We start from the raw sequence: 144,179 nt of genomic DNA on the forward strand, positions 1-144,179 counted from the left end.
TAGGCCACAGCTGAACTATGAGGCCCTTCATGGCCTGTTCGGCCACCTTGTGGAGCTCGACCAGCTGCTTCAGCTGGTCGCTAAGGGGCACCGGATGTCCAGCCTCAGCATACTGAGACCAGAAGACCTTCTCCGTCGAGCTCCCCTCCTCGGCCCTGTAGAAAACGGCAGCATCGGACACGCTGCAGGGCAGATCTTCGAACACTCCTGGAGAGCTCCGAATTCGGGTAAGTGATATGTAATTCACACTCACATGCTTACTTTGCATGAAAAACGCCTTACCTGCCGCTATTTTATTCAACGCCTCGACTTCCTGGAGGGCCTTATTGGCTTCGGCCTTAGCGGCTTTGGCACTCTCAAGAGCCGTTGCAAGCTCGGACTCTCGAGTCTTCGAGTCACCCTCCAAACTCTCATGTTTTTCCACGAGAGCCTGGAGCTCTTGCTGTACCTCCGCCACCCATGCCTCCTGCTTCTCTCGCTCGGTGCGTTCCGCGGCCGCATTACGTTCGGCCGTGGACACCGCCTCCTTCATGGTCGCCACCTCGTCAGTGGCCCCTGCAATACCCACGTTATCCTTGTCATTCTTCTTGCAACCAAAATCCTTTTCTGTAAGGTACAATTTTAATAAGGTGTTACTCACCTTCCTTGTCCTCGAGCTGCTTCTTGGCACGGCCGAGCTCGTGTCGGACCGCTCGAGGCTTTGCTTCAAAGTATTGACCTCCGCAGTCAGTGCGGCAGAGGTCAGCAGCACAGCCTGCAATCCCATATTGACATATTTTTTATGACTCCTACGTATATCTTTTTAGATCCTCAGTCCGGCTTTTCTTTCCGAACACCGAACCGAGCATCAGGGGCTACTGTCTATGCCGTACTATTTTACATATATCAAAATTCTTACCTCAAAGCCTGTTAGAAAGCTGCTGCAGGCTTCGGTCAGCCCACTCTTGGCAAGCTGAACCTTCTGAACCACCGCACTCATAACAGTGCGGTGTTCCTCTTTGATGGAGGCGCCATTGAGCGCCTCCAGCAAGCTATCCGGCGCCTCCAGTTGGACGGAGGCTGCCAGCGTCACGGTCTTGCCCTTCTGGCGAAGGGGCCGCCCGCCGGACTCCAGAGCCACTATGTGTTCCGGGGCCGAGTCCGGTGCAAAGTCCGGGAGGTTGTCCTGCGACACCTCCGGGGCCTCCTCTTCCTGGAGGGCCTTATAGGCTTCCGCATCACAGGGGGTGGAGGCGGTCGGAAGAGAATCCATATCCGACGCACCTAAGAACCCGCTCGACGAAGCGGGAAGATCATCCTTGGGCGGACTGCAGGGTTGTATGCGGCATTAGAAAGACATTGTGTGGCAAAAAAGAAAAACCATGAAGTTATTCGGTAGTCCGGATACTTACGATCTCGCCAGGGGCTTTGCCCTTGGAGGCCAGTCCTCGTCGTCATCACTGGCGTTGGCAGAGCAGTCCGGGGAAAGAGTTTTTCCCTTCTTGGACCCTTCGGCCTCCCTCGTTGGGGAGGCCTTCCTTTTCTTCCCTCCCCCGCTGGGGGAGAGGCTTTCTTTTTCTCCTCCTCGCCTTTGTGGGAGGAGTCTGCCTCGGAGTCATCATCCGATAGCACCTGAAAACGGGAACTCTTCTGAGTGCCCGTGGCCTTCTTCTTGGCCTTCTTCTCCGGCACCACGTGGGGTGCCGGAGCCAGCAGCCCCATTAAGCGGGCGTCCGCTGGGTCCTCTGGTAATGGGGTCGGACAGATAGTCTGTTCGGCCTTCTCTAGCCAGCCCTGTCAAAGGAAAGGGAGTTTAGATCCCGCATAGAGTCAAACTATGGAAAACAAACGCCCCGTAAAAGGCAAAGTCGCTTACCTCGTCAGCTGGACGCTGCGAGATGAATCCGCGATCTTCGGTAGCGGATGCGGGGGCCTCGACACCGTTAAATAGCACCTTCCAGACATCTTCGTATGTAGTATCAAAGAGCCTGCTCAAAGTCTGGTGCTGCGCCGGATCAAACTCCCACATATTGAAGCCCCGTCGTTGGCACGGGAGAATCCGGCGGATGAGCATGACCTGGACTATGTTAACAAGCTTGAGCTTCTTGTCCACTAGCTTTTGGATGCAGGCTTGGAGTCTGGTCAGCTCCTCTGAATCACCCCATGTCCGGCTGCTCTCTTTCCAGGAGGTGAGTCGTGTGGGGATGCCAGATCTGAATTCGGGGGCCGTTGCCCATTCAGGGTCACGCGGCTCAGTGATGTAGAACCACCCCGATTGCCACCCCTTAATGGTTTCCACGAAAGTGCCTTTAAGCCAAGTAACGTGGGACATCCTGCCCACCATGGCGCCTCCGCACTCCGCTTGACTGCCCTTCACAACGTTCGGCTTGATAATGAAGGTCTTGAGCCACAAGCCGAAGTGGGGCTGGATGCAGAGGAAGGCCTCACGCACGACGATGAACGCCGAGATGTTGAGGATGAAATTCGGGGCCAGATAATGGAAATCCAGGCTGTAGTAGTACATGGGCCCCCGGACAAAGGGATGGAGTGGGAAGCCCAGTCCGCTGAGGAAATGAGGAAGAAATACTACCCTCTCATGGGGCTTGGGGGTGGGGATGAGCTCTCCCTTGTTGGGGAGCCGGTGCGCGATGTTGCTGGACAGATATCCGGCGCTGCGCAGCTTCTGATTGTGCCCCTCTGTGATGGAGGAGGCCATCCACTTGCCTCCCACTCTGGACATAGTTGGAGGAGGTTGAGGTGAGATGTGTGGGCTAGGGCGCTGGAGCTCGAGTTCGTGGAGATGGATAAGCCAAGGAGGAAGAAGGCGCAGGTATAAGGGTTGGATCTTTATCCCCTTATATGGGCGGACAAAAACATGTGTCCCCACCGGCCTGATAAAACTCGCTTATCTCCCAAGCGCCACAATCAATGGCGCGGTTGGGTTACCCACGTCCGTATTGATGGGAATCCCAGAATAAGGGGAACACGATCTCTGCTTCGACAAGACGTGCCAAGGAAACCGCTTCGCTAAATGCGCTGAGGTGGTACAATAAAAACAATTCTAGTAAAGGCTTGGTAGTGGTGTGATGTCATGCCACCAAATACGTCAGCAGATTGAACTTGTGTAATATTATCCTCTCTACGGTGATACGTGGAATTTATTTTGCAGAGCCGGACACTGTCCTGGTGTTCACAATCTTCCATAAATTATTCGGAGGAGGAACCCGCCTTGCAATGCCGAAGACAATATGCACGCCGAACTCGTCGTCATTGAAGCCTGGTTCAGGGGCTACTGAGGGAGTCCTGGACTAGGGGGTGTCCGGATAGCCGAACTATCATTATTGGCCGGACTCCAAGACTATGAAGATACAAGATTGAAGACTTTGTCCCGTGTCCGGATGGGACTTTCCTTGGCGTGGAAGGCAAGCTTGGCGATACGGATATGTAGATCTCCTACCATTGTAACCGACTCTGTGTAACGCTAGCCTTCTCCGGTGTCTATATAAACCGGATGGCTTTAGTCCATAGGACAAACCACAATCATACCATATATAGGCTAGCTTCTAGGGTTTAGCCTCCTTGATCTCGTGGTAGATCCACTCTTGTAACACACATCATCAATATTAATCAAGCAGGACGTAGGGTTTTACCTCCATCAAGAGGGCCCGAACCTGGGTAAAACATCGTGTCCCTTGTCTCCTGTTACCATCGGCCTAGATGCACAGTTCGGGACCCCCTACCCGAGATCCGCCGGTTTTGACACCGACACCCTTCATGGCCTATTCGGCCACCTTGTGGAGCCCGACCATCTGCTTCAACTGGTCGCTCAGGGGCACCGGATGTTCGGCCTCAGCATACTGAGACCAGAACACCTTTCCATTGAGGTCCCCTCCTCGGCTCGGTAGAATGCGACAGCATGAGACACAGTACGGGGCACATCGGCGAACGCTCCTGGAGAGCTCCGGATTCGGGTAAGTAACAAATAATTTATTTTTATATTCTTGCTTTGCATAAAGAATGCCTTACCCGCCGCTATCTTCTTCATCGCCTCGATCTCCTGGAGGGCCTTCTGGGCTTCGGCCTTAGTGGTCTTGGCACTCTCAAGAGCCAAGGCGAGCTCGGACTCTCGAGTCTTCGAGTCACGCTCCAAACTCTCGAGTTTTTCCACGAGAGCCTGGAGCTCTTGCCGCACCTCCGCCACCCGCGCCTCCTGCTTCTCTCGCTCGGTGCGCTCCAAGGCCGCACTGTTTTCGGCCTTGAAGACCGCCTCCTTCAGGGTCGCCACCTCGGCCATGGCCCCTGCAACATTTATGTTGGTCCTGTCATTATTTGCAACCAAGTATTTCTATATACACTTATACGCGGTACTACATACCCTCCTTGTCCTCGAGCTGCTTTTTGGCACGGCCGAGCTCGCTCTCGGACCGCTCGAGGCTCTCCTTCAATGCATTGACCTCCGTAGTCAATGCGGCAGAGGTCAGCAGTGCAGCCTGCATTCCCATATTGACATATTTTTGTTAGACTCCTGCGTATATCTTTTTAGATCCTCAGCTCGGCTTTTCTTTCCGAACACCGAACTGAGCATCAGGGGCTACTGTCTATGCGGTAATATTTTTATATGTTTTCGAACACATACCTCAAAGCCTGTTAGAAGGCTCGTACAAGCTTCGGTCAGCCCGCTCTTGGCGAACTGAACCTTCTGAATCACCGCACTCATAATAGTGCGGTGCTCCTCGTCGATGGAGACGCCGTTAAGCACCTCCAGCAAATTGTCCGGCGCCTCCGGATGGACGGAGACCGCCGGCGTAGTAGGCTTGCCCTTCTTGCGAAGGCGCCGCCTGTCGGACTCTGGAAGCGTTGATGGTTCCGGAGCAGTGTCCGGCCCAGAGCCGGACTTAGATCCCTCGGGGGCTTTACCCCCTTTGGGCATGGAGTCCGGGAGGTCGCCTTGAGGCGCTTCCAGGACCACCTTCTCCTGGTTCAGTCCCTTTCGGGACTCCACCTCGGCGTCGTCTGCAGGGAGAGGGGAGGATGCCATCGGAAGTGAAGCACTATTCACATCCGACGAATTTAGGGAGCCGCTCGACGAATCGCTGAGCTGAGTTCTGGGCGGACTGCAAGATTAAATTCGGCGTCAGAAGTTACCGAATAATAGAGGAACGCCATAAGTCATTTGGGTAACCAGACACTTACAATTTTGCCAGGGGCTTGACCCTGGATGGCCATTCTTCCCCGCCGTCTTCGGCATCGGAGGCGTAGTCCGGCAGAAGGGTCTTCCCCTTCTTGGACCCTCCGGCCTCCCTAGTTGGGGCGGCCTTTCTTTTCTTTCCTCCCCTCGTTGGAGGGGGAGAGGCTTCTTCTTCTTCCTCCTCCTCGTCTCCAGAGGTGGAGGGTGCTTCGGGGTTGTCGGGCGATGAATCCGCCACCACCAGGCGCCGGGAGCTCTGTCGAGTCTCCGTGGCCTTCTTCTTGGCCTTCTTCTCCGACACCACGTGAGGTGCCGGAACCAGCAGCCCCGTCAATCGGGCATCCGCTGGGTCTTCTGGTAGGGGAGCCGGACAGATAACCTGCCCGGACTTCTTCAACCAGTCCTGTGAAAGGTAGGGGAGTTTAGATCCCGCATAGAGTCAGACTATGAAAGACAAGAGTCCCGTAAAGGGTAGAATAGCTTACCTCGTTGGCCTGGCGCCGCGAGTTGAATCCGCGATGTTCGGTAGCACATGCGGGGGCCTCGGCGCCCTTGAACAGCACCTTCCAGGCATCTTCGTACGTGGTGTCGAAGAGCCCGCTCAAGGTTTGGTGCTGTGTCGGATCAAACTCCCACAATTTGAAGGCCCATTGTTGGCATGGGAGGACCCGGCGGATAAGCATGACCTGGACTACGTTGACGAGCTTGAGATTCTTGTTCACCAGCTTTTTGACGCAGGTTTGGAGTCTGGTCAGCTCTTCCGAATCTCCCCACGTTAGGCCCATCTCTTTCCAGGAGGTGAGCCTTGTGGGAAAGCCAGATTAGAATTCGGGGGCCGCCTCCCATTTGGGGTCGCGCGGCTCGGTGATGTAGAACCACCCCGATTGCCACCCTTTTATTGTCTCCACAAAGGAACCCTTGAGCCATAGGCGTTGGCCATCCGGCCAACCATGGCGCCTCCGCACTCTGCTTGGTGGCCGCCCACTACTTTCGGCTTGACATTAAAAGTCTTCAGCCATAAGCCGAAGTGGGGCTGGATGTAGAGGAAGGCCTCGCACACGACGATGAACGCCGAGATGTTGAGGATGAAGTTCGGGGCCAGATTGTGGAAATCTAGGCCGTAGTAGAACATGAGCCCCCGGACGAACTGGTGGAGAGGAAAGCCCAGTCCGCGGAGGAAATGGGGGGAGAAATACAACCCTCTCATGGGGCCTAGGGGTGGGGATGAGTTGCCCCTCATCTGGAAGCCGGTGCGCGATGTCGTCAGACAAGTATCCGGCCTTCCTCAGCTTTTTGATTTGCCCCTCCGTAACGGAGGAGGCCATCCATCTACCTCCCACTCCGGACATGATTGGAGAAGGTTGAGGTGGGAAGTGCGGACTTGAGCGCTGGAGCTCGAGTGCGCGGGGATGGATAAGCAAAGGAGGAAGAAGGCGTAAATGGAAAGGGTAGATCCTTATCCCCTTATATGGGCGGCCAAAACTACAAGCCCCCACCAACCTAATAAAACTCGCTTATCTCCCAAGCGCCACGGTTGATGGCGCGGTTGGGTTACCCACGCCCGTATTGATGAGAATCCCGGAATAATGGGACACAATCGCTGCTTTGAAAAGACGTGCCAAGGAAACCGCCTCGCTAAACGTGCTGAGGTGGAACAGTAAAACGATTCGAATAAAAGCCTGGCCGTGGCATGATGTCATGTTGCGGAATACGTCAGCAGATTGGATTGGTGCAAATATTATTCTCTCTACGGTGGTATGTGGAACTTATTTTTGTAGAGCCGGACACTATCCTTGTGTTCAACATCTTCTATGAAGTATTCGGAGGAGGAACCCGCCCTGCAATGCCGAAGACAATTTGCACGCCGGACTCGTCGTCATTGAAGCCTGGTTCAGGGGCTACTGAGGGAGTCCTGGATTAGGGGGTGTCCGGATGGCCGGACTATGACCTTTGGCCGGACTCCCGGACTATGAAGATACAAGATTGAAGACTCCGTCCCGTGTCCGGATGGGACTTTCCTTGGCGTGGAAGGCAAGCTTGGCGATACGATATGAAGATCTCCTCCCATTGTAACCGACTCTGTGTAACCCTAGCCCTCTCCAGTGTCTATATAAACCGGAGAGTTTTAGTCCGTAGGACGAAAAACAATCATACCATAGGCTAGCTTCTAGGGTTTAGCCTCTCTGATCTCGTGGTAGATCCACTCTTGTACTACCCATATCATCAATGTTAATCAAGCAGGAGTAGGGTTTTACCTCCATCGACAGGGCCCGAACCCGGGTAAAAACATTGTGTCCCTTGTCTCCTGTTACCATCCGCCTAGACGCACAGTTCGGGACCCCCTACCCGAGATCCGCCGGTTTTGACACCGACAGGCTTCCTCAAAAGTGCCCTAGGTCTTCGTGAGCAAGCAAGTTGGATGCACACCCACTAGTTTCTTTTGTTGAGCTTTCATATATTTATAGCTCTAGTGCATCCGTTGCATGGCAATCCCTACTCACTCACATTGATATCTATTAATGGGCATCTCCATAGTCCGTTGATACGCCTCGTTGATGTGAGACTATCTTCTCCTTTTTATCTTCTCCACAACCACCATTCTATTCCACATATAGTGCTATGTCCATGGCTCATGCTCATGTATTGCGTGAAAGTTGAAAGAGTTTGAGATTATTAAAGTATGAAACAATTGCTTGGCTCGTCATCGGGGTTGTGCATGTTTAAATACTTTGTGTGATGAAGATAGAGCATAGCCAGACTATATAATTTTGTAGGGATAACTTTCTTTAGCCATGTTATTTTGGAAAGACATGATTACCTTGTTTAGTATGCTTGAAGTATTACTATTTCTTATGTCTTTATGAACTTTTATTTTGTATTATTTGGATCTGAACATTCATGCCACAATGAAAGAAAATTACATTATGAATTATGCTAGGTAGCATTCCACATCAAAAATTCTCTTTTTATCATTTACCTACTCGAGGACGAGCAGGAATTATGCTTGGGGATGCTTGATACGTCTCCAATGTATCTATAATTTTTGATTGTTCCATGCTATTATATTACCCTTTTTGGATGTTTATGGGCTTTATTCTACACATTTATATCATTTTTGGGACTAACCTACTAACCGTAGGCCCAGCCCATATTGCTGTTTTTTTGCCTATTTTAGTATTTCAAAGAAAAGGAATATCAAACAGAGTCCAAACGGAATGAAACCTTCGGGAGCGTTATTTTTGGAACAAATCTGATCCGGAGAGCCTAGAGTGCAAGTCAAGAAAGCTCCGAGGGCCCCACGAGATAGGAGGGCGCCCCCCCTAGGGGTGCGCCCCCTGTCTAGTGGGCCCCTCGGGCATCCACTGACGTACTTCTTCCTCCTATACATGTCCACGAACCTTCTGTATCCGCGAGATCCCATCTTGGAGCCTTCACCGGCACTCTGCCGGAGGGGGAATCGATCACGGAGGGCTTCTACATCAACACCATAGCCTCTTCAATGAGTTGTGACTAGTTTACCACAGACCTATGGGACCATAGTTATTAGCTAGATGGCTTCTTCTCTCTTTTTGGATCTCAATACAATGTTCTCCCCCTCTCTTGTGGAGATCTATTCGATGTAATCTCTTTTTGCGGTGTGTTTGCCGAGATCCGATGAATTGTGGGTTTATGATCAAGTTTATCTATGAATAATATTGGAATCTTCTCTGAATTCTTTTATGTATGATTGAGTTATCTTTACAAGTCTTTTTGAATTATCAGTTTGGTTTGGCCTACTAGATTGATCTTTCTTGCCATGGGAGAAATGTTTAGCTTTGGGATCAATCTTGCGGTGATCTTACCCAGTGACAGAAAGGGTTACAAGACACATATTGTATTGTTGCCATCGAGGATAACAAGATGGGGTTTATATCATATTGCATGAGTTTAACCCTCTACATCATGTCATCTTGCTTAATGCGTTGCTCTGTTCTTATGAACTTAATACACTAGATGCATGCTGGATAGCGGTCGATGTGTGGAGTAATAGTAGTAGATCCAGGCAGGAGTCGGTCTACTTGTTATGGATGTGATGCCTATATACATGATCATGCCTAGAAAACGTCATAATTATTCGCTTTTCTATCAATTGCTCAACAGTAATTTGTTCACCCACCGTAATACTTATGCTCTCGAGAGAAGCCTCTAGTGAAACCTATGGCCCCCGGGTCTATCTCTTATCATATTTGCTTTCAATCTACTTTTATTTGCACCTTTACTTTTCTGCATCTATATCACAAAATACCAAAAATTTATTTATCTTATCATACTATCTCTATCAGATCTCACTTTCGTAAGTGACCGTGAAGGGATTGACAACCCCTTTGTTGCGTTGGTTGCGAGTTCTCAGTTTGTTTGTGTAGGTGCGTGGGACTTTTGAGGAGCCTCCTACTGGATTGATACCTTGGTTCTCGAAACTGAGGGAAATACTTACGCTACACTTTGCTGCATCACCCTCTCCTCTTCGGGGAAAACCAACGCTAGCTCAAGACGTAGCACAAGGCGGCGCGGGGTGGAAATCGAGTCGGACAAGGCGGCGCCGGCGACTCGTGCGGGGTTCGGTCTCCCGCTGGAGGTTGGGGACGACCGGGGTGGGCCGGGCCGCGGCCTGGCTCGGGCGCTAGCTAGCCACTACTGGGCTGGGCTGGCTGGCCTGGCCTGGCGCGGTCAGTGGGCCTTGCTCCTCTTTTTTTATAAACTTTTTTTTACACACAAGAGAAAATAAAAACAAACCACTAAAAAACAAAAAACAAAAATATAGGCATATTATATATCAAAATAATCAGAAAAAGATTTTCTACGAGATGAACATTTTTCTAACATCAAATAAAATCCACAAAAATTCAAATAATTCAAACAATGCTCCTTCTACAATAAAATCCAATAAAAATCATTTAAAAAACCAAAATGATTTCAAATTAATTTCTCTCCAATTTTCTATTGTAGGGAATCATTTTACCCTATTTTCCATATATTTTATTTTTGGAGAAAAATAATTTGAATAAAACCCAAATAAGTCCAAATTGAAAATAATTTTCAACGGGACTTTAAATTGGATTTCTTTTAAACTCCCAACTCATATTTCATATGTTTTGAAGAAGTCATTTTATCTTCTCTCATGAAAATCATTGAGTTGCATGAAGTTCATGAATTGGAAATATTTCCGAATGAAATTCAAATCTTTTCAAAACCCTTTTTCATTTATTTAAATGGAAGAAGTCATATTATCTTCACTCCAGGGTTTGTATCTGAAAAGGATTTGAATTCATGGAGATCCTAAATGCAGAAATGAAAGTTCGGGAAAGTCCTTTTATTCCCTCTCATTTAACCTTCAAAAGTTTTAAATTTCACTCAATCAATCACACAACAATCAAACAAACAATCAATCTATCTATTTATTTGTAACATTCCAAAATTTAGAATTTTGGGATGTTACACCCGGGTCTATTTTCCATCATATATTTTCATATCTATAAAACCAAAAAACCAAAAATACCTTGCTGCCACTTATTTAATTTTACTTTAGTTTGCTCTTTTATTTATCTTTTATACGCCCCTAGGGAATCTAATGCACGGTTGGAAAATCGCCGCAGACCTGTTCTTCCCACTTTCTCCCCCACTCCCCCACTCGCTTATTAAATCGAGGGGGATGCTCGAGTTCGAATTCAGCGCCCACTCGCCTTATTTCCTCTTCCTGTCTCCCAGTCCTACTCACGACAGTTATACTTGAACCGACTTGAACAACATTGAGTTGTTAGTGAGCTTGCACTACCACAAAATACACTTCCATGATGATACATGTTTGTCACAGTAGGTCGCGTTTTTTGTCATGCATGCACATCCATGACGATTTTATGATAGAATCAAGATACTCATACCTGTGCTATCGTAGAAGTGTTCCATGACATTATCAAAATTATCATCACGGAAGTGTCCATTTCCATGACGATAAATAGCGGGTCACAGAAGTGCTTTCATCAAGGGTGACCGACACGTGGCATCCACCGTAACGGAACGCCATTAAGCTATCGGTTCGAGTTTTGGATCCGATAACCCATTAACAGCCCCGACCAATGGGAAATTTCCACGTGTAAAAATTCTTATTGGTCGGAGGAAACACGTGTCAGCTCGTCAATGGGTCAGATAGGCGCCTATGATATGTCGACATGTGCCACGGCCCACCACTGACCCATTTAGCTTACAAAGCCGGGCCATTTGACTCGGTCAAAAGTTAACGGGCTGGACCATGAAAAGCCTGTTAACTGTCTCTTTGCAAATAGCCCATTTTATGACCCATTAACTCACGGCCCGTTAGGCCCTGAAGGAAATTGGCCCAACAACGTCATGTGGGCCATCGAATATAGCACCAGCCCATTTCACTTTCGGCCCATGTATGGCCCACGACGTCATTCGTCCCATATGAGGCCTTCATATCTTTCAGCCCTTTACAGGCCCATGGTGACTCTAGCCCATAATGAATAGTAATTTTCTTTGTACCCGTCAATGACCCATGATTTACATGGGTTGTTTCCAGCCCATGTGATGTAGGGTGGAACCCTATGTGGACGATCTTTCACGTTTGGAGTGGATCCTACGGGGAATCATCAAGAACGCGCGGAAGAACACGAGGAAAACACGGGGAGGAACGAGGGAAACACTCAACCAACAAGAGATCAATCACACAAGTGCTAGATCACCGAACACAAAGAGATACATATGATCCACAATCAACAAAGGTAAGGATACAAAGGTAACCGATCTTCTCCGTGAGGAGGTCTTGAATCCACAAGGGGATCTTCCCATGAAGGGGTCTTGAATCCGGTAGGATCTTCTCCGAGGAGGCCGCGGTCTCTCACGAGGAGGAGATCCGATGGATGAGCGAAGCTCTATCTCTAACTTGAGCTAAATCAACGCTAAACCTAACTAGGAGGAGGTGGAGGAGTATATATAGTCTAGGGCCACGAAGGGGTAAGTGAAGGGGTACATGGGCTGCGGCCCAACACATGGCAGCGCATAGGCGCTGGTCGTCCGACGGGTACCGGACGTCCGGTGGCTCGCGAGGGTCCGGTCGTCCGGTACTTGTCGGATGTCCCACGATTTGGCTCGGGTGTGGATTTGTCGGATTTCCGGACGTTGTCGGTCGTCCGGTGGCTGATGGTCGTCGGACATCCGGCCTTGGTCGGTCGTCCGGAGCCTGGGAGTCGTCGGACGTCCGGTCCTGGTCGGACGTCCGGCCGCTGTAGCTTCAGACAGCTTCTTCTCTTGGTCCTTGTACTTTGTGTCCTCGTCGTCTTGTCCATGGTCTTCCTCCTTGTTCCTGGTCATGCATAGCACATATATTTGAGGTAGTAACCATGTCTCACATGTGGGAAGTGAAGGTTCGGAGAGGAGCGAGTTCACCTTGTGTCCAATGGCGTTTGTTCGAGGTCTCGTCATATGTCCACTTGGGGCTTGGGGAGTAGTGGGAGTGTACATGGGGATGAACGTGGGATGCTACGCATCATCTCCCCCCCCTTGGGAAAGATCCGACCTCGGATCGTGATCCTCATCACCATGGAAACGGTTGTCGTAGACGGACTTGTAGTTGGACGAAGTTGAAGACACGGCGCCATCCGAGTAGTCCAAGGTGTCGCCGGAGTGATAGACATGCAAAAAGAGCAAACACAAGCAACACTCGGAAATACAATGGTTAGCGCACATAAAGTGTCCATCATGTAAGAATGAGTCCGTGCAGCAAAATTGGTCATGACAAAACGCATGAAGCTTATCAAGATGATCTAGAATGAGCTGCAAAGCATTCATGGGATGAAATGCACTCATTGTGCACACAAATGTGTTGTAAATATGATCAATGCAACCACGGTGCAAAATGATGTCATAGTGAGACGGTTTATCAATAGCATGAAACTGGCAATGGAGGCTCAATATGTGTAAGCTATCATGTAATTGATGGTCGACAATATGATCATGATGTATGAATATGCCATCAAGGAAGATCATAACAAATTTGCTAAGGAAGTGCACAAGCTCATATATCATGGATGACATTGGAATATAAGATGCAACAAGGCAATCATAATGTGAGTCAATCCATGCATGTGGTGCAAACTTGTGGTGATTATGATATGTCCATCGAGCATGACATGTATGAGCACAATCAACAAATATGGAGGTGTTGGTGTACCAAAGCTCGATGTCGAGGCATGAGTGGAGTTTCGAAGGTGCATCCAATAAGTGCGAGCGCTCCACAATGTGAAGGTCCATGTAGCCAATCTCCAATGTCAATCCTCTGTTCACGAGATGTATCATGTAGACAACAAGAAGGAAACAACAATGAAAGAGTGACCCATCCAATATGCAAACTTGAGGATGGCTCAAAGGGAAGGAGGTCACCTTTAGGAGTGTCTCAAGGATGATGTAGTTGCGCATCGAGTATACCTTCTCATAACCAAAATGTCTCGTGATCGTACCGCCTTGTGAATCCTTCAAAACGAAAGAACATGACAAACACTCAGAAAAACAAATGAGCTTAGCGAAAGTGCAAAACCTATCATTCGTGTGGTAAGATACCAAACAAGTGTATGCCTCATGCTCATCATAAGAAAGGACAAGGGAGCATTTCATAGTATGAAGGCATAAGATGCAAGAACAACCAAATACAATAGGCTCAAGTAAACAAGCATGCATCACAAGTAAGTTGTCAAAGTCTCTAGAATCAATAAGTATAGTATGGTTGCACTCAATACAAGTGGATATGAAAGAGGCAACTAATGGATACAAGAGACAATGATCATGACAAATCAAGTGAGAGGCATGAACATATATGTCATCAACCCAAGAAAGTGAGTAAGAGTGGAACATGGGTAATGCAACATAGCAAGGAATCATAGCGATCAAGTCAAGCATTCTAGTAGTGCGAAGATGCAACATACTAGAAGGAATCATGACAAGCATGTCATGTGTGCAAATAGTGGGCATGAATAATTCACATGTCATAGCAAAAGCATGAAAGCAAGATATGAGGAAAGTAGGTTCATGGTGTTGGCAGGAAGTCCTATGTAAATAAAAATGTAACATCACGACTCTCCCAACACAAGAATCAACAATAGTATGAGGCACATGATAAACATGGCAATAGCAAGAAGGATCTCCACCAAGCATGCAAATACACATAGAAGTATCATAATGGTGAATCATGGGTAGATGCAAGCAAGGGTCAAAATTGCATGGCAAATGCATAGAAGCAAGTATAACATGCAAAGTGAACACGGGAAAATGAGCATAAGGTTACAAGTGGTAAATAGCCCATAGCCATGTGAGAGCCATGTAGAAGAGATGCACATAGTCCTTGCGCAAAGGGAACGGTGGTAAGGATAGTCCACGGGATCCCAAGTCGTCGTTGCTCTCAAGAGCTCGTTTCGTCAACTCATGGGATTGTGAGGTTGACGAGTGTTCATAAGTACCTACACAAAACAAAGACAATGAGAAAATTGTGTGTGCATGGTATATGTACACATCATCCATCATGATGCGCACGGGCATGTGTCGGTTAGCACAAAATATCCAATGCTCAAATAAATGAGATGCGTGATATAGAAACATGTCATCCATCATGATAGGTTTGTTATTATGTATGGCATAATGGAGACTAAAAGGATGTGATGCATCATGAGAAATATCTAGAGCATTGTTATTCATGGAAAGCATATGGTGCAAGCAATTATGAGAAACATGCAAAGGATGGAATGCATCAAAATCTCCTAATATGTTTGAGGAAACTATGGGGGTCTCCTCATGAGCATTAGTAGAAACATCACGTGGAGAATGTTGACAACATCCAAAACAATGCATATTCGGACCAATGTGATCATGGCATGGAATAGTAGATGAATTGCGCAAATCATGTAAGGGAAGCATGGCAATATCATCACATGAAAAACAAAAGCCAATGACCATCATCTCGTCATCTATGCCATTAGTGCAAATGGGATTGATTTTAATGGGGCGCGCATAGTTACTATGTTGAGATTGTAATGATGCAATATGGGAGATCTCACTCATAGCATATGACAAGTTCAATGGATTGTCAAACATGATGTGACCAAAAGAATTTTCACATGATATCCTATGGAGCATAGCATCACAACTAGGCAACTCAACATGCTCATCATCATATTCATCATAAATAGGTAAGTCAAGGCATGAAAAAGTCTCACTAGCATGAAGCTTGGTAATAGGTGGGTCAACATCATGGGAGCAATCGATGTCAAGATAGTCCACTAGTGGGACAAGAGAAGTACCATCACCTATGTTACCTTTGGAGCGTCGCTCATGTGTTGTAGGTGAGGTGTTGAAGATCCACTCGTTGTCATCTTCACCTTGATGGAACCATGTGGGGGGTGCATCATCGTCCACCATGGCCATCGTCGTCTCCAATGGAGGAATAGACTCATTAAGGATAGGCATGTCATCATGTAGGAGACCTGGCACCAAAGAAGAAAACACACTAGGAGTAGAGGGTAAGTCGTTGAAATCATAGTGGCATCACATGCCGTGTCAACTACCTCACTCTCTAAGTGTTGTGGCTCACTCACTCCCTCAAGGATGCTCTCACTCACATGGTTGGTGGAGTCTCTCAAATGGCGCTCAACCTCACATAGGATGTGTGGCATGCTCTCATATGTGGGGCTAGTGGTGGTCACACTCATCCTCTCATAGGAAATGCTCTCAATGTCACGTATGGTGGAGTCACTCATGTCACTCATGTGGTGGTGGCTCTCGTCACATGGGACTTGGGGCATCTCAACATATGTGGGTGTCGGAGAGATGTTGGTGCAAATGTCTCCATGCGCGGTCGCGTAGCTTGACTCGGAGTATGAGTCCAAAGTGGGCATCGTCTTCATGTTGTTGAAGAGGTTCGCGCTTGTCGCCGTGGTCGAAGGGGATGGCCCTTGCTCGACCATCTTGTCGCCGTCTTGTTGTTGGAGGCCCATTTGATGTGGCACCTCGTAGCTCGTCTCCATGACCGAAGGGAATTTCCCATGCTCAGCCATCTTCCTTGGGGGGCTTCCGAAGATGGAAGTGTCACCCTCTCTTGTAGGTAGTCGCCTTGGACTTGATGAAGTCGATGTAGGCATACTCGTGGGAAGTAGGCGAAGATGCCGTACGTCCAAAGGCGAAGATGCCTTGATAGCACTTGGCGAAGATGCCAAAGTGGTTGTTGTAGCCGTAGCACCGTCTTGGTGGTGGTCGTCTCGCGGTCTTCTTTTGTGCTTATGAAGCTTCGACTTGGTGTGAATATGGCTTGTTGAGACTTGTGCATTTGCGCTTGTGGGGCATCTTCATGATGATGATGTCATTGTCATGCTTGAGCTCGATGGCGTTCGTCGTCGTCGTGCACATGATGCTTGGAGGTGACTTGCCCTTCATGACGATGTTGATCACGAACGTGATGCTGGTTGCCATGTAGATGTGGACGAGGACGATTTGCACTTGCATCTTTTTCACGCTCCGAAGACTTGTGGCTTGAATGTCACTGCCTTGAAGATGATGAAGGGGAAGTACACTTGATCAAGGTTCTAATCTCCTCCATCCTTGCATCTTGCTCCTCTTTATGTGAGGCAAGCTTCTTCTCGATGTGCTCTCGCAATCTTGATTGTGCGCCTTGTATTTGTTGTTGTAGATCGAAGAGTGACGCTTTGGTGATGTAGTTGTTCACGCCGTCGTTGTTGTCGAGGACCGGAGAGGAAATGCCTTGCCTATCCATCACAAGAATCGAGCAAATATGAGTGGGAGAAAGAGAAGAACTTATACCAATGTACCTTGACCGATGTTGACAATGAATCAAGTTCACTCAAATGCGGACAATGAAATAGCACTATTGGTACCAATCCTTGTCGGTTCTCACACCTACACAATTAAAGCTTTTGGTGGAGCTCGGTGAGGATAGTGGCACAAAAATTTAATGCAAAATGTTAGCAAGAGTCAATAATGTTGAAAGAGATTCACAAATTCGCAAGCGAAACAAGTAGACCAATAGCAATATTGGCACACGGAAACACACACACGGATAGATAAATGGGGTTGTGCAACCAAGGAATGAGCACAAAATGTGGAATCCACAGAAAACGCTCGTGTTGCACAACTCAAGAGAGACGCTAGCACGATTTCTCAATAGGCGGATACGACACTTGTGCACAACCTATAAGATGCAAAATTGATAAACTTCTATCCCAAGTATGCTATGTATGTATGGTTCCCGATGTTTCTCTCAAGATGATCCAATATGATCGGATATGACAATCTTATATGCAATGTGGTATGATGCTATGGCACTTGCTTACAAGCTTCTTTGCTCTCTTTATTTTGCTTAAAAGCTTTATTTCTTTTTTTATGGCCACTTTTGCACAATGCACAAACCAAGATAGCAATTGTGTATATGCGGGAACAAACTTGTGACACACGATATGATACCAATATATGCACCACAATGGTATGGTATGTATGCTATGGGAAGTATGATCACTAATGTGCACAAGTAACGTTGCCGACAATACTCACATGGCTAGTCTCGATAGGCAAGTAACGCAAAATGGGCTAGGGGTTATCAATGCAATGGCAAGGGGAATATACAATGGTGTCGTCGAGGTTACCGTCCTTTGCAATGATGAGTGGCGGTGTTCTTGATGTAGATACCAAGATGATGGAGACTCGTCCCTAAGTAGCCGAAACATCTTAGGAAACGGAAAAACCGCGAACTCAAAATCTCAAATGACAAATGTCAAATGGTGATAGCGGAGAGCGGTGGTGGTTTGCACTTGGCAATGTGGAAGTGGAATGATGGCTATACACGTCTCCAAGTTGAAGTTGCCATCCCTAAGTAGCCGAAACACCTTAGGAGACACAAGCCAAAACTCAAAAAAGCTCAAACAAAATTGGGTTAAGTTGGGGGTGGCGGAATGTATGGGGGGCACGTCTATGCGGAAGTGGTGGTGGTGGTTGATGAAGAAGCAACCGTCCCTAAGTAGCCGAAACACCTTAGGAGACTCGAATCACTACTCAAGCAACCACATATACAATGGGTAACAAAAATGGTTAGGTTGCAGAAGTCGGTGGTGGCTATGCGGATTATATGGTGGAAGGCCTAGGAAAATATGCTAAAGTTCCAAAAATTTGATGGAGTCAAATGATGTTGGTGGTATTTTTGTGGGAAGGGGGATGTCAAGAGCTTCAAAACGAGCTAAAGAACGTCAAAATCGAAGTTCGGATGAATTAGTTATGGACAAAACAAAAATCACACGAAGTCTGAAACTACAGGTTACGGACGTCCGGAAAGGTCGGATGTCCGGGGCGTCGGACGTCCGGAAAAGTCGGAAATCCATAAATTCGGTTCGGATTAGGGGTTCTGGTCGTCCAGAAAAGGTCGAATGTCCGGTGCTTCGTGGGGGTCAAGACGTCCGTAAATCGTCGGTCGTCCGGTGGGTCGGGGTCAACGCGAAATTTCAGATCCGGGATGTGATTTTGGGCGGAAATTGGTGATTTCGGGGTCAAAATTGACGAGATTTCATGGATTAAAGATTGGAAAACTTGGGGAGATGCTAGATCCAGTTGAAACCAAGCAAATCCATGGATCAAAATCAACAAAACATCATCAAAACCAACAAATCACAAAAAAAATTTGGGGCTATTTTTGGTGGGAATTTTCGATTTAGGCAAGAACACACAAAATCAAGCTAGAAAAAGAGGGGTAGGGGCTCCAAAAATGTGATCAACCTTGCTCTGATCCAAGATTATGTAGGACGGAACCCTATGTGGATGATCTTTCACGTTTGGAGTGGATCCTACGGGGAATCACGAAGAACGCACGGAAGAACACGAGGAAAACACGGGGAGGAATGAGAGAAACACTCAACCGACAAGAGATCAATCACACAAGTGCTAGATCACCGAACACAAAGAGATACATATGATCCACAATCAACAAAGGTAAGGATACAAAGGTAACCGATCTTCTCTGTGAGGAGGTCTTGAATCCACAAGGGGATCTTCCCACGAAGGGGTCTTGAATCCGGTAGGATCTTCTCCGAGGAAGCCGCGGTCTCTCACGAGGAGGAGATCCGATGGATGAGCGAAGCTCTATCTCTAACTTGAGCTAAATCAACGCTAAACCTAACTAGGAGGAGGTGGAGGAGTATATATAGTCTAGGGCCACGAAGGGGTAAGTGAAGGGGTACATGGGCTGCGGCCCAACACATGGCAGCGCACAGGCGCCGGTCGTCCGACGGGTACCGGACGTCCGGTGGCTCGCGAGGATCCGGTCGTCCGGTACTTGTCGGACGTCCGGCAATTTGGCTTGGGTGTGGATTTGTCGGATTTCCGGACGTTTTCGGTCGTCCGGTGGCTGATGGTCGTCGGACGTCCGGCCTTGGTCGGTCGTCCGGAGCCTGGGAGTCGTCGGACGTCCGGTCTTGGTCGGACATCCGGCCGCTGTAGCTTCTGGAAGCTTCTTCTCTTGGTCCTTGTACTTGGTGTCCTCGCCGTCTTGTCCATGGTATTCCTCCTTGTTTCTGGTCATGCATAGCACATATATTTGGGGTAGTAACCATGTCTCACATGTGGGAAGTGAAGGTCTGGAGAGGAGCGAGTTCACCTTGTGTCCAATGGCGTTTGTTCGAGGTCTCATCATATGTCCACTTGGGGCTTGGGGAGTAGTGGGAGTGTACATGGGGATGAACGTGGGATGCTCCGCATCATCTCCCCCCCCCCCTTGGGAAAGATCCAACCTCGGATCATGATCCTCATCACCATGGAAACGGTTGTCATAGATGGACTTGTAGTTGGATGAAGTTGAAGACATGGCGCCATCCGAGTAGTCCAAGGTGTCGCCGGAGTGATAGACATGCAAAAAGAGCAAACACAAGCAACACTCGAAAATACAATGGTTAGCGCACACAAAGTGTCCATCATGTAAGAATGAGTACATGCGGCAAGATTGGCCGTGACAAAACGCATGAAGCTTATCAAGATGATCTAGAATGAGCTGCAAAGCATTCATGGGATGAAGTGCACTCATTGTGCACACAAATGTGTTGTAAATATGATCAATGCAACCATGGTGCAAAATGATGTCATAGTGAGACGGTTTATCAATAGCATGAACATGGCAATGGATTCTCAATATGTGTAAGCTATCATGCAATTGATGGTCGACAATATGATCATGATGTATGAATATGCCATCAAGGAAGATCATAACAAATTTGCTAAGGAAGTGCACAAGCTCATATATCATGGATGACATTGGAATATAAGATGCAACAAGGCAATCATAATGTGAGTCAATCCATGCATGTGGTGCAAACTTGTGGTGATTATGATATGTCCATCGAGCATGACATGTATGAGCACAATCAACAAATATGGAGGTGTTGGTGTACCAAAGCTCGATGTCGAGGCATGAGTGGAGTTTCGAAGGTGCATCCAATAAGTGCGAGGGCTCCTCAATGTGAAGGTCCATGTAGCCAATCTCCAATGTCAATCCTCCATTCACGAGATGTATCATGTAGACAACAAGAAGGAAACAACAATGAAAGAGTGACCCATCCAATATGCAAACTTGAGGATGGCTCAAAGGGAAGGAGGTCACCTTTAGGAGTGTCTCAAGGATGATGTAGTTGTGCATCGAGTATACCTTCTCATAACCAAAATGTCTCGTGATCGTACCGCCTTATGAATCCTTCAAAACGAAAGAACATGACAAACACTCAGAAAAACAAATGAGGTTAGCGAAAGTGCAAAACCTATCATTCCCGTGGTAAGATACCAAACAAGTGTATGCCTCATGCTCATCATAAGAAAGGACAAGGGAGCATTTCATAGTATGAAGGCATAAGATGCAAGAACAACCAAATACAATAGGCTCAAGTAAACAAGCATGCATCACAAGTAAGTTGTCAAAGTTTCTAGAGTCAATAAGTATAGTATGGTTGCACTCAATACAAGTGGATATGAAAGAGGCAACTAATGGAGATAAGAGACAATGATCATGACAAATCAAGTGAGAGGCATGAACATATATGTCATCAACCCAAGAAAGCGAGTAAGAGTGGAACATCGGCGATGCAACATAGCAAGCAATCATAGCGATAAAGTCAAGCATGCTAGTAGTGAGAAGATGCAACATGCTAGAAGGAATCATGGCAAGCATGTCATGTGTGCAAATAGTGGGCATGAATAATTCACATGTCATAGCAAAAGCTGAAAGCAAGATATGAGGAAAGTAGGTTCATGGTGTTGGCAAGAAGTCCTATGTAAATAGCAATGTAACATCATGACTCTCCCAACACAAGAATCAACAATAGTATGAGGCACATGATAAACATGGCAATAGCAAGAAGGATCTCCACCAAGCATGCAAATACACATAGAAGTATCATAATGGTGAATCATGGGTAGATGCAAGCAAGGGTCACAATTGCATGGCAAATGCATAGAAGCAAGTATAACATGCAAAGTGAACACGGGAAAATGAGCATAAGGTGACAAGTGATAAATAGCCCATAGCTGTGTGAGAGCCAAGTATAAGAGATGCGCGTAGTCCTTGCGCGAAGGGAACAGTGGTAAGGATAGTCCACGGGATCCCAAGTCGTCGTTGCTCTCAAGAGCTCATTTCATCAACTCATGGGATTGTGAGGTTGACGAGTGTTCATAAGTACCTACACAAAACAAAGACAAAGAGAAAATTGTTTGTGCATGGTATATGTACGGATCATCCATCATGATGCGCACGGGCATGTGTCGGTTAGCACAAAATATCCAATGCTCAAATAAATGAGATGCGTGATATAGAAACATGTCATCCATCATGATAGGTTTGTTATTATGTATGGCATAATGGAGACTGAAAGGATGTGATGCATCATGAGAAATATCTAGAGCATTGTTATTCATGGAAAGCATATGGTGCAAGCAATTATGAGAAACATGCAAAGGATGGAATGCATCAAAATCTCCTAATATGTTTGAGGAAACTATGGGGGTCTCCTCATGAGCATTAGTTGAAACATCACGTGGAGAATGTTGACAACATCCAAAACAATGCATATTCGGACCAATGTGATCATGGCATGGAATAGTAGATGAATTGCGCAAATCATGTAAAGGAAGCATGGCAATATCATCACATGAAAAACAAAAGCCAATGACCATCATCTCGTTATCTATGCCATTAGTGCAAATGGGATTGATTTTAATGGGGCATGCATAGTTACTATGTTGAGATTGTAATGATGCAATATGGGAGATCTCACTCATAGCATATGACAAGTTCAATGGATTGTCAAATATGATGTGACCAAAAGAATTTTCACATGATATCCTATGGAGCATAGCATCACAACTAGGCAACTCAACATGCTCATCATCATATTCATAATAAATAGGTAAGTCAAGGCATGAAGAAGTCTCACTAGCATGAAGCTTGGTAATAGGTGGGTCAACATCATGGGAGCAATCGATGTCAATATAGTCCACTAGTGGGACAAGAGAAGTACCATCACCTATGTTACCTTTGGAGCGTCGCTCATGTGTTGTAGGTGAGGTGTTGAAGATCCACCCATTGTCATCTTCACCTTGATGGAACCATGTGGGGGGTGCATCATCGTCCACCATGGCCATCGTCGTCTCCAATGGAGGAATAGACTCATTAAGGATAGGCATGTCATCATGTAGGAGACCTGGCACCAAAGAAGAAAACACACTAGGAGTAGAGGGTAAGTCGTTGAAATCATAGTGGCATCACATGCCGTGTCAACTACCTCACTCTCTAAGTGTTGTGGCTCACTCACTCCCTCAAGGATGCTCTCACTCACATGGTTGGTGGAGTCTCTCAAATGGCGCTCAACCTCACATAGGATGTGTGGCATGCTCTCATATGTGGGGCTAGTGGTGGTCACACTCATCCTCTCATAGGAAATGCTCTCAATGTCACGTATGGTGGAGTCACTCATGTCACTCATGTGGTGGTGGCTCTCGTCACATGGGACTTGGGGCATCTCAACATATGTGGGTGTCGGAGAGATGTTGGTGCAAATGTCTCCATGCGCGGTCGCGTAGCTTGACTCGGAGTATGAGTCCAAAGTGGGCATCGTCTTCATGTTGTTGAAGAGGTTCGCGCTTGTCGCCGTGGTCGAAGGGGATGGCCCTTGCTCGACCATCTTGTCGCCGTCTTGTTGTTGGAGGCCCATTTGATGTGGCACCTCGTAGCTCGTCTCCATGACCGAAGGGAATTTCCCATGCTCAGCCATCTTCCTTGGGGGGCTTCCGAAGATGGAAGTGTCACCCTCTCTTGTAGGTAGTCGCCTTGGACTTGATGAAGTCGATGTAGGCATACTCGTGGGAAGTAGGCGAAGATGCCGTACGTCCAAAGGCGAAGATGCCTTGATAGCACTTGGCGAAGATGCCAAAGTGGTTGTTGTAGCCGTAGCACCGTCTTGGTGGTGGTCGTCTCGCGGTCTTCTTTTGTGCTTATGAAGCTTCGACTTGGTGTGAATATGGCTTGTTGAGACTTGTGCATTTGCGCTTGTGGGGCATCTTCATGATGATGATGTCGTTGTCATGCTTGAGCTCGATGGCGTTCGTCGTCGTCGTGCACATGATGCTTGGAGGTGACTTGCCCTTCATGACGATGTTGATCACGAACGTGATGGTGGTCGCCATGTAGATGTGGACGAGGACGATTTGCACTTGCATCTTTTTCATGCTCCGAAGACTTATGGCTTGAATGTCGCCGCCTTGAAGATGATGAAGGGGAAGTAGACTTGATCAAGGCTCTAATCTCCTCCATCCTTGCATCTTGCTCCTCTTTATGTGCGTCAAGCTTCTTCTCGATGTGCTCTCGCAATCTTGATTGTGCGCCTTGTATTTGTTGTTGTAGATCGAAGAGTGACACTTTGGTGATGTAGTTGTTCACGCCATCGTTGTTGTCAAGGACCGGAGAGGAAATGCCTGGCCTATCCATCACAAGACTCGAGCAAATATGAGTGGGAGAAAGAGAAGAACTTATACCAATGTACCTTGACCGATGTTGACAATGAATCAAGTTCACTCAAATGTGAACAATGAAATAGCACTATTGGTACCAATCCTTGTCGGTTCTCACACCTACACAAGTAAAGCTTTTGCTGGAGCTCAGTGAGGATAGTGGCACAAAAATTTAATGCAAAATGTTAGCAAGAGTCAATAATGTTGAAAGAGATTCACAAATTCGCAAGCGAAACAAGTAGACCAATAGCAATATGTGGCACACGGAAACACACACACGGATAGATAAATGGGGTCGTGCAACCAAGAATGATCACAAAATGTGGAATCCACGGAAAACGCTCGTGTTGCACACCTCAGGAGAGACGCTTGCACGATTGCTCAATAGGAGGATACGACACTTGTGCACAACCTATAAGATGCAAAATGGATAAACTTCTATCCCAAGTATGCTATGTATGTATGGTTCCCGATGTTTCTCTCAAGATGATCCAATATGATCAGATATGACAATCTTATATGCAATGTGGTATGATGCTATGGCACTTGCTTACAAGCTTCTTTGCTCTCTTTATTTTGCTTAAAAGCTTTATTTCTTTTTTTATGGCCACTTTTGCACAATGCACAAACCAAGATAGCAATTGTGTATATGCGGGAACAAACTTGTGACACACGATATGATACCAATATATGCACCACAATGGTATGGTATGTATGCTATGGGAAGTATGATCACTAATGTGCACAAGTAACATTGCCGGCAATACTCACATGGCTAGTCTCGATAGGCAAGTAACACAAAATGGGCTAGGGGTTATCAATGCAATGGCAAGGGGAATATACAATGGTGTCATCGAGGTTACCGTCCTTTGCAATGATGAGTGGCGGTGTTCTTGATGTAGATACCAAGATGATGGAGACTCGTCCCTATGTAGCCAAAACATTTTAGGAAACGGAAAAACCGTGAAATCAAAATCTCAAATGACAAATGTCAAATGGTGGTAGCGGAGAGCGGTGGTGGTTTGCACTTGGCAATGTGGAAGTGGAATGATGGCTATACACGTCTATGAGTTGAAGATGCCGTCCCTAAGTAGCCCAAACACCTTAGGAGACACAAGCCACAACTGAAAAAAGCTCAAACAAAATTGGGTTAAGTTGGGGGTGGCGAAATGTATGGGGGGCACGTCTATGCGGAAGTGGCGGTGGTGGTTGATGAAGAAGCAACCGTCCCTAAGTAGCCGAAACACCTTAGGAGACTCGAATCACTACTCAAGCAATCACATATACAATGGGGAACAAAATTTGTTAGGTTGCGGAAGTTGGTGGTGGCTACGTGGATTATATGGTGGAAGGCCTAGGCAAAGATGCCAAAGTTCCAAAAATTTGATGAAGTCAAATGATGTTGGTCGTATTTTTGTGGGAAGGGTGATGTCAAGAGCTTCAAAACGAGCTAAAGAACGTCAAAATCGGAGTTTGGATGAATTAGTTATGGACAAAACAAAAATCACACGAAGTCTGAAACTACAGGTTACGGACGTCCGGAAAGGTCGGATGTCCGGGGCGTCGGACGTCCGGAAAAGTCAGAAATCCATAAATTTGGTTCGGGTTAGGGTTCCGGTCGTCCGGAAAAGGTCGGACGTCCGGTGCTTCGTGGGGGTCTGGACGTCCGTAAATCGTCGGTCGTCCGGTGGGTCGGGGTCAACGCGAAATTTCAGATCCGGGACGCGATTTTGGGCGGAAATTGGTGATTTCGGGGTCAAAATTGACGAGATTTCGTGGATGAAAGATTGGGAAACTTGGGGAGATGCTAGATCCACTTGAAATCAAGCAAATCGATGGATCAAAATCAACAAAACATCATCAAAACCAACAAATCACAAAAAAAATTTGGGGCTATTTTTGTTGGGGATTTTCGAATTTCGGCAAGAACACACAAAATCTAGCTAGAAAAAGAGGGGTAGGGGCTCCAAAAACGTGATCAACCTTGCTCTGATCCAAGATGATGTAGGGTGGAACCCTATGTGGACGATCTTTCACGTTTGGAGTGGATCCTACGGGGAATCACGAAGAACGCGCGGAAGAACACGAGGAAAACACGGGGAGGAACGAGAGAAACACTCAACCGACAAGAGATCAATCACACAAGTGCTAGATCACCGAACACAAAGAGATACATATGATCCACAATCAACAAAGGTAAGGATACAAGGGTAACCGATCTTCTCCGTGAGGAGGTCTTGAATCCACAAGGGGATCTTCCCATGAAGGGGTCTTGAATCCGATAGGATCTTCTCCGAGGAGGCCGCGGTCTCTCACGAGGAGGAGATCCGATGGATGAGCGAAGCTCTATCTCTAACTTGAGCTAAATCAACGCTAAACCTAACTAGGAGGAGGTGGAGGAGTATGTATAGTCTAGGGCCACGAAGGGGTAAGTGAAGGGGTACATGGGCTGTGGCCCAACACATGGCAGCGCACAGGCGCCGGTCGTCCGACGGGTACCGGACGTCTGGTGGCTCGCGAGGGTCCGGTCGTCCGGTACTTGTCAGACGTCCGGCGATTTGGCTCGGGTGTGGATTTGTCGGATTTCCAGACATTGTCGGTCGTCCGGTGGCTGATGGTCGTCGGACGTCCGACCTTGGTCGGTCGTCCGGAGCCTGGGAGTCATCGGACGTCCGGTCCTGGTCGGACGTCCGGCCGCTGTAGCTTCGGGCAGCTTCTTCTCTTGGTCCTTGTACTTGGTGTCCTCGCCGTCTTGTCCATGGTGTTCCTCCTTGTTCCTGGTCATGCCTAGCACATATATTTGAGGTAGTAACCATGTCTCACATGTGGGAAGTGAAGGTTCGGAGAGGAGCGAGTTCACCTTGTGTCCAATGGCGTTTGTTCGAGGTCTCGTCATATGTCCACTTGGGACTTGGGGAGTAGTGGGAGTGTACATGGGGATGAACGTGGGATGCTCCACATCACCATGTTAGCTTTCGGCCTATTGACGGCCCATACGTTCTTGGGCTCCTTTTCGGCCCTTGATTACTTCCGGCCCATTACTGGCCTGTTTCGGCCCATGGAAAGAGTCGGCCCATTACTGGCCTATTACCCTAATGGGCCGAATTCGGCCCATGGCAAGAGTCGGCCCATTTCTGGCATGTTCCCCTAATGGGCCAAATTCGGCCCATGGCAAGAGTCGGCCCGTTACTAGCCTGTTACCCTAATGGGCCAAATTCGGCCCATGGCAATAGTCAGCCCGTTTCTGGCCTGTTAACCCGTTGCGCCGTTTCCAGGCCGTCCTATATTCTGGCCCATTAACGACCTGTTATGCCTGTGACAGAATTAAGCCTTTGCGGTCCTACAGCCTGTTAACGACCCGTTACCATGCTGGGCCGATACCAATTACGCCCGTTTACGGCCCATGTAGACCCATTTATCCAACGCCCCAAGGCCGACCGATTCTACGGCCCTGTTGGAGGCCCATTTATAGACATCCACTCGGCATCAAAGATCGCCACCAGTGCAAATATAGGGAACACCCTACACTATACAAAAATGGCTTGCTGTTTTCTTCAGCCGGTGGCTGCACGTTAAGAATAAATTTTGTATCGCACCAAAAAAATTTACAACTATATAACAAAAGGAAGGTTGGCATCAAACTTAACAGCCTAGCAGATAAATGCACCACTAGAAGTTCAGAAGCTCAGTTCATTTGACTTGACTGTTATGTTTTCATGCTGTATTGTCCGATGGAGCACCATAACCCTCATCTTCATTTCCCCTAGGCTCCTGAACAACATAGCAAATGTTTGATAGTCTGGTTTCAAAACCATGCATATCTTGAAGACATCAAACAATGTCTCTCCTTGTTTCACAAAGGATCTCTGTTAGGGAATGGACTTGTGTCTGGAGAGCAGATACAACATTGTTTTGAGCTTGCATATCTTGATCATGAGGCAGTTTGGACGATATTGCCTTAACAACCAACCCAGTATTACGCAGGAACATGATTTTGGCACTGTTAGTGGACAGGAACTGACCCACTGCAGCAAGAGCTGACATTGCGGTTATAGTTGCCTCGCCACTTTCAGAAGGTGGCGGTTCCACCATTTTTTCCATAGCTCGCTGAAAATTGAGGTTTTACATTAGTAGTACCAGAACAAAAGATATTAAGGAGGCATCAAAACTAAACAAAATAGCTTTGGTCTATATATAGAACTTATTCTGGTGAACCCATGTAAAATATTAGTTGTATTTTATTGCAAAGTACATAATAAAATCAGGTTCCAAACATATGACCATGTACCATTGCTAATGTATTGTCTATTTCTTCACATTGTATTGAGGGCTAAGAATAAAGAGATGAAGTTTATAATATGGTAAGCATAGTATGACATCATTCATATCACAAAACAACTGAGAACAGACAAACAGACAATTGTAACATTGTGTGGCCAAGTCCAGCACGAAACTAGATTACGGGTCAAGATCAAAGAAACATCACTCCTCTCTTTTAAACCTTGTAAGGTGCAATGATACTCTAAGACAATTGTGTATAACATTGAAAAGAGTAATAGACATTGGCTGCAAACCATGCAGTTCAAGGCAGAAGTCAGAGTAAGTAGTAGTTAAAAGGCATGAGGATTAAGGACTTACAACAGCGGCTTTGACTGGTGTAGTCATGCCCTTCTTCTAGCTGGTGTGACAGTCCTTGAAGATTTCCACGGCATTTGGTTCAGGTACTTTTTGGTCCTTGCGGGCTTTCCTCTGCATTTCGAACAAGTCAATATAGATCTTATAATATGGTACAGCGAAAAGAGTGAAACAACAACTAATTACAAGGGCCTCGCAGTGTGCAATATAGCTACGAGATCCTGTCATCTGTTGGAATTTCACTTTCGTACGGTTGGCCTTGTTCTTTGAACAGTTCACCTACAAAAAGATATATTTGTGTGGCAAATGCGTAAATAGGAATTCAACATGTGATCTGATCACATATATATATATATAATGTACCTGATACTTCGGATCGGACCAGTGTTTAACAAGGCCCCTCTAGGCTTCATCTGATATATTTTCCACTAGAGCTGTTTGGGAAAGTTCACTGTTAGCCTTGCCTTCAAAGTGAGTTTTCCTCAAGTTATACCGATACTGTCGCAGAGCAGACTTGAAAATATGGGTGCAAGCTTGTCTGGTTGCATCATCTTGCCTATCAAACTTGAACCTCATCTGTTGAAAATTATGGGAGTCTCATTATCAGCAACCTAGAAAGTATGGGACAGAGCAAGACGATATTTCCAGTTTCCATACATAACCATACTTATAGATAAATGGTCGAGGAAGGTGTTGAACTGGGTTTCGTATTTGTCATTCCTGTACTGAATCCATGTTGGGAGGATACGTACATGACACCTAATGGCAACCGCTGCCTCTGATACTAACTTGGCTGACTCTGTAGCATCACGTGGCCTTTTTAAACCTGCCTCAAAACAGATCTCCATTCTTCCTCCTCTAGATTTAGTTAACCTATCAAGCAATATCCCTGATGTTTTTTTCCTCTTGTGCCTAGGTGCTAGTCCAACAAAGAAGATAGGAAGTGTTAGTGTACATCAAACTGTGAGACTACATATAAAGAAGCATGCAACTGTAACTTGACTCCAGCAACTACCTTCTTGCTGTTGAAGCTCAAAAGGTTCATCTGATATTGCCAACTTGTCTTGTGTCAAGAGTGCTTGGGAAGTAGTGTCAGGTGGCAAGAGAGATTGGGAACATGCTGCTATCTTAGTTGACGCACAAGTAAGTCTTGCAGCTGGTAGTACTGTGGTAGGTGTTGCAAGAACTAGGGTTGTCTCTGCTTGTTTGGTGGCAGCTATTTGTTTCTGTTTGGCTTTTTTTGCAGCTCGTGTAGCATGGGATGGCGTGTTTGTAGAATTTTCCACTGGACTTTGACCTTCTATTGCACCATCAGTACCAGCAGAATCTGCAGGATTCATCCGCTTCTCATTCCCTGCCATTCTGTGTTTCTTCCTCTTTCTCTATGCCATGTTAAGTCAAGTCAACAAGAAAAACGAATAACAATTTAGTTCTTCAGAACAAATTGGTGCGTGATGCAGATGAACTGAACTTTGATGTTATACAACCACATGATAGGAGGATGTAATATGTATGAAAAACAGGATGGAAGAGATAACCAGAACTATGATGTGTAAACTAAGAAGACATTTCACCAAATTAAAAGCAATGCAATGGAAGGTAGACACCATACGAAAGATGCTACAAATATCGCTCTGCCAAGTTAACAGTGTCTCATCATAAATGGCGTTTAAACAAATGTGAAGCAGTACAAGAAATAAATCATATGCAAGATGCAAACAACATCACACTACCATGTTAGAGGTCTCTTGTCATTAGTGCCATCGCATATTCAGAACATTGCATATTCACAGCTTATGATGTGTAAACTAAGGATAAGGCATTTCAACAAATTAGAAGCAATGAAAGCTAGACACCATATGAAAGATGCAACGAAAATCACTCTACCAAGTTAAAACTGTCTCGTCATAAGTGCCATTTCAACAAATTAGTAGTACAAGCTAGAAAAGAATGTGAGATGTAACCTATATCACACTCCGAAGTCAAATGTGTCTTATGATAAGTGATTGTTGCAGGTTACACAACAGTAGTAATTTGATGTAAGAACATGGTGTGATAGACATATATTATATGTTCTAGAAACAGGAACATGTGTCTTATTCAAGTATAATGTGTAAAGTAAGCAGATGGAATTCAACAAAATTAGAAGCAATACAAGCTAGACATCACACATAACATGCAACCACATATAATAGTGCCAAGTTAGAGGGAGCACCGGTGATGCTGCACTAGGGGAGACGTGCTCATCATAAACACAACTTTGTTGAGTGTCTATGAATGTGTTATCTTGGAAATCATCTTGGGGGTGTGGAGGAGTAGAAACTGTAGAGGCCCTCCGTTCGGAAGGAGCACCTTTATCCGCTGCCTTGCTAACTTCCTTCCGCTTTACTGATTTTGAATTGTAAAGTAAAACCGACAAGAAAAAGCAATAAAATTCTCTCTTCAGAACTCATTCATGCATGATACTGACAATCACTACTTTGATGTAAGGCAAACACATGATACCAGGATGGAATATGTACGAAAAACAGGACGGCATGGCATGTTCACAACTGTTTGTGTAAACTAACCAGAAACCATTCCAGCAAATAAGAAGCAATGCAAGCTAGACACCACATGAAAGATGCAACCAATATGACTCTGCCAAGTTAAAAGCGCCCCATCATAAATGGAATTTCAACAAATTAGAAGCAGCACATGCTATAAATCATATGAAAGATGCAACTAATATCGCACTACATATACTAAAGGTGTCTTGTCATATTGATTGATGCGGGATACAAAAAAAACAATAGTTTTATGTAAGGACATGCTTAATAGATAGATGTACTATGTACTAAATACAGGAAGACATGTCACATTAACAGGTATAATGTATAAGCTAAGCAGACTAGCACATGCAGTTTAACCATATTGGAAGAATTACAATCTAGACACCATAGGCAACATGCAACCACATATCACGCTGCCAAGTTAGAGCAAGCACCTGCGATGCTAGTGTAGGGGAAATGTTGTAATCAACTACAGAGCTACGTTCACTATCTTCATCTAGCATTTCTGTTTCTTGAGAATCATGTCGGGAGGCTGACGCTGCATTCTTTAAATAAGGAGTAGTCCCCTTGCCTGCCTGCCTCGTCATAAGTGATTGATGAGGGATACACAAGAACATTAGTTTGATGTAAGAACATGGTTAATACACAGATGTACTAGTATGTACCAAAAACAGAAAGGCATGTCATATTCAAAGGTATAATGTGTAAGCTAAGAAGATGCAATTTAACCAAATTGGAAGCAATACAAGCTAGACATCCGGCTGGAGTGGTGAGCATGATCATCTAGGACCCGAGAGCCTGGTGGGAAGCGGGCTGCTTCGCCACCATCGCAGCTTTTTAGTTGGCTTCCAGGTGATGCCTATCTTTGCTGGGCTTGTCACTGGCTCGGCCAGTGCCCTGACTAGCTATTTGTCTTCTGGTGCTCACGGGATGATGGTTCATGTAAAAAAATATCTTTCCTTATCAGACCGACTTCAGCCTTTCGAATATAAGCTAGACACCATATGGAACATGCAACCACATATGACACCACGAAGTTAAAGCAAGCACCTGGGATGGTGGTTCATTGCGAGCGAGGGCATCAACTCCAGAGCTATGTTTACCATCTCCATCTGCTGACACTGCACCCTTTATAGCGTTGTAACATGTCGTGCATACCCGCAAAGAAAGCTGGCACGACTTCTCTCTTTTCTTTGCTGCTTCTCTTTCGGTAGACTTTGAAATACCCTTGCATAAAAACACAATAGTGAGAGTATGGGTGAAGTGTGTGTAGAACTAGTGCACTGTAAAAGTAGCAGATAGCAGGTGGCTGAAAAATAAATGATAGGAGACATATGATAGCTCTACAACATTGCATGGCAAACAAAATTAGATTCTACTCAGTATGATTTTATAATATATGAGCACAGGAAATGCAGGTACTCCTCTAGCACACCACCACATGTAGTCATATCTAAGATAACCGTCAACTAAAAATAAATAGGTCAGTCGATTTTTTTAATGAACCGTCCGATCTATAAGGAACGGGCAGATGGCCTTCGTCTACCTCCCGCCAGTCACTGTTGACGATCTTTCTCGAACCGCCAGCGACCACCGGCCTGGACCCCTGCCTCCGCCGCCCCGCCCTCCCCTCGACCTCACACCACCGCCGTGCTTGGCAGCGCCCCCAGGCCATCCCTTTAATCCCGGCCGACCTCCAGATTGGGCGCCAGTAGCTCTAGGCCGCACACGTACCTAAGATAAACACCAAGGCGTTGCTTGCCCCGCGTAATAGGTGTACTAGCTCCTGTTATGCCGGGGAATGCTTCCGTTAATTTGGAATCAACTGGCTAGAAATTGAAATTCAGGGGGGCAACGAACCTCTAGCTAAGGTGAAATCGTATATGAGGAGAAACCTTGTGCATCATGAGTTACTAGGAACATCTACTATCAAGAAGAAGTGGTCAACTAGTGTCTTCTGTGGGATGAATACCGTGCAAGCAGAGACGTAAGATTTGCACGAATAAGGGAAGAGGAGTACCTTTTTCAGTTGCCGGTGTGGTCACCTCCACATGTCGTGCCGATCTTCTTCTTTTTACCGGGGAAATGAATGTTCTGGAGGGTGCAGGCTTGGACGAACCCATGGCCAAATTGTTGACTGTGTTGTCGTGGCCGTACGTCGGCGTAGGGGAAGCAGATCTGAGGCGGCGAAGCACGGCGTAGCAGGAACAGCTCCGGTGCGGTGGAGGGTGGCGAAGGTGGAGCGGCAGCAGCGAGGCGCAGGATGACATGGTTGAACTGGCTCGGGTACGGACGGCTCGGCCTCGGATTCAACTACTAGCCGTCGAGGGCGTTGCGGATGAGGTTGCGGTGGACGACGATGTTGGGGTATCGGCTCCGGCGTGATGGAGAAGGGCATCAGTTGATGGGTGGGATGGGGTGGCCGATGGAGGACGCCGGGGTTTCGCGACTGGTGGAGAGGTAGTTTTGGCGCCCACGGAGTATGAACGGGGAATCAGACGGGTGGGGGGAACCATGTTTCGGTCTGGGACACGCTTGTTTTTGGCTTTTTTAACAGAAGATGGGACGCGCTTGTTTGAAATTTGGGGAAAGTACAAACTTTCCCCCTCTTAAATTTCGGACCTACTGCGGGTTGGGGGTAGGATGGTAATCCTGGGTGTCCCAAATAGTGGGCGGGAGCGATTTCGGCCACGCGCATGTGTGCTTAGGCGGCCATTGTGTATGAATGTTTTTCGGAGGCGGTTGCGTGGCATCTAGATGAAGCACAAACCCACCCCGGTTTAGACCTTTGGATGTCGGGCCGGTAGGTTTCACGGGTCGGAGTTATTAGAAAAGTAATTTCCTTGTACTACCAAACATTGGTATCACACGGTTTCGGGCGAGTAGAGGCTCTTTTGGCGCTTCGTTCGAAATTTTGAAACACAAGCATTTACGTTTAGAGTACTCTTGAACTATGAGGATTGACCTAAATAGACAACGTTATATTTGACCTTGTATGTTTGAAAACCTCATTAAATTATCCGCTTCTTTTTGAAATTTTGACACTTGAAAATCCTATAGCTATGATTATTTTGGAATGGAGGAGCTAAATTTGAATCTATTTTGTACACGACTACATATGCTATTATGTACAAAATCAGAGCAAAGATTGGTGCCCCCATAATTTAGGTATGGTTTACAAATGGCATGATATCAAATTCAAATAATTGAATGGACTTTATGTTGAATTCGATTTTTTAAACCACCTTAAGTTGAATTCAAATGTATGCTAGGTCATAGGTAGCTATTTATAATGTTCATTGTGTAACTTTCGTATGTATAATGTGCTTTACACACACAACATGAACTATACTCACATTTATATTCGATTGCTAAAGCGATGCATTGTCTGGAGTTCAAAATACTAACTATGTGGATCAATTGTGTCGAATAATAACATAGACTTGCTCAAATTCGATAGAATCTAGATGTCTGATGGATCAATGACCGCTCCTTACGTGAATTGCAAATATCATGATCCCATCCTAATATTTGGATACAACTTATATCTTTAATCAATGTGTACAACAGTCTTTTACGTGTAGTTTCACTCTCCATCGGTGGTCTCTCACACATGCTCACACACTCTCTCCCGAGGTGTCTTTCTCGCACACATGCTCTAGATATTACCCTCCCTCCCTCTCGTAACCATTTACAACTGTTTTCACTAACCTTTATCACGAGCACTCTTCCTCTCGCAAACATACACACACACAATCCCCATCGACCCTTTATATATACACGGACCTGCCAACGTGTCTCATGTACGCACATTATCTTTAGGCCTGTCTCTCACGCATTGTCTCACACCTCTCTTCCTAATCGAAGAGTATGATTCTAGCAGAGCATTCTATAGGATGCCCCTTAAAGTTAGGATGGATGAATAGTAATATCAGAGATAAAGGGGTTACCTTAGTCCAAGAACCTAGGGTTACAAATCCTAGCCGGCTTTGTTAGTGGACACAGAGTCCTTCACAATTCTGCTATCTTTGTCTTGTACGACTAGTCATCCATGGGTCTTCCGAAATGTGTCATGGGCCGACCAATGTGGCACAGGACGGAACCGAACGAAGGGCCTCACCTCAACCCACTGGACCTCACGTGGTAACTGATGTCTACTACACAACCTTCTTCTTATAGACGTTGTTGGGCCTCCAAGTGCACAGGTTTGTAGGACAGTAGCAAATTTCCCTCAAGTGGATGACCTAAGGTCTATCAATCCGTAGGAGGCGTAGGATGAAGATGATCTCTCTAAAACAACCCTGTGACCAAATTACAAAGAGTCTCTTGTGTCCCCAACACACCCAGTACAATGGTAAATTGTATAGGTGCACTAGTTTGGCGAAGAGATGGCAATACAAGTGCAAATGGATGGTAGATAAAGGTATTTGTAATCTGAAATTATAAAAACAGCAAGGTAACTAATGATAAAAGTGAGCGTAAACGGTACTGCAATGATAGGAAACAAGGCCTAAGGTTCATACTTTCACTAGTGCAAGTTCTCTCAACAATAATAACATAGATAGATCATATAACAATCGCTCAACATGCAACAAAGAGTCACTCCAAAGCCACTAATAGCGGAGAACAAACAAAGAGATTATGGTAGGGTACGAAACCACCTCAAAGTTATCCTTTCTATTCTATCTATTCAAGAGTTCGTAGTAAAATAACATGAAGCTATTATTTCCGCTCAATATATCATAGAGTTCATACTAGAATAACACCTTAAGACACAAATCAACCAAAACCCTAATGTCACCTAGATACTCATTGTCACCTCAAGTATCCGTGTGCATGATTATACGATATGCATCACACGATCTCAGATTCATCTATTCAACCGACACAAAGTACTTCAAAGAGTGCCCCAAAGTTTCTACCGGAGAGTCAAGACGAAAATGTGTGCCAACTCCTATGCATAGGTTCATGGGCGGAACCCGCAAGTTGGTCACCAAAACATACATCAAGTGGCACATGATATCCCATTGTCACCACAGATAATCATGGCAAGACATACATCAAGTGTTCTCAAATCATAAAAGACTCAATCCGATAAGATAACTTCAAAGGGGAAAACTCAATCCATTACAAGAGATTAGAGGTGGAGAAACATCATAAGATCCAACTACAATAGCAAAGCTCGGGATACATCAAGATCGTGCCATAGAGGGAACATGAGAGAGAGAGATCAAACACATAGCTACTGGTACATACCCTCAGCCTCGAGGGTGAACTACTCCCTCCTTGTCATGGAGAGCGCCGGGATGATGAAGATAGCCACCGTTGAGGGATGCCCCCTCCGACAGGGTGCCGGAACGGGCTCCTGAGAGGTTTTTGGTGGCTATAGAGGCTTGCGGCGGCGAAACTCCCTATCTATCTTGATATTCGATGTTTTTAGGGTACGTAGGCTTATATAGGCGAAAGAAGTCGGTCGGGAGAGCCTCGAGGGGCCCACGAGAGGGTAGGGCGCGCCCAGGGTGGTGAGCGCGCCCCCCTATCTCGTGGCCTCCTCGATGATCCCCCGGCTTGCACTCCAAGTCTCCTGGATCATAATCTTTCCAAAAATCACGCTGCCGAAGGTTTCATTCCGTTTGGACTCCGTTTGATATTCCTTTTCTTTGAAATACTGAAACAAGCAATAAAACAACAATATGGGTTGGGCCTCCGGTTAATAGGTTAGTCCCAAAAGTAATATAAAAGTGTATAATAAAGCCCATAATCATTCAAAACAGATAATAAAATAGCATGAATGCTTCATAAATTATAGATATGTTGGAGACGTATCAGCATCCCCAAGCTTAATTCCTGCTCGTCCTCAAGTAGGTAAATGATAAAATAAAGAATTTATGAAGTGTTAATGCTAGAAGGTGCACAAGTTTGATCGATGATAATTTCAATCACCTTGACTAGCATCTTTATATGTCATAACAGTAGTTCATCTCATAAAACTTTTCATAATCAAGTAACAAGCTATTCACATGTCAAAGCATAGACCATAAACTTTCTTGAAAACTAGCAAACTTCATTCTTAGCCATCAAACAATTGCAATTCATCTTATTTTCAGGAATAGTCTATGTCAGAGCTTTGATTTAGCAAACTTCACATACTCAACTATCATATAGTCTTCTACAATTGCTAACACTCACGCAATACTTGTGGTTATGAAGTTTTAATGAGACACATAGAAATATAGGGGCTTATAATTTTGCCTCCAAATGTATTCACCTTTGGGTGATGTCAACAATAATAGTTCATGCTAACGTACATCCAATTGGATATATATATCAGGATCACCCTAACACAAAGTGCTTGCCAAAGGATAAAATGAAAAAGGGAAAGGTGAAGATCACCTTGACTCTTGCATCAAGTAAAAGACATAAAGTAGAAGATAGGCCCTTCGCAGAGGGAAGTAGAGGTTGTCATGCGCTTTTAGGGTTGGATACACAAAATATTAATGCAAAAGAACGTCACTTTACATTGCCCCTTGTATATGGACCTTTATTATGCAGTCCGTCACTTTTATTGCTTCCATAACAAGATCGTACAAAGCTTATTTTCTCCACACTAATAAGTCATGCATATTTAGAGAGCAATTTTTATTGCTTGCACCGATGACAACTTACTTGAAGGATCTTACTCAACCCATAGGTAGGTATGGTGGACTCTCATGGCAAAACTGGGTTTAAGGATATTTGGAAGCACAAGTAGTATCTCTACTTGGTGCTAGGAATTTTGGCTAGCATGAGGGGGAAAGGCAAGCTCAACATGTTTGAATGATCCGTGACAATATACTTTAACTGAGATGCGAGAAAACATAACCAATTACGTTGTCTTCCTTTTCCAACATCAACTATTTAGCATGTCATACTTAATGAGTGCTCACAATTATAAAAGATGTCTATGATACTATATCTATATTGAAATCTCTCTTCCTTCAATATTCTTTCATGAATTGTTCAAATGACCAATACAATGCTTGCTAACCTTCGATAAATTTACTACCTCTACTTCTTAGATGTGAAGTCATTACTCCCCATGGGATAAGCAAATGAAACATATATAATTTCAGATTTATGACATTCAACTCATTGAAACCATTTAATCATAGGATATAAGTGAAGCACACGAGTAAGTGACAAACTACTCCAAAAAGATATAAGTGAAGATCAATGAGTAGTTAAATTATATAGCTATGTGAAGACTCTCTCATTTAAGAATTTCAGATCTTGATATTGTATTCAAACAGCAAGAAAAGCAAAACAAAATGGCATTGTAAGGATAGCACGACTCATGTGAAGAAGCAAAAACTTAGGTTCAACCGATACTAACCGATAGTTGTTGAAAAAGAAAGGTGGGATGCCTAACGGGGCATCCCCAAGCTTAGATGCTTGAGACTTCTTGAAATATTATCTTGGGGTGCCTTGGGCATCCCCAAGCTTGAGCTTTTATGTCTCCGTAATTCCTTTCATATCATGGTTTCTCTTTTTATCAAAAGCTTCATTCACAACAAACTCAACAAGAACTTGTCAGATAGGTTAGTATAAACCAATGCAAAACCTTATCATCTTCTACTGTAACAAATCACTAAGATTATTATTCAACATTGAATACTAAATGTCTCTGCATATTTAATACTCCTATCCTCAAATAGAATCATTAAACAAGCAAGCATAGGCAAACAATGCAAACACAACAGCAATCTGCCAAAACAGTATAGTCTGTAAAGAATGCAAGATTCTTCATACTTCCCTAACTCAAAAAATTATAAGAAAAATACTACACTGTAAAATATTTATCACAGCTCATTATGCAAAAATATTCAACATTATATCACTCTCTTACTTTTCTAGGGAATTTTTGCAACAGCGGTAAACTTTCTGTTTTCAAACAGCAACATGTATACTAGAAAAATAAGCATGGTAAAGGCTATCCTTGACATTTTTATTGAAAATATAGATGCAAAACATTATTCTAAATAACAGCAAGAAAATACTAACAAAATTAAAGGATGCTCCAAGCAAAACACATATCATGTGGTGAATAAAAATATAGCTCCAAGTAAAGTTATCGATGAATGAAGACAAAAGAGGGGATGCCATCCGGGGCGTCCCCAAGCTTAGTTGCTTGGTTAGCCTTGAATATTACCTTGGGGTGCCTTGGGCATCCCCAAGCTTAGGCTCTTGCCACTCCTTATTCCATAGTCCATCGAATCTTTACCCAAAACTTGAAAACTTCAACCACACAAAACTCGTAAGCTCCGTTAGTATAAGAAAATAAATCACCCCTTAGGTACTGTAATGAACTCATTCTAAATTCATATTGGTGTAATATCTACCATATTCTAACTTCTCTATGGTTCGTTACCTTACATACTAGCCCTAGATTCATCAAAATAAGCAAACAACACAATGAAAACAGAATCTGTCAAAAACAGGACAGTCTGTAGTAATATGTATCAAATGTATACTTTTGGAACCCCAAAAATTATGAATTAAATTGGTGGACCTTAGGAATTTGTCTATTAATCATCTTAAAAAAGAATCAACCTAAAATCACTCTTCTGTAAAAAAAATGGCAGCTAATCTCGTGAGCGCTAAAGTTTCTGTTTTTTACAGCAAGATCATATAAACTTCACCCAAGTCTTCCCAAAGGTTTTACTTGGCATTTTATTGAGACAAAAGATATAAAACATGATTACTACAGTAGCATAATCATGTGGACACACAAAAACAGTAAGGATAAATATTGGGTTGTCTCCCAACAAGCGCTTTTCTTTAATGCCTTTTTAGCTAGGCATGATGATGACAATGATGCTCACATAAGAGATAAGAATTGAAACATAAAGGGAGCATCATGAAGAATATCACTAGCACATTTAAGTCTAACCCACTTCCTATGCATAGGGATTTTGTGAGCAAACAACTTATGTATCAATAATCAACTAGCATTGGAAGGTAAAACAAGCATAACTTCAAAATTTTAAGCACATAGAGAGGAAACTTGACATTATTGCAATTCCTACAAGCATATATTGCTCCCTCATAATAATTTTTTAGTAGCATCATGAATGAATTCAACAATATAACAAGCACCTAAAGCATTCTTTTCATGATCTACTTGCATAGAATATTTACTACTCTCCACATAAGCAAATTTATTCTTATCAATAGTAGTGGGAGAAAACTCAACAAAATAACTATCATGTGAAGCATAATCCAATTGAAAACTAAAATCATGATGACAAGTTTTATGGTTATTATTCTTAATAGCATACAAGTCATCACAATAATCATCATAGATAGCAACTTTATTGTCATAATCAATTGGAACCTCTTCTGAAATAGTGGAATCATCACTAAATAAAGTTGACACTCTTACAAATCCAATTTCATATTCATCACAATAAGATTCAACATCCTCCAAAATAGTGGGATCAATACTACCTAAAGTTGACAGTCTTCCAAACCTACTTTCATCAATATAATCATCATAAATAGGAGGCATGCTTTCATCATAATAAATTTTCTCATCAAAACTTGGGGGACAAAAAATATCATATTCATCAAACATAGCATCCCAAGCTTGTGGCTTTGCATATCATTAGCATCATGGATATTCAAGGAATTCATACCAACAACATTGCAATCATGCTCATCAGTCAAAGATTTCATGCAAAACACTTTATAGACTTCTTCTTCTAGCACTTGAGCACAATTTTCCTTACCATCATTCTCACAAAAGATATTAAAAAGATGAAGCGTATGAGACAAACTCAATTCCATTTTTTTATAGTTTTCTTTTATAGACTAAACTAGTGATAAAACAAGAAACAAAAAGATTTGATTACAAGATCTAAAGATATACCTTCAAGCACTCACCTTCCCGGCAACGGCGCTAGAAAAGAACTTAGTTTACGGGGTGTGAGTGTCGTTTACCTAGCCTCCCCGGCAACGGCGCCAGAAAAGAGCTTGATGTCTACTACACAACCTTCTTCTTATAGACGTTGTTGGGCCTGCAAGTGCACAGGTTTGTAGGACAATAGCAAATTTCCCACAAGTGGATGACCTAAGGTTTATCAATCCGTAGGAGGCATAGGATGAAGATGGTCTCTCTCAAACAACCCTGCGACCAAATTACAAAGAGTCTCTTGTGTCCCCAACACACCCAATACAATGGTAAATTGTATAGGTGCACTAGTTCGGCGAAGAGATGGCAATACAAGTGCAATATGGATGGTAGATAAAGGTATTTGTAATCTGAAATTATAAAAACAGCAAGGTAACTAATGATAAAAGTGAGCGTAAACGGTACTGCAATGATAGGAAACAAGGCCTAAGGTTCATACTTTCACTAGTGCAAGTTCTCTCAACAATAATAACACAGATAGATCATATAAGAATCGCTCAACATGCAACAAAGAGTCACTCCAAAGCCACTAATAGAGGAGAACAAACAAAGAGATTATGGTAGGGTACGAAACCACCTCAAAGTTATCCTTTCTGTTCTATCTATTCAAGAGTTCATAGTAAAATAACATGAAGCAATTCTTTCCACTCAATCTATCATAGAGTTCATACTAGAATAACACCTTAAGACACAAATCAACCAAAACCCTAATGTCACCTAGATACTCATTGTCACCTCAAGTATCCGTCGGCATGATTATACGACATGCATCACACAATCTCAGATTCATCTATTCAACCAACACAAAGTACTTCAAAGAGTGCCCCAAAGTTTCTACCGGATAGTCAAGATGAAAACGTGTGCCTACCCCTATGCATAGGTTCATGGGCGGAACCCGCAAGTTGGTCACCAAAACATACATCAAGTGGCACATGATATCCCATTGTCACCACAGATAATCATGGCAAGACATACATCAAGTGTTCTCAAATCATAAAAGACTCAATCCGATAAGATAACTTCGAAGGGGAAAACTCAATCCATTACAAGAGAGTAGAGGGGGAGAAACATCATAAGATCCAACTACAATAGCAAAGCTCGGGATACATCAAGATCGTGCCATAGAGGGAACACGAGAGAGAACACGAGAGAGAGAGAGAGAGAGAGAGAGAGAGAGAGAGAGAGAGAGAGAGAACACATAGCTACTGGTACATACCCTCAGCCTCGAGGGTGAACTACTCCCTCCTCGTCATGGAGAGTGCCGAGATGATGAAGATGGCCACCGGTGAGGGCTCCCCCCTCCGGCAGGGTGCCGGCACGGGCTCCCGAGAGGTTTTTGGTGGCTACAGAGGCTTGCGGCTGCGGAACTCCTGATCTATCTTGATATTCGATGTTTTTAGGGTACGTAGGCTTATATAGGCGAAATAAGTCAGACGGGAGGGCCTCGAGGGGCCCACGAGAGGGTAGGGCGTGCCCCCTATCTCGTGGCCTCCTCGATGATCCCCCGGCTTGCACTCCAAGTCTCCTGGATCATAATCTTTCCAAAAATCACGCTGCCGAAGGTTTCATTCTATTTGGACTCCGTCTGATATTCCTTTTCTTCGAAATACTGAAACAGGCAATAAAACAGCAATATGGGCTGGGCCTCCGGTTAATAGGTTAGTCCCAAAAGTAATATAAAAGTGTATAATAAAGACCATAATCATTCAAAACAGATAATAAAATAGCATGAATGCTTCATAAATTATAGATACGTTGGAGACGTATTAGTGACACACCCTCTGCCCCCACGTCTCATTATCTTCTCACACCCACACATACCAACACAAACACCACACACACAGAAAATTTCTCCTGGTGCCTCTATTCCCTCCCCCCTTGCATATACACACTCAAGGGAATGGAATCTCTCGTCGTGACGTCATATTCTTCTCTCTCTCTCTCTCTCTAGACCACTCTCATTTCTCGTGCTATATCCCCCCCGGTCGGCCCCTCTATCCATGCCTCTCTCGAATACGTAATACACACACATACCTCTCTAGGCCCCGCCAAATGCATCAACTACACATTCACACATGTTACATCACGTCCCCCATTGATCTAAAAAGCCCTCTCTTCACGTTTATTTCGCATACAACATTCCTTTTGAATAAAGTGTGGCCAAAAATTATTTTATAGTTTCTGCATATATACAACATTACAAAGTTATATGGAGGAGTACGAACGCTAATTTGCATTGCATGGTGCCCACAATGATATTTATTTCGCACTGTGAATTTGTATATTTTTATACTATATACAAAGTTAGTCATAATAAAGAAAAACGAAGAGCATCTCTCTCTCCATCGCATACCCCCCCTATACGCCCCTTTCACGTATGCACACAAAACAATCTCCAGGTCCTCTAAAAGTAGGCCCCCAGAAAATTCACGCATGTTTCATCTTTCTCTCGTTATATATGCAATGATGATCATTGTATTTGAAGCGAAAGCACGGTACGCACATTGGACTTCAGAATCCACTCATTACAGTCACCATTTATGTTTAGTGGTTATTATACAGTCACGGGCTCACCGTACAACTCTGTATTTGCTCATGACATGACTAGTTGACCAGTTAAATGCTCCACGTGGCACCTCTAGTGTTGCATCACATTATCTCACTACCATCGTGCCCACCTATCGACTTGTATCTACTCTACATCTACACTCTTATAAAATACATAAAATATACACTCTTATAAAAAATAGAGTTGGTGATGATGGTGTGCCTGCCATCCTGCAATATAGGCCGTCCGATTTATATCTGATGGATTGGAAAGAAACTATGGTAATTTTGTAAAAAGGTACCCACACACCTCTCCACATTTGAAAATAAGGCCTTCCCTCGTTCATCCTTTTCTCTCACAAGATAAACAAGTCATACAAATGCATCTTGATGTTACATGCAACGCACGGGCATCTTGCTAGTAAGAATGAAAACAAACGAAAAATATATACTTGGACGGTGGTTCAAAGTCATGACCACGGGTACAATGGACAAGGTGGCCTTGTATTGGTATGCTGAGCCATCTGTTTTAACACACAGGAGCTAGTGTGGTGATTATACACACACGCACGCATGCACACGAACTGCATCCACGCAACACTCACACAAACACATGCACCCACGCACACACGCAACACTCACACGTACACACGCAGCCACGCACGCACACAACACTCACACGCACACACGCACGCATGCATGCACACACCAGTACACCACACAACCAACACACACTCTAACGCTCAAGTGCTCAACCTACACGTGCATGCGCACACATCAGGCCCTGAAAGACACATACACAACCAGCACTACAAAAAAATACACTTCCGTGATGATACGTGTTTGTCACAGTAGGTCGCGTTTTTTGTCATGCATGTACATCCATGACAAATTTATGACAGAATCAAGATAATCATACCTGTGCTGTCGTAGAAGTGTTCCATGACATTACCAAAATTATCATCACGGAAGTGTCCACTTCCATGACGATAAATCGCGTGTCACAGAAGTGCTTTCATCAAGGGTGACCGACACGTGGCATCCATTGTAACAGAACACCATTAAGCTATCGGGTCGGGTTTTGGATCCGATAACCCGTTAACAGCCCCGACCAACAGGGATTTTCCACGTGTAAAATCGTCATTGGCTGGAGGAAACACGTGTCGGCTCATTGTTGGGACAGATGTCATCCACTCATTGGACAGAAGGCGCCTATGATACGTCGACACATGGCCCGGCCCAACAAAGGCCCATTCCTGTGAAAAGGCCGGCCCGTTTGACTTGGTCAAAAGGTGATGGGCCGGCCCATGGAAAGCCTCTAAACGGCCTGTTCGCATATAGCCCATTTACATCCCGCTAACCCAAGGCCCGTTACGCCCTACCCAAATTAGGCCCAGTAGTGTCATCTGGACCATCCAATATGATTCCAGCCCGTTTTCACTTCTGGCCCATGTATGGCCCATGACGTCTTTTGGCCAATATGAGGCCCTATGTAACTCTTGGCCTATTAACGGCCCATGGCGAAACTGGCCCGCAATGAACAGTGTATCACTTTAGACCCATTAACGGTCCGTGGTGAAACTGGCCCGTAATGAACAGTGTATCACTTTATACCCATTAATGGCCCGTTACTCAGTTGGGCTGTTTCCAGCCCATGTTATCTTTCGGCCTTCTTAGAGCCCATTTATTCTTGGGCTCATTTCAAGCATTCGTTTACTTACAGCCCGTTACTGTAATTTTCTGCTTGTGGGCCAAATTCAGCCTGTGGTTACAGTCGGCCCATTTGTGGTCCGTTAATACATTGGGCCATTTTCATAGCGTCATCAAATACAGCCTATAACGATGGCCTGTTATGGTCGGCCCATGAAAGGATGATTCCAACTCTAGCCCGTTTACGGCCACAATGCGGCCTGTTATTAGCCCATGTTTGGCCAATTGATCATACGGCCCGTATAAGGCCCATTGATGATAGGGCCCGTAAAAGTCCCATTGTTTCTACGGCCCGTAGAAGGCCAATGTTTCTACGGCCCGTAGAAGGCCCACTGTTTCTACGGCCCGTAGGAGGCCCGGTGTCACTACAGTAAATATTAGCCCATGGTTATTATGGCCTAGTTTTAAAAAATAGGTTATTGCAGCCACTAGCAAACCGCAGAAAAAGAACTGCACTGACTACAAGCAAACAAATAAACAAGACAACAAGGAAATAAATAAGCAAGCAACTTATGCTAGGCTATCACGGCTATTACACATATTACATCCACTAGGCATCAAAGTTCACCACCAGTGCAAATATAGGGAACACAACAACATATAAATGCCGCAGCAAAACAAGTCCAGAACTGAAACCACTTCAGAAGAGTTCAAGAAACAATATCCTGGGTACCCATAATGCTGGCAAGATGCTTAGCAAGTTTGTTAACTTTCTCTTGTTTGGCGCTTAAATCCTCCAGCGCTTGCTGTTGCACAAGAAAGTACGCATCTGAATTCTGCAGGGACTTCCTCAGTCCTTCGGCTTCTTGCCACAGCACAGATGACTGATGCCTTTAAGCTTGTAGCTAAGACTGAAGAAGCCAAAGTGATTCAGGCAGCGAGTTCGAAGAGCTTGTGCCAGCAGTACTGGCCCGTAACTCGAACACTACATCAACACAGGACTGTGGGGTTTTCTCACTGTCTACAAGATCGTTTTTATCACCTTTCTTGCAGACCAACAGGGTTGTCTCACTATCTTGAACCTTATCTGCATTACTTTCTCTACCATTGCATAGTGGGGTGCTCTTCATTGGCAGCACTTGTAATGTGCATCACATGAGAAAATAACTGTTTATACAACTTAAACTGAAATCAACATAGAGCAAGAAGTTAGAACAGCAATCCAGTTAAAGAAATAGGTTTAAAACATACCTATTGTGCCATTGGAGTTTCAATTGGATCCTTCAAATTTGAAAGTAGTTGGTATGAGTAAATACAGTGATGCAACAGCAAAGGAGTATGGACCATAGCTACGAAATCTGACCTGAGAATAGTTGCTCTTCTGCTTTAAACGTGGAGTTTGGGTTAGCTATGGTGGTCTTCATGCTTTGGGCACTGCAGTAGCTTTACAAACTGCTTGTGTGGGGGTACTCTGTGGTGGACATGGTGCTTTGTCAACTATAAGTGGGTTACTATCCGCTGGGGTTGCGGTTAGATGGGTTGTAGCTGGTTCTCTGCCCAACGGTGTAAGTGTGCAATCTGGAAGAGTCTCGATTATGTGTGGTGGGGCTCGTTTGTGGGCCAGTACAACCATGGTTCTATCTGCATCGACGGGTAGCACTGTCTTTTGTGAAGAATGGGTTTTTGCTCCCTTAGATACTGCCATCACCCCCTCCAATTCAAATGGATGATAAACAAGAAAAGAAATTGAACGTACAGATATTGTATGATAGACAGATGTGGTAATTCACATATATGTTGTCTAACCAAACAGGACAGCATGACACAATTTCACATATATGATGCCTAACTAAACATGATAGCATGACACAGTTTCAGAATATGATGATAACTTAACATGATATAATGGCATAATTCAACATATGATGAGTACCTAAACAGGATGATGTGACAAAACTATATGATGTCTTTCTAAAATAGGTTGGGATGAAATAATTCACATACATGTTGTCTAAGTATACGGGATGGCATGGTATAATTGACATAATTGATTCATATACTAAGCAGCTGGCACTCGCATGTATGATCTCTAAACTAAGCAGATAGAATTCAATATTGCGCATATGATGTCTAAACTAAGCAATGCAATACACCATATGCATCATATGAGAAATATAAACATTGCAACTTAGAGCATACACCTCAGGTGGGATATAGGACTGGTCATCTGTCTCTGAATCCTCGTCTGAGGAGCTCCCTGTAACCATCGAGATATATGCTTCAACAGGTACCATTGCCTGCTCTGAAGACCTTGTTTTCACTCCAGATTTTTCCATAACCGGCTCAAATGGCTGATACACATGAAGAGTAGTTCAATATACACAGATTGTCAACAAATGGAATACGTAATGAAAAAAAAGATGGCATGAGATAATTCACATATATGATGCCTGGCTCCATGGCGGTGCATAATTCACATATATGATAACTAGCTCAAAAACATGGCATTGCATAATTCACATATGTGATATAGAAAGCAACCAGGAGGCATTCACACAAAGCATGTCTAATCTAAGCAGATGGCATGGCAATGCAAGACACCATATGCATGATATGAGCAATATAACCCAGCCAAGTTAGATCATGCACCTCGGGGGGGGGGGAATATGACTGGTCATCTCTCTCTGAATCCTCCTCTGAGGAGCTATCTGTAACCAGCAAGAAATCTGCATCGACAGGTAGCACTGACTGCTCAGAAGACCTTGTTTTCACTCCAGATTTTCCCATGACCGACTCAAATGGCTGATGCACAGGAAGAGTAGATGAATGTATAAACATTGTTGACAAATGGAATACATTATGGAAAAAAATATGGCACGATACAATTCACATATACGATGACTGGCTAAACATGATGGCATTGCATGATTCACGTATATGATGCCTGGCTAAAGAAGATGGCATTGCATAATTCCCATATATCCCTCCATTCCTAAATATTTGTATTTTTAGAGATTTCAAATGGACTACCACATACGGATGTATATAGATATATTTTAGAGTGTAGATTCACTCATTTTGTTTCGTATGTAGTCACTTGTTGAAATCTCTAAAAAGACAAATATTTAGGAATGGTGGGAGTATGATATAGAAACCAAACAGGTGGCATTCACACAAAGCAAATCTGAACTAAGCTGATGACATATAAGATGTATAATGTAAGCAATGCAAGGCGCCATATGCATGATATGACCAAATCAGAGCATGCCAGGTTAGAGCAAACACCTCAGGTGGTAAACAGGCATGGTCGGCTCCTTCTGAATCTCCATCTGAACAGTTATCTTCCTCTGGAATACAATCTGGAAATGCAGGAGAGGGGGGGGGCACTTCGCCCACCATGGAGCAGCGTCTGTATGACATTATATTCGCACGCAACGGTCTTCTCTTTTCTCTACATGTTCAGTACGATTGTGTACAATATCTGACATGCATAATAAAAAAAATAGTTAGATTTTGTAAGGCCTAAGGGGTGCATGCAAAAATCAAGACTGATGGTAGCAAACGAGTGGATGGATCCAAAACTAATGATAGCAGGTAGATTATAGCTTCAGTTTAAAAAGATAGACAATGGATCATCTATTGTTTGTTGCCCACCCAACATGAACCACATAGAAGACCCCAGATGAACCAGATAGTAGACAGATACTATTCGTTGCTGGCTCGATATGAGACTCGTGGGCAATTCAAAACTCAAGATTGAACGATAAAGTAGCAAGTAATAATAACCGATGTATAACGTAAGCAAACACGAAAGACTGCGACCTCTCTTCTGAACTGTCTAGTCCTCAGGTTCATCTGCTCAGTCGATGATGGTAATGCAGTTGGCGTGGCTGCCGGCAATGGGGAAGATGATCTAAGGCGGCGAAAGAAAGTCTGCAGGGGGGATCTCTGCTGTAGTGAACGCTTCTGTCGATGGTGCACCTCAGGTGGGGTGGATGAAGCACGACAGAGCAGGACATAACACACGGAGTTTTCTTTGACGCCAATCTGAAAATGAAATAAATCTGTAAGGGCTCCTTAGAATTGGAGGATTCTATAAACGCAGGGCAGGAAAAACACAGGAATAGGATAGGAATGCATGTGCAAAACAGAGCATTTGGAAACATAGGATTTCAGTCAACCTGGGTGTTTGGCTCACATGAATTGGAAGAACAGAGGAATGGAGAAACAAAGTGATGCGACAAGTGTACAACCTCTTTGGCATAGCCTTGTGGACCTCAACATCATTGGGTTGGACGTGGAGGATGGTGATGATGCTGGTGTGACTGTCGGAGGCGGGGAAGAAGATCTGAGGCCTCTGGAAACGGCGGCGAGGGTACTGCTCCGCTGTGATGGACGGTTCCATCGTTGGAGCAGCTCCGCTGAGGTGTACGGCGACGAGGCTGAAGCATGACAAGATAGACAACTTTAATCTGAAGTGGGACCCTAATATCATCTGCAATAGATGATGTAAATACATCACCAAAAAGTGCTAGATGTAAAATGCATCAGCCGCGCCACGGCCGCTCCGACAGATGCTGTAAGTACTGTTCACTCTGAACTTAACTGAAGAAAATGAACTTCACAGTCGAAACTGAATTTTACTGTCGAAACTGATTGAACTAGTAACAGAGCATTGCAATAGATGTTTAGGGCGTTAGAGCAGTAGTAGCAGAGAAGCAGTGATCTAAATCAGCAGACGCTCGAGCAGGGAACGCACTAGCAGAGAGCAAGTCGTGCAGTAGCACCGGGAGCGAGTGCTAAAGCAGCAACTCCTGTAGCTGCCGGAGGTCGTGCAGTAGCAGCAGCAGCGCAAGCGAGAGCAAGAGTAGAGTAGCAGCACGAACGAAAGCAGGAGCTGTGCAGCAGCGCAACCGATAGCAAGAACAGAGCCGCAACGCGAGCGAGAGCCGGAGCACCTGCATCTAGTGCCGTTGTGGAGGTCGCTGCCGAGGAAGCAACGACATGGGGCAGAGATGTCGTGGATGATGTGGCCGCGACGGCGCCGTCGATGGAGACGCCATGTCTGCTCGGTATCGAGCACCGGCAGCCCCGTGATATCGAATAAAAGATAAAATGCAGCGGTGAGTGCAGAACCTCCTTGGTGGCACCGAGTTGGCCTCGGCTTCATCGGAGGAATTGGTGAGGTTGCTGCGGTTCCGGTGGGGCAGGTCAAGACGGCGCTGTGGGGATTGAGGTGGCACGATAGATGAGGCGAACGTCGGGGCAGCTCCTTGGAGGTGGAGGACGGGGCGGCTGATCCGGCGGGACAACGAGATCGACAACGGATCCTCATCCGGTGCGGTGGATGAGGGATGGCGAGATGTTGCGGTGGACAACATAGTCGGGGAAGAGTCTCCGGCTGGGCGGCGGTCGGGAGGCCGACGGAGGAGCATGGGTTTCGCGGGTTTTGGCGGTTTTGGCGGCCTCGGGTGTGCGAAGGGGGAGGGGGGAGCCAAGCTTAGGGACGCCTTGTCCGAAATGTAGGGTAAGTTACCAGCGTACCCCCACCGGTTTTGACACCGCGACATGGAGCTTCATTTCCGGCTGAGGGGTAGAAGGGGGATTTTGTGTGTGTGGGCTGCGGGAGCGATTTTGGATGAGGAGGGAGTTCTCCCGCGCATCCAAATTTCAGGATAACAAGGCACGGCGCGGGTTGAAGAAGCGGGAGTTTCAAAGCAGGTGAGACAAAAGATACTCGAGCTTGAAAATTTCGGGATAACAAGGTGCGGATTCCTTGTTCGGCAGAACAAACTTAACGTGTAAAAAAAATCATACAAGACACAAGAGAGTCATGTCCCCTTTTACTATATTGCTATAGATGCCATTGAAAAAACTACAAGAAAAATGTAAAAAAATCGGGAGAACATGATTACCCTGCACAGTACCAAATCGATTCTCACTTCCCTAAACAACAACAAAAAACAAATCAATTCCCGCCAAAGAAAGAGTAATGTCCCTTTTATATGATTACAGATGCCATGATCTCGAATTTCAATTTTTGAATCCACGTTATGTTGAATTTGAATATATCATTACGTGACCTTGCTATTTATAATTGATCTAGTCATACATTTTGATCCTCCATCATATATGAACATTTTACTCCACCATGTGAACATATATATATTGTCGTCTACCATATGGACTAAATTTGAATCAATTTTCCTTATTTGAATACGATTGTTGTCAAGTTATACAATAATTTAAATATTATCTTGATAACAAAAAGACATGCATATAGCAGTAATCATATTTCACTATGAGCTACATGTACCATACGCTCTCCAATTCAAATATCCGTATCCATTTTATGTTGAATTCAAATCAAGTACATTATTGTCTAGGTAGCGAGATGTTCGGGATAATCTAAACCCTGTTTTCATAGGTATAATTTTGGCTGAATTGGGACAAGTTTTGGTATAAGCCTCTTGCAAAACCAGAGATTCTCTCAACAAGCCTCGTGGTTCCGAGAGGGACGTGTCACCTTTGTGTGCGAAATGATATACGCTGCCTCCCCCCTGATTTTATTTATAGAGGCAACATAGAACTATATGAGTTCCCTGTTAAATTTTGAAATTATTTCGGGTTCATTTGGCCTTTTTATACATTAATTGAGTTTCTGGACTTTTAATGTGCATAATCTAAATATGAATTGCATGCACATGCTCCGGTGCACCAAAGTGGGTTGAAAAATCACATGTGTGTCCTTGGTTTAATTTCTAGGTCCCATGGAAGAAATGAGAATGAAATTCAAACATCTGGGCGTCATGACTCTGCCAAGAACAACGAGAAACTTAGATTTTAAATTCATGTAAATCCAAAACTCGGCTGAAAATCATGAAACTTGGCATGGTGTCATGTCATGGCACTAACATGTTGTGGTAAAAAATTGGGCTGATTTTGAAGCTCGTGGTTCTAAGAGGGAACATGTCACCTTTGGTCATTTAATGTGCATAAGTCAAATTTGAACTACAAGCACATGCTCTCGTGCACCAATGTTGATTGAAAAATCACATTTGTGTCCTCGGGTGAATTTCTAGGTCCCATGCAAGAAATGAGAATAAAATTAAAACATCTGGGCATCGTGGCTCGGCCGAGAACATTGAGAAACTTGGTTTTAAAATTCTTGTAAATCCAAAACACGTCTGAAAATCATGAAACTTGGCATGGATGTCATGTCATGGTACTACCATGTTGTGGTAAAAAAATGGCCGAATAGGAACAATTTGTATTTTGCAAACCGAAGCTTCTCTCAAGAAGGCTCGTGGTTCTGAGAGGGAACGTGTCACCTTTGAGTGCGAAACGATATACGTTGTCCCCCTTGAGTTTATTTACAAAGGCAACATAGAACTACATGAGTGCCCTGTTAAATTTTGGAATTATTCCGGCTTCGTTTGGCCTTATTTACACATTAATTGAGTTTTTGGTCATTTAATGTGCATAATTCAAATTTGAACTACAAGCACATGCTCCCATGCACCAAAGTTGGTTGAAAATCACATTTGTGTCCTCGGGTGAATTTCTACTCCCATGCAAAAAATGAGAATAAGATTCAAACATCTGGGCATCGTGGCTCGGTCAAGAACATTGAGAAACTTGGTTTTAAAATCATGAAACTTGGCATGGTGTCATGTCATGGTAGTACCATGCCGTGGTAAAAAAATTTGGCCGAATAGGAACAAATTTTGCTATAAGCTTCTTGCAAATCGGAGCTTCTCTCAAGAAGGCTCGTCGTTCTGGGAGGGAACGTGTCACCTTTGTGTGCATAATTCAAATTTGAAATACAAGCCCATGTTCCAGTGCACCAAAGTTGGTTGAAAAATCACATGTGTGTCCTCGGGTAAATTTCTAGGTTCCATGCAAGAAATGGGAATGAAATTCCAAATTCTGGGCGTCGTGGCTAGGTTGGAAACATTGAGAAACTTAGTTTTTTAATTCCTGTAAATCAAAAACACGCATGAAAATAATGAAACTTGGCTTGGTGCCATGACATGGCACCAACATGCTGTGGTAAATTTGCAGTCTGATTTGCGAAGGCGCACACATTAACAATCAACAAAGTCATTTTGGAACAAGTGCTGTCACGTTACAATCGGAAATACAAGTATTATTGAAACCGTGGGCGTTCTACTTACTAGTACCATTTATGTGCCGCCACGCGTCCCCATTTTTTATTAGCTAGGAGGCTCCATGCAGGGTAGCTATTTGAGTATGAGAGGCGTGCGATCAGACCCCTGTGCGTGCTTATCGGAGGAGAGCCCTTTGACCTCCATCTGCCGTCCACCTCTCTCCCAAGGTCTCCATTAATGGCGCCCGAGCCTCTGTTTAATGGCATGGCTATGTCTCACTCGACTGAGATTTAAGAGAGAAAAAAGAAAATCTGACAGCACGGATCTTGATGTAAGATCCGACGGACCTATATAGCATCTACTGCGACTTATAGCAAGACTGATTGAGGGAGTCCTGGACTAGGGGGTGTCCGGATAGCCGAACTATCATCATCGGCCGGACTCCAAGACTATGAAGATACAAGATTGAAGACTTCGTCCCGTGTCCGGATGGGACTTTCCTTGGCGTGGAAGGCAAGCTTGGCGATACGGATATGTAGATCTCCTACCATTGTAACCGACTCTGTGTAACCCTAGCCCTCTCCGGTGTCTATATAAACCGGATGGCTTTAGTCCGTAGGACGAACAACAATCATACCATAGGCTAGCTTCTAGGGTTTAGCCTCCTTGATCTCGTGGTAGATCTACTCTTGTAATACCCACATCATCAATATCAATCAAGCAGGACGTAGGGTTTTACCTCCATCAAGAGGGCCCGAACCTGGGTAAAACATCGTGTCCCTTGTCTCCTGTTACCATCCGCCTAGACGCACAGTTCGGGACCCCCTACCCGAGATCCGCCGGTTTTGACACCGACATTGGTGCTTTCATTGAGAGTTCCTCTATGCCGTCGCAATCAGGAGGGATGCCTTTTCCCGTCTTTAAAGACGGCGCCGTCGTCAAGGGAGCTTTGGCCACCGGCCAAACTATCCGGCTAGGCGGTTTTCTTATGACCGCCTGTTCGGCCACCGCTCCGACAATGACCTCTCAGGTCATCAAAAGCGATCTTCACGTCAACTCGGAATTCGCCGAGCAGCTAGATCCGATGGAGCTCTCCTCCGTAAATGAGCTCTTGGATCGCATCGCCGCCCTGGGAGTCGCTACAGACTACGATCAGATTGGGCTTAAAACCGATCTGAGAGAAATTAACTCTCCCCAGGCTACCCACCACGTTGTTGTGGTAGAGGAACAACGCGGCGACTCTTCTTCTATGTTAAAGACCAGTTATGTCCGGATTCCCGATCCCTCCATGCCGGATTCCCGCGGAGGGACGGACGTCAATCAAGTACTGAACCTAAAGTCAGGCATCGGACCAGATTTGTTGGATAACATCCAGCAATCCAAGCTTCCAAATCCGGAAACTTCTCGGCCTTTGAGCCTCAGATTGGGTGGGGTTCCGAATTTAATTCCGCCCGCCCACCCAAACATAAGCGATCTATCTCAAATACGGCAAGAGCCCGATGAAACAGTACATCATTACTGGGCCAGATTCCTCCTGGTTATGGACAGGATAAAGGACTGCCGTGAGGAAAGCGCAATCTCAATTTTCTGCAACAATTGCACGGACAAGGGAATCATGAACGCCATAAGTCGTCATGAAGTTACACGCTTCGCCGACCTGGCGACCATAGTACAAAAATACTGTGCGATGGAGAGTGCCTGGAAAACTGAAACCAGGTTTTTGGACAATCCGGCCCTGAACACAACCCTAGTTCGAAATAAAAGGGTGCGTCATACTCAAGCACCTGGGTTAAAAACCAAAAAGCAAAAAACCCCTAAAGGGCACGGAACCGTACTGGAGGGATGGCTCAACGGACCCTGTAAAATCCATAGTACAGAGGGCGCCACTCCAACACATAGCCTTCGAGCATGTTGGATACTACGGCAGGTGGCCAAAAGTGGCGAAGGTTTTCTAGCCCCGGGTAACCAGCCCAACAGTACCAGTACGGTATTAACAGTCTTCGAGACTTTCGCATCAAATAATATGCGGAAACGAACAATCCGCAGCCTCGCCGAAGTCTACCAAGTAGCAACAACAAATCCATGGAGCGACACGGCTATCACCTTCAATGCCAGCGACGAACCTAAATTCCGAACAGCCCGAGCACCAGCCGCATTGGTCCTCAGTCCGATAGTGGACGGCTTTCGTCTTACCAAGGTACTCATGGATGGCGGCAGCGGATTAAACCTCATCTACGAGGAAACCCTCCAAAAAATGGAAATTGACTGGAGCCGCATTGAGCGAAGCAGCACAACCTTTAGAGGAATAATCCCTAGTCGGGAAGTACGCTGCACAGGAAAAATCACACTAGATGTAGTGTTCGGCTCACCGGACAATTACAGGTCCGAGGAGGTCACGTTCCAAGTGGCCCCGTTCGGCAGCGGATATCACGCCTTGTTAGGGCGAGAGGCATTCACAATTTTCCAAGCTATACCCCATTACGGGTACATGAAGCTTAAAATGCCCGGGCCCAATGGAATCATCACTCTTGCCAGTGATCCAGATATAGCACTCCGCGCTGAAAATAAGACAGCCGCACTAGCCCTAGAGGCACTATCCGAAGCCCTAGCGGCAGAGGAACTCACTGCGCTACGTTCCATGGTGGATAGGGACGATGTGATACTCGATAAGAGATCTAAGTCCACCTCTTTTAAACCAGCACACGAAATAGTCAAATTCTAGGTCCATCCAACGGAGCCCACAAAGACGGCCTCCATTGGGACACAATTAAACCCTGGAAAATTGGGACATTTTTGCCTGGCACCCTTCAGATATGCCAGGAATCCCACGCAGGCTGGCAGAACACAGCCTAAATATCCTAAAAGGATTCAAGCCAATCAAACAGGCTCTTCGGCGATTTTCCGAACCCAAAAGACAGGCAATGGGAGAGGAGCTAGCCAAACTCTTAGAAGCCGGATTCATCAGAGATATAAAACATCCGGACTGGCTAGCAAACCTGGTAATGGTACCAAAAAAGGACAAATCCTGGCGCCTTTGTGTCGATTTCAAAGACCTTAACAAGGCCTGTCCAAAGGATCCTTTCCCCCTCCCCCGCATCGACCAAATCATCGATGCTACCGCAGGGCACGATTCATTGTGCTTCCTCGACGCATACTCCGGATACCATCAAATCAAGATGGCGGAAAAAGACCAGGCCGCAACGGCATTCATTACTCCATACGGACCATTCTGCTTCAACACAATGCCCTTCGGACTCAAAAACGCCGGCGCAACATATCAGCGCATGATTCAGACATGTCTGGCTACCCAGATAGGCAAAACAGTGGAGGCATACGTAGACGATGTGGTCGTTAAGACCAAACACGTCGAAACTCTAGTAGACGATTTGAGGCTTACATTCGACAACCTCCGAGCATATGACATTAAGCTCAACCCGGAAAAATGTGTTTTCGGCGTACCAGCCGGAAAGCTCTTGGGCTTCATTGTATCCGGTAGAGGAATTGAAGCAAACCCAGCCAAGATCCGAGCTCTGTCACAATTGGATATCCCAAAAGACCTCAAACAAATACAAAAACTAACTGGATGCGTGGCGGCTCTAAGCCGCTTCATCTCCCGTTTGGGAGAAAAGGCACTGCCCCTCTATCGCCTCCTCCGGCGCACCGAACACTTCGAATGGACGGATGCTGCCACGGCCGGACTCGAAGAAATTAAGGCCATATTGGCAACAAATCCGGTCCTGGCCGCGCCCAACCTGGGCGAACCGATGTTATTATATATCGTGGCAACACATCAAGTTGTCAGCGCGGTACTCGTCGTCGAACGAGAAACAGAAGGGCACAAATTCCCTCTTCAAAAACCAGTGTACTACGTATCCACTGTCTTAACTCCATGCAAGTCCCGGTACCCACATTATCAAAAGATAGCGTACGCGGTGTTCATGGCATCCCGGAAGCTGCGACACTACTTTCAAGAGTGTTCCATAACAGTGGCCTCCGAAGTACCTCTCAACGACATTATAAACAATCGCGACGCGACGGGCAGGATTGCAAAATGGGCCATTGAGCTCTTACCATTTGACATAACCTACAAACCACGGCGAGCTATAAAGTCGCAAGTTTTGGCTGACTTCATCGCCGAATGGACCGAAGCCGAACTCCCTAAAGAGTACGGCGCATACTCCAATTGGATCATGCATTTCGACGGCTCCAAAATGTTGGCCGGCTTGGGGGCTGGCGTCGTCTTGACGTCCCCCCAACCGGAGACACAGTCCAATACGTACTTCAAATAATGTACACGGACTCCAACAACGCAGCCGAATACGAGGCCCTTCTACATGGTCTCCGGATGGCAATCTCCATGGGTATTCAACGCCTAGAGGTGCGCGGGGATTCAAACCTCGCAATATCCCAAGTAAATGGAGACTTTGACGCCAAGGATCCGAAAATGGCAGCCTACCGTAACGCCGTCCTAAAAATGTCAGCTCGGTTCGAAGGACTCGAATTCCACCATGTAGCCCGGGATAATAACCAGGCAGCAGACGTGTTGGCACGCATCGGCGCAAAACGCGACGCCGTCCCTCCAAACATCTTCCTAGAGCGGCTCTTTAAGCCATCCGTATTATGGGAAGAGGAGTCCGGAAATAACAACCCGGAACCAACTGCACCACCCAACACGGAACATTCTGACACAATCGGTGGCTCAGCCAATGAAATAACACCTTCAGCCCACGAAATAATGGCAGTAATTGCCCCGTGGACGGAACCATTCCTAGCCTACTTAATTAGGCAGGAACTTCCCGAAGACCAAAATGAGGCCCGCTGCATAGTTCGGCGATCTAAAGCCTACAAGGTCCATGAGGGAGAACTTTATAAGAAAAGCACAACCGGAGTCCTTCAAAGGTGTATCTCCGAAGAGGAAGGGCGAAATCTCCTGGCTGAAATTCACGCCGGACTCGGCGGGCACCACGCCGCAGCCCGGGCCCTTGTAGGCAAGGCCTTCCGTACAGGATTTTATTGGCCGACAGCCCGGGCAGATGCTCAGGACTTAGTCCAACGATGCGTCGGTTGCCAGCTCTTTGCTAATCAAAGCCACATGCCACCCACCGCCCTCAAAACTATACCCATCACTTGGCCGTTCGCGGTCTGGGGGCTTGACATGGTTGGACCCCTTAAAGGGGGAACCCACAAGCAAAAATACTTATTGGTCATGGTGGACAAATTCACCAAATGGATAGAGGCCAAGCCGGTTAAAACGGCAGAATCCGGACCTGTGATAGACTTCATATCCGGGGTAGTACACCGTTTTGGCGTCCCCCACAGCATCATCACTGATAACGGCACGAATTTCACGGCCGACGAGGTTAAACTCTGGTGCAAAAACATGGGCATCAAGCTCGACTACGCTTCAGTCTATCACCCTCAAACTAACGGTCAAGTCGAACGAGCAAATGGTCTAATCATGAGCGGCATTAAACCCAGATTAGTGCGGTCCCTCACGGAATCTAACACGCACTGGGTAGAGGAGCTCGACTCCGTACTCTGGGGGCTGCGGACCACGCCAAACCGCACTACCGGATTCACACCATTTTTTATGGTATACGGCGCAGAGGCAGTTTTGCCCTGCGGTATAATTCATGACTCACCTCGCGTGCGCATGTACGAAGAAAGAGAAGCCGAGTTGGATCGGCAGGACAGTTTGGACGCCTTAGAGGAGGAGCGCGACGTGGCAAAATCCCGTTCCGCATTCTATCAGCAGCAGGCTCGAAGATATCAAAGCAGAGAAGTACGGGCCAAAACTTACAATGTTGGCGAGCTAGTTCTACGCCTGCCGGACAAGAAAAAGGACAAACTTAAGCCCAAATGGGAAGGTCCCTTCATCATCGACCAAGTCCTTACCGGCGGTGCATACCGTCTACGCAACGCATCTAACAACTGACTCGAGCCGAACCCATGGAACGCAGCCCGTCTCCGAAGATTCTACGCCTAGCGCCGGACTCAGAGTTCGTCTCCTTCCTCCGTCCACCTTTCATATTTTTTCGCTGTCTTTTGTTTCCCTCCTTTTTCCTCCCTCTTTCAGTAAAAGCCTTTGAGGGCTGATCTGCGCATTGTTCGCACACACTTGATGTGCTACTCGCACTCGTTATACCTGGGGGCTTCTTTAACAGAAGCTTATTTATACGGGCTTCATGCCCAACACATGTGTCATACTTCCGCATGTACCTTTTACTCACCATTATATGCATCGATATGACTTAAGTTTTGGCCAAGCTGGGTTGCCTGGCTCCTGTGCTTACCCCTACGTTCCCGATTGTTCGGCTAGGAGGTAAAGGGAGCACCTCTGCGATTGTTACTGCCGGGTCAGCCGGATGTGTACCTCAGACTGGGTGAAGCCGAAGGCTAGCATTCTTAAGGGAATATTCGGTCGGTGACTTGAAAGATGATTTATTACTTATTTATTTATCTGCCCCCAGATGCTTTTTCTGCTCTTTTCGCAGTCCGGACATGCACTTTAGGGCATGCCTCCCAGGGAAAGGAACCCCTAACGGAACTATTCTCCCTGGAAGATGTTTCTTACTAACCATGTAATATAACATAGCTAGTTGGGCACTTGTCTGATAAAGCACTTATGACCCCTACGCCTGGTCTCCATGCATGCCCCGGTTTTTGTATAACCGTGAGGGTATTCGGACACACTCCGGACTGTTGGGTCCCGAGGTTGAAGCGAAAAGGTCCGCAAAGACAAACGATCTACAATCCGGCTAGAAGGCATTTTACATGTCATTTTAAATTACATCGTCAAACTGACTGATTGTACTCCTCTTCAATCCCATCTAACAGGCTGTCTAGTTTACAGTCCCGTTGGGAATATTTCGCGGCCAACTCTACTTGGCCGTACATCAGGCTCACAGGGATCTCCTTCCCATCGGGCCCCACAGGTCCGACCTCGGCCATGTGGTTTGGATCAGCCTTCGTGTACCGCGTCTTCACCATGGCCCAGGCCTCCCTGGCGCCTTGACGGCAGGCCGATATCTTCCACAGACGGAAGCGCTGCCGTACTCCCTGAAGCTTCTCAGCAAGCCCTCCAAGACCCTCGGGTAGGGAGACGGAAGGCCATAAGGCCTGAACGATGCCGCTCATCGCCTGCCGGACATGTTCGTGCAGTTGCAGCAGCTCGGGAAGAAGGTCACCCGTGGAACCAGGCATTTCCTCCGCCGGACGACCCGTGAGCACACCTACAGACACATTTCTGTCAATCGACTTCCTCGCCGAACTCTTCTTTTCAAAAGAGTTTGCTCAAGCACTTACTGTAAATGCCGCGACGAAGCCGCCGATTCTCCTTTACGGAGTTAGACAGCTGGACCCGAACATCTTTTAGTTCTTCGCCCAGCTGGGTGTTGGCATCTTGGAGTTTGTTCCTCTCCTGCTGCACCCTCATAAGCACCTTCTCGCCGGCCTTCAGCTGGCGCAGCAGATGTTGCTTGTCCGGATCTAGTCCGGCACCCTCTGCAATATTATTGTCAGACTAAACGCACACGCCGCACTTCATAAACTACTTATCTTTTCGAAATATGTATTACCAGAGGGGGTCTCTGTGGCTCCCCCCGGCGGCGGCTAGTGCGGCCTCAAGTTGGGCCTTGCATTCTTGAAGCTCCTGGGACAGGTGGGTATTCTTCTCCGTAAGATCCTGCATAACAAATGATCCTTAAATCAGTTAGTTTAACTATTTTAAGTCTCGGGGGCTACTGGCATATATAACTATTAAAATTCCTCACCCGTATGTCTTTCACATACTGCTCCGTGGCTCTGGTTAAACCATCTTGAGCAGCACGGAGGTGCGCGTCTCCCGCATTAAAGGCATTCAACGCCTCTGGGGAGAAACACGCGTCACGAAGAACTGTCCGACGGCGCCTGTGATTCATGGCGCTCTCCACCTCAGACCTGGTGGCGGACAACCTGTCGGCATCCTCCGTTGGAGGAGCATCCGGCTCGCGCCTTGCGCTCGCCTCCCCCTCCGGACCAGGTGTTGGAGCCTGGCTGGCGGAGGCTTGGTTGGCAACCTCTCCGGGCACAGTCCGGCGAGCGCTCTTTCTCCTGGAAGAATCATGAGCATTAATATACCTCCCAGGAGTCTTTCCCTTAAAGATAATGGTGCGCCATACCTTTGCGGCGACGTTTCGATTCGCGCCGCACTCCTCTTCCGCCTGCTGGGCCGCACTGACCCTGGTTGGTCAGTCGCCGCGGGCTCGGCTTCCCGCCGTAAAGGCACCTCCTGCGAAGCACCGTTGGTACACGGTGGTCAGAAATAAGCATTAAAAAAGTAATGGTGTCAGGACTTCGGTCGTACTCACCTGGGAAGCCGGAGATAAACCGGGGTAGTCAGCCGTAATGGCGACTAGAGCATTGTCTATGCTGAGTTGGTGGAACACCCCGTCAATCAGTTCCACCATTATGTCCGGATCCTCCTCGGAGGCCGGATCAAGGGATCTTCCCGGATCCTCGGGTTGTGGAGTCGGGCTTTCTATGCCCTCCACATCCCGGCGCAGTTCCTGCGTCGAAATCATAAAGTAAGACACTTATCTTTGAAAGCACGGATCGGATATATAAACGTCCGTTTACCCAGCTCCGAGGGTTATTCATGGAGAATCCATTCAATGGACTCGTGCGGAGGAAGTCCTCCTTCTCCCCCTTGTACAAGCCGGACAGGATCTTCACCAGATCGGCGGCCCGATCCCGGCCCCTTGCGGCCATGACGGGTGGCGTCATTCTCCCCGTTGAAATCCCACATGGGGTGGCCCCTATATTGGAGCGGCTGCACCCCTCGCATAATGCATGTGGCCATGACTCCAATCATGGTCAATCCGGAATGGGCCAGTAACCTTATCCGGCCCATCAGATATTGGACGCTCCTATCATCTTCCCGTTGAGGGCTCCGCGGGCGCCAACTCAGGCGTTTCTTCAGAGGAGCGTTGCTAAACTCCGGGAGGCCGATCCGAACTGGATCCGGCAGCGGGGCGTCTTCCATATAGAACCACTCCGAAGGCCAGTCTTCGGACGCCTTCTTCGGGGTTCCGGATAGATATCCGGTCCCGGCGATGCGCCATATTTCGGCTCCGCCCACTTGATATATCGACCCCTCGTGAGAACGGGGTACGAGGCAAAACAATCTCTTCCACAGCGCAAAATGGGGCTCGATGCCCAAGAACAGCTCGCAAAGAGCTACAAAGCCCGCGATGTGCAAGATGGAGGCAGGTGTGAGGTGGTGAAGTTGGAGTCCATAGAACTCCAGGAGCCCCCGGAGAAACGGATGTATGGGAAATCCGAGTCCCCTTATTAGGTAGGGGACGAAGCATACCCGCTCTCTTTTGGAGGGATTGGGGACGCTCTCCGCCTGCTTCCCACCCTTGTAGGTGGCCAGTCCGGCTCGAACCGGAACCATAAAGGCCGGGGGAAGGTATCCCTCTACTTGGAGTGTCACTAACTCGCTATGCAGGACTGAACATCTCCTCCAATCTCCTGGCTGAGGACTGGGAGCGCGAGAGGAGGAGCCGCGTCGACTGTCCATGTTGGAATGGATTTTTGTCAGATGCGCTTCGATGAGTACTTGCGGAAGGAGGATGGTGTGATTCTGATCTGGATCCTCGCCTCTCTTATAGGCGGCTTATTCGCGCAGCTAGGGGGTAAAACGTCAAAATACCCTGGCTTTTCGCATTCATACGACACGTGGAAGAGGGCCATTATTGGACGTGGAAGCCAAGGAGCGCAACATTTATAAGGAAACCGGACACTATTCGGCAAACACATGGAATATGGAGGAGAACCCGCCTTGCAAACGCCGAAGACAATATACGCGCCGGACTCGTCGGCATTGAAGCCTGGTTCAGGGGCTACTGAGGGAGTCCTGGACTAGGGGGTGTCCGGATAGCCGAACTATCATCATCGGCCGGACTCCAAGACTATGAAGATACAAGATTGAAGACTTCGTCCCGTGTCCGGATGGGACTTTCCTTGGCGTGGAAGGCAAGCTTGGCGATACGGATATGTAGATCTCCTACCATTGTAACCGACTCTGTGTAACCCTAGCCCTCTCCGGTGTCTATATAAACCGGATGGCTTTAGTCCATAGGACGAACAACAATCATACCATAGGCTAGCTTCTAGGGTTTAGCCTCCTTGATCTCGTGGTAGATCTACTCTTGTAATACCCACATCATCAATATCAATCAAGCAGGACGTAGGGTTTTACCTCCATCAAGAGGGCCCGAACCTGGGTAAAACATCGTGTCCCTTGTCTCCTGTTACCATCCGCCTAGACGCACAGTTCGGGACCCCCTACCCGAGATCCGCCGGTTTTGACCCAAATTTTCATTACTAAAAACCACCACAGTTCACAAGAAGTTCAGCACAACTCCAGCCTAACACGAAGGACTAAAAGCTACTCCTTCCATCCCATAATATAAGACGCTTTTTGACACTAGTATAGTGTCAAAAAATGTCTTACATTATGAGATGGAGGGAGTACCAGATTGAAATCGCAACATCCCAAGAGGCCAACAAAGGCCAACATCCGCGCTAGAACCCAACATTTCACAACCGATGACACAATCCACATCCTAAACCGATTATTACATCAATATAAACCAGGAAACTGAAGGAAGCCCATCTGCAACTAGAAGAACAGCAACGCCAGGGTTGCCACATCAAGAGTTTTCTTCATTCTAGCCTTGCAACATTGATCTTCCACAGAAAGATAAGGACGATTAATTGTCTTACATAATTAGAAAGAAAATTAAAAAAGCCACATGCGGCTACGCCCAAAATACACAAGGGCAAAAGAAGAAGGAAGACAAGGATCTGGCTCGCTGATCTCTACTTTCTTGATGCATTGCTGCAGGCCGCGAGAACTAGTCTCCGCGGCGAGCGGAGATGAGCTCTTTCGTGTCCTCAAGATGCTGCTTGAGAACATCCACGGATTCCTCCACCAGCCTTTGGCGCTTGTTGCGGAGCATGTCATTCTCGTCCATAAGTTTCTTGACGATGACGCCGGTCCTCTTCAACAAGGCACTAGTCACCTCCTGCTAGTCTGCTTCGGACGATCTTCTCCCTCAGCAGGTCGCACTTGGCCCGGAGCCTCTCATTGCCCTCCCTTAGTTGTCGGATGACGCCGGTAGCCTGTTCAAACGAGGCTTTCACGCCGTCCTGCAACCTCGCCAAGCCGGAGATCTGATCCATCTGGCTATGGACGATCGCATGCATGCGCCTGTAACAGTCAACGCCTGCCCGCGAGAAATTTTCCTAGGCCGCCGCGGCGTGGTGGGACATCTATGCTGCATTCGTGGCGCGGCGAGACATCTCTGCTGCTTCCGCGGCGCGGCCGGACCAGTCTGCTGCATCGACGGCGCGGCGGGACCTCCGTGTTGCTTCAGCGGCGCGGCGGGACCTCTGTGCTGCTACTTCCGTGCGGCGGGACATGTCGCCTGCTCTCGCAGCAAGGCGGGACATCTCTCATGCTTCCGCTTTCATGCTCGCCTCTCCCTAGTAGCAATCTGTCGACCAAGAACTCATGTTGGCCATGGCAGACGCAAGGGAAGGATGCTGAATGACTTGTTTGTTTTTGTGGATGAGGAGTTGAGGAGGAATGTGCAGTCATCTTGGCATACTTGTATTTATAACCGAGTACTAATACGCTCCTAAGTGGGAAGCCGTTTAGGTTGTGATCGGTGTGAACAGGTTTGGAATTCAATATAGCGTGGTACTAATACGCTCCTAAGTGGGAAACCGTTTAGGTTGTGATCAGTGTGAACAGGTCTGCAATATAGCGTGGAGTAATTTGGAATGTGACGAGACGCAAGCTCAAAATTTATAAATACCCGCGTGGTGAGCTCTAGGCTAGTCCTTTTTTCAGATGCATTAAACCTATCTCTCGGGACTTCTCGCACGCACCATCGTGCCACCCACAAAAACTTGTACTCTGAGTTTAGTAGTACGTTATACAGGAAGAGAAGAGGTGCATGCACGCACTCGTCCTCTCACACACGCGTCTGTTTTTTCTCGAAAAGGAGGATGATGACCCCCGGCCTCTGCATCTAGGAGTCACACACGCATCTGTAGCTACGAATTGTAGTGTTCTCAACCATCTGATTGGCTCTATCATGGATGTACCTAAATACTAAAACATGTCTTGATACATCTATATTTTGACAAATGGAAGGCATGTTTTTTGGAATGGATGGAGTGCTTGTCATCAAAATGGATAAAAAGGGACGTATCTAGAACTAAAATACATCTACATACATCTCCTTTTATCCATTTTGATGACAAGTAGTACTTCTTACCCAAAGGAACTTTATATCCAACAGACACAAAATATCCGTTCGACTGTTGGAAATTACTGATTTGATGTCAAAGTAATTGCTGCATCGCCACCAAAACCCACCATTTCTTAAGCTAAAGTAGACCAAGATAATCCCTATATTAGCATATTATTAAGATAAATAGAAGGCACTGTCGAAACATTTAGGACGTGAAATTGTCAATCTGAATGTGGAGGGACACAAGCTTAGCCCCGGCCAGCAGCTTGGGCGGAACTGTCAAGAAGGTCAGCTCCTGCACGTCGATGTCACCGGGATCCTTGCTGCTTGTCACCTCCATTTCCACCTCGACGGCATCGGTCGTGCCTTTGGGCTCCCCCGGCGGGCCGTTCGCCCACAGCTTGGCCTAGTAGTGCCGCAGTGGGGATGCCCCCGCTCTCATGGAGACGACCAACACGGCGATAGGCGCGCTAATGTCGAGCATGCCGCCGACCAAGAAAAATGCGTGGCGGTCCTCCTCCGCAAACAGCAAGAGCCGTGGCTCCGACAGTGGCACTTGCAGCTGGAACACCTTGCCGTACTGGATCCTGTGCACGGGCATGGGATGCGCGTTGCTGATGTGGTGGTAGAGCGCTGGCGGTGGGCCTTCGTAGCCGCAGACGGGCACGAGGCATTTGCAGGGCACGAGCGGACACACGCTCTGGTGATCGGCGAGCTTGTGGTAAGTGACGTAGAGCCCACATCCTTCGTGCGGGCACTCCACCCTTAGCGACGAAACGACGGCGTCCACCGCCGTGTTCCGCACGTCGAAGCCACCGCCGCGCTCACACTTCTGGCACTGCCGCTGGTTCCCGGGGCACTCGATGCGGCAGTCCACGCAGGCCAGGTGCCCTCCCTTGCACTGCAGAAATCAATCGAACAACACATCAATCAAGAAACCTGCACCTTGCTCAATCAGCCGAATGGACGAGGTGTATTCGAACCTCATACATTGGAGGCGTCAAGGGGCGGAGGCACAAGGGGCAGTGGAGCACGGTGAGGTCCATCAAGACCTTAGTGAGCTCCCTCGTCAGTTCCTGTTCCGTCTGCATGATCTCGCCCTCCTCGTGCACAACCATCTCTCGCTTGGGTCGGGGCATTACAAAGCTTTACCGTCACATATTTTATACTCTGCGCATAACTGTCCTCCTGCATACCAAGGAAGGCAGTAGTTTGAGTTTTCTGGACAAATTTGCCCCTGCGCATGAGTAAGCTGCATAAATATCGACAGTAAATGCGCATGCAATGGTTGGCTGGTCCTCCTTCCTTTTCGCTTGAGTTGGCTTGCCCAGGCGGTCAAGCCGCATCTGGCGCTGCACGTGTTTGCCTGTAGCCATTTTCTGCTTTGGAAACTAGTGCGATTAATGGGGGCAGAACTAATCGAGCGGGGGCACAGATGGAAACCAACGCGGACGCGTAGACTAATCTGAGAAAAACAAGAAAAAGTTATACGCAAAGTAAAAGGAATCGGAGGGAGTACTACTTCAAGGTGCATTAAATCAACACATGCAAGTATCAAAAGGAGAGTCACGGCATGCATGCATGCATGCGTTGTATTAATGCATTGGTAACCCTAAATTATTGAAATATATCGAGTGCAGTGCTTTGATGTGTCGCGTCAACTCGTACATCAACGAGAAGTTTGATTATCCTCTCCCTCGCAGACTTAACTGCACCTGCCTTTGGCTGTATGACAGGTTGGCCACACACCTGTCGGGCCCACCTGTCATACACGCAAAGACAGGAGCGTCCCTCCCTCGCCCATGAGCGTGGTGGCTGGCAAGACTAGGAGAAGCTTTCGCTACACGCTCTCCCTCCCACACGCGGTGGACATGCAGCAGTTCAATTGGTGTCAGATGGCCAGAAGCATACTGTAGTACTCCTCCAGTGCAGTAGTACACCATCATTGTTTGACTTCCCAAAGAGGCGAAGAGCCAAGCGCAGCCTGGACGCTCGCGTGGCAGTTTCATGTGTAGAGTAGTCTAGATAGCGTGTACCGTGCCTGTAAGCTTAAAATCGTTGGGGTCGGCTCCATGCTATGTGGCCGTCTTGAAGTTTTTTTTAAAATTAAAATAGTATTCTGGCCCTACCTGTCACCTTGGTGATTGTAGTTTGCACGCTCATCTGGTCAAGATAGGAATATATAATTTTAATTTGTTTTTTTTCAAAAAGGGGGGACTCCCCGGCCTCTGGATCAGAATGATGCATACGGCCACATATATTTTAATTTGTGGTGGTTAAATGTTAGAGGTTGCAGCAAATATATTGTACACTGCGGGTCTGTTAGCCAAGTTTAGAGGCAAGCATGTGGGGCCAGTGCTATGATGTGTCGCGTCAACTCGTAGAACGAGGAGAAGCTTGATTTTACTACACGCCTTCTCCCTCGCCCATGCGCGCTGTTGCTCGCAAATGAGGCCAGGCTTTTTCTTAGTAGTACTTCTACAACAAGCTATCCGTCCCGCTCGCGGTGGACGGACATGCAGCAGTGGATTCGACACTGTAGAAGCAGTAGTAGTAACATCATTGTTCGTCTTCTCGGAGAGGTGAAGAGCCAAGCGCAAACCGAATGTTGCAGTTGCGAACATTGGAGCACGCATATAGCCAGGCTCTTGCATGAGACAAAATTGCTATGTGAGCCCACTATTGTATTAGTACGTACAACTACTTGCTAGTATAGCCCTGTAAACCAGAAAGGAGTATTTGCCCTTCTAGAGATTTCAACAAGTGACTAGACTACACCGAGACAGGAGTACATATGGAGCAAAATGAGTGAATCTGCACCGTAAATAAGTACGTACTAGTTCTATCGTTTTCCTCTCCGAGTTGCACAATATTGAGTATACTGACTAGTCTCTTTTTGACACGCATTTACGTTGTTTTTTTGACACAGTACAGACGCAAGCGCTCATATACACGCGCATACACTCACCCCTATGAACGCACACACGCACGACACTAAGTATCATCTTGAAATTTACGAAGTCACCATAGGCACCTCGTCGTCGACAGGTCCATAGGTGCTAGAATGCCAAGGAGGAAGAGGGTAGCGGTTCCCGAGACGTTGAACGGTCAATGATGCATCCTCAATTACATGCAGAGGGAATTAATTGGAGAAGCAGACTAGAGCCAGCACGATGTGAATGCAACAGAGTTTGGACTCTCATATAATAAAGGCGCCCCACCACTCCAATCCATCTACTCCCAAGTCTCTGCGCAACACTGCTCACTCCAATCCAAGACCAAGTGACCAGAAGCCACAAGCACCTATGGAGGCGATGGACACGAGCGGCAGTCGCTGTGCCAAATCATCCAAGGCGCCGGCCTGCGGCCCCGCACCGTGCAGCGTTTCCAGACGGTGCTGGCGACCGCAGGCATCGTAGCCCTCGCCGACGCCGGCTTCGCCTCTCGCATGGACGACATGATGGTCAACTCCATCCGCAAGTTCACCGCCGTCAAGAAGCGCGCGGACGACCTTGCCGTACTGCTCTAGCCCGCGCGCCCAGGCTCCTCATTGCCTGCCACCCTCATCGGCCTAGATGGTGACGAACTCTTTCAAGCCCTGGTGGCCCTGTAGGTGCCGGAGGTCACGATGAAGAATGTGCACCTCGAGGCCGTGCTCGCAGCGCAGCGCCTCGCCATGCAAGAAGCCGTCGACCTGCACATCCACGTCTATGAGGAAATCGTCTACATAGGCCACTACAAGGCAAGCGAGGACAGAAAGACGTTGGCCTTCTTCCAGTGGCTGGAATCTTTGGACGCCATTGTTCAGAAGCACGTCGACCTGGCCACGAAAGCCGCAGCTACTTAGGCGCCATTCGGTGGGCCGGCGCCCTGAGTTGAGGAGGTGGACGTCTACGATGGATGCATCTCTTCTTCTTGCCTCCTGTAACCAGCACTGCATCGCCTCGTGGCCTTAATGTTTTATTAGTATAGTACTCCCTCCGTTCCCAAATATAAGTCTTTCTAAAGTTTCCAGCAAGTAAATAAATGCAGGTCGACGAATTCTGGCTATATGTGCATATTTATATCTAGCTATTGTACTTGTTGGCTATAAACTTGACTATATGTGACATGGCAACATCATATAGCCATCAGCTGGCTATATTATTAACCATGCTCTTAGAGAGTAGAAGAGAGAAACGAGGGAGGAGGGGTAGCTGTAGCACGGACGCTGTTGTTAGATGGGACTCGTGTTTATAGAATAGGAGTACTGAGCACTCGTGCCTCTTTTTTTTAGGGAAAAATTAGTCATATGTCTAGTACCACTAGTTGGGTGCGTGCGACCTATAGCTGTCATCACTTTAGGTCTACTTTTCGAACCGCGGCTACGCTTCACAGTACATATTTTTCACGCATTTATCCTCCTATATGTACTCCTAGGCTATTTCCACGTGCTCCCATTCACCGACATGTGGGACATAGAGCATCTGGGTCATAGTGCATGCACGACTCAGAGCATATGCCGGGGTACTTTACATTTCAGACCTCACGAATTACATGCAAACCCCCCGCAGAAGAATAAATAAATCAATGAATTACTACATGAAACCGGATTATTTTGTGGAAACCGGAGCACGTTCATTAAATTTTGGACATAACATGTTTATAAAAAATGACCGGACCTAAACCAGTCTAAGGGCCTCTTTGATTTTTGCCAAAAAAGGCCCTCTTTGATTCGCAGGATACTGAAAACACAGGAATGGGGAAAGTATGATGACGATGAACCGAGACGAGGAGAACTCTAACTCAGTTAGAGGTTAGAGTTAGATTCTAACCCTAAACTAACTCTAAACCAAAGAGGTGTATGGATGGCAGGGTTAGATTGACAATAAATGCTCTATCTCAATCATTTGACTACTTTGGACCCTATTTTTAGTCAGACTAAAATAAGTCCCTTGGATCCAAGCACCCTCTTGGTGTGGCCGGCTCTTCCGTGGCCTCCTCCCGCTCACAATTGACATAAACGAACCATCTATACAATCAAGCATGCAAAACATGATAATTTTTACTTTGTCCATACAAATGAGATATCCCACTTAAACATACAAGTCGTCAATCAAGCTTCACAAAATAAAAAAACACTTCATGAAACAAAGAATGAGCTAACTCATCACGGAAGTTGTTCACGATAGGGAGGGAGCCCGGAGCCCCTCACGCGCCGAGGGAGGAGCTTGCCATCGTCGCTCTGGAGGAAGGCTCTGTAGAGCCCAAGCCCCGGGAACCCCTCCGACGCTGGCCCTTGCGAGTTGAGGTCGACACCGGCATGGGTAGCAGGGCCGCTTGCCGCCGACTGGGAACTTAATCTTTGGGCCTCTATAAATAATGCAAGCCTGTAACTAAAATACCTAGAAAGGTGAACTGAATCTTTGGGCCTCTAGAAATAATGCAAGCCTGAAACTGAAATACCTAGAAAGGTGAACTGAATCTTTGGGCCTCTGGAAATAATGCAAGCCTGAAACTTAAATACCTAGAAAGGTGAACTGAATCTTTGGGCCTCTAGAAATAATGCAAGCCTGAAACTGAAATACCTAGAAAGGTGAACTGAATCTTTGGGCCTCTAGAAATAATGCAAGCCTGAAAATGAAATACCTAGAAAGGTGAACTGAATCTTTGGGCCTCTAGAAATAATGCAAGCCTGAAACTCAAATACCTAGAAAGGTGAACTGAATCTTTGGGCCTCTAGAAACAATGCAAGCCTGAAATTGAAATACTAAGAAAGGTGAACTGAATCTTTGGGCCTCTACAAATAATGCAAGCCTGAAATTGAAATACCTAGAAAGGTGACCTGAATCTTTGGGCCTCTAGAAAGATTTATTACCTCCTCAAGCAGCATCAAACAATTCCATGCGTGCACCACAAATCTATAGCAAGTTTGATCAGGATCTACTTTTCCAAATCAGAATTAGCGCTAGAGCAAGCAAGATCAATGATATGGCCGTGAGACAGAGAAGGAACGAACAAACTCACCCCTCTCGCGACCTCCCTGGTAGATGCGCTGCCGCCGCGCACGACAGAGGGAGAAAAACGACTGGTGAAGGGGGAGCGGGCGACCTTCGAAGGTCGGAGGGAGAGGGCGGCCGGAGTAGGGCGGCAGAGGCCAGAAGGAGAGGGCGGCCGGAGGAGAGAGAGGGCGAGCGGCGCTTGGGCGGGCGGCCCTATGGGGAACAGAGAGGAGTCGTGCGAGAGGGGGGAGCGATCTGGTGCGGGCAGGTGAGATTTTTTTAGGGGAGCGATCTGGTGCAGGCAGGTGAGATTTTTTAGTTCTCTTTTAGTGGGCCCAGGATAACTAACCCAATTAGAACCTCTCCACCAGGCTAGTTTTTTTAGCTGGGTTAGAGCAAACTAGCTCAAACTAACCCCTCTTGTTTAGATAATTTGAGGCTATTTCAACCCAAACTAGCTCTAACTCAGGGATCCAAACAAAGAGGAGTGTTACTTTACACGCTATAGTGTGGACTGTAACACATTGTTTTTTATGGCCATATCACCACATTATTGTTTTCTACTGCTGGTTCACTGGGCTACCGTGGTTAGCACAGCTGGTTCACTGGGCTGCTGTGGTTCGCACTCCTCTGACCTGAGTAGTACTAGTATAGTACTAGTATATACCGCATAATTCTTTGCTCCTTCTTACTACTCCGACATGTGGGAGAGCCAACATCCGGGTCGATGTGTCATGCACCAGATTAGAGAGCGGAACGGAAGGGGGGCATCACACCAGTCGGAGCGCCAGTAATTCATGACTATAGTGAGTGGTCATATCATAAGTCATTCCAGCAGTAATGCGCGGTCAAATCACACAACCCCACTCGCTCACCCTCTTCGCCTCTCTGTCAAACCGCCTACCCGAAAACTATCGCGCGTACTGCCCAGGAAAAGCCCCGCCCTCAACTTTTAACTACGCGAGAATAGTTCGAGCTTGTTCGTTCTATATAAATACAGTACTTACTGTATGTTTATTCACCCGTGGGGTTGTTCAATGAATGGAGGGGCGGGGAGCACAAGTGAACAATAGTACTATAGTAGTAGTAAGTAGGAGTCCTAGAGTAGTCACCTTAAATAGAGAGTTTCTTTTCTTTAATGCCACGTACACAAATTGAAACGCTTGTTGTGGAGAGGAAAAAGATAATCACTCCACTATATATGGACGCAGGGGCCTGAGCGCTAGCTTTACTAGGGTTGCTCTCTTCATTCTCTCATCCTCTCCAGATATAAACAAGACAGCGGTTGCGACATTTTCTCTCTGGTCACCGCTGGTCACAGATCCGGCCGGATCCCTTCGGTCGGTGTGTGTAGAGGACTAAAAGGTGCATCGTTCACGCGGTCATCACCGCCGAGGGAGGAAACCCACAGCTGCCGGAGGGGCCCGATCCTCTGCCCGTGTCGTTCTCTCCGACACAGCGCCGGCTCGGGAGGTCCTCCGACCCTTCTTCCTCCCTGCCGTATTGTCCGCAGATCCGACCTGCCGCCGCCGACATCCCGGCGACCCTCAGGTATAAGTTCTTCGAAAGCGGCCTTGCTCTACTGCCCCAGCTCCCCACGTGTCTGCATGTGCATCTTTTTCTACTCCCATCAGCTCTTCCAAAGCCACCTAAATTTTTAGTATTATTAGAGGTAAAGCTACTTCATGCATTCGAATCTAGGGCTTTGTTCAAACAACGAAGAAAGGGGGAAAGTTGTAGCATGAATCTAGGACTTGATTCAAAGAGGAAATAATATGGTGAAAGTAGTAGAGACCGGATACCCAACCGGTCTCTTGGTTGAAAAGGGAAATAATGGGAAAACGCAGTACAAACTGGATAAGGAACAGATCTATTATTGGTTGAAAAAGGGATAGAAAGTGGCGGCTGGTGGACAAGTCAACAGAGTATGTCCAGGATTAGATTTGCTGCCATCACATAGTAAAAGGTCTCCAGGATTAGATTTGCTGCCCTCACATAGTAAAAGGTCGCAGGATTAGATTTGCTGCCCTCACATAGAAAAAGGTCTCAGGATTAGATTTGCTGCCCTCCATAGTAAAAGGTCTCAGGATTAGATTTGCTGCCCTCAGATAGTAAAAGGCCTCCAGGATTAGATTTGCTGCCCTCACATAGTAAAAGGTCTCCAGGATTAGGTTTGCTGCCCTCACATAGCGTGAACAAGCTCGACATCACCACTCTATGCCTCCTTGTAGGTACATTGTGCTGATGCGTCCACTGTCGCATGTCCTTATACCAACCTTTTGTTTTTTTGCGGGTAAACCAACCTTTTGCTGTAAGGGCGCATGTAAAATGAAGCGATCACACTGTTACCTTAGGGACATGTCTAACCAGTGTTATTGTTAATCTAATGCCTCCAGTGATAAGATGCAATTAAACTATGTTACAAATGGCACTCCTACTGTTTTCCCCAGTATGATAAGTAAGTTGCTCCTTTACGCTGCTGAGTGTCCTGGTGTCCCCACGGTCCCATGCCCTTAAATCAACTCTTTAGCTACTGTTGATTTACTGTGTCTGGTAAACAAGCAATGCCACCATTAAAGTAATCCCATATCTGAGGAATCTCATTGTTGATCGTAATGCTTCTGGTAACATGAAGCATTGCTGACGTTTTAAAATTTCTACTGTCCTTGCTTGATTTCCATGAACATGATTAAGATGCTTCTTTTCATTTTGTATATGTTTCGTATATTCTTATTGACCAGCAACTGTTTACTTTCTATCATTTTGTGCAGATAGGGATATCCATTTCACCTTGTTGCTATTGTGACCTTTTGGTGAACTGCACAAAACACTTTTTTTGGAATGAGTGTCTTGTGCAGTTCAACTAAAATGTCACGTGGGCAACATCTCTCAATTTTGGTGGAACTGCACAAAATGGTGATTGGAGTTTCCAAAATCTCCGTCAAGTTCTGCGGTAATCTCGTGCAACATTTTATTAGCCTTTGCAAGATGGAGCCGTCACTGTCGCCACAATGGCACTTTATTTTAGTGGAACTGCACAAAAGGATAAGAAAATTATAGTTGCACCTTACATGAGCCGGACAGCCAACCTTAATGTTCCTCAATTTTAGTGCAACTACTAAAGAAGAACCTGCCAGCTCACAAGAGCAAGTACTTCTTGCTAGCTGAATGATGCAATCTTTGCTTCATTTCAGGTGAACCGCAGAAAAAGGCGCATGAATTGAATCATGGAACTCCAGGCAGACCTCATCCTAGTGGACCTGGAGGTTGAGTTCAAGGAGGCCGCTATTAAAGTGAAATCATGCTTTCCTGTCTCCTTGTTTGTGCTGTGCAAACATGTTGTGCAAACGGGAATACTCAACTACAGATGTTGTGACGGTCAAGAGCATTCGCCAAGTTCTTCGATTGTATGACATGGCTAGCCAAGATGGATTTAATCCCGATATTCACTTTATCAAAAGGCTCTAATGGGTTGGTTCTGAATCTTGCAAGCTGGGAATCAATGAGATGTGTAGGCATCTTTGTTGTACTTATTATTTGAATCTTATTTGTTGGTTCTGAATCTTGCAAGCTGGGAATCAATGAGATGTGTAGGCATCTTTGTTGTACTTATTATTTGGATCTTATTTGTTGCTTCTGAATCTTGCAAGCTGGGAATCAATGAGATGTGTAGGCATCTTTGTTGTACTTATTATTTGGATTTTATTTGTTGGTTCTGAATCTTGCAAGCTAGGAAACACGGCATGATGATGCAGAGGACAGCAACCATAACAAACAATTCAAACTTGGTAGTATTATCTTTGTGAAAGTGTGACAAATGTGCTGATCTTGTGCGTCCTGAGAATAATAATTCTAATTGTTGTGCATGTTGATCCCGTGGCACTGATAGAACAAGCCAATGCATTGCTTGTTTTAAGTATAAATTTCTACTAAAGCTAATTAAATTTAAGTAAAGTGACCACTAACTCCTGTTATTATAGTACCAATACAAACCCGCTCATGAACCAACGTGTGGCCGGAGTAGGTTTCTTAATGGAGGCGTTTGAATGCGCCGAGGGTGCATCTTCTGCTGGGCGTGCAGCGGACGAGGGAGGGGTAGTAACTGTTGTCGCATGTACACACTCAGCTTACTGTTGAATCCAGTTCCCAAGAGCTGAAAAACGAACTGCCGCCGCCGCCTACACACTCGTTCACTCGAAAAGACTCCAATGGCGATCCGAGGGGTGAGCCTGCTGGATATGGACTTTAGCAAGGAGTTAGTTCGCCGTTCAGTCCTATGGCTGCACCAAGTTGAATGTGATGTACACCAACGATATGGACTCGGTGAAGCTCTGCCTCACCTCGGTCCTATGGTTGTACCAGGTTCTGGAGCATTCGCCCGTTTCATCAGCAGGGCCGACTGCACCTTCGCTACGGTGGAGATAAGGAAGAACGCGATGATTCGGCCATCTGGTGCAACAAGCTTGTCGACATCCAAAAGCAATACAAGATCATCAGCAACGGGCAGGAGAAGGAATCCGTGGTTGACCTCGCTGAGACCATCATCGACCCCTAATACACCAACATGAAAGAAGACGACCTGAACACATGGGAGGTACCTCTGAATCTAGCCTACATAACCCGGCCAAGGATGCATACGCATGCTACGACATGTACAGGCAGATCTTGGACATGAGGGCATGTCTGCTTCCCGTAACTGACGAGTACACGGACAGCCGTAGCATCATGATCAAGCGTGCCAGGAAGGTCTAGATGTTGTACTTTATCTGTTTATGAGCACCTTTATCATCTGAGTGTTTCATGCATTAGCCTATGTGTCGCAATTATCTATTTTGTCCGAAATATTTCTTTTAAGAACCCATTAACCTGATGGCTTTTTAGTGGCTATTTGCTTATGTATGTAAACTAATTCACTTGTCCATAAAAAAACTAGTTCACTCGGCTGCCATGCTTTGAATCTCCTTCCTCCCAACATATTCCTCTTCAGGTGGACCTAGCAGGTCTCTGAATTTTCTCCCACTTTCTTTTTCGATGTAAACTGAGTTTTCTCCCAGTACTTTCCCCTAGAACCAACTCAACTGTCCCACGTCTAGCCTAAAAAATAATAACACCCCACGTACTATTAACTCATCAAATTAAAATGATACTTTTATTCCGTAAGTTTAAAGTTCTTACAAAATAATAATAAGAATTGTTTATATATAACTTGCCAAGTTAACTCCTAGTGATTGCGTACATAAGCTTGCAAAGATTTTAGTGACGTGCAATCATGTGTATATGTTTTTATAACATTTCTCCATCTAGCCCAACATGATATTTTCACCCATCCCAGAAGTCCGCAGATTTCGAGAAAAATGCAAATGGGATTTAAACGGGCTGCATAGATGCTACATCATTGTTTTACCCAGCCCACCAAATGGACTAAAAAACAAATGGACTGGCTGACATGTGGGCCAGTAGGTCAAAGCCTAAGAAGGCGTTGGATTTACATCCAACGGCCGGCATTCTTCTTTAATCTCTCATCTTCTTCCCCCAGCGCTGCCAGAACCGCCTGCTCCAGCCTTCGGCGTCCAGCGGCATTGTTTTGTGCTCCTTAGTGAAATGCTACCCCGCTGACGGCCAGGCCATCCCTCCACTCCGCATGAGGGAGTCCTGGATTAGGGGGTGTCCGGATGGCCGGACTAAGACCTTTGGCCGGACTCCCGAACTATGAAGATACAAGATTGAAGACTTCGTCCAGTGTCCGGATAGGACTTTCCTTGGCGTGGAAGGCAAGGTTGGCGATATGATATGAAGATCTCCTCCCATTGTAACCGACTCTGGGTAACCCTAGCCCTCTCCGATGTCTATATAAACCGTAGAGTTTTAGTCCATAGGACGAACAACAATCATACCATAGGCTAGCTTCTAGGGTTTAGCCACTCCGATCTCGTGGTAGATCTACTCTTGTACTACCCATATCATCAATATTAATCAAGCAGGAGTAGGGTTTTACCTCCATCGAGAGGGCCCGAACCTGGGTAAAAACATCGTGTCCCTTGTCTCCTGTTACCATCCGCCTAGACGCACAGTTCGGGACCCCCTACCCGAGATCCGCCGGTTTTGACACCGACATTGGTGCTTTCTCTCTGTGTCGTCGCCTTTAGGCCCGATGGCTTCTTCGCTCGTCAATCGCGATGCGGTCCGGGATGAGACTTTTCTCCCCGGACAGATCTTCGTATTCGGCGGCTTCGCACTGTGGGCCAACTCGTTCGGCCATCTGGAGCAGATCGAAAGCTACGCCCCTGGCCATCAGGTCAGGTTTGGAAGCTTAAACTACACGGCTGACATCCGCGGGGACTTGATCTTCGACGGATTCGAGCCACGACCGGGCGCGGCGCACTATCAGGATGGGCATGATTTAGCTCTGCCATCGGACAACACCCAGAGCGTTGCTCAGGTGTCCGCTTCGACCATTAGCTCGGAGCCCACTGCACCAGTCGGGGACAGACGGTTGGACGCTACCCCGGAAGCTGCAACCTCTATGGTGATAGAGCCGGATACCAGCCTAGTCCTTCGCAAGGCCCATGACTCCAAGGTGCCGGACTCCTATCCGGACTCCGTAAATCCCGCACCTCTTTCGATTAAGCCCGATTAGGCTCCGGTCATGGAGTTCACCGCCGCGGACGTCTTTCAGCACTCGCCTTTTGGCGATATCCTGAATTCATTAAAGTCTCTCTCTTTGTCAGGAGAGCCCTGGCTGAACTACGGCCAACACAGTTGGGATGCGGACGACGAAGAAATTCGAAGCCCACCCACCACCCACTACGTAGCCATTGTCGACGATTTAACCGACATGCTCGACTTTGACTCCGAAGACATCGACGGCATGGACGCCGATGAAGGAGACGATCAAGAACCAGCACCTATAGGGAACTGGAAAGCCACCTCGTCATATTACATATACATGGTGGACACCCCTAAACGGGGGATGGCGAGGAGAAAACGGAGGATGATCCCTCCAAGAAGCAACCCAAGCGCCGACGTCAGCGGCGCCGCTCTAAGTCCCGCCAAAGCAAAAATGGTGATTCCGGCACCGGAGATAACAACACGCCGGACAGTGCCGAAGACAACCCCCTCCAGTAGGATTCAGTGCAGGAGGACGAAGGAGCCAGCCCTCATGAGAGAGCGGCCGACAAAGAGGATGAGGACGACAATTACATGCCTCCCTCTGAAGACGAGGCAAGCCTCGACGACGACGAATTCGTCGTGCCAGAGGATCCCATCAAACAAGAGCGTTTCAAACGCAGGCTCGTGGCCACGGCAAGCAGCCTCAAGAAGAAACAACAACAGCTTAGAGCTGACCAAGACTTGCTAGCCGACAGATGGACCGAAGTCCGGGCGGCCAAAGAGTATAAACTAGAACGCCCATCCAAGAGCTACCCAAAGCGCAGGCTGCTACCCCAACTTGAGGAGGAAGAAACTAAACCTACATCACCAGCGTACGATGCGCCCGATCGGCCACCCCGTGGCCGCGATAGAGAGGCCTTCAGGCCCTCGACCCAAGCCGCACCCCGACACCGCTCAAAACATACTAGAGTACAGGGAGACGCAACAGACCTGCGAGACATCTTGGAGAATAAGGCAAGGCAAACAAGATCGATCTACGGATCGCATGGGCGCCCCACTTCACGTGACGCTAGCCGTCACACCGGACATAATAAGTATGGCCCGGCCGAATACAACAGACCAAGCTCGTCCGAGCTGCGTCATGATATAGCCCAGTACAGGGGCGCCGCACACCCACTATGCTTCACAGACGAAGTAATGGATCATCAAATCCCCGAGGGCTTCAAACTCGTAAACATCGAATCATACGATGGCACAACAGATCCTGCGGTATGGATCGAGGATTATCTCCTTCATATCCACATGGCCCGTGGTGATGATCTACACGCCATCAAATACCTCCCGCTCAAGCTTAAAGGACCAGCTCGACATTGGCTTAACAGCCTGCCAGCGGAGTCAATTAGTTGTTGGGAGGACCTGGAATCCGCATTCCTTGACAACTTCCAGGGCACGTATGTGCGGCCACTAGACGCTGATGACCTAAGCCACATAATCCAGCAGCCAGAGGAATCGGCCAGACAATTCTGGACACAATTCCTAACCAAGAAAAACCAAATAGTCGATTGTCCGGACGCCGAGGCCCTTGCAGCCTTTAGGCACAACATCCGGGACGAATGGCTTGCCCAGCACCTAGGGCAGGAAAAGTCGAAATCTATGGCAGCCCTCACGACACTCATGACCCGCTTTTGTGCGGGAGAAGACAGCTGGCTAGCTCGTACCAATAACATAACCAAGAACCCCGGCAATTCGGATACCAAGGACAACAATGGCAGGTCACGTCGCAACAAGCATAAGCGCCGCATTAACGGTGACAATACTGAAGATACGGCAGTCAATGCCGGATTCAGAGGCTCTAAACCGGGTCAGCGGAAGAAGCCATTCAAAAGAAACCCTCAGGGCCCATCCAGCTTAGACCGGATACTCGATCGCTCGTGCCAGATACACGGCACCCCCGAATAGCCAGCCAATCACACCAACAGGGATTGTTGGGTGTTCAAGTAGGCAGGCAAGTTAAGTGACAAAACCAGAGACAAGGGGCTACATAGCGATGACGAGGAGGGGCCCCGGCCGCTGAACAACAAAAGACAGAAGGGATTTCCCCCGCAAGTTCGGATGGTGATCATGATATACGCAACCCACATCCCCAAAAGGGAGCGAAAGCGTGCTCTTAAGGACGTCTATGCGTTGGAGCCAGTCGCCCCAAAGTTCAACCCATGGTCCTCCTGCCCGATCATGTTCGATCGAAGGGACCATCCCACCAGCATCCGTCATGGCGGATTCGCCGCACTGGTCCTAGACCCAATTATCGACGGATTTCACCTTACCAGAGTCCTAATGGACGGCGGCAGTAGCCTGAACCTGCTTTACCAGGACACAGTGCGAAAAATGGGCATCGATCCTTCAAGGATAAACCCACAAAGACAACCTTCAAAGGTGTCATACCAGGTGTAGAGGCCAGCTGTACAGGCTCGGTTACACTCGAAGTGGTCTTCGGATCCCCGGATAACTTCCGGAGCGAGGAGTTAATCTTCGACATAGTCCCATTCCATAGCTGCTATCACGCCCTGCTTGGACGAACCGCATTTGCAAAATTCAATGCGGTGCTGCACTACGCATATCTCAAGCTCAAGATGCCAGGACCTTGCAGAGTCATCACGGTAAACGGAAACACCGAACGCTCTCTCCGAACGGAGGAGCACACGGCGGTCCTGGCGGCGGAAGTACAGAGTAGCCTATCAAGGCAGTTCTCCAATCCAGGCGTCAAACGTCCGTACAATGTCAAGCGAGCCCGAAGTAACCTACAAAAAATTCGGCTGGCATGTTCCGAGCAAGCATAGCAGTGCGGCCCCAACCCCAGCCCCCGCCAAATGGCGATACTGGTACCACGCGTACATAATTACGCCTTAGAGATACCATGGGCATAAGGGGAGGGGCACAACAACGGCACGCCCAGAATGTGGCTCAACCGCAATAAGCGGCTCCATATTTCGCCGTTTTCCTTTTTACACACTTTCAGGACCCAACTATTCGGAAGGCCTGTCCGGCAATACACTCGCCGAACCCATGATGCAATAGCCAGGGAGAGAGCAAGCCACGTCAAAAGTCCAGGTGGTCTCTATAACAAGTTTAATACCTGTTTTACTAACAATCCCGCAGCTTGCCCCTGGAGGGGAACATGTCAAATACTCCCATCTCTTGCTTACCGCACTTCTTGTATCGTTCTGCTTTCGCAGCAGCCCTTTTTTAATAAACAATATATAGCTCTTACCTATTATTGTACTTATCTATTTTTTATATACAAAATATGTTCAGTCATGACATTCTGCAACCGTACACTTTGGTGCGGACAATACACCAGGGGCTTACAACACCCCATAACATGGTGTGAGAAGACCGAACACTCTCATGAGTGCGGCACCCCGAACTTATAGCACTATTTGCATCGGCACAGAATCATGTCTTTGGTCAAAAGTTGGGTTTGCCCGGCTCCCATGTTTTGGTACCTTACGTTCTGCATTGCTGGCTATGGTAGAGCTAGGAGAACTACTGCGATTGTGCCCCAGTTGAGCTGGGTTAACACCTCAGTAGAGAAAGCTAAAACTGACTGTCATGATTGTGCGAGAGACCGGTCGCTGTTCGCGAGGTTTTTTCGAGTCCTTAAAGACTTATGCCGCTTCGAGCGAGGAACCGGACTTATCCGGCCTAGGCGTGGATAGCGCCCCGAACTCGGTCTTCCAAATACTAGGGGCTTCGCCAAAATTTAAAATTATAGAATTCTATGGCTAAGTGAGAGTGATAAAGCATTATAAGTCCGATGGCCTGGTTCGTTGTGCTGAACGCCTCCCTAGATGGACCCAAAAATGGGAACAAGAGCGCTCAGGTTTATCCCGAACACCCCAGCACTCGTGGCATGGGGGTCGAAGCCGACGACTTGCATCTCTCAGATTTGATAAACAGCCGCACAGAAGGTAATATTTTAAATTACCAAGCGTTGCTTAATGCATATGAACAAAGCTTCAGCGTACAGGATAACAAATGTGAGTCTACTCAAAAATTACATCTTTGGAGCACTCATCCGCTATACGGCGGGCACCCTTCAGAACGCCATTATAATACATCTCGGGCGTACGATACTCCTTGCCCGATGGCGGCGCGTCCGTCAACAGCTTCTACGCGTCTAGCTTGCCCCAGTGCACCTTAGCACGGGCGAGGGCCCGACGGGCACCTTCAATACAAACGGAGTGCTTGACGACTTCAATCCACGGACACACGTCCACCAGCCGCCGCACCAAACCGAAGGAGCTCCCAGGCATGACTTCTCCAGGCCATAGCCGAGGTATGAGGCCCTTCATGGCCTGTTCGGCCACCTTGTGGAGCTCGACCAGCTGCTTCAGCTGGTCGCTCAGGGGCACCCGATGTTTGGCCTCAGCATACTGAGACCAGAACACTTTTTCCGTCGAGCTCCCCTCTTCGGCTCGGTAGTATGCGGCAGCATCAGACACACTACGGGGCAGATCGGCGAATGCTCCTGGAGAGCTCCGGATTCGGGTAAGTAGCAGATAATTAACTTTTATATTTTTGCTTTGCATAAATAATGCCTTACCCGCTGCTATCTTCTTCATCGCCTCGATCTCCTGAAGGGCCTTCTGGGCTTCGGACTTAGCGGTCTTGGCACTCTCAAGAGCCAAGGCAAGCTCGGACTCTCGAGTCTTTGAGTCACGCTCCAAACTCTCGTGTTCTTCCACGAGTGCCTGGAGCTCTTGCCGCACCTCCGCCACCCGCACCTCCTGCTTCTCTCGCTCAGTGCGCTCCAATGTCGTGGCTCCTGCAACATTAACGTTGGTCCTGTTATTATTTTGCAACCAAGTATTTGTATATACATTTACAGGAGGTACTATGTACCCTCTTTATCCTCGAGCTGCTTCTTGGCACGGCTGAGCTCGCTCTCGGACCGCTCGAGGCTTTCCTTCAATGCATTGACCTTCGCAGTCAGTGCGGCAGAGGTCAGCAGCGCAGCCTGCATTCCCATATTGACATATTTCTATTAGACTCCTGCGTATATCTTTTTAGATCCTTAGCTCGGCTTTTCTTTCCGAACACCGAACTAAGCATCAGGGGCTACTGTCTATGCGATAATATTTTTTATATGTTTTTGAACACATACCTCAAAGCCCGTTAACAGGCTTGTACAGGCTTCCGTCAGCCCGCTCTTGACGGACTGAACCTTTTGGATCACCGCACTCATAACAGTGTGGTGTTCCTCATCGATGGAGGCGCCATTAGGCACCTCCAACAAATTGTTCGGCGCCTCCGGATGGACGGGGGTCGCCGGCGTCGTAGGCTTGCCCTTCCTACGAAGGCGCCGCCTGTCGGACTCTGGAACCGTTGATGGTTCCGGAGCAGTGTCCGGCCCGGGGCTGGACTTAGATCCCTCCGGAGCTTTACCCCCTTTGGCCCTGGAGTCCGGAAGGTCGTCTTGTGGCGCCTCCAGGACCACCTCCTCCTGGTTTTGTCCCCTACGGGACTCCACCTCAACGTCGTCTATAGGGAGTGGGGAGGAGGCCGTCGGAAGTGAAGCACTATTCACGTCCGACGAATTCAGGGAGCCGCTCGACAAATCGCCAAGCTGAGCTCTGGGCGGACTGCATAATTAAATTTGGCGTTAGAAGCTATCGAATAATAAGGGAGTGCAATAAGTCATTCGGGTAGCCGGACACTTACAATTTTGCCAGGGGCTTGACCCTGGATGGCCATTCCCCCCCGCCGTCTTCGGCGTCGGGGACGTAGTCCGGCAGAAGGGTCTTCCCCTTCTTGGACCCTCCGGATTCCCCAGTTGGGGCGGCCTTTCTTTTCTTTCCTCCCCCGTTGGAGGGGGAGAGGCATCTTCTTCTTCTTCCTCCTCCTCGTCTTCGGAGGCGGAGGGTGCGTCGGGGTTGTCGGGCGAATCTGACGCCGCCAGGCGCTGGGAACTCTTTCGAGTCGCCGTGGCCTTATTCTTGGCCTTCTTCTCCGGCACCACGTGGGGTGCTAGAACCAGCAGCCCTGTCAATCGGGCGTCCGCTGGATCTTCTGGTAGGGGATCCGGACAGCTAACCTATCCGGATTTCTTCAGCCAGTCTTGTCAAAGGTAGGGGAGTTTAGATCCCGCATAGAGTTAGACTATGAGAGAAAAGAGTCCCGTAAAGGGTAGAACAACTTACCTCGTTGGCCTCACGCCGCGAGCTGAATTCGTGATCTTCGGTAGCGGATGCGGGGGCCTCGACGCCCTTAAACAGCACCTTCCAGGCATCTTCGTACGTAGTATCGAAGAGCCCGCTCAAGGCTTGGTGCTGTGCCGGATCGAACTCCCACAATTTGAAGGCCCGTTGTTGGCATGGGAGGATCCGGCGGATAAGCATGGCCTGGACTACGTTGACTAGCTTGAGGTTCTTGCTGACCAGCTTTTTGACGCAGGTTTGGAGTCCGGTCAGCTCTTCAAATCTCCCCATGTTAAGCCCGTCTCTTTCTAGGAGGTGAGCCGTGTGGGAAAGCCAGATCGGAATTCGGGGGCCGCTTCCCAGTTGGGGTCGCGTGGCTCGGTGATGTGGAACCACCCCGATTGCCATCCTTTTATTGTCTCCATGAAGGAGCCTTCGAGCCATAGGACGTTGGCCATCCGGCCCACCATGGCACCTTCGCACTCCGCTTGACGGCCGCTCACCACTTTCGGCTTGACATTGAAGGTCTTCAGGCATAAGCCGAAGTGGGGTTGGATGCAGAGGAAGGCCTCACACACGACGATGAACGCCGAGATGTCGAGGATAAAGTTCGGGGCCAGATCGTGGAAGTCCAGGCCATAGTAGAACATGAGCCACCGGACGAACGGGTGAAGAGGAAAACCCAGTCCGCGGAGGAAATGGGGAAGAAAAACAACCCTCTCATGGGGCCTGGGAGTGGGGATGAGTTGCCCTGCATCTGGAAGCCGATGCGTGATGTCATCAGACAAGTATCCGGTCGTCCTCAACTTTTTGATTTGCCCCTCCGTGACGGAGGAGGCCATCCATCTACCTCCCACTCCGGACATGATTGGAGTAGGTTGAGGTGGGAAATGCAGGCTTGGGCGTTGGAGCTCGAGCGCGCAGGGACAGATAAGCAGAAGAGGAAGAAGGCGTGAATGGATAGGGCGGATTCTTATCCCCTTATATGGGCGGCCAAAACTACAAGCCCCCCACCGGCCTAATAAAACTCGCTTATCTCCCAAGCGCCGCGGTTAATGGCGCGGTTGGGTTACCCACGCCCGTATTGATGAGAATCCCGGAATAAGGGGACACGATCTCTGCTTTGACAAGACGTGCCAAGGAAACCGCCTCGCTAAACGCGCTGAGGTGGAACAGTAAAATGAATAAAAGCTTGGCCGTGGCATGATGTCACGCCGCGGAATACGTCAGCAGATCCAATTGATGCAAATATTATTCTCTCTACGGTGGAATGTGGAACTTATTTTGCAGAGCCGGATACTACCCTGGTGTTCAACATCTTCTATGGAACATTCGGAGGAGGAACACGCCTTGCAATGCCGAAGACAACTTGCGCGCCAGACTCGTCGTCATTGAAGCCTGGTTCAGGGGCTATTGAGGGAGTCCTGGATTAGGGGATGTCCGGATGGCCGGACTAAGACCTTTGGCCGGACTCCCGGACTATGAAGATACAAGATTGAAGACTCCGTCCCGTGTCCGGATGGGACTTTCCTTGGTGTGCAAGGCAAGGTTGGCGATACGATATGAAGATCTCCTCCCATTGTAACCGACTCTGTGTAACCCTAGCCCTCTCCGGTGTCTATATAAACCGGAGAGTTTTAGTCCACAGGATGAACAACAATCATACCATAGGCTAGCTTCTAGGGTTTAGCCACTCCGATCTCGTGGTAGATCTACTCTTGTACTACCCATATCATCAATATTAATCAAGCAGGAGTAGGGTTTTACCTCCATCGATAGGGCCCGAACCTGGGTAAAAACATCGTGTCCCTTGTCTCCTGTTACCATCCGCCTAGACACACAGTTTGGGACCCCCTACCCGAGATCCGCCGGTTTTGACATCGACACCGCACCTCCTGTTATTCTCTGCCGAGTGTAGGCCCACCCCGCACCCGAACCAGTCAAGTTTCCCACTCCTCTCCGTCTGTGACTCCACTACCGCGTCTTCCCCATCTCCGGGTCGTTCCAGTGTGGGGCCTTGACGTCGTCCACCGCCTCGGTGCGCTCGGCGCGGCGTGGTCAACATACGAGAGTCATCGGAAGAGGACTGTACATGAGAGCCTGACGGCTGGGACCCACAAGGTCCATGGTCGCACGCAAGGAAAGTTCCTCCTTATTACGCACTGTACATGCACTGTACGTGGGAAGGGCTTCTGTATTTCGCAGAAAAAAAATGCCCCCCCCCCCCCGCTGACAGGTCGGACCCACCAGCTATATCTTTGCACGCAAGGAAGTGCCTCTTTATTACGCACCACAAAATGAATACCCCCTACTAGCTGGGACCCACCATAGTGGGTGGCTGACTTGTGGGCCTACTAAGTTGACGAGGATGGAGGGCTTTGTCAACGTGGTCAATATGAACGATTCTAGCTCTAGTGACCCTACGATGTCCATCCAACGACCATGGTGCTTCTCCAACCTCTGGTCTTCTTGCTCCAGCCGCCCAAAGCAGCACCAGTCGTGTCGCGTGCTCCTGCCTCTCGTGGCCGGGTGTGATGCCGCGGAGGCCTCACCGCCCCCTACTACTCCCACCGCTGGCCCAGGGTATCCCTCTACTCACCCACACCCCTTGTTATTCTGTGGCGACAGCAGCCTCACGCCGCAGCCGAACCAGTGAACCCTCATACTCCTCTCCGCGTGGGCATCCACTGCCGCGTCTTCCCCGGCTCCTCGTTGTCCCCTTCTTAGGCCTCGCCGTCGTCCACCGCCTTGGTGCTCTCAGCGTGGCGTGGTCAATTTGGTCAACGACCAACTTCCATCGGAAGAGTACTGTACGTGGAGAGGCTGACAGCTGGGTCCAAGGCCACAGCCCAGTTTTTTTGTGATTTGCCAGGTAAGTCGCTTTGTCAGGCCTGTTGGGCTACAAATCTTTCAAGACGAGGAGAGCTACATTTGGCTGGCCGAGAAAATGCCTATCAGTAATGAGAAATGGGTTGTACATTTTTAAAACACATCAAACCGGCAATTAGTTTCAAATATCTTTTTTTCATTTCGAGATTTTAAATTACATTAATTTTTATGCGTGGAGAATTTGTTGGATTTTATATTGATATACATTTATTTTTAAAATCAGTTTGAATGTGAGTCGAAATTTCGGGATTAAAAACAGTTTGGACCGCACCGAAATATGCAAAATTTCGTATAATATTTTAACCGTGGCGACAATATGGGCTCTAATGCTAACAAAAAGAATATGGGCTCCAAACAAAACTTTAAGAATTAGCAAATGGGTTGCAAATTATTAGAAATAATGGCAGATGGGTTGTATGCTGTTTTCCATAGATTTGATGCTTTCCTAAAAAAAGGTTGACGCACAAGTAGTGACTGTTGGATGGCCATCCAACGGCCGTCGTGCTTCTTCAATCCCTGCTCTTCCTGCTCCAGCCGCTCAACCAAGCGCCGGTGGGACTGCCTGCTCCCTCCTCCCCGCGGCCGGCTATGCTGCCGCGCAGGCCTCACCGACCCACCGTACTCCCATCACTGGCCTAGCCATCCCTCTACTCACCCACACCTGCTATTATTCTCCAGCGACGGCAGACGCACCAGTAAACCCTTGTTCAGTCATACTCCCCTCCACGTGGGAAACAACTGCGGAGTCTTCCCTGCCTCTGTGTCGTTCCCTTCCTAGGCCTCGCCGTCATCCACCGCCCTGGTGCTCTCGGTGCGGCCTGGTCAACGTGGTCAACGACCGACATGCATCTGAAGTGGACTGTACGTGGAGAGGCCGACAGCTGGGTCCACGGCCGCACTCAAGGAAATGCCTCCTTATTACAAGCAAAATAATGATTCCTCCACCTAACATCGGGGACCCACCGAAAGGGCCTCAGTATTTCACAAAAAAACGTTACCGCCGCTGACAGCTCGGACCCACCAGCTATATCTTCGCATGCAAGGAAGTGCCTCCTTATTACGCACCAAAAAATGAATACTCCCCCTGTTAGCTGGGACCCAGTATAGTGGCAGGCTGACTTGTGGGCCTACTAAGTTGACGGGGATGGAGGGCTTTGTCAACTTAGTCAATATGCACGATTCTAGCTCCAGTGACCGTACGATGTCCATCCAACGGCCGTAGTGCTTCTTCAACCTCTGGTCTTCTTGCTCCAGCCGCCCAAACCAGCGCTGGTCGTGCCTCGTGCTCCTGCCTCCCGTGGCCGGCTGCGATGAGGCGGAGGCCTCACCGCCCCCTACTACTCCCACCGCTGGCCAGGCCATCCCTCTACTCACCCACACCCCCTGTTATTCTGCGGCGAAGGCAGCCTCACACCACAGCGAACCACTGAACCCTCGTACTCCTCTATGCGTGGGCATCCACTGCCGCGTCTTCCCCGGCTCCGCGTCATCCCCTTCCTAGGCCTCGCCATCATCCACCGCCCTGGTGCTCTCGGCGCGGCGTAGTCAACGTGGTGAAGGAACGGCTTCCATCGGACGTGGACTGTACGTGGAGAGGCTAACAGCTGGGTCCACGGCCGCAGCAAGGAAGTGCCTCCTTATTACGTGCAAAATAATTATTCCTCCACCTGACAGCTGGGACCCACCGGACGGGCCACCATATTTCACGAAAAAACATTTCCCCCTGACTATTGGGACCCACCAGCTACACCTTCACACGCAAGGAAGTGCGTCCGGGCAAAAAAAAACGATTCGCCCCCTGACTGCTGGGACCCACCAGCTACATCTTCGCACAAAAGGAAGTGCCTGACAGTCGGGACCCACCTGGTCGAAGCATATGTAGCGTTGTCATTCTGGTCACGAACGTGTACGTACATACTGGTCAATGTAGAGGCGCGCACGTGTCGTAGATGTAGAGGCGCGCACGTGTCATAGTAGAGGCGCGCACGTAGCATGTACACGTACGTACAACGGCGAGGGTGCAAGAAAGAAAATACGGCCACGTACGTACATACGGGCAGGGTCTCGAACGCCTCCTTGCGCATACGTACATGGCTGGGTCGGAATGGAGAAACAACATCGTCCTCGTGTTCATGGGGAGCCAACCGGCTGGGTCGGAACGGAATGCGTGGTCGTTTTCATTGGGAGGGCTTGGACGGAACAGGCGATGGAAACGAGGCCTGGCGTACCACACAATGGAGGAAATAGCCTTGTGTTCGACCGGCCACGTTCGAAATGGGGTCCTGTTGATCGGGAGGGGCCTGGCGTACCGCAAAACGGACGAAACGGACCTCCTACGGTCGAAACGGGGGTCCTGTTGATCGGGAGGGGTGTGGCGTACCGCAAAAAGGACGAAACGGACTTTTTAACACTAGTACTCCTAGTACGTACGTACTTATCCTATTTGGGTCTAGGCCTTGCATTGCCAAACTTCTCCACACATTTTTGCCAAGCTTGCCTAAAGTTTTCATAATGAGAAGGAGGTACACTTGCGCAAGGCTGTCGCGGTCGCACCGCACCCTCACACGGTCGCTCCTGCACGTAGCGGTCACACCACACCCTCACACAGTCGCTCCTGCACGCCGCAAACCCAACCAAGGGAACGCACCCTCACTGACACGTGTTGTCGCATGTGAACAAACCAAACCCAGCCATCCTATCGCTGACACAAAATCTTCGTTCATAGAGTATGTTTATCCAACCAGGCGACTTCCATAACAAATATAAGTTTTTACATAGCAAAAGATCCATAAAAACAACAACATAAAGAAAAACTATCACTGTTCGCAGAAAGAGACGGCTTTGTCGTCTTTGGCTGCCGGCGCGAACCAGCCGTAGCTGCCGACGTGTGTCTCCGCACCGTGGTTGTCCTCGGCCTCCAGCTACTCGTTCAAGAGGAGAGTGCGGGCGCTCTGCACGGATAAGAGCATAGCCCGATTCAAGTCGAGGACGTCCGGTTCCGCCTGCAGGAGGGCCTCGATGGCAGTGGCATCCGCGCGCTCCGCGTTGAGTCGAGCCTCCGCCGCCTAGTTCAAGCCCAGGATGTCCGGTTCCGCCTGCAGGAGGGCGTCGATGAGAGTGGCATCCGCGCGCTCTACGTCGAGTCGAGCCTCTGCCGCCCGGTTCAAGTCCAGGACGTCCGGTTCCGCCTACAAGAGGGCCTCGATGGCAGCGGCATCGGTGCGCTCCGCCTCAAGTTGAGCCTCCGCCGCCTGGTTCACATCCACAACATCCGGTTCTGCCTGTAGGAGAGCCTCGATGGCAGCGGCATGCGCGCGCTCCGCATCGAGTTGAGCCTCTGCCTCCCGGTCCTCCTTTAGTATCGCCATGTTGAACCGCTGGTCCGCCTGCACCATGGGGGACTCGGACGCTAGCACGAAGTCGACATCCATCGTCTCATACCCATCGGGGGCCTTCTGCGCCGCGACCTCCACCATGAACATTGTATTGGCTTCCACCTCCTCGTAGCTTGGCTCCAGAGAACTCGGGGATTGGCCCGCCACAAAGCGAGCTTGGGAACGGTGGTCTGTGGTGCCGACCACCACCGCGATTTCTGCGCGGCGCTCCGGCGTCAGCATCTTGTAGTAAGTGATCTTGTGGCGCGCCATGGCTTTCTGGCGAACTAGGGGACGCTTGATGCGGGCTAGGGGATCGAAAAAAGGTGGGGGATAGGCTGGAGATTTGGTGTGGTTTTACGTTTTAGGGCAGTGGCTGGCGTACGCCGAGCAACGAAGGTTCTCGTGTGAATAGTGGTTCCAATGACGACCAGTCAATCGGTTTTGACTGTACATCACTCTTGTCGCGTTCGCATTGCAGACCGACACGCTGGACCCTCCACGTCGCTCACCGAATGGAACGTGCTTCGTCTTGCATTTTCGCTTGCTTGTGGGACCGCAGTTGAGAGCAAACCGATGTCCGTCCCCCTCCCCTGCCCGCGTCATTTATTATACTACCACTCCCTCCATTTTATGCAGAGTAAATAAAAACAGAGGGAGTATACTACGGATGAGGATCCCCTGACGTGGACGAACCCATTGAGTAACTGACATGCGGGGCCTAGCAAGCATGGGGTCCACCAGTAAGTGACCGAAAGGGAGGGTAAGGCAGGGATACCTACGTCAGAGGATCCACTTGCACTACTACTCCCTCCTTCCATTTTACTATACAGGACCTAATGCGTTTTTCGAGGCTAACTTTGACCAAATGTTAGAGTAATAATATATGACATGCAACTTACACAAAGCATACGGTCAAATTCGTATGTGAAAGGAGTTTCCAATGATATAATTTTCACATTATACATCTCATGTACTATTACTCTTGTCAATAGTCAAATTGGAAACCATCTTGAGTAAAAATCTAGGAGTACGTATGAATCTAACAATATTGATTGGGCATTGTTCAATGTTGATACCTTCTTGATCAAAGTAGAGATACTTTGACTACACATAAAACCTATATGTAAACTAGAAAGGATAGGATGGAGTATATTGTACGTTCAAAGACGAAATGAACATTGAATACCCTTTATATATGATTTGTGGATGCTATGATCACCGGTTCAAAATTTTGAATTCGCCTTAGGTATCACGTGCCCCCACTCATTCCCTCTCGATTTTATCTCGGGGTCCGAAGATCTATTGAAAGAGGACTAGGGTGGGTACATGCGAATGATACTCGGCGGAATGTTCAAATGAGGCATGCGGGAGGATGGACTCGACTAGAGGGCGACATGATCGATGGAGAAGAGGGTTGGAGATGAATGAGAAGAAAGCAGACGCAACATGATTATACTTGAACGGCTCAAATAAACAATAAGTTGTCTCACTTGGCCTACATAGTGAAAGGCCTAATGCGCAACGCGGAGCACTGGCGCTCGAACATGGCCGGGAAAACAGGGAAACCGACATGTGGGGCACACCCGTCGGGACGACGTAGCACAGACTAGTCCAATGGAGGAGCTAGCCCACGACCTCCTCGCCACCGACAACCGTTCATGTGGGACGTTGGGACCAACAACGGGGCGCAGCTCCACCACCGCCTTTGGACACAGCGACCGCGATGAGCGTCACGCTCATAATGTCGCTAGACACGGTCGGTTTCAGTGTGCCGAGGGTGGCGTTAGTGCTGTGGCACGACCAATAGTATGTTTGGTTTATGCCCAAGGTTGCCCCATCAAAGCATTGGGTAGCCAAAATTTTGGTTGAGGTATTGGTTGCCCATGATTTGGCCGACATTGGCAAGAAAAATGAACTAGAGTTGGCTAGAGTTCATTGGCATGCCAAAAAAATGGCAACCATCCAAACAAAGACCAATCTTTGGGTCATGACCAAAATTTTGGTAAGGTGCACTTTGGCCACAATCCAAACACACCCCAACACCCGGCTTGTCGAGGATGCACGGGGCGCCGCGATGCATCCGCGGAGTGATGTAGCGTGGCCAACTGCATCCTCTGGTCCTGAGACCATGCCGGGTCATCTTTCTTTTTCAATGACATGCGGGGATCACATGTGAGCAAAGGGCATCTTCAACGTTGCCACGACCGCAGTTGACTACCCTGGCACACCAAAACCCTCGTCCCTCGTGCCATCGCACGGTGCATTCCCAGCCGGTGCCAGCTGCCCGCATTCATGTCGTCCGTTTGTATGTCGTTGTTAAGAGGCTCGGTGCCCGAGGAACCAACTCCGGCGACTTAATGACGCACCCGGACGCTTGGCCTCACCGGAATGCGCTACTTAAAGCAGCAACGCTCAGCTAACCTCCACACCATAGCGCATCGTCCTCCTACCTGGCACCACATCCGCCATGACCGCAAGTGCAAATGCTCTGCGGGAGAGCTTGTCTTCGGGGATGAAGCTTGAGGTCGCCGCCCTCGCTCAAGTCGCCTCTTACGACGCAATAGTGGCGTAGCCGGACGCAGACGTGACCGCACAAGCGGTGGCCACGCTGGCGGCCAACAACGGGAGCACCGTCAGCCATGCATCCTACTTGCCGCCGTCCAACGTTCGGCACCGCCGAGGTCGGGGACTCCTCCGAGGATGAGTAGGGCATGGGAGGCGGCAGAGCATGGTGTGCCAACTGGCTTGTCCGTCTCCCATGTTCAACCTTTCCTCGCCGGAGACCGCACCTTCACTTCACGGGTCTTGAACCCCGCCCCCGTACATAGAGATCATAGATGGAGGACGTCGGTCGCCGTCATAGAATAGGTTTAGGGTCGGGTTTCTTTTATTTTTCTGTCATATAAAAGTTCGAAATGTAATGAAAATCTGCCGTGGTTGCATTAATCTCGGCCGGTGTATATGAACTTTCACAATAATTTACATATTGTAGGAGTTCTAGCAAGATGCCCGTGCGTTGCACGGAAGATCAAGATCTTGTGGGAGAAAAGGATGAATGAGGGAAACCCTTATCTTCAAATGTGGAGAGGAGTGCGTGTAAATTGTCATAGTTTCCTTCCTATCCGTTAGATATAGATCGGACGACCTATATTGCAGGATGACAGGCACACCATCATCACCAAGTCTGCTTTTTATTGAACCGAGACAAATCTAACATGTGAAGTAAAATAAACACATAGGGTCTATACATACACAAATTATCTTAGGCACTCCAATAGTACGTCCACTACACATTCACGCATTTCACATCTTTCTACATCTACGGGAACCTACGAAAGGGTTAACGTAAATTGCCTCTCTCTCTCCTCCCCTGATTTTCATGGTGGTGGGCCCCTCCCTCCGCCTAATCTACAATCAATAGCTCACACGTTTCACATTGTTAATTACGTAACCGGGATTACGTAGGTGTAGGATTACTCGTCCTAAAAAACCCAACTAAGCCAACCTCCCAGCATATCGCGCGGGAAAAGACCCGGCCGCATTGTTTTAGTCGGGATTACTGGATTACTAGTAGTAGTATCGATGGATCGCGCGAAGCAACAAATTTTTTTGAGGGGGCGAAGCACCTAGTTTAAAAGGAAAAAAGGCGGTACACTCACAGCACTCCTGTCGCAGTCGCATTGCACCCCACACACGTTCGGCTTGCCTCTTCACTGACACGTGGGACTGCACTTGGAGAAACCGACCATGCGCCAAACTCCCCCCGCCCACCGCACGAAAATCCTCCCCCTCCCACACACAAAAATTCCCCCCAAATCCGATTCAACCGCCCTTCGGCCAACTAGCCAATAATATCCCCCAAACCCCCCTCCCCCCCCCCCCCCCGTCCCCCTCCACTCCATTCGCTCCGCCAAAGCCGCCCTCCCTATCGCACTGATACGTCGGTGCCGCGGTTCGTCGAGGGGACGCACGGTGATCCTCTCGCTCCCACAGTACACTCTCGTAGACTTCCGTCCTCTAGCCGCGCCGCCACCTCTGGCTACGTTCTTGTGGAGGCGCACGGCGGTCAGCACCGCCACCACTGGCGACGTTCGTGTGGAGACGCATGGCGGTCAGCTTCTCCCATGGTACGCGCATTCTAGACTGAGGCCCTGTTCATGTCGGTGTAGCGCTCAATGTTAGCTGATAGACGCTGTTAATCTCACTGTTTGCCGAAGTAGTTTACTATCAATATGCTCTGCTTAAGAAGCTTCCTTGCCCTATTCTGCACTCAATCTGCTTAGCTGAGATGGCATGCCAAGGTCGATTAGTTGCTAAAATATCCTGCCATATATTTATTGTGACGTAGATTGCCATGGTCTAGTAGCCAATCTATTAGGTGAAATAGCTCTACACCGTTTTATACTCGATCTTTGTTGCTACGATGGCCTTCGATAGTTCGATGGTTGTGTGCTCGGCCTCATTGACTGCTGAAACAGCCTGCCATAATTCAGCACTCAAATATGTTTGCTAAATTAGCTTTACATATATTTCGTTACTTAGATCTGCTCGTCCAAATATCTTGCCATAGATTTAGACATCGACCTAGGTATTTTTTTGCTGGACTTCATTTTTTTAGAAAAGGAGGAAGACCCCCGGCCTCTGCATCTGGGCGATGCATACAACCACATTATTAATTATTCTCAAAAGACCTTACAAAGAAATATATATTTTCCTGTAATATCTAGTAGAAGAACTAATTTGTATGTCTAACAGATGGACAGGACTTGGATAACTTCTGCCCGAAGATTCTCCCCTGCATATGTCGAGGGAGTTGAAAACTTCATGAACTTTATCATAGCTGAGTACGGTGGTCCGAAATCAGATGTGCTCTGCCCGTGTAGCAGTTGTATGAATTCAGTTACAAGACCCCAGTCAACTGTGCAAAATCATCTACACTTGTATGGGATGTCGTCACATATACTAGTTGAGTTCATCATGGTGAAGCTGTGAACGTCAATGTTATTGACTACGTGGAAGCAGCAGATCACCATCTTGATCTGCCTGATGCTCAGGTGGAAGAGGAGGAGGAGGTGGTGGTGGCGGAGCCAGTGAGTTTGACCAACATTGAAACAATGCTATGAAATGCTCGTGCATTCCGTGAACTTTCACCTGCAGAAGGAAAACGGTGGGCCCACATGTTGGAACAATGCAACGTTTCTGTCACCCCAGGAAATAAGTTGTCAATATTCTCAGCTATGGTCACCTTTCTTCAGGTGAAGACATCTGAGCGGATAACCAACAAATCATTCGATGCGATGTTTGCTGCTTTTCGCAAATCTTTCCCAGATGCGTCTGAGCTGCCACACACCTACAGTAAAATGAAGAATTTCCTTTGTGCAGTTGGAACTGGATATGATATGATCCATGTTTGTAAGAATAATTGTGTTCTATTCCAGAAGGATTATGCCAACTTAAGTGAATGCCCGAAATGCAAATCATCAAGATGGAAAGATGGCGATGCTGTGAAGAGGATTCCTCATAATGTTCTGAGACATTTTCCAATTACACCAAGATTGCAGAGGTTGTTTCATGATGCTGAAACAAGTGAGGATGTACTATGGCATTCTAGGAACCAGGAGTACAGAGATCAGAATGTAATGAGCCATCCATCTCATGGTAGTGAGTGGAAAAGCTTCAATGATAAACACAAAAAGTTTGCTGCTGACCCGAGAAACATTAGACTTGGCTTAGCTTCAGATGGATTTAACCCATTTGGCCACCAGAGCGCCACATATAGCATGTGGCCAGTGCTTGTTATCCCTTACAACATGCCTCCAAATGTCTGCACCAAAGAATCAAACTACATGATGGCCTTGCTCATCCCAGGTCCAAAAAGTCCTGGAAAGGATTTTGATTTGTTCATGGAGCCTCTTGTGGAGGAACTTCAACAGCTATGGAAGGGTGTTCTCACTCGAGACCTATATAGCAGCCCACCAGCTGATTTCTTTCTGCGTGATGTTATAATTTGGTGCATCCATGATTATCCGGCTTTGGGCACTATGTCAGGGCGAACGACACATGGTTACAATGCATGTGTTCGCTGTGACAGGAATCCGCTGTCATACGCAATACTTAGCAAGATCTGTTACATTGGACACCACGTTTCCTTGCCAAGGACAAGCCGCATCCTAGAAAATACCGAAGACATGTGTTCAATGCAAAGCATGAAAACCGTGATGCGCCAAAGAGGCTCACCGCCGATGAGTTGCAAGTGGAATTAGAGAAGGTCAGGCATATTACACCAGGAAACCATCCTGGTAATGGTAGCGGGAAAAGGAAGCATGGCAGGGCAGAAGAGAGATTATTGTTTACCCGCAGGTCCACTTTGTGGGACTTGGAGTATTGGAAAGATTTGGATCTGCGGCATAATCTTGATGTGATGCACATCGAGAAAAATATATGTGACAGCATTATCGGCACACTTCTTAATATTGAAGGCAAGACGAAAGATACCTTAAAATCTAGGATTGATTTGACACACCTGGGTATCAGAAAGGATTTGCAGGTGCAAGATGAAGGTAAACCACGGGATATGGCACCAGCTGTGTACGTCTTGGACAAGGTAAAAAGAAAAGAATTCTGCGAGGTCCTGTCACGTGTGAGATTCCCACATGGATTTGCTTCCAACCCTGAAAGGAGAGTCAGTGCAGATGGAAACAAGGTACAAGGGTTGAAAACTCATGACTGCCACGTCCTACTTCAAAGGGTTTTACCTGTTATCCTTAGAGGATTGGGCCGCCCTGACTTATACAGAGCAGTTGCAGAGTTGGGACAATTCTTCAGGGAACTCTGCAGTAGAAATATCAGGATAGATGCTTTGGAGCGTCTTAGAGACAAGATACCAACTATCCTATGCGACCTTGAGAAGATATATCCTCCAGCCTTCTTTGATGTGATGGTGCATTTGGCTGTTCATCTACCTGATGAGGCACTACTTAGAGGTCCAGTACAGTATGGCTGGATGTACCCTATTGAAAGGCGGCTAGGCACTTTCAAGGGCTATGTTAGGAACAGAGCTAGACCCGAGGGTTCCATTGCAGAGGCCTACATTGCTACAGAAGCGTTGACATTCTGCTCAAAATACATTGAAACAGCTGATCAGCTTAGCAAAGAGGTGGGTGAAGACAATCCCGGGCTCAATGTTTTCGATTATTCTGTTCGAGTTACAGGGAAGAGTCGACAAGAGGACAAACCTAAAGATTTGGACAAAATGGTTTGGTATGTGTTGAATAACTGTCCTGAGATACTACCTTATATCAAGTAAGTGCAGTACTGCAGCTTATACATCGTAATCTACTAAACTTGCAGCACATTCTTATATATTTAGATGTTTGACGCGATCACTATGTTGTGCAGCATCTACAAAGAGGAGTTACTGCCGCAAAATCCAAGAAACATTGACAAACTGGTTATGGCAGGATTTGCGAAATGGTTCAAGAACCATGTAAGCTTTTGAAGTGCACTGTCAGTTTTTTTAATATATTGAGTACATAAGATGATCAGCTTGTCTATTTTCTAACCATAGGTTAAGAAGATGCGGGAGGATGGGCAGGCAGTTGATGATGCCCTTTACTCACTAGCAATGGGTCCTGATACTCGGGTAAGACATTATGAATCTTGCGTTGTTGGAGATGTGCGCTACAACACCCTTGCACGAGACGAAGGCAGGAAGACACAAAACAGTGCCATCATGAGCACGGATACGTATGACAAAGAGACAACTGAAATGTATGCTAACATAACAGACATTGTTCAGTTGCAGTATATCTCCAGTTTCGAGGATCATCGGTGTGTGGTTCTGTTGTGCTGTCGTTGGTATAACCTGTTTTCCAGGATCGCAAAACCCAGAGCTGATGATTATTTCAAATCCATCAATGTCAAGGCGGCGTACCAGACCAACGAGCCTTTTATTTTGGCAAATCAAGCAACACAGATATTTTTCTTGGAAGACACATTTGCACGTAGCGATGACTGGAGAGTATTGCAAAGGTTTGAGCAGAGGAATTCGTTTAATGAAGTTGCACAACAAGATGATGCTTACACTGCTCCTGATGTACAAGATAACACAGATGTTCCTAATATCTTTGAGAACCATCACGTCAATGACGCCGGCGAAAAGATTGCCTGTCGTGCTGTGGACATACAAGAGTTGATCAAGAAGAAGCCAACGTTCGAGGACGTTGAGGACGAAGAAGAAGATGACACCGTGGGGAATTACGATTCAGACTGATACACATGGCGAAGATGTTGACGCTGCTGCTGCGGATGATGATTACATTGCTTTTGTCGTATTTGCCTGTCAGAAGACGTTTTTTATCTACTATGTGAAATTGTGTTTGCTATGACAACTGAAACCTGATGAACATGTTGTTTAGTATTTTGCTGTGAGAACATCACTTGTTATGTATGCTGATTTGTGTTTGGTGATTGTATGACAACTAAAACATGATGACATTGTTGTTTAGTTGTACTCATATTTGGCTGTGAAACTTGAATTTGATGACATAGTTTGCTGTTGGACTGCAATTTGCTCGACGTCTTCGAATGAGAACAAAGCTGACCCGACAGGGCCTCTGCTATTTATTTATTTATGAGCAAAAGGGGATACCCCCTGATTTCCGTTAATAGAAATCATTAGATGTTCACAACACTACGCCCAGCCTGCTACACAGGTTTCATTCATTACTAGTTTCAGCAAAGTGCTCATGTCGTAGCCACTGAATACATCACGAGTGCTACATACACTGCAAATAAAGAGACAATCATCCTACAGAGCACATCGATTTTGCCCATTATCTTCACAAGCTCTTTCATCTCCTCATTGCTGTCAAGGCCGTTCAGCAGCTGTTGCTTGGCCATGATCAGAGGAACTGCATCTTTAACCTTCTGCTCTGCATCTTCCTCTTCTGTCGTTCCTTCAGTTACTTGTCCAACACCCCAACCTGCTGGTATTGGGATTCCTCGGCTAACCAAATAATCAGCGTAGTTGCATTCCCCCACATCAGCAACTTCCCAGAAATACAAATCACACGAATCTTCCCTTTTCTGCACGAATCAAATTGGAAGATCATCAACCAAACTATTAAAAAAATCAGCAACTGAAAGCAGCAGAACAACACTTAAACATATTATTACCCCATGATTCGGGCATTTGTAGAAGACTCGGCCAGGGTTGAGGATTGTGGTTGAGACGCGACGGATGACTCTGCGTGATTTGCAGCAGTGGCACCACACCAACGGCAGCGGGTTGCGATGAGCAATCGGCTGCGGTGCGCGTGCCGGCGGGGGTGTGATGAGACCCACAGGCGATGGTACGGGTGGCGACTTGGCGCATATCTGGTTGTTGCCTGCTGAAGAGCAGGTGGACGAGCAGCCAGCGGACATGGTTGCTGCGGCCAGAGCTTCTGATGCTAGGCAGAGTAAGTAGAGAAGAGGAGAAGCGAACGTTGGATATGTCAGTTTCATTACTTGCAGAGTAGCATAGCACCATATATAGTCATAGTCTAGGTTTGGATTCGAACCAGCTACAGGAGCACGTCTCTCTTTTTTCTAAAACTCGGCAACGTCTCTTTACTGGTACACTAGCTTGTTCTGTACACCTTCCCAAGTCTTTGATTTTCTTTCCATTTTTTTGCGAGGAAGGAAGGAGGACAAAATTGAGAGTTCCTAGGACTCGAACCCAAGACCTCTCGGTTGAAAACCAAGGGTGCTAGTCACTTATGTGGCGAACGTTCCCTGGGAGGAGGACGGCAGACGAACGCATTTTCCTCGCAGTTTTCTTCCTATATATATATATAAAGTATGCTACTTGGTGTCCGCTTAGTCAACAAACGATTGTGCCAACCTTGACCATTGGATTGACATTCAATGTCTGTCGCGTTTCTTCAGTCTCTTCTTCCTCGAGCCGCCAAAGCCAAACTAGCGCTGGCGGGACCGCCTGCTCCCGCCTCCCACGACTGGTTGTGATCTTCCCCAGCTCATGTTCGTTCCCGTCCGAGGCCTCACCATCGTCCTCTGCCTTGGTTCGCTCGCCGCGGCGCCACCCTCCGATGTTGTCAACATGGTCAACAGCCGAGAGGAATAAGGAGATGATTGTACATGGTGAGGATGACAGTACGGACCATGCAGCGCGCATAGTAATTTTGTTTTTTCGGGACGGAGAAGGGTACAACTGGGTTGTGCGGGACCCGTGGTCCGTCTAGCCCAGGCTTTTATTTCATATGTTTAGCACATGACCAGCCCAGTTTGTTTTTTCATTCTAAAAAATGGCTAGCCAGCTATTTTGTTTTTTGCAGAATAACCAACATAGGCCTACTTGCTTTTCTACGCCCTGCTAGGCCGGAAATCTTTCAAGACGAGGAGGGATGCATTTTCCCCAGAGAATGGGCTATAAGTAATAAGAAATGGGCTATAAGTAATAATAAATGGGCTGTAAAATGAGAAAATACAGCAAACAGGCAATTAGTTCCAAAATACTGTTTTCTTTCGGATTTTTATACTTTAAATTTCATTGTTTTTGTGCGGGTAAAATTTCATTGAATTTAAATTAAGGTATATTTAGATTTAAAATTAATTTGAATCTGGCTAGAAATTTCGGGCTGTATGTTGTTTGGGACAGATTTGGAGGCTGACTTGTTGGTCTACTAGGTTGACGTGTACTTTGGCTTTGTCAACTTAGTCCACAAACGATTCTAGCAGTAGTGACCATTGGATGTTAATCCAACGGCCGTGCTGCTTCTTCAATATGAACGATTCTAGCTCCAGTGAACGTACGATGTCCATCCAATGGCCGTAGTGCTTCTTCAACCTCTGGTCTTCTTGCACCAGCCGCCAAAGTAGCGCCGGTCACGCCGCATGCTCCTACCTTCCGTGGTCGGCTGTGCTGCCGCGGAGGCCTCACCGCCCCCTACTATTCCCACCGCTGGCCAGGTCCTGCGGTGACGGCAGCCTCACATCGCAGCCAAACCAGTGAACCCTCGTACTCCTCTCCGTGCGGGCTTCCGCTGCCGCATCTTCCCCGACTCCACGTCGTCCCCTCCTAGGCCTCGCCGTCGTCCATCGCCGTGGTGCTCTCGGTGCGGCCTGGTCAATGTGGTCAAGGAACGACTTCCATCGGACGTGGACTGTACGTGGAGAGGCTGACAGCTGGGTCCACAGCCGCAGCAAGGAAGTGCCTCCTTATTACGTAGAAAATAATGATTCCTCCACCTGACAGTTGGGACCCACCAGAAAGGGCACTGCATTTTGCGAAAAAAATGTTTCCCTCTGACAGCTGGGACCCACCAGCTACATCTTCGCACGCAAGGAAGTGCGTCCGGGCAAAAAACGATTCACCCCCTGACTGTTGGGACCCACCAGCTACATCTTCACACGCAAGGAAGTGCGTCCTGGCAAAAAAATGATTCGCCCCCCTGACTGATCGGACCCACCAGCTACATCTTCGCATACAAGGAAGTGCGTCCGGGCAAAAAAACGATTTGCCCCCCTGACTGCTGGGACCCACCATCTACATCTTCGCACGCAAGGAAGTGCGCTCGGGCAAAATAAATGATTCGACCCCCTGACTGTTGGGACCCACCAGCTACATCTTCGCACGCAAGGAAGTGTGTCCAAAAAAAATGATTCGCCCCCTGACTGCTGGGACCCACCAGCTACATTTTTGCATGCAAGGAAGTGCCTGACAGTCGGGACCCACCTGGTCGAAGCGTACGTAGCGTTGTCATTCTGGTCGCGAACGTGTACGTACATACTAGTGGATGTAGAGGCGCGCATGTGTCGTAGTAGAGGCGCGCACGTGTCGTAGTAGAGGCGTGCACGTAGCATGAACACGTACATACAACGGCCAGGGTGCAAGAAAGAAAATACAGCCACGTATGTGTACATACAGGCAGGGTCTCGAACGCCTACTCACGCATATATACATATGGCCAGGGCTCGTGTACATTGGTTGGGTTGGAACGAAGAAACAGCGTCGTCGTCGTGTTCATGGGGAGCCAACCTGCTAGGTCGGAATGGAATGCGTGGTCGTGTTCATCGAGAGGGCTTGGACGGAACAGGCGATGGAAACGAGGCCTGGCATACCGCAGAACGGAGGAAACGCCCTTGTGTTCGACCGGCCATGTTCGAAACGGGATCATGTCCATCGGGAGGGGTCTGGTGTACCGCAAAACGGAGGAAACGGACTTCCTACGGTCAAAACGGGGGTCCTGTTGATCGGGAGAGGTGTGGAGTACCGCAAAACGGACGAAACGGACCTCCTATGGTCGAAACGGGGGTCCTGTTGATTGGGAGGGGTGTGGCGTACCGCAAAACGGACAAAACAGACTTGTGTTGGAGTGCTACAGTCGAAACGGGGGTCCTGTTCATCGGGAGGGGTGTGGCGTACCACAAAACGGGACTCCACGGGATACTGTTCATCTCCACCATTGACCTCCTCCAGCCTCCACGGGCTACTGTTCATCCACCATCGACCTCCTCCAACCTCCACCTGCGACTGTTCATCCATGGGCTCCTGTTCATCCAGCCTCCACCATGCGCTACTCCACCGGCTACTGTTCAACCACCCCTCTCCACGGGCTCCTGTTCAACCACCCCTCCACGGGCTACTGTTCATCCACCCCTCCACGGTCTACTGTTCATGCAGCCCTCCATGGGGTCGTCCTGTTCATCCAGCCCTCCATGGGGTCCTGTTCATCTAGCCCCAACCGACTCGATCGATTGGGGTCTTGTTCATCCTGAGGCAACGCCACGGGTCCTGTTCATCCACTCCCACCGCTCACTGTTCATCCAACCCCCCCCCCCCCCCCGCAACACTCATTGTTCCTCCAGAGAGGCAGCATTGATCGGCTTCAGTTAGCAGCAGTAGGGAAGGAATCGATTTCTCGGGTTCAGTAACGCGTAGCCTACAGTGCAATCGCTCGGGTTCAGTTAGAGCCCAACGCCTCGCTCGGGTTCAGTTAGAGCCAACGCCTCGCACACACGCGCGTACGTGTACGAGAGAAACGCGCATCGCTCGGCCACCGACCACCCACCATAACCAGGAACTCCCCGAAATTTTCCTCGCCCTCGCTTCTACCACGTTTTTTCCGTCATGGACGGCCCAAAGAATGTCATGCAGCTGCGTATCCGGCCCGCCCAGGACGAAAAGCCCATTTTCTGTCATGATTTTTTGTCATAGAAGTAGGAACCCACCACATCTATGATGATACCGGGTTTTGTCACAATTATCGTCACATAAGTGTCATATGTATGACAGAAAAAAATTCATTCGGCCTAAAATGTCACGGATGTGTCTTTTTTTTGTAGTGTTGCATCCCCCCCCCCGCCCCTGCTCTCTATTTTTCTCACCGACGGTGGTAGCCTTTTCCCTATGCCCATCGTTGTTAGTTTTGTGGAGGCGGCGTTTGAAACGGAAATAGTAGATGGATGTTTGCACGGCGATTGGCGGCGAGTGGTCGATGAGGCCACATTATTTTCCTCCCTAGCTCTCTGTTTCATGCTCATCATCGTTTTTGGGAAGGAAGGAGGTCACACGTGAAGGAAAAGTGCCCTAGAGGCAATAATAAATTTATTAATTTATATTTCCTTATTTCATGATAAATATTTATTATTCATGCTAGAATTGTATTAACAGGAAACTTGATACATGTGTGGATACATAGACAAAATACTGTGTACCTAGTAAGCCACTAATAGACTAGCTCGTTAATCAAAGATGGTTAAGTTTCCTAACCATAGACATGTGTTGTCATTTGATGAACATGATCTTATCATTAGGATAATGATGTGATGGACAAGACCCATATGTTAGCATAGCATATTGATCGTTCAGTTTTATTGCTATTATTTTCTTCATGTCAAATACATATCCCTTCGACTATGAGATTATGCAACTCCCGGATACCGGAGGAATACATGTAAGCTATCAAACGTCACAACGTAAGTAGGTGATTATAAAGATGCTCTACAGGTATATCCGAAGGTGTTTGTTGGGTTGGCATAGATTGAGATTAGGATTTGTCGCTCCGAGTATCGGAGAGGCCTATCTCTAGGCCCTCTCGATAGTACACATCATAAGAAGCTGATACGTCTCCAACATATCTATAATTTTTTAATGTTCCATGTTGTTATATTGTCATTCTTGGATGTTTTACAATCATTTTATAGTCATTTTATATCATTTTTTGGTACTAACCTATTGACATAGTGCCCAGTGCTAGTTGATGTTTTCTGCATGTTTTTACATCACACGAAATCAATACCAAATGGAGTCCAAATGCAATGTAACTTTTTGTGGATTTTTTCGAGCCAGAAGACATCCAGTGGGCCAAGGAAACACCTGGGGGTGCCTCGAGGGGAGCAACACCCACCAGGGCGCGCCAGGAGGCCCAGGCGCGCCCTGGTGGGTTGTGCCCACCTCAAGTGCCCCCTGAACCACCTCTTTGATCTATAAATATCCCAATATTCTAGAAACCCTAGGGGAGTCGACAAAAATCAATTCCAGCCGCCGCAGAGTCCAGAACCACCAGATCCAATCTAGACACCATCACGGAGGGGTTCACCACTTCCATTGGTGCCTCTCCGATGATGCGTGAGTAGTGATAACCCGCAAGTATAGGGGTCGTTTGTAGTCTTCTTCGATAAATACGAGTGTTGAACCCAACAAGGAGCTAAAGGTAGAACAAATATTCCCTCAAGTTCTATCGACCACCGATACAACTCTACGCACACTTGACGTTTTCTTTACCTAGAACAAGTATGAAACTATTTTGCAGGAATAAAACTACGAGTACTTTGCGAGAATAAAACTAAGAATAAATTGCGGGAAAGTAAAAGTAGATAGCTTTTGTCAACAAGAAAGTCATTTGTCCCTAGGCAATCGATAACAAGTACTGGTAATCATTCTTGCAATTTTATATGAGGGAGAGGCATGAGCTAATACACTTTCTCTATTTGGATCATATGCACTTATGATTGGAACTCTAGCAAGCATCCGCAACTACTAAAGATCATTAAGGTCTTGAAACCCAACAATAGCATTAAGTATCAAGTCCTCTTTACTCCCATATATCCGCATTTAGGCTGCTGTCACCCCCGCAACACTGACAATAAGCAAACCATGAACATATTACAACACCCTATAGGAGGGGCCCTCATGTTTGCGCGAGAACAGAGGGCACCGTAGGACAGCACCATAAATAAAATATACAATCATACCAACCAAGATCACCATTAACCCATAGGACAAAACGGGTCTACTCAAACATCATAGGATAACCATAGATCATTGGGAAATAATATATGGAGTTGGGCACCATATTTAAGTAGAGATTACAGCGGGGAGAAGAGGTGTTACACCGTTGCATAGAGGGGGAGAGAGTTTGTGTTGATGGTAGCAAGATTGTTGATGTAGATCGTCGTCTCCATTGTTGCCCCGATGGCACTCCGGCGCCACTGGGAGCGAGGGGGAGTGATCCCCCCTCCTTCTTCTTCTTCCTTGGCCTCCCCCCTAGATGGGAGGAGAGTTCCCCCGCAAGTCCTTGGTATCCATGCCGGTAGAGGGGCGGGAGCCCCTCCGAGATTGATCTCCCTCTCTGTTCTCTTCTGTTTCGCGCTCTTTAGATCTGGCCGAAAACCATTTCTTATATTCTCGGAGATCCGTAACTCCAATTGCGCTGATCATTTTACACACTTTTTTCCGGATATAAGCTTCCTTGCGCCCGAAGTATAGTTCCAACTGACGTACGAGGTGAGCACAACCCACCACCACGTGCCAGGGGCCTGGGGGGTGCCCTGGTATATCGGGTCCGTGTGGGCCTCCGTTTGCGGTGATTACAACTCCCAAAAATCATAAAATATTCCAAAATAATTCTCCGTGGAGTTGCATCACATTTGGACTTCGTTTGATATGGATTTTCTGTGATACAAAATAGGCAACAAATAGGAACTGGCACTGGGCACTGGATAAGTAAGTTAGTCCAAATAAATCATATAAAAAGTTGCCAAAAGTATGTAAAACTTGTATAATATTGGCAGGAAACAATCAAAAAATATAGATACGACGGAGACGTATCAGCATCTGCAAGCTTAATTCCTGCTCATCCTCGAGTAGGTAAATGATAAAAAAGATAATTTTTTATGTGGAATGTTACCTAACATAAATTTGATCATATGTCTAGTTATGGCATGAATATTAAGACATAAGTGACTCAAAGCAATAGTCTATAATTTGGCATTAAGACATCAATACTCAGGCATCCCAAACAACAATCATGTCTTTCAAAATATCAACGCTAAAGAAAGTTATCCCTACAAAATCATATAGTCTTGTCATGCTCTGTCTTCTTAGCACAAAGTATAAATCATGTACAACCCTGATGACAAGCCGAGCAATTGGTTCATACTTTTTAATTCGCTTCAGCCTTTTCAACCCTCACGCAATACATGAGCGCAAGCCATGGATATAGCACTATGGGTGGAATAGAGTATGATGATAGGGGTAAATATAAAGAAGACAAAAAGGTAAGAAAGTGTCACATCGACGCGGCTAACCAACGGGCTATGGAGATGCCCATCAATTGATATCAACGCGAGGAGTAGGGATTGCCATGCACGAATGCACTAAGAGCTATAAGTGTATGAAAGCTCCATATGAAAACTAAGTGGGTATGCATCTAATCCTATAATGAAAAATTCCCACTAGTATATGAAAGTGACAACATATGAGACTCTCCATATGAAAAACATGGTGCTACTTTGAAGCACAAGTGTGGTAAAGGATACTAACAATGCCCCTTCTCTCTTTGTTTATTTTTTCTTTTTCTTTTTCTTTTTTATCTCTTTCTCTTTTTTTTCCTTTTCTCTTTTTTATTTCATTTTTCTCTCTCATTGTCCGGAGTCTCATCCCGACTTATGGGGGGATCATAGTCTCCATCATCTTTTCCTCACTGGGGCACTGCTCTAAAAATGATGATCATCACACTTCTATTTACTTATAACTCAAAAGGAATAAAAATTACAACTCGATACCTATAACAAAATATGACTCTATATGAATGCCTCTGACAGATGATCTAGCATAACATGTATGAAAAATGATGCACGGTGGCTGAGCCACAACTACTATGTCAGCTATATGGTCATGCAAAGCAATATGACAATGAATGCTCAAGTCATCAAACGAAAGCGGTGGAAGTTGCATGGCAATATATCTCTGAATGGCCATGGAAAAGCCATAATAGGTAGGTATGGTGGCTGTTTTGAGGAAGATATAATAAGGCTTATGTGTGATAGAGCGTATCATATCACGGGGTTTGGATTCACCTGCGAAGTTTGCACCACGTCTCGATGTGAGAAAGGGCAATGCACGGTACTGTAGAGGATAGAAAATTGCGGAAAGGTAAGAGTGCGTATAATCCATGGACTCACATTAGTCATAAAAAACTCATGTACTTACTACAAAGGCTTATTAGCCCTCAAAGCAAAGTACTACTATGCATGCCCCTAGGGGGATAGATTGGTAGGAAAAGACCATCGCTCGTCCCGACCGCCACTCATAAGGAAGACAATCAAGGATAAATTGTGCTCCAACTTTCATAGCATAACGAGAGACTATACGTGCATGCTTCGGGAATCACAAACCTTAACACCAATATTATTACTAACCACAACTGTTTACTAGTACTTCCCACATATTATCATCTCTATATCGCAAAACTATTGCAAGAAATCAAACATATCATATTCAGTGATCCATAAGTTTTATGTAGAATTTTATGACTAACCTTGCAATTGACCAATTCCATTTGTATCTATAAATAGATATAAGTGAAGCATGAGAGTTCAAATCTTTCTACAAAAGAACATTCTCTAACAAATATAAGTGAAGCAAAAGAGCATTCTACGAACATCGATTTTCTATGCGAAGAGAAACATGCAATCCACACTTCAAATGATATAAGTGAAGCACATGAAGCATTCTATAAAGCCATACTCAAAAGATATAAGTGAAGTGCAATGAGCATTCTATAAATCAACCATGGACTATCTCATACCAGCATGGCACATAAAAGAAAAATGAAAACTAAATGGAAAATACGCTCCAAGATTTGCACATATCGCATGAACGAAATGAATCCGAAAACATACCGATACTTGTTGAAGAAAGATGGGATGCCTTCCGGGGCATCCCCAAGCTTAGACGCTTGAGTCTCCTTGAATATTTACTTGGGGTGCCTTGGACATACCCAAGCTTGAGCTCTTGCCTCTCCTCCTTCTCCTCATATAGAGACCTCCTCGATCTTCGAACACTTCATCCACACAAAACTTAAACGAACTTTTAGTGGCGGGGTTAGTGAAAATGGCAATGAAATCCCATCATATACTGCTGCAACATTATTGTATAATTATAAACAAACATTACCCACTGTATTCTATCACAATTCTATGGCCCCAAGTCAAGGAGGCTTCAACAAGAATACAAAAATACGCAAATAACGAAGCTATAACAGCAATTTGTGAAAACAGGACAGTTTGTAAAGATTTGAACACACACTATATTTATGTAACTCTAAAAATTCTGACAAAATAGGAAAAATAAAAATTTTGTATGTAAAGACAGTTCAGAAAGTTTCAGAACCGTTTTACGTTCCAGTAAAAAATGTAAAATCGCGCACTACAGCCAAAGTTTCTTGTTTGCACCACACAAACCAAGAAGCAATTTATACATCCTAAAGGCAAATCTTGGCACATTATTTTTATAATAAAATGAATTGTACAAGGGGATAATTATTTTGTTGAAAATTTTCTGTGTTTAAGATTCACAAAGTTCATGGAGCTCCCCCCTTCAACAATGCTTGTCTCTCTCACTTTCACTTTCCTTTTTGAAAAGTTTTGTGTTCCCCTCTATATATTTTTTATTTCTAAACTTTATAAAAGCACTCAACAGAAATAAATGACTCTCTAAAACATCTGGATTGTCTCCCTGGCAGCGCTTTCTTTAAAGCCATTAAGCTAGGCATAAGGTGCTCACGTAATGAATCCACCCAGATCCCATGGTATATCAAAGCCAATTTTAATTAACAATGATTTGGCCTTTAGTAGTGAGCACAAAGCAACATATATCAAGCAATGACGAAGTCTAACCCTCTTCCTATGCATCGACATGTCATACAAGAACAATTCATGCACATCAAGTAAAGGCCAATACATAGCATAAGTAGTTTCTTGCAATTTTATTGTGTTGGAAACATAGAGAGGTGGAGATGTAGTTCCTCTATCATGATAATTGCAAGTAGGAACAGCAAGCACATGCATATTACATTCATCAAAATTATCATGTGCAACAGAAAAAGGTAACCCATCAATATAATCCTTAACAAGTGTAAACTTCTCCGATATAGTGTAGTTGGGAGAATTCAAAAAGATAATAGGACTATCATGTGTGGGTGCCACAACAACAATTTCATGTTTAACATAAGGAACAATAACAAGTTCATCTCCAATAGCATAATTCATATTGGCATCTTGGCCACAAGCATAGCAAGCATCATCAAAAAGGGATATTTCAAACGAATCAACTGGATCATAGCAATTATCATAGCATTCATCCTTCGGTAAGAACGAAGGGAGATTAAATAATGTATGAGTTGAAGAGTTACTCTCATTAGAAGGTGGGAACGGGTAGCTAATCCACTCTTCCTCCTTTTGTTCTTCGCTCTCCTCATCATCTTTTTCATCCAATGAGCTCACAGTTTCATCGATTCCTTCTTCCATAGACTCCTGCAAAACATTAGTCTCCTCTTGGACAGCGGAGACTCTCTCAATAAATGTGTCAATAACAGAATTGTATGTATAATTATCACAGCAATATTGAAGGATGGCAGAATTTTCAGTTCTATAAACTGAATCTTCAAAATCTTCAAACTTTATAAACATAGATTCAATTTCATAAGCACCCTTAAAAGCAAAAAATTGTTCTATTCGTTCCACATCATAATAATCATATACACCATTAGCATAAGAAGCTAAGGTTTCATTATCATTAAATTTGCATGAAAACAGAAGGTGTGGAGCATTCATCCTAGAGCAACAAGTATAATCATATCTCAAGCATAATTGCCTAGCATAAAAATGCAACATATGAATTTGATCCCATAAAAATTTCCCTTTTTGTGTCAAGCGATAATCCCTAAAGTATTCACGTTGATCCAGCGTTACTCCCATTATCAAGTTGAATGGGGTTTTCTCAGGATTATCAAAGTAGTGCATAATATCTTTCACATAACGATCATCGAGGGTTTTAGGAGGTTCCCCATCTCCATGAGTAGCAAGAACAACTAATTTTTTTGGTGTTTCGTGTTCCATATCCATAACTGAAGATAGAGAACAACTTAGAACAGGAAATAAAAACTACTTAGTGATAAAGCAAACAGGCACACACGAGAATATTCACGCCACGCTATTGCTCCTCGGCAACGGCGCCAGAAAAAGGTCTTGATAACCCACAAGTATAGGGGATCGTTTGTATCCTTCTTCGATAAATAAGAGTGTTGAACCCATCGAGGAGCTAAAGGCAGAACAAATATTCCCTCAAGTTCTATCGACCACCGATACAACTCTACGCACACTTGACATTTGCTTTACCTAGAACAAGTATGAAACTATTTTGCAAGAATAAAACTACGAGTACTTTGTGAGAATAAACTAAGAATAAATTGCGGGAAAGTAAAAGTAGATAGCTTTTGTCAACAAGAAAGTCATTTGTCCCTAGGCAATCAATAACAAGTACCGGTAATCATTCTTGCAATTTTATATGAGGGAGAGGCATGAGCTAACATACTTTCTCTACTTGGATCATATGCACTTATGATTGGAACACTAGCAATCACCCGCAACTACTAAAGATCATTAAGGTCGTGAAACCCAACCATAGCATTAAGTAACAAGTCCTCTTTACTCCCATACGCCATAACCCATCCGCGTTTAGGTTGTTGTCACCCCCGCAACACTGACAATAAGCAAACCATTACATATTGCAACACCCTACAGCGGAGGCCCCTCATGTTTGGCGAGAACGGAGGGCACCATAGGACAGCAACATAAATATAATATACAATCATACCAACCAAGATCAGGATTAACCCATAGGCCAAAACAGATCTACTCAAACATCATAGGATAACCATAGATCATTGGGAAATAATATATGGAGTTGAGCACCATGTTTAAGTAGAGATTACAGCGGGGAGAAGAGGTGTTACACCGCTGCATAGAGGGGGAGAGAGTTGATGTTGACGGTACGAAGATTGTTGATGTAGATCGTCGTCCCGATCGTTGCCCCGGCGGCACTCTGGCGCCACCGGAAGCGAGGGGGAGAGAGCCCCCCTCCTTCTTCTTCCTTGGCCTCCCCCTAGATGGGAGGAGAGTTCCCCCTTTGGTCCTTGGTCTCCATGGCGGCAGAGGGGCGAGAGCCCCTCCAAGATTGGATCTCCCTCTCTGTTCTCTTCTGTTTCACTCTCTTTAGATTTGGCCGAAAACCGTTTCTTATATTCATGGAGATCCATAACTCCAATTGCGCTGATCTTTTTACACGATTTTTTTTTCCGAATATAAGCTTCCTTGCGCCCGAAGTACAACTCCAAGCAACATACGAGGTGAGCCCAACCCACCACCATGCGCTAGGAGCCTAGGGCACACCTTGGTGTATCTGGTCCGTGTGGGCCTCCGTTTACGGTGATTCCAATTCCCAAAAATCACAAATATTCCAAAATAATTCTTCGTGGAGTTGCATCACGTTTGGATTTCGTTTTATATGGATTTTTTGCGAAACAAAAATAGGCAACAAACAGGAACTGGCACTTGCACTGGATAAGTAAGTTAGTCCAAATAAATCATATAAAAAGTTTCCAAAAGTATGCAAAACTTGTATAATATTGGATTGAAACAATCAAAAATTATAGATACGATGGAGACGTATCAAGTAGTTCTTTGCAGACCTACATGTCCGTAGTTAGTATCTAGATGGCTTCCTCTATCTCTCTCTCTTGATTATCAATACAATGGTATGTTGGACATCCATATGATGTAAGCCTTTTGCGGTGTGTTTGTTGGTATCTGATGAACTTGGAGTTTATGATCAGATCTATGTTTTTATCCATGAAAGTTATTTGAGTCTTCTTCGATATCTTATATGCATGATTTCTTATAGCCTCGTATTTCTTCTCCGATATTTGGCTTTTGTTTCGCCAACTTGATCTATTTATCTTGCAATGGGAAGAGGTGCTTTGTAGTGGGTTCGATCTTACGGTGCCTGATCCCAGTGACAGAAGGTGAACCGACACGTATGTATCAATGCTACTAAGGATAACAAGATGGGGGTATATATCTTAATAAATAGATAAACGGATCTTGTCTACATCATCTCATCGTTCTTATTGCATTACTCCATTTTTCCATGAACTTAATACACTAGATGCATGCTGGATAGCGGTTGATGTGTGGAGTAATAGTAGTAGATGCAAGCAGGAGTCGGTCTACTAATCTTGGACGTGATGCCAATATAATGATCATGTCCTGGATATCGTCATGATTATTTGAAGTTCTTTAAATTTCGAAACAGTAATTATTTTCCCACCGATTGTTATTTTTCTCGAGAGAAGCCACTAGTGAAACCTACGGCCCCGGGTCTCTTTTCATCATATTTGCCTTTGCGATCTATTTTCCTTTGCATTTATTTTCATATCTATTAAACCAAAAATACAAAAATAACTTGCTGCAATTTATTTGTTCCGCGATCTATTTATCCTATCTACAACTTTTACCTCACATTATTTGCCTATCTTGAGGCGCCGCACCCGAAAGGGATTGACAACCCCTTTAACACATCGGTTGCGAGTATTTGTTATTTGTGTACATGTGTTGTTTACGTGATGTGAGGAGGTTCTCCTACTAGTTTGATAACCTTGGTCTCATCACTGAGGAAAATACCTACCGTCACTATACTACATCATCCCTTCGTCTTTGGGGAAATATCGATGTAGTTCTAGCAGACATCAAAAGAAATTTATGGCGTCGTTGCCGGGGAGGATCTTCAACATCAACTAGGTTCCTAATCACAAATCTCCTCTCCTCTCAATTTACAGTATTTGCCATTTTCCTCTCGTTTTCCCCTCCCCCGCTTCATAAAAATTTGTTGTTTTATTCGAGATCTATTAGTGTCCTTGTTTCACTATGGCTAGTTTGAATGCTCCTCCTTTGTTACCAGACTTTGAAGTTCTATACTTCAAACAAAGACAAGGAGAAAATTTGAAGGATGCTTGGTATAGGCTTATGGAGTCTTACCGTGTTTGCAATCTAAAGGGAGATGCAAAAATCTTGCTTAAAAATTTTTACGTTGGATTGGCTTTGCATCATAGACAACTCTTAGATTTTGCCGTAAAAGGAAATTTTATCGAGCTTGATGTCAATACTGCTTATGAAATTTTAGAAGGAATTTTGGGGGTTCCACCAAAAAAGAAAGGGTTTTCTTTCACCCCAGAGGGAGTCCAAATTTTGGACAAACTCGGTGATTATCATAAACATATGGTTGAATTACAAAAATATAATGAACCTCTCAAACAACTCAATGGTAGTATCAATCGTATGAACATTTTGATTTCTCTTTGCAATAAACGGTTGGATATTTTAGATCTCAAGATGGTTTCTTTTCTAGAAAATTTAGGGAAGCGCAAAGAGCCTCCCAGGTTTGAAAATACCCTTACTAAAGTGGCAAAGATAATGGAGGGCAACAGTTAGATCCTATGCGTTATGCCTAGCTAGGGGCATAAAACGATAGCGCTTGTTGGGAGGCAACCCAATGAATAATATTTATTTTTGTTTTTTGCTTTCTGTTCTTGTGTGTTAGCACAATTATGCTACTTTTATGATTGTGTTTTTTGTGTTTGAATTAGTGTTTGTGCCAAGCAAGTCCTTTGGGAAGATTTGGGTGAAAGTTTATTTGATCTTGCTGAAAAATAGAAACAGTTGCGCTCATGAGATTATTTGTCATTTTTAACAAAGGAGTGCTTTTGAGTTGATTCTTTTTGCATAAGATTAATAGACAAATTTATCACGTCCAAAAATGTATTTCAGAATTTTTGGAGTTACATAAGTATTCGAAATATTCAGATTGCTATAGACTGTTCTGTTTTTGACAGATTCTGTTTTCTTTGCATTGTGTGCTTGTTTTGATGATTCTATAGTTTTCTTTGATGAGTTTTTTCCATAGAAAATTTGGAATACAGTAGACATAATGAAAAAAAATAAGAATAGGTTTGCTACAGTACTTACAGTAGTGGTTTGCTTTCTTATACTAATGGATCTCACGAAGGTTTTGTTTGAGTTTTGTGCGATTGAAGTTTTCAAGTTTTGGGTTATCTTACGATGGATGAAGGAATAAGGATTTGCAAAAGGCTAAGCTTGGGGATGCTCGAGGCACCCCAAGATAAAATTCAAAGAAGTAGCAAGCAACTAAGCTTGGGGATGCCCCAAGTGGCATCCCCGCTTTCTTCTAACAACCATCGATATTTTACTTGAAACTATATTTTTATTGATCACATACTATGAGTTTTGCCTGGAGCGTCTTGTATGACATGAGACATTGCTTGTTTTGCTTTGTGTTTTAAGTGTTGAATCCTTGCTGTACACACCCTTTTTGAAAGAGCCAAAAATTATGCTATGCTTGCTCCTATGGTTCACTTAAATTTTTAGAGCCATGGATTTGCTCTAGTGCTTCACTTATATCTTTTTGAGCATGGTGTGCTTTGTTATTTTTTAAGAAATGATCTCATGCTTCACTTAGATTTATTTGGGAGTTAGTAAAATTTTAAGAAATTCTCTCTTGCTTCACTTAGATTATTTGAGAGAAAGACAAAAAAAATTATGCTCATGACCTTCACTTATATATATTTGTTTGAGCTTATCAAAAGCAACATACGCAATTAGTCACAAAGTGAAAGATATCCAATGAAGATATAATAAAAACTTTCATGAAGATCATTGGACAAAATAAACTTGATTCTTAGTAATGGTTTTGAGATATGACTATATGATATGTGAGTCATGTTGATGAGTAATTGTGCTTTAGTAAGAATTTTGATGTTAAGGTTTGTGATTCCCTATGCAAGCATGAAAGTCAATAATTATGCAATAAAATTTATATCCTACTTATGGTGCATTATTCAGTGTTACTTATGCTCAATGCTTGGGTACGCGATTTTTCACTTTTTGGTTGGTCGCTTCTCAATCTTTTTGCTAGCCTTCATTTTGCACTAAGTATGATCACCACTTGTGCATCCAAAACCCTTTAAACCAGTTTTGCCATATGAGTCCACTATACCTACCTATATGTGGTATTTCCATGCCGTTCTAAGCAAATTTTCATGTGCCATCTCTAATTTTCAAAATAAATTTCTCTTTTGTGTGTTGTACCGCTCGCGAGGCGGTGAAGGGTGACCAATATTTTCCATGCTAGATGTGTTATTCTCATGATGAGTGTTTATTCACTTTTCATTGCACGAGAGTATGGTAAAGGTATTAGGGATGCCCAGTCCCGAAATGAATAATGAATTTCATTTATGTTGTCAAATAATAAATTCCTTGGAAAGTGTTGGTATGGAGGGCACCCGTGGATACGGTTAGCCATGGAAAGTTAAAGTAATATTGGAAAAAGGAATAGACTTTATTTTCTATTTGGGAACCACCTATTATGTATCTAGCATGGAAAGAGTTGACATCTACAAGTCATTTTCGTTGGTGGGAAATTATGCCTCTCAAAAATATTTTTATCTCTCAATTTAAGCTTTGAGCTCTGGCACCTCTACAAATCACTACTTCCCTCCGTGAAGGGACTTTCTTTTACTTATGTAATTTTTATTTTGAATTTGAGTCTCCATCTTCTCTTATAAAGCACCAACTAAGGGGCACTATGATCGTATTTGAGCATTGGGTGTAGCTAATATTCGAGTGTGTTTCATGAATGGACCAATGATTGAACATAATGGGCTAGGGATAACTTGCTTTAGTGTTGATATTTCGAAATACATAGTTGCTTGTTGGTATGCTTGAGTATTAAAGTCTTCATGTCAAAACTAGACTACTGCTTTGAATCATATAAAATTCCATATGTCCGTGCCATAAAGAAAAGAAATGTGATGAACATGTTAGGCAGCATTCCACATCAAAAATTCTGTTTTTATCATTTACCTACTCGAGGACGAGCAAGAATTAAGCTTGGGGATGTTGATACGTCTCCAACGTATCTATAATTTTTTTTATTTTTCCATATTGTTATATTATCATTCTTGGATGTTTTACAATCATTTTATAGTCATTTTATATCATTTTTTGGTACTAACTATTGACATAGTGCCCAGTGCCAGTTGTTGTTTTCTGCATGTTTTTTACATCGCAGGAAATCAATACCAAACGGAGTCCAAATGCAGCATAACTTTTTGAGGGTTATTTTTGGGCTAGAAGACATCTAGTGGGCCAAGGAAGCACCTGGGGGTGCCCCGAGGGGAGCAGCACCCACCAGGGCGCGCTAGGAGGCCCAGGCACACCATGGTGGGTTGTGCCCACCTCTGGTGCCCCCTGAACCACCTCTTTGCTCTATAAATACCCCAATATTCTAGAAACCCTAGGGGAGTCGACGAAAATCAATTTCAGCCGTTGCAGAGTCCAGAACCACCAAATCCAATCTAGACACCATCACAGAGAGGTTCACCACTTCCATTGGTGCCTCTCCGATGATGTGTGAGTAGTTCTTTGTAGTCCTACGGGTCCGTAGTTAGTAGCTAGATGGCTTCCTCTCTCTCTCTCTCTCTCTCTCTCTCTTGATTATCAACACAATGGTCTCTTGGTGATCCATATGATGTAAGCCTTTTTGCGGTGTGTTTGTTGGGATCCAATGAACTTTGTGTTTATGATCAGATCTATGTTTTGATCCATGAAAGTTATTTGAGTCTTCTTTGATCTCTTATATGCATGATTGCTTATAGCCTCGTATTTCTTCTCCGATATTTGGGATTTGTTTGGCCAACTTGATCTATTTATCTTGCAATGAGAAGAGGTGCTTTGTAGTGGGTTCGATCTTACGGTGCTTGATCACAGTGACAGAAGGGGAACCGACACGTATGTATCGTTACTACTAAGGATAACAAGATGGGGTCTATATGTACATAAATAGATAAACGGATCTTGTCTACATCATGTCATCGTTCTTACTGCATTACTCCGTTTTTCCATGAACTTAATACACTAGATGCATGCTCGATAGTAGTTGATGTGTGTAGTAATAGTAGTAGATGCAGGCAGGAGTCGGTCTACAAATCTAGGATGTGATGCCTATATAATGATCAATGCATGGATATCATAATGATTATTTGAAGTTCTATCAATTCTCCAACCATAATTCTTTTCCCACCGTTTGCTATTTTTCTCAAGAGAAACCACTAGTGAAACCTACGGCCCCCGGGTCTCTTTTCATCATATTTGCCTTTGCGATCTATTTTCCTTTGCATTTATTTTCAGATCTATTAAACCAAAAATACAAAAATACTTTACTGCAATTTATTTAGAGGTAATAGCACCCCAGGTACCCTAACTTGCACACAATGTGATGATCTAGTCCCAAAGTTGCAAAACTAGACCAACCCATACCCCAACTTGCATCCAATGTGATGATTTAGTCCCAGGCCAATCAGAGCTCGCCAATTGGCTGCCAAGTGGCTGGGCCGGTCAGCGCTGGCAGTTTTGCACAAAACCCCCTGTTGTTTCCCTGATTCAACCCGTAGTTACCCCCACCTGAATTAAACCTGTCAGAGGAATCCACTTCACGTCCGGTCCTGCAGCAGCGATGGAGGGCAAGGAGGAGGACGTGCGGCTCGGGGCGAACAAGTACTCGGAGCGTCAGCCCATCGGCACGGCGGCGCAGGGGTCCGAGGACAAGGACTACAAGGAGCCCCCGCCGGCGCCGCTGTTCGAGCCCGGCGAGCTCAAGTCCTGGTCCTTCTACCGCGCCGGCATCGCCGAGTTCATGGCCACCTTCCTCTTCCTCTATGTCACCATCCTCACCGTGATGGGCTACAGCGGCGCCACCTCCAAGTGCGCCATCGTCGGCATCCAGGGCATCGCGGTTCCGGCCACCCCAATCTCGCGCGCACGACCACCATCCTCCGCTCCCTGCAGAAATCCCTCGCCGCCGCTCTTGTGCTCAGGCCGAATCTCAACACCAACCGACGCCCCATCCTCCTCTCCCTCCCGTATCCGGTGCTAACATAGGCCACTTTACTTGACCCCGGTCGGCCGGCCGGCCATCCACGACGTCTGGCGCATAAGAAATCATCTTCCGCTGGCCGACGGACGGCGCTGGTTGGGTGGGGCGGGGATCCAGCAGAGATGGCAAGGGGACAAGAGACGACCAAGCTCTGCTCTCTGCTCTTTGTTTCTTTTCTCTTCCTCACGATGCATTAAGCGCTCCTTCAACAATGGTGCCTGCCGGTGCCGGGTGTCGCGCGCTCCCCTCCATCTCGTCGCAGCCTTCGCCTTCGGAGGTGCCCTCTCTCGCCTTCGGAGTACAAGGAGCAGAGCACAATGCGTGCGTGCAAGCGCTCGCGCGTGGAGGTGGGGCTTGTTCTTCGCCGGCCATCCCCATCGCCGCTACGGCAACCAAATCCAGCTCCTCTCCTCCCGCTCCGCTCAGTTGGAGCCTTGGAGGACTCGTCTCCGTCGATTTCGACCCAAGCCACAGCCTTCTCCTCCGTTCCTCGCACCAATTCCACCGGACCCGCCCACACAGCCGTGCCGTGCCGTCCCGTCGATTTAACGCTCGCCGCTCCTTCTTCCCCACTTGCAACCTACGGAAACAGCACAACAAAGGGCGCATCTTTTTTGTGCCCCTCGTCACGCCGGCTTTTCACCTGGGTTGCAGCTGGAAGCTCTCGCCGGCGCCGGGTGCGGTTCCGGCCAACGCTGAGCGTGTGACAGATTTAATTCAGGTGGGGGGTAACTGCGGGTTGAATCAGAGAAACAGCAGGGGGTTTTGTGCAAAACTGCCAGCGCTGACCAGCCCAGCCAATTGGCGAGCTCTGATTGGCCTGGGACTAAATCATCACATTGGATGCAAGTTGGGGTATGGGTTGGTCTAGTTTTGCAACTTTGGGACTAGATCATCACATTGTGTACAAGTTAGGGTACCTGGGGTGCTATTACCTCATTTATTTATTCCGCAATCTATTTATCCTATCTACCACTTTTACGTCATGTTGTTTGCCTATCTTGAGGTGCTGTACCCGAAAGGGATTGACAACCCCTTTAACATGTCGGTTGTGAGTATTTGTTACTTGTGTGCAGGTCTTGTTTACGTGGTGTGAGGAGGTTCTCCTACTGGGTTCGATAACCTTGGTCTCATCACTGAGGGAAATACCTACCGTCGCTATACAGCATCATCCCTTCCTCTTTGGGGAAATACCAAGGTAGTTCTAGCAGACATTAGAAGCCTTGCAAGCAAAGTGACTAATGAGTTAGTTGCAAGATGATGTCTTATGGAACGAGTAAAGAGACATGCCGGTAACGAGATTGAACTAGTATAAAGATACCGATGATCAAATCTCGGGCAAGTAACATATTGATGGACAAAGGGAATAACGTATGTTGTCATAACGGTTTGACCGATAAAGATCTTCATACAATATGTAGGAGCCAATATGAGCATCTAGGTTCCTCTATTGGTTATTGACTGGAGAGGTGTCTCGGTCATGTCTACATAGTTCTCGAACCCGTAGGGTCCGCACACTTAATGTTCATTGACGATATTGTAATATATGAGTTATGTGATTTGGTGATCGAATGTTGTTCGGAGTCCTGGATGAGATCACGGACATGACGAGGAGTCTTGAAATGGTCGAGAGGTAAATATTGATATATAGGACGATGGTATTCGGACACCGGAAGTGTTCTGGAGGGTACCAGGTACATATCGGATCACCGGAAGGGGTTCCGGGCACCCCCGGCAAAAGATATGGGCCTTATGGGACAAGAGGGGAAACACGCCAGCCACAAGGAACTGGTGCTCCCCCCATATGGGCCGGCCAAAGAGGAGAAGGAAAGAGAGGAAGGGAAAAAGGAAAAGTAGGAAGTACTACTTCCTTCTTCCTCCTTTCCTTCCCCCTCCGGCAATTTATGGAAGGGGGGCGCCACTTGGGAAAACCCCAAGTAGGATTCGGATCCTACTTGGGGTGCCTGATGGCTGCCTCCCCTCTCCCTCCAACCTATATATATATATATATATATATATGTGTGTGTGTGTGTGTGTGTGTGTGTGTGTGTGTGAGCGGGGGTGCCCTAGCACAACACAACATCAATTGTTAGCCGTGTGCCGCGCCCCCTCCACAGTTTACTCTCACGGTCATATTTTCGTAGTGGTTAGGCCGCACGAATCTCTTCACCATCACTGTCACCACGGCGTCGTGCTGACAGAAGTCATCTACTTTCTCGACATCTTGCTGGATCAAGAAGGCGAGGGATGTCACCGAGCTTAACGTGTGCAGAACTCGGAGGTGTCGTACGTTTGGTACTTGATTTGTGGATCGCGAAGAAAGGTCGACTACATCAACCGCGTTGTGAAATTCTTCCACTTACGGTCTATGAGGGTACGTAGACACACTGCCCCCTCATTGCTATACATCCTAGATAGATCTTGCGTGAGCGTAGGAATGTTTTTGAAATTGCATGCTACTTTCCCCAACAGTGGCATCCGAGCCAGGTCTATGCGTAGATGATATGCACGAGTAGAACACAAAGAGTTGTGGCCGGTGATCGTCATACTGCTTACCACCAATGTATTATTTTGACTCAGCAGTATTGTTGGATGAAGCGGCCCGAACCAACCTTACATGACCATGTTCGTGAGACCGGTTCCACAAATAGACATGCAACTAGTTTTGCATAAAGGTGGCTGGCGAGTGTCTGTTTCTCCTACTTTAGTTGAACAGAATTTGTCTGCGGGATATCCTTGTTGAAGGTAAAAACAAGAAACTTGGTAAATCACCGTTGTGGTTTTTGTACCGTAAGTAAGAACGGTTCTTGCTAGAAGCCCATAGCAGCCATGTAAAACTTGCAACAACAAAGTAGAGGACGTCTAACTTGTTTTTGCATGGCATGTTGTGATTTGATATGGTCAAGACATGATGTGATATACGTTGTTGTATGAGATGATCATGTTTGTAAAAGTTATCGATGTTACGTCTCCAACGTATATATAATTTTTGATTGTTCCATGCTATTATATTATCATTCTTGGATGTTTTACAATCATTTTATAATCATTTTATATCATTTTTGGTAACAACCTATTGACATAGTGCCCGGTGCCAGTTGCTGCTTTCTGCTTGTTTTTTACATCACAGGAAATAAATGCCAAACGGTGTCCAATCGCAGCGAACCTTTTTGTGGATTTTTTCTCAACTAGAAGACACAAGATGGGCCGAAGAAGTACCATAGGGGTGCCTCGAGGGGGGCACAACCCACCAGGGCGCGCCTGGGGGCCCAGGCGTGCCCAGGTGGGTTATGCCCACCTCGGTGACCTCCCGCATTGCCTCTTTGCTCTATAAATACCCCAATATTCCAGAAACCCTAGGGGAGTCGACGAAAATCAATTCACCCGTCGCAAGTTCCAGAAACACCAGATCCAATCTAGACACCATCACAGAAGGGTTCATCATGTCCATTGGTGCCTCTCCAATGATGCGTGAGTAGTTCATTGTAGACCTACGGGTCTGTAGTTAGTAGCTAGATGGCTTTCTCTCTCTCTTTTGATTCTCAATACAATAGTCTCTTGGAGATCCATACGATATAATTCTTTTTGCGCTGTGTTTGTTGGGATCCGATGAACTTTGAGTTTATGATCAGATCTATGTTTTTATCCATGAAAGTTATTTGAGTCTTCTTTGATTTCTTATATGCATGATTTCTTATAGCCTCGTATTTCTTCTTCGATATTTGGGTTTTGTTTGGCCAACTTGATCTATTTATCTTGCCATGGGAAGAGGTGCTTTGTGATGGGTTCGATCTTACGGTGCTTGATCCCAGTGACAGAAGGGGAAACGGAATATATGTATGGTTGCTATTAAGAATAACAAGATGGGGTCTATTTCTACATAAATAGATCTTTTCTACATCATGTCATTGTTCTTATTGCATTACTTCGTTTTTTCATGAACTTAATACACTAGATGCATGTTGGATAGCGGTCGATGTGTGGAGTAATAGCAGTAGATGCAGGCAAGAGTCGTTCTACTAATCTTGGACGTGATGCCTATATAATGATCATTGCCTAGATATTGTCATGATTATTGAAGTTCTATCAATTTCCCAATAGTAATTGTTTTCCCATCGTTTGCTATTTTTCTCAAGAGAAGCCACTATTGAAACCTACGACCCCTGGGTCTCTTCTTTAATATATTTGTCTTCGCGATCTATTTTTATTTGCTTTTATTTTCAGATATATTAAACAAAAAATACAGAAATACCTTTCTGCAATTTTTAGTAATTTATTTTATCTCGCGTTCCTGCAAGGTCTATTTATCCAATCTACTACAATTTTACCTATCTTTTTACCCATGAGGGATTGACAACGCCTCTCTTACGTTGGGTTGCAAGTATTTGTTCTTTGTGTGCAGGAGTTGTTTCTGTGGTGTTGCGTGGTTCTCCTAGTGGTTCGATAACCTTGATCTCATCCGTGGATATGGTTAGCCATGCAAAGTGAATAAGCGGAAAAAGGAATAAACTTTATTTTCTGCTTGGGAACCGCCTATGATATATCTATCATGGAAAGTGTTGGGAACTCTTAAGTCATTTTCGTTGGTGGGAAAAGTATGCCTCCCAAAATGTTTTTATCTGTCAAATTTCTCTTTGAGCTCTGGCACCTCTACAAATCCCTACTTCCCTTTGCGAAGGGCCTTTCTTTTACTTTATGCAATTTTTATTTTTACTTGAGTGTCCATCTTCTCTTATAAAGCACCAACTAAGGGACACTATGATAATACTTGATCATTGGGTATAGCTACTATTCGAGTGTGTTCCATGAATGGATCAATGGTTGAGCATAATGGGCTAGGGATAACTTGCTTTAGTGTTGATATTTTGAAAGACATGGTTGATTGCTTATATGCTTGAATATTAAAGTCTTCATGTCAAAACTATACTATTGCTTTGAACCATATAAAAGTCCAAATGTGCATGTACAAAGAGAAGAATATGTGATGAACATGTTAGGCAGCATTCCACATCAAAAATTGGTTTTTATCATTTACCTACTCAAGGACGAGCAGGGATTAAGATTGGGATGCTGATACGTCTCCAAAGTATCTATAATTTTTGATTGTTCCAGGTTTTTATATTATGATTTGGATTTTTTACAAGCATTTTATATCATTTTTGGTACTAACCTATTGACATAGTGCCCGGTGCCAGTTGCTGTTTCTGCTTGTTTTTTACACCGCGAGAAATCAATACCAAACGGAGTCCAAACGCAATGAAACTTTTTGTGGATTTTTTCTAGACTAGAAGACGCAAGATGGGCCGAAGAAGTGCTAGAGGGGTGCCCTGAGGGGGGGCAAAACCCACCAGGGCGCGCCTGGGGGCCCAGGCGCGTGGATTATGCCCACCTCGGTGGCCTCCCGCACCGCCTCTTTGCTCTATAAATACCCCAATATTCCAAAAACCCTAGGGGAGTCGACGAAAATCAATTCCAGGCGCCGCAAGTTCGAGAAACACTAGATCCAATCTAGACACCATCACGGATCGGTTCATCATGTCCATTGGTGCCTCTCTGATGATGCGTGAGTAGTTCATTGTAGACCTACGGGCCCATAGTTAGTAGCTAGATGGCTTCCTCTCTCTCGTTCGATTCTCAATACAATGGTCTCTTGGAGATCCATATGATGTAACTCTTTTTGTGGTGTGTTTGTTGGGATCCGATGAACTTCGAGTTTATGATCAGATCTATGTTTTTATCCATGAAAGTTATTTGAGTCTTCTTTGATCTCGTATATGCATGATGGCTTATAGCCTCGTATTTCTTCTCTGAAATTTGGTTTTTTTGCCAGCTTGATCTATTTATCTTGCAATGGGAAGAGGTGCTTTGTGATGGGTTCGATCCTATGACGCTTGATCCCAGTGACAGAAGGGGAAACGATACGTATGTATCGTTCCTATTAAGGATAACAAGATGGGGACTATTTCTACATAAATAGATCTTGTCTACATCATGCCATCGTACTTATTACATTACTCTGTTTTTCCATGAACTTAATACACTAATGCATGTTGGATAGCGGTTGATGTGTGGAGTAATAGTAGTAGATGCAGGCAGGAGTCGGTCTACTAATCTTGGACGTGATGCCTATTTAATGATCATTTCCTGGATATCGTCATGATTATTTGAAGTTCTACCGATTGCCCAACAGTAATTGTTTTCTCACCGTTTGCTATTTTTCTTGAGAGAAACCACTAGTGAAACCTAAGGCCCCCGAGTCTTCTTTAATATATTTGCCTTCGCGATCTATTTTTGTTTGCTTTTATTTGCAGATCTAGTAAACCAAAAACACAAAAATACCTTGCTGCAATTTTTAGTAATTTATTTTATCTCGCGTTCCCACGAGATCTAGTTATCAAATGTACTACAATTTTACCTATCTTTTTTTCCCGTGAGGTATTTACAACCCCTCTCTTACGTTAGGTTGCAAGTATCTGTTCTTTGTGTGCGGGAGTTGTTTACGTGGTGTTGCATGGTTATCCTACTGGTTCAATAACCTTGATCTCACACTAAGGGAAATACCTACCGTTGTTGTGCTGCATCATCCCTTCCTCTTTGGGGAAATACCGACGTAGTTCAAGCAAACATCACCGGCAGGAGCCTTATGGTTGTGTCTTTATTGTATGAAATGCAAACGCCATGTAAATGCTTTACTTTATCACTATGCGATAGTTGTAGAAGCAATAGTTGGCGAGACGACGCGATGCAACAATGGAGATCAAGGTGTCGAACCGGTGACAATGGAGATCGTGATGATGCTTTGGAGATGGAGATCAAATTCACAAGATGATGATGGCCATATCATGTCACATATTTTGATTGCATGTGATGTTTATATTTTATGCATCTTATTTTGCTTAGTACGGTGGTAGCATTATAAGATGATCCCTTCACTAAAATTTCAAGGTATAACTGTTCTCCCTAAGTATGCACCATTGCGGCAGTTCATCGTGTTGAGACACCACGTGATGATCGGGTGTGATAGACTCTACGTTCACATACAACGGGTGCAAGACAGTTTTGCACATGCGGAATACTCGGATTATACTTGACAAGCCTAGCATGTATAGACATGGCCTCAGAACACTAGAGACCGAAAGGTTAAACGTGAATCATATAATAGATATGATCAACATAGAGATGTTCACCATTGATGACTACCCCATCTCACATGATGATCAGACATGGGTTAGTTGATTTGGATCACATTACATTTAGATGAGTTAAGGGATGTTAGTTTAAGTGGGAGTTCTTAAGTAATTTGATTAATTGAACTTTAATTTATCATGAACTTAGTCCAGATAGTATTTGCAAATTATGTTGTAGATCAATAGCTCGCGTTGTTAGCTCCCCTATTTTTGATATGTTCCTGGAGAAAACTAAGTTGAAAGATGATAGTAGCAATGATCTGGACTGGGTCCATGATCTGAGGTATCCTCATTGCTGCACAGAAGAATTATGTGCTTGATGCACCGCTAAGTGACAAACCTATTGCAGGAGAAGATGCAGACGGTATGAACGTTTGGCAAGCTCAATATGATGACTACTTGATAGTTTAGTGCGCCATGATTTACGGCTTGGAATCGGGGCTTCAATGAAGTTTTGAACACCACAGAGCATATGAGATGTTCCAAGAGCTGAAATAGGTATTTCAGACTCATGCCCATGTTGAGAGGTATGAGAACTTTGACAAGTAGTTTGCCTACAAGATGGCGGAGAATAGCTCAGCTAGTGAGCATGTGCTCAGAATATCTAGGCACAACAATCGCTTGAATCAAGTGGGAGTTAATCTTCCAGATAAGATAGTGATTGACAAAGTTCTCTAGTCACTATCACCAAGCTACTAGAACTTTGCGATGAACTATAATGTGTAAGGGATAACGAGAAAGATTCCCGAGCTCTTTGCGATGCTGAAATCGGCGAAGGTAGAAATCAAGAAAGAGCATCAACTATCGATGGTTAACAGGACCACTAGTTTCAATAAAAAGGGCAAAGGAAAAGAAAGGGAACTTCAAGAAGAATGACAAGCAAGTTTCCACTCCCATGAAGAAGCCCAAAGCTAGACCTAAGCCTAAAACTAAGTGCTTCTACTGCAAAGGAAATGGTCACTGGAAGTGGAATTTCCCCAAATACTTGGCGGATATAAAGGATGGTAAAGTGAACAAAGGCATATTTGATATACATGTTATTGATGTGTACTTTACTAGTGTTCATAGTAACCCCTAGGTATTTGATACCGGTTTGTTTGCTAAGATTAGTAACTCGAAACAGTAGTTGCAAAGACTAGTCAAAAGCAAGGTGATGATGTGTGTTGGAAATGATAACAAGGATGATATGATCACCATCGCACACTCCCTCTACCTTCGAGATTAGTGTTGAACCTAGATAAATGTGATTTGGTGTTTATGTTGAGCATGAATATGATTAAATCATGTTTATTGCAATACGGTTATTCATTTAAGTTAGAGAATCATTGTTATTCTATTTACATGAATAAAACCTTCTATGGTCATACACCCAATGTGAATGGTTTATTGAATCTCGAGTGTAGTGATACACATATTCATAATATTGATGCCAAAAGATGCGAAGTTGATAATGATAGTGCAACATATTTGTGGCACTGTCGTTTAGGTCATATTGGTGTAAAGCGCATGAAGAAACTCCATGTAGATGGACTTTTGGAATCACTTGATTGTGAATCATTTGATACTTGTGAACCATGTGTCGGTGTCAAAACCAGCGGATCTCGGGTAGGGGGTCCTGATCTGTGCGTCTTAGGCTGATGGTAACAGGAAGAAAGGGACACAATGTTTACCCAGGTCCGGGCCCTCTCGATGGAGGTAAAACCCTACTTCCTGCTTGATTAATATTGAAGATATGTGGAATACAAGAGTAGATCTACCACGAGATCGTAGAGGCTAAACCCTAAGAGCTAGCCTATGATGGTATGATTGTAATTGTAATCGGCCTTCTAAGGACCATCCTCTCCGGTTTATATAGACACCGGAGAGCTAGTGTTTACATGGAGTCGGTTACAAGGAAGGAAACATAATATCCGGATTGCTAAGCTTGTATTCCACGCAAAGGAGAGTCCCATCCGGACACGAGTCGAAGTCTTGGGTCTTGTATCTTGACGCTTCTATAGTCCGGACGATGAATATAGTCCGGTTGTCCGGATACCCCCTTATCTGAGACTCCCTCAATAGCCCCTGAACCAAGCTTCAATAACGATGAGTCCGGCGCGCAGTCTTGTTTTCGGCATTGCAAGGCGGGTTCCTCCTTCCGAATACTCCAAGGTTACAATCTAACACGTAGACCGTATCCGAATCTACAAAAATGATCTTCGCATACCACCATAGAGAGAATGATATTTCAGCTGACAATTTTTAGACGACATGACATGCCACTAGGGCCAGGTCATTATTCAAACCGTTTTTCCACAACCAGCCACAGTGCGTATTGCGAGGCGGTTTCCTTGACACGTCATGTCAAAGCAGATATCATGTCCCCTTATCGCGGGATTCTCATCAATACGGGTATGGGTAATCCCCCCATGCCATCAATCGTGGCGCTTGGGAAGTAAGCGATTCTCAACAGGTTAGTGGGGAGGTGCACCGCTTTCGTCGCCTCTATAAAGGGATAAGAGTTCCTCATTTTTACCCACGCCTTCTTCCCCTCATCGCATACTCTTGCCCCCTCGAGCTCCAGTGCCCTAGTCCAGGTCTTCTCCTCACAGTTAGCCATGTCCGGAGCTGGAGGCAAGTGGGTGGTTTCCACCGCGACGGAGAAGAAGATCGCGAATCTTCGGGCGGCCGGATACTTAGCCGCATACATAGCGCACCGGCTACCAGACGCGGGGCAGGTCACTCCAACTCCAGGACCCCACGAGAGGGTTGTGTTCCTTGCCCACTTCGTCCGTGGACTGGGGTTTCCACTCCACCCCTTCGTCCATGGGCTTATGTTCTACTACGGGCTAGACTTCCATGATCTAGCTCCGAACTTCGTCCTCAACATCTTGGCGTTTATTGTCGTGTGCGAGGCTTTCCTCCGCATCAAGCCTCATTTCGGCTTGTGGCTCAAAACCTTCTGCATGAAGCCGAAGATTGTGAGCGGCCAGCAAGCAGAGTGCGGAGGAGCCATGGTGGGCAAAATGCCTAATGTCACCTGGCCTGAAGGCTCCTTTGCGGAAACCGTGAAAGGGTGGAAATCGGGGTGGTTCTATATCACTGAGCCACGCGACGCCAACTAGGCACCGGCCCCCGAGTTCCGATCTGGACCCCCTATGCAGCTCACCTCCTGGGAATAGAAGGGCCTGCTATGGGGCGAATCTGCAGAGCTGACCGGACTCATCACCTGCGTCAAAGGCATGAAGGACAAGAACATCAAGCTTTTCAACGTGATCCAAGTCATGCTCATTCGCCTGATACTGCCGTGCCAAAGCGGGCACTCAATTTGTGGGAATTCGTCCCGACCGAACACCGGATGCTCTAGAGGCTCTACGGCATGAAGCATAATAACGCATGGAAGGCGTTGTTCAAGGCCACCAAGGTACCTCCTCTCATAACCGAGGATCGCGGGCTCCACGCTGCACGGCAACCTACCCAGGTAAGTTCTCAGGCCGCCACCGGGTGCGGTTCTTCCTAATGTACTCATGGGGGAATTCCTAAGTGATTGTGTACATTTGTTTCAGGAGTATATGGAGACAGCAGAGAGGATCGACAGTCCGGCTCCATTGCCGGAAAGCCCAGCCAGTGATCTTCTGATGAAGATGCCGGTCCCGTTGCCCTACAAGGGGCCGGAGAAGAAGGCCGATAAGAAGGCCGCGGGGACCCAAAAGGTTCTGCGAAGTAAAGTTGCGCAAGCCTCGTCCGAAGATGACGAGGCACACTCCTCGCCCGAAGGGGAAGAAGAAGAAGAAGAAGAGGTGGAGGCCGCCCCGTCCGGAAAGGATGGGGGGCCTGAGACGGCGAACCAGGGGGCCAGGAGACGCCTCCGGCGTAAGGCCATCATACCCTTGTCGTCTGACGACGATGAGGCAGATTCCTCCCACGAAGGCGGGGAGGAACAAGGAGAAACACCACCTCCCCGTATCGGGGGAGGGAATAAGAGGAAGGCCGCCCCGGTGGGGAAGACTGGGACGTCCAAGAAGGGAAAGGCGTCACTTCCGGACTACTCCGCCACCGCCACCGACAGCGAGGAAGGGTGGCTGTCCAGGAAGAAGCCCCTTGTGCGGTCGTAAGTATCCGCACTCAATCGTAATTTTTTCTTCATAATTTTGTTTATAATGCCGAACTTGTATGCAGTCCGGCCAGGGCCCATCCGGGAGTGTCGTCTTCGGACGGGTCCTTGAGTGAGTCAGCAATGAACTCACTCCCGATGGCCACGTCTCCTCGTCCTGGGGACGACTCGGAGGTGTTGTCCCGAAGGCTCCCGATGATGACGGATGCGGCCCTGGAGGCGCCTCAAGGCGGCGTCCCAGGCATCGGACTCGCGGGGTTCAAGGTCCCCGCGGATCATGTCGATGAGAGCCACGGCAAGCTGGGCTCTAAGCTGAACATTGTTCCGGAGCCTTCAGTGGTTCCGGACTTAGGCGGGCAGCCCCTTGTTATGGAGGGAGGGCCGTCTATATCAAGGACTTCCGCTGCGCCCCAGGCACCGGATTGTCTGCTGGAAGCGCTTCGAGGCGCTTCCCTAGATGAAGAGCACCGTACTCTCATGAGTGCGGTGATTCAGAAGGTTTCGTCCGCCAAGAGCGGACTAACCGAAGCCTGCACCAGCCTCCTAACAGGCTTTGAGGTAAGTAGTAAAAATGTGTAAAATCACCACCCGATAGGTAGTAGCCCCTGATACTCTGTTTGGTGTTCGGAAAGAAAAACCAAACGGAGGGTCAATTATAATCCGCAGGAATCTAACAATAAGTGTTGAATGTAAATAAACAGGCTGTGCTGCTGGCCGCTGCTGCTCGCACGGCCGAAATCGCCGGCCTGACGCAGGATTTAGAGCGGGCACAGGGAGAGCTCGGCCTCGCGAGGAGGCAGCTCGAAGAGAACAAAGGTGAATGATTTCCCTTTCTCATATAATAAATAACAAATAAAATATGTTTATGCTAATGACGAGACGTCGTGATGTGGTAACAGAGGCTGCCACCGAAGTGGCGTCTCTCAAGAAGGTGATGTCCGAGGCCGAACACAAAGCGGCCTTGGAACTCAAGGAGCACAAAAAGCAAGAGGCCTGAGTGGGCGAGGTACAAGAAGAGCTCCAGGAGCTCGGCAAGCAGCTCGAGTGTGTGGAGCGGGAGCTTAAAGCAAAAGAGGTCGAGCTTGCGAAGGCCCTTACAAATTCAAAAGACGCCAAGGCCGAAGCCGAGAGGGCTCAGCAAGAGATCCAGGAGGCCAAGAAAATAGCGGCGGGTAAGAGATTTTTTATGCAAAGCAAACATGTGGAGGAGATTTTTCCTTTACTTACTAGAATCCGGAGCTCTCGAGGGGCATTTGCAGACTTGCCATGCAGTGTATCCAATGCCGCAGAGTTCTACCGTGCCCAGGAGGGGAGCTCAACATAGAAGTTGTTCTGGTCCCAGTATGCTGGGGCCGAACATGCAACGCCTCTGAGTGACCAACTAAGGCAGTTGGTCGAACTCCACAAGGCGGCCAAAGTGGCTATGAAGGATCTCATGGTCCGGATATGGCCTGGCGAGCTTCTGCCTACCAGCTACTTCGGCCTGATCAAGCGGATGGTGGATTCATGTCCGCAACTAGAAGTCATCAAGCGATCCGTTTGCATTGAGGGTGCCCGTTGGGCCCTTGCCCGCGCCAAGGTGCATTGGGACAAGCTGGATGCGGAGAAGCTGGTGTAGGACGGGCCGCCGGAGGGCAAGCCGCATTGTGTCCCCGAGAAGTATTATGATGGTGTCATGAATGGTTCTTGCCTTGTGGCCGATGAATGTACTAAAGACATAATTTTTGAATGAATTCACTTCATGTTTGTAATTTAAAGACGAAGTTACTTGCGCTATGTAGCGCTTTTGTGATTTAAAATATTACCTTCTATGCGGTTGTTTATCAAATTCTGAAAGTAGGCCAGTCGTCGGCTTCCGCCCCCGTGTAACTAGTACTGGGGTGTTCGTGGAAAACCCGGACACTCTTTATCCAAATGTTTGGTCCCTTAAGGAGGTGTCTAGCACAGCGAACCAGGCAATCGGACTATACAGCTTTATAACCTTCAGTTAGCCATAGAAGTATATGATTTTAAATTTCGGCGAAGCCCCTAGAATTCGGAAGGCCGAATTGGGGCGCTAGACACGCCTATATCGGACAAAGCCGAATTAACGCCTAAAGCGGAAAAATCTTTAAGGATTTTAAGACCTCTCGAACAACGACCAGTCTCTCGCCACATCATGTTGGACAGTTTTGTGCTTCCTCTACTGAGGTGCTCGTCCGGCAGAACCGGGGCACATTCACAGTAGTTCTCCCTGTGGTATCTTAGCCGAATGAACGGAACGTAAGGCACCAAAGCAAGGGAGCCGGTCTATCCCAACCGTAACCTAGACATGATTCGTAGCTGATGCATATAATGCTATAAGTTCGGGGTGTCGCACCGTTGAAAGTGTTCGGACTTGAATTACCGTATTATGGGGTACCATAAGGAGCCCCTGGCAAACTACGTGTACCGAAGTGTACGGATGAAAAATTAGATAGACATTTATAAAAAAATGCTCAAGTAAAAATAAGTAAGTTGACACTATGTGTGGTCTCCCATTGATGAATAATATGTTTAAGCGTATGTTTACAATGTGTGCATTAAGCGGAGACAAAAAAGGATGATTTGACATATCCTATCCAGGGGCAGGCTACGTACAGATAGTTAAAGCGGGAAAAATGATCGTAAATAGATTCCACCTGGGTGTTTCCTGTTATGCCCAAAGCCTGTTGCCTCCTGGGTTTCCTCTCCTATGTAAGTCCGACAATCCGGATATTCTGGAGAGGCTGCACTAAAGCAATGTCCTTAAGGGTGAATGGAAAGGTTATGAAGTGATACCGTACTGTTGACTAAGCCCTTGATACGCCTCCGCCTGTGCCCATGGTATTTTGAGTGCGTAATTGCGTACGTGTGGCACGAATGTTGCTTTGATGGGAGTTGAGTGGAGGCCGGACTGCTAGTCCTGCTCTTGTTGTTCCTGCTGATCTTGCTGCGGGGTGTTCCGCCCTCGCTTGATGGGGCTTGAAAATGTCGTCGCCGGATTGGTGGTTTGCCGGAGGAGGCTGCATTGTACTTCTGCCGCAAGGGCCGCAGTATGTTCTTCTATACGGAGAGAGCAGTTCGTATTCCTGTTGACTATTATGACCCCGCGCGGGCCTGGCATCTTGAGCTTGAGGTATGCATAGTGTGGTACCGCATTGAATCTAGCAAATGCGGTTCGTCCGAGTAGGGCATGGTAACCACTGCGGAAAGGGATGATATCAAAGATTAGTTCTCCGCTTCGGAAATTATCCGGGAATCCGAAGACCACTTCCAATGTTATAGAGGCCGTGCAACGGGCTTCTACTCCAGGAATGATACCTTTAAAGGTGATTTTGGTGGGCTTGATCCTTGAAGGATCGATGCCCATCTTCCACACTATGTCCTGATAAAGCAGGTTTAGGCTGCTGCCTCCGTCCATAAGGACTCTTGTGAGGTGAAATCCGTCTATAATTGGGTCTAAAACCAATGCGGCTGAGCCGCCGTGACGAATGATAGTAGGATGATCCCTACGATCAAAGGTGATCGGACAAGCTGACCATGGGTTTAATTTGGGGACGACTAGCTCCATCGCATATACGTCCCGCAGCGCTCGCTTCCGTTCCCGCTTGGGGATGTGGGTGGCGTACATCATGTTGACCGTTTACACCTGGGGGGGGGGGTTCTTCTGGACACCCATATTCGGACCCTGGGGCTCGTTGTCATCGTCGTTGTGCAGCCCCTTGTCCTTGTTTTCAGCATTTATTTTGCCGGCCTGTTTAAAGACCCAGCAGTCTCTGTTGGTGTGGTTGGCTGGCTTGTACGGGGTGCCATGAATTTGGCACGAGCTCTCCAGTATACAGTCCACACTGGATGGTCCTTGATTGTTGCGCTTGAATGGCTTCTTCCGCTGACCGGACTTCGATCCGCTAAATCCGGCATTGACCTCCGTATCCTCGGTGTTGTCGCCGATGTTCTGTCGCTTGTGTCTGTTGTGCCGTGGCTTGCCATTATTGTCCCAGACATCTGAAGTTCCAGAATGTGGCGTAGTGCTACTGCGAGCCAACCAGCTGTCTTCGCCCACGCAAACGCGGGTCATCAGTGTCGTAAGAGCTTCCATGGATTTAGGTTTCTCCTGGCCGAGGTGTCTGGCGAGCCACTCGTCACGGATATTATGCTTGAAAGCCGCCAGGGCTTCGGTGTCCAGACAGTCGACTATTTGGTTCTTTTTAGTTAGGAACCGGGTCCAGAATTTCCTAGCTGATTCTCCGGGCTGTTGAGTTATGTGGCTCAAGTCATGGGCATCCGGAGGTCGCACATATGTGCCCTGGAAGTTTTCAAGGAATGCGTCTTCCAGGTTTTCCCAGCTGCCAATGGAATTTGCGGGAAGGCTGTTTAGCCAGTGTCGGGCAGGTCCTTTGAGCTTAAGGGGAAGATACTTGATGGCATGTAGATCATCTCCGCGGGCCATGTGAATGTGGAGGAGGAAATCCTCGATCCATACCGCGGGGTCTGTGGTGCCATCGTATGATTCGATGTTTACGGGTTTAAACTCTTCTGGGAATTCATGATCCATCACTTCATCAGTGAAGCATAGGGGGTGTGCGGCGCCTCTATGTCGGGCTATGTCACGGTGCAGTCCGGCTGCGTCTGACTGGTTGTATTCGGCCCGGCCGGATTTGCTGTTAGTGTATCCGGTATGACGGTCATCGTCATGTGCTTCGGCGCACCCCCGTGATCCGTAGATCGATCTTGGTTGTCCTACGGCGTTATCCAGTTTATCACGCAGGTCCTGAGTGTTGCCCCTGACCGTAGTAAACCGGCACGGGGGTACCGGCTGGTATTTCGGCTGATATGTCGTTTTGTCCCGACCTCGAGGCGGTCGGTCAGTCGTGGGGCGCTCGAGTCCATATTCCTCGGCTGCCAGGACTTTTTGTCCATCTGTCTATGAGCAGATCTTGATCAGCTTGGAGCTGCTGCTGCTTCTTCTTCAGGCTTCTCGCGGTGGCAATAAGCCGGCGCTTAAAGCGCTCCTGCTCTGTGGGGTCTTCGAGTACGCCGAACTCGTCGTTGCCGAGGCTGATCTCGTCTTCAAAGAGGGGCATGTAGTTGTCCTCCTCCGGATACCCGTCCGTCACCTGTTCGTCTGGGATGTCATGCCTGTCTTCCTGTTTGGCCTGCTCAAAGGCGGGCTGTTCGGGGTTGTATTCATTGTCGGCACCGTCCGGATTATTATCGTCTCCGGCACCGGTATTGCCTTGGCGGGGCTTGGAGAGGCGCTGGCGACGCCCATGCTTTGCTTTCTTTTTGGAGGGGTTATCCTCCGTTGCCTCCTCGCCATTCGTTTCTTTCGGAGTGTCCACCATATATATATCATATGAAGAGGTGGTTGTCCACCGCCCAATGAGCGGTGGCTCCTAAGTATCTCCTGCATCGTCGTCCATACCGTCAATGTCTTCGAAGTCAAAGTCGAGCACGTCGGTTAAATCATCGATCGTGGTGACAAACTGGGTGGTGGGTAGGCAGCGTATTCCTTCGTCGCCCGCTTCCCACTCCAGCCGGACATAGTTTGGCCCAGAGTCTCCTGACAGAGAGAGAGACTTCAATGAGTTCAGCATGCCACCAAAGGGTGAGTGCTGAAAGATGTCCGCAGTGGTAAACTCCATCACCGGAGCCCAACCTGACTTGGCTGGCTCGACAGTGAGCGGACCAGGACCAACAGCCGGATATGAGTCCGGGGGTCCGGGGTTACAGGCCTCCACAGAGGTGGGACCCGTGTTCGGCTCCAGCGCCAATAAGTGTGCGGCCTGCGGAGTGGGGTCCAGCCCTCCATCCACAGGCACTGCAACCTGTCATGGATTTAGATCCAAGGCTGCTTCGGGGGTAATGTCCCGGACAATGTCCGACAGCAGGTCTTGGCCGTGCTCATCATGGTTGTCCGACACTCCTGGCGCAGGCTCGAATCCATCGAAGATCAAGTCTCTGCGGATATCTGTCGTGTAGTTCAAGTTTCCGAACCTGATTTGGTGGCCAGGGGCGAAGCTGTCGATCTACTCCAACTGGCCAAGTGAATTGGCCCGAAGTGCGAAGCCGCCGAACACAAAGATCTGTCCGGGGAGAAAAGTCTCACCCTGGACCGTGTTGTTGACGATTGAAGACGCCATCAAGCCTCGAAGCGATGACACAGAGGAACTCTCAATGAAAGCACCAATGTCGGTGTCAAAACCGGCGGATCTCGGGTAGGGGGTCCCAATCTGTGCGTCTTAGGCTGATGGTAACAGGAAGCAAGGGACCTAATGTTTACCCAGGTTCGGGCCCTCTCGATGGAGGTAAAACCCTACTTCCTGCTTGATTAATATTGAAGATATGTGGAATACAAGAGTAGATCTACCACAAGATCGTAGAGGCTAAACCCTAAGAGCTAGCCTAAGATGGTATGATTGTAATTGTGATCGGCCTTCTAAGGACCATCCTCTCCGGTTTATATAGAGACCAGAGAGCTAAGGTTTACATGGAGTCGGTTACAAGGAAGGAAACATAATATCCGGATTGCTAAGCTTGTCTTCCACGCAAAGGAGAGTCCCATCCGGACACGAGCCAAAGTCTTGAGTCTTGTATCTTGACGCTTCTATAGTCCAGACGATGAATATAGTCCGGCTGTCCGGATACCCCCTTATCCAGGACTCCCTCACCATGCCTCATGGGCAGGATGACTTCAACTCCGTTCTCCGGAACAACGGAGCGAGCCAATGACTTACTGGAAATAATACATACCGATGTATGCGGTCTGATCAGTGTTGAAGCACGCGGCGGGCATCGTTATTTTCTAACCTTCATAGATGATTTGAGAAGAAATGGGTATATCTACTTAATGAAACACAAGTCTGAAACATTTGAAAAGTTCAAAGAATTTTAGAGAGAAATGGAAAATCATTGTAACAAGAAAATAAGTTTCTATGATATGATCACGGAGGCAAATATTTGAGTTACGAGTTTGGCCTTCATTTAATACAATGTGGAATAGTTTCACAACTCACGCCACCTGGAACACCATAGCGTAATGGTGTGTCTGAACGTCGTAACCGTATTTTATTAGATATGGTGCAATCTATGATGTCTCTTACTGATTTACCACTATCGTTTTGGGGTCATGCATTAGAGACAGCTGTATTCACATTAAATAGGGCACCATCTAAATCCGTTGAGACGATACCTTATGAACTATGGTTTGGCAAGAACCTAAGCTGTCATTTCTGAAAGTTTGGGGTTGCGACACTTATGTCAAAAGGCTTCAGCCTGATAAGCTCAAACCCAAATCGAAGAAGTGCGTATTCATAGGATACCCTAAGGAAACAATAGGGTACACCTTCTACCGCAGATCCAAAGGCAAGATCTTTGTTGCCAAGAATGGAACCTTTCTAGAGAAGGAGTTTCTCTCGAAAGAAGTGAGTGGGAGGAAAGTAGAACTTGATGAGGTAAATGTACCTTCTCTCAATTTGGAAAGTAGCTCATCATAGAAATCCGTTCCCATGATGCCTACACCAACTAGAGAGGAAGGTAATGATGATGATCATGAAAATTCAGATCAAGTTGCTACCAAATCTTGTAGGTCAACCAGAACACAATCCACACTAGAGTGGTACGGTAATCATATTCTGTAAGTCATGTTACTAGACCATGGTGAACCTACGAACTATGAAGAAGCTATGATAAGCCCATATTCCGATAAACGGCTTCAGGCCATGAAATCTGAGATAGGATCCATGTATGAAAATAAAGTGTGGACTTTGGTGGACTTGCCCGATGATCGGCGAGCCATAGAGAATAAATGGATCTTCAAGAAGAAGACTGAAGCTTGTGGTAATGTTACTGTCTACAAAGCTCGACTTGTGGCAAAAGGTTTTCGGCAAGTTCAAGGAGTTGACTATGATGATACTTTCTCACCCGTAGCGATGCTTAAGTCTGTCTGAATCATGTTAGAAAGTGCTGAATTTTATGATTATGAAATCTGGCAAATGAACATCAAAACTGCATTCCTTAATGGATTACTTAAAGAAGAGTTGTACATGATGCAACCAGATGGTTTTGTCGATCCTAAAGGTGCTAACAAAGTGTGCAAGCTCCAACGATCCGTCTATGGACTGGTGCAAGCATCTTGGAGTTGGAATATACGCTTTGATGAGGTGATCAAAGCATATGGTTTTATACAAACTTTTGGAGAAGCCTGTATTTACAAGAAATTGAGTGGGAGCTCTGTAGCATTTCTAATATTACATGTGGATAACATATTATTGATTGTAAATGATATAGAATTTCTGGATAGAATAAAAGGATACTTGAATAAAAGTTTTTCAATGAAAGACCTCGTTGAAGTTGCTTACATATTGGGCATTAAGATCTATAGAGATAGATCAAGACGCTTGATAAGACTTTCAATGAGTACATACCTTGACAAGATTTTGAAGGAGTGCAAAATGGTCCAGGCAAAGAAGGAGTTCTTGCATGTATTGTAAGGTGTGAAGTTGAGTAAAGACTCAAAACCCGACCATGGCAAAAGATAAAGAGAGAATGAAAGTCATTCCCTATGCCTCAGCCATAGGTTCTATAAATTATGCCATGTTGTGTACCAAACCTGTTAAGTATCTTGCCATGAGTTTGGCAAGGGGGTACAATAGTGATCCATGAGTAGATCAGTGGACAGCGGTCAAAATTATCCTTAGTTACCTTAAAGATTACTAAGGAAATGTTTCTCGATTACGAAAGTGATAAAGAGTTCATCGTAAAGAGTTACGTCGATGCAAGCTTTGACACTGATCTACATTAGTCTAAGTCTAAATATAGATACATATTGAACGTGGGAGCAATTAGCTAGAGTAGCTCCATGCAGAGCATTGTAGACATGGAAATTTGCAAAATACATACAGATCTGAATGTGACAGACCCGTTGACTAAACTTCTCTCACAAGCAAAACATGATCATACCTTAGTACTCTTTGGGTGTTAATCACATGGTGATGTGAACTACATTATTGACTCCAGTAAACCTTTTGGGTGTTGGTCACATGGCGATGTGAACTATAGGTGTTAATCACATGACGATGTGAACTATTGGTGTTAAATCACATGGCGATGTGAACTAGACTATTGACTCTAGTTTAAGTGGGAGATTGAAGAAAATATTCCCTAGAGGCAATAATAAACTTATTATTTTTATATTTCCTTGTTTCATGATAAATGTTTATTATTCATGCTAGAATTGTATTAACCGGAAACTTGATACATGTGTGGATACATAGACAAAACACTATGTCCCTAGTAAGCCTCTACTATACTAGCTCGTTAATAAAAGAAGGTTAAGTTTCCTAACCATAGACATGTGTTGTCATGTGATGAACGGGATCACATCATTAGGAGAATGATGTGTTGGACAATACCCATTGGTCAGGATAGCATATTGATCGTTCAGTTTTATTGCTATTGCTTTCTTCATGTCAAATCCATACTCCTTCGACTATGAGATTATGCAACTCCCGGATACCAGAGGAATACCTTGTGTGCAATCAAACATCACAAGGTAACTGGGTTATTATAAAGATGCTCTACATGTATATCCAAAGGTGTTTGTTGGGTTGGCATAGATCGAGATTAGGATTTGTCGCTCCGAGTATCGGAGAGGTCTATCTCTGGGCCCTCTCGGTAATACACATCATAAGAAGCCTTGCAAGCAAAGTGACTAATGAGTTAGTTGCAAGATGATGTATTATTAAATGATTAAAGAGACTTGTCGGTAACGAGATTGAACTAGGTATGAAGACATCGACGATCGAATCTCGGCCAAGTAACATACTGATGGACAAAGGGAATAACGGTTGTCATAATGGTTCGACCGACAAAGATCTTCATAGAATATATAGGAGCCAATATGAGCATCTAGGTTCCATTATTGGTTATTGACCGGAGAGGTGTCTCGTTCATGTCTACATAGTTCTCAAACCCATTGTGTCCGCACGCTTAACGTTCATTGATGATATTGTAATATATGAGTTATGTGATTTGGTGACAGAATGTTGTTCGGAGTCACGGATGAGATCACGGACATGATGAAGAGTCTCGAAATGGACGAGAGGTAAATATTGATATATAGGACGATGGTATTCGGACACTGGAAGTATTTCGGAGGGTATCGGGTACAAATTGGATCACCGGAAGGGGTTCCGGCCTCCCCCGACAAAAGATATGGGCCTTATGGGCCAAGAGGGGATACGCACCAGCCACAAGGAGCTGGTGCGCCCCCCATATGGGTCGGCCAAAGAGGAGAAGGAAAGAGAGGAAGGGAAAAAGGAAAAGTAGGAAGTACTACTTCCTTGTTCCCCCTTTCCTTCCCCCTCCAGCAATTTATGGAAGGGGCGCCACTTGGGAAAACCCCAAGTAGGATTCTGATCCTACTTGGGGTGCCCCAGGGCTGCCTTCCCTCTCTCTCCGACCTATATATATGTGAGAGGGTGCCATAGCACAACACAACATCAATTGTTAGCCGTGTGCGGCGCCCCCTCCACCGTTTACTCACACGGTCATATCTTTGTAGTGCTTGGGCGAAGCCCTGGGGATCTCTTCACCGTCAGTGTCACCACGCTGTCGTGCTGCCGGAAATCATCTACTACTTCGCCCGTCTTACTGGATCAAAAAGGCGAGGGACATCATTGAGCTGAACGTGTGCAGACCTCAGAGGTGTCATATGTTTGGTACTTGATCGGTGGATCGCGAAGAAAGTTCGACTACATCAACCGCGTTGTGAAACACTACCGCTTACGGTCTACAAGGGTACGTAGACACACTCTCCTCCTCATTGCTATACATCTCCTAGATAGATCTTGCGTGAGCGTAGGAATTTTTTTGAAATTGCATGCTACGTTCCCCAACAACACGGTGCTCATAGTTGAGTGGATCCGTTTGTGCAAAGCATGTTTGTTAGTTGTAGTGCGTTTTGTAGTGTTCAATTCATCATGAATTGGTAGTTGTATTCAACGGGTATGGGGATGAGGATGGTTTTGTAGTCCACTGATTTGGATAGTTTTGTGTTGCTACTGCGAATCATTGTTTTCATAGTTGTTCCTTGTGTGTTTTATTGCTAGACTGTCATCACCATGATTAGGACGGTGTTGGATTTGAATTTGGCTGATACTATTGGAAATATGCCCTAGAGGCAATAATAAATGTTTATTATTATGTTTCCTTAATCATGATAAATGTTTATTATTCATGCTAGAATTATATTGACCGGAAACTTAAATACATGTGTGGATACATAAATAAATACCATGTCCCTAGCGAGCCTCTACAAGACTAGCTCGTTGATCAAAGATGGTTAAGGTTTCCTAACCATAGACATGAGTTGTAACTTAATGACGGGATCACATCATTAGGAGAATAATGTGATGGACAAGACCCATCCGTTAGCTTAGCATATGATCGTTCAGTTTATTACTACTACTTTCTTAATGTCAAATACATATTCCTTCGACCATGAGATCATACAACTCCCAGATACTGGAGGAATACCTTGTGTGTTATCAAACATCACAACATAACTGGTGATCATAAAGTTGTTCTACATGTATCTCCAAAGGTGTCTGTTGAGTTGGCGTGAATTGAGATTGGGATTTGTCACTCCATATGATGGAGAGGTATCTCTGGGCCCTGACGGTAATACAACATCACAAGAAGCTTGCAAGCAAAGTGACTAAGGAGTTAGTTAAGAGAGGAGCTGGCACACCAGCCCACAAGGGGCTGGCACACCCCACCTTTGGCTGCTGGCCTTGGGGAGAAAAGGAAGGAGGGGAGTCGGCCTCCCCTTGCCTTCCCTCTCCTCCCCTTTCCTTCCCCTTGAGAGCAAATACGGAAGGGGCACGCCTAAGGGAAGGTGCCCTAGGGCTGGCCGCTGACCCCCTAGGGGTGCGCCTGGGCAGCCTCCCCTTCCCCCCACCTATATATATGTAAGGAGGGAGAGGGCAAACACACACCACGATCCCCACGCCGTGTGCGGCGCCCTGTCTCCCTCCAGTTCTAGTTCCTCCTCCATCCACGTCTGTTGTGCTTGGCGAAGCCCTGTGGATAGTTTCACCACCACTGTCACCACGTCGATGTTCTGCCGGAACTCATCTACTACTTCGCTTCTCTTGATGTATCAAGAAGGCGAGGACATCATCGAACTGAACGTGTGCTGAACGTGGAGGTTCCGTACATTCAGTACTTGATCGAGACGGATCTCGAGGGTGTACGATTACATCAACCGCATTGATAAGCGCTTCCGCTTAACGGTCTACGATGGTACATAGACACACTCTCCCCTTTCGTAGCTATGTATCTCCATGGATAGTTCATGCGTGTGCGTAGAAAAAATATTGTTTTCCATGCAACTTTCCTCAATAGTGGCATCTTGAGCCAGGTCTATGCATAGATGATATGCAGAAGTAGAACATAAAGGACTTGTGGGCGGTGATGTTCATATTGCTTACCACCAATGTCTTATTTTGATTCAGCGGTATTATGGGATGAAGTGGCCCGGACCAACCTTACATGTCCACGTACATGAGACCAGTTCCACTGTTTAAAATGCAACTTGTTTTGCATAAGGTGGGTGGGTGTGTATGTTTCTCCTACTTTAGTTGAATAGAATTTGACTACGGCCGGTCCTTGTAGGAGGTTAAAAAACCAAACTTGATAATCACCATTGTGGTTTTGCGTAGGTAAGAACGGTTCTTGCTAGTTGCCCATGGCAGCCACGTAAAACTTGCAACAACAAAGTAGAGGACGTCTAACTTGTTTTTGCAGGGTATGTTGTGATGTGATATGGTCAAGACATGATGTGATCTACGTTGTTGTATGAGATGATCATGTTTTGTAATATCGACAACCGGCATGAGCCTTAGGGTTGCCTTTTACCTGCGTGTCAATCATTAAATGCCATATAAATGCTTTACTTTATCGCTATATGCGTTAGCAATAATTGTAGAAGCAACAATTGGCGAGACAACGATACGTCTCCCACGTAACTATAATTTTTTATTGTTCCATGATTTTATATTATCATTCTTGGATGTTCTACAATCATTTTATAGTCATTTTATATCATTTTTGGTACTAACCTATTGACATAGTGCTCAGTGATACGTCCATTTTGCGTCATCTTTTCCTACTATTATTTATGTTGTTTTATTGTATAATAATGCTTTTTGGAGTACTTCTAATGCCTTTTCTCTCATAATATGCAAGGTATGCACAAAGGGGGAGAATTTTGACAGCTGGATATCTGGACCTGGAAAAGCTACGTGAGGCTACCTATTCTGCACAACTCCAAATGATCTGAAACTTCCCGAGGATTTTTTATGGAATATCTAAGAATTATTGGAGCAAATAAGTGCCAAATGGGGGCCACCATGTGGGCACAACCCACCTGGGCGCGCCAGGAGGCCCAAGCGCGCCCTGGTTGGTGCTGCCCTCCTCGGCCCACCTCC

General features: G+C 46.5%; 1 protein-coding gene across 1 annotated transcript; it reads left to right on the plus strand.

The window, feature by feature from the left end:
• Positions 1-118,976: 118,976 nt before the first annotated feature.
• LOC123039133 (probable aquaporin PIP1-2) lies at positions 118,977-119,406 on the plus strand. The gene has a single exon (XM_044462411.1). It carries the CDS (start codon positions 118,987-118,989, stop codon positions 119,404-119,406), a length of 420 nt encoding a protein of 139 aa, XP_044318346.1. The 5' UTR covers positions 118,977-118,986.
• The last annotated feature ends 24,773 nt before the right edge of the window (positions 119,407-144,179 follow it).

The sequence above is a fragment of the Triticum aestivum genome, chromosome 2B (assembly GCF_018294505.1).
Source record: "Triticum aestivum cultivar Chinese Spring chromosome 2B, IWGSC CS RefSeq v2.1, whole genome shotgun sequence".
Lineage (NCBI taxonomy): Eukaryota > Viridiplantae > Streptophyta > Magnoliopsida > Poales > Poaceae > Triticum > Triticum aestivum.

Excerpts from the sequence above, each read along its gene's own strand:
- LOC123039133 (XM_044462411.1), top strand. The coding sequence starts at position 118,987 with ATGGAGGGCAAGGAGGAGGACGTGCGGCTCGGGGCGAACAAGTACTCG.